The following is a 137,102-nucleotide window of genomic DNA, read 5'->3' as shown; positions in this document are numbered from 1 at the left end:
TATCAACCTTGCACACTATCGGCCCAAACTAGAGTGTGTTTCATTTTCTTTTTCTTTTTGGTGTGTCTGTCCCCGCTCTACACGGATGCTATCCGACCCTTCTGAACCTGACTTCGCCTGCATCAGCTAGCAAGAGCCCAACAACTCATATAGAGGAGTCTCTAAGATCGTTGTACCCCATTCTTTAACCTGGCCAAGATTGGCAAGGAAATTGGCACATCCGTTACCTTCCTTCAACACATGCGTAAAAACCACCTCATCAAACCCTGAAGCAAGGAACTTGCAGACAAAAATGAAAGTAATGACAAAATCACCTTAATCACCGCTTCAGAATCAAGCTCCGTCACCATCCTCCGGAACCCCTTTTCTTTATTGAGTCATAAACCCTCCCTTATGCCCTACAATTCAGCAAAGAAACTGTCAGTAAGACAGTAACACTAATATTAACCACAAACCCCGTAATTCAACTTCCTTTAAAGTCACGAAATAAACCACTTGCACTCACTAAGTTGATCGTGGATTTCCTACGTTTTTTTTCTTCATGATATATATACCAAATGTTTTATTTTCAGGAAAACTTTTATGATTTTTTAATATTTTAAATATATTAATATAATTATATTTTTTGAAAGGAATATAATATAATTATATATGTGCATATAAAATTATAATTTTATAATTATATAATATATAAAATTGTAATATTCCAATTAGACTTAGAGTGAGTTGCCATTCAATTTGTGCAAAAATTTACTCATTAATACATATAATTTATGCTACAATTTCAATAACTTGATAACAACTCTTTAATGACTCCAACCGATCATATGTTTATAATAATATTTGCCTCGTCCACCTATTTTCACCTTAAAAATCACCTATAATCACTCTTATGTTCAACATTTTGAAAAATTCAAAATCCATCCCAATGTTTTACTCTTAGAAGATAGCACATAATTCCGCCACCAAGCTACATGCAATTCCATTTAGTAAAAACTTTGGTATTTTTTTTTTTTATTACAAAGAAAGGAGGATACTCATACAATCTACGCCTACACTAAGGCTCGAAACCTAGACCTCCCACATAGGGGAGCAAAAACTTTGGTATTTTAATTTTATGTTCACGTTCAATAAATCAAATATTACATTATGTCATTTGATATCATAACATTCCATGCAACAATAGTAGGACTTGGTCAAGAGCGTGTTTCTAATATTTTATATTCCACAAGAAGCGACAACATACGTACATAACGACATAGAATTTTCAAAGATGTCATCTTCCTATTCAATTTTAGTAGGTAGATATAGTCAATGCAATCATTATCAATCGTTATGCTATGGACCCGTGTCCAGCATGCACAGTGCCGTATCTCCTTTTTTTTTTTTTTTTTTTAAAAAAAAAAAAATTCAGACCGCTTCGTTATAGGAGTATATGTTCATAATTTTATTACTATATGTTAATAACTGTACATTCATAGCTCCATAATTGTACGTTCATAACTCTATAACTGTACATTCATAACTCCATAACTGTACATTCATAACTTCATAATTGTACATTCATAACTCCATAATTGTACATTCATAATTTTCGAAGCTCTATGTTCACAATTTTAGAGCTCTATGTTCATAATTTTATCACTATATATTCATAATTGTAAGTTCATAATGTCAGAGCTCTTTGTTCATAATTCGATCAATAACTGTACATTCATAATTTCATAACTGTAGATTCATAATATCATAACTGTAGATTCATAACTCCATAACTGTAGATTCATAACTCCATAACTGTACATTCATAATCTTCGAAGCTCTATATTCACAATTTTAAAGCTTCATGGTCATAATTTTATCACTATATGTTCATAATTGTAAGTTCATAATGTTAGAGCTCTGTGTTCATAATTTCATAATTGCATAATTGTACATTCATAACGGCATAACTGTACATTCATAACGGCATAACTGTACATTCATAATCCAAAAAAAAATAACGCCGTTAACGGCAAAACACGCGCGATTTTTTTTTTTTTTTTTAAACTAAATGACGCGTTTTTTTTTTTAAAACGAAGTCGTTTTGGGCCCGTGTCCACAATGAACTGTTGACACGGGTCCAGGGCATAATTTGCCAATCATTATTGCATGGACCATGGTCCACACAATTGTGTGGATCATAAATAAAAAATATATTTTTAATATACTAAGGGTACATTATTTATGTACGTACGGTACATTTTTTGAAAGTATATTTTTAATATATTAAGGGTACATTATTTTATAAAATGTAGCTTAAGTACAAAAATAATGTACTTTTCATATATTAAAAATGTACCTGATATTTATGGTCCACACAATAATTTACCATAGTCAATATATATAATATTTTTTCTTCGGGAAAATCTCTTATAGATGTCTCATATATTCTTGTACGTCATATAAGTTAGATTTTTTTATTTTATTTTAAGTATTAGACTTTATTATAATTTTTTTCATAAGTACCTCTTTAACTATTAACAGGGCGTTTGGTTGAAGGGAATTTAATTCCCACTTAATTCCCACATAATTTCAAAGGTCACAAAATTCTCTTGTTTGGTTGAAAGGAATTGCAATTCCATGGAATTGCAATTCCCCTATTTTCATGTAATTAAAATTCCATGTCCCCCTGGTATTTTAATTCCTGAGATTTTAAGAAGAAAAAAAGATAGTGATGAGTCAAAATTACCCCTCCCTTTTTAACTTAAAATTAATGCCTAACAACAACAATGGACATTTTTGAGTGTATATTACTTATTCCCTTTCAATTCCCATGTATACCAAACATTGGAATTGAAATTCCAAGTAATTCTATTCCTGTAAACCAAACACTGGAATTTAAATTCCCACTTTATTCATAGTAATTCATCTCCCATTGAATTGCAATTCCTTTCCCACGTAATTCCCCCACTCCAACCAAACGCCCTGTAATATTACATTTTGATTTTAAAATATTACGAAGTATATTTTTTCTTAGAAGTATTTCACTTTCTCTCATAAGTAAGAATCATTCAATTTATCCCGGACTAATATTACACTTTTTAGAGTTAATTCCACCATAGGTCTCTTATCTTTGGTGGCAATTCTAAATTTAGTCACAAATTATCATTTATGTCATTTAATATCCTAGACTATTATTTTTTGGACACTTCTAGTCATTCTCGTGACTTTTCCTATTTTTAGTAAGGACATTTTTGTCTTATCATAACTTTCTTTTGTTATTTTTTCCGGTTTCAACCGATTTAATTGGTTTAGAAATTTAGGTAACCTCTAATTTTTAGTAACTTTATTTTTCAATCGGGTTTTTTTTGTAAAGACCTAAACCAATTAAACTAGTTAAAACCAGAAAAAATAACAAAAGAAAAATATGAATAAACAATAATGACCTTACTAAAAGAATTAATTTCACTTTTGGTCCCACGACTTTTGAGTTCTTATCACTTTTGGTGCACAACTTTAAATTTTTTCAATTTTAGTGCCTAACTTTGTTATTTTTATCAGTTTAGGTCCTTCTAGCCAAATTGAAGGTAAAATATTTCCAGATTTTTTATTTTAGGGGCAAAATCGTCATCCCATGGAAAGATCTTCAATATTTAAACAAAAGAAAAATCATATTAAGAGGAAAAGAAGAGTTTGCCAATGGTCGAAACTATAAATCCCATAGATCTGTCTGATTTCTGCCCATCTTCCCCATTATTCTCATCATCAAACACCTATAGATATGATTTTACGGTGATTTTGTTTAGATATTGAAGATATTTCCTTGGGATGACGATTTTACCCCTAACAATATAAAATCCAACAATATTTCACAGTCAATTTGGCCGAAAGGACCAAAATTGATAAAAATAACAAAGTTAGGCACCAAAATTAAAAAATTTTAAAGTTGTGCACCAAAAGTGATAGAACATCAAAAGTCGTGGGACCAAAAGTGAAATTAATTCTTACTAAAAATATGAAAAGTCATGAGAATGACTAAAAGTGTCCAAAAAATAATAGTTTGGGATGTTAAATGAAAAAAAAAATGATAGTCTGTGACCAATTTTAGAATTGCCACAAAAAAACAAGGGATCTCTGATTGAATTAACTCTTTGGAATTGCCACAAAAAATAATGGATCTCTGATGAAATTAAGTCTTTGAAATTGCCACAAAAAACAAGGGATTTCTTATGGAATTAACTCTTTTTCTCATAAGTAACTGTTCATTTTAGTTTTAAAATATTAGGTTTTCAGGAAAATGACACTTTTAACCCCTACATTGTTTAACTTTTGGAAATTTAATCATTGCTTGTAAGTTAATTTAAACAAATTTAGCCCCTTAATTGTCCATAATACTGCACTTTTAGTTTATAGTGTTATATAATTGTCAAACTCCATTCACATTCACATGTGAGGTTATCTTTGTCATTTAGAATAAATATTCACTATTAAAAAATGGTGTTTACATGAAGAAAATGAAACTTTAGGCATTGCTATTAATTTTAAATGATAAAAATAATCCCATAAAAAATAGTTTGTTAACGGTCTTTGGTAATTATATAACACTAAGGACTGAAAGTGCAACATAATAGAAAAATTAATGTTTTAATGTCGTGATTTTCGCAAACCAGTGACGGTAAGTCAGACCACCAGTGAGAGGCTCAATCGTGTTAACATCAACGATGGATTTCGACGAGACCGACATTATTATCAGGCTGAAATGCTTTTAACTGTTGTATTTTGGGGGTCGAACTGGTAGGTCAACAATGTCGTACACGTACCAACAAAATACAAATAATTGTTAATTTAGGCTGGACAATAAAAAGGTAAAAGAAAAGTGTTGTTCTTGCAACGTGTTATATCTAACACTGCATTAAAAGCATTTCACGACCATGATATCGTGTTCTTTCGACTTGCAAACGCAAAACGTAATTGCTTGGACAAAGGATTAAGGTGTAAAGAAGAGAGAATGCTCAAGGTGTGTTTTAATCCCTTAGTGATGGGCTGTTTATATACTATTGAATATAAGGGTCCCTCACTTATCAGCCACAAAAGAGAGAGAAAAATTAGGGATGATGGGTGTACTAGAATTTTCAACACTTCAACCCAAGGTTGGTTCTCCAAAAAAAGGAAAAAAAAAAAAAAAAAAAAAAAAAAAACACTTCAACCCAAAGCTAAAGCATTGGTGGATAGGATGAAGCTTCTAGCCATGGAAGTGCTGCTCTTCCTACTGATTTTGTGTTCTCTGGCCTCGGTTGCTTCGTCGCAGACGGACAGTATGAAACAAGGTGATGTGATGAACTCCTCGGCATCCACTTTTCTTGTGTCCGCCGGCAAGATTTTCACCTTAGGATTCTTTACGCCGAAGAGTACCGACATGACTTACTTAGCAATATGGTTGACCGGAAGGATGGAGGATGAAAGTTCTATATGGATAGGCAACAGAGAAGCGCCTCTCCCAACAATTTTATCTGCTAAGCTTCTCATAGATGCTTCTGGGAGATTGATACTTACACACAATGAAAAACAAGGCAGTCCTTTCCCGGTTTCATCCAAGCGAACTAGCCGGAATGTGTCGGCCACTTTACAGGATTCCGGCGAATTGGTACTCCGGGAGACGAACGCCGACGGCTCATCTGGGCAGGAACTGTGGAGTAGCTTCGACAACCCCACGGATACCCTTTTGCCGGGCATGAAGTTGGGCGTCAACCATAGAACGGGTCGGAAATGGAGTCTCACATCATGGCTGCACGACAATTCGCCGGCGCCCGGGGCGTTTAGTCTGGAATGGGAACCAATCAAACGGCGACTGGTTATCAAGCACCGAGGAGTGGCTCACTGGAGCAGCGGAGAGCTGAAGAATGCGACACATTTCCAGCACTTATTCTTAGACGACAACCACTTCAAAGCCCAATTCCTTAACATTTCGACAAAAACAGAGGACTATTTCACCATTACATTTCCACCCGAAATACAATTGGCGACGTATGATCGTCTCGTGGCTTTGAGACTGGACCCTCTGGGCCTCTTGTCCGACGCCACCAATCCAATCAGACAGCCCATTACTGACGCCGGCGAGTGTTACGGGTACGAGAACAAAACGCAGGAATCAAAAGGGTGTGAGATTTGGCACCAACCGGCGTGCAGGGGGGATGGGCAAACGTTCGAGAAAAGATCTGGGTTCTTCAACTACACCCAATTAGGACTCGCAGTACCTCAAAGCTACCCAGACAACGACTCCACTGCCAGCCTCAGTGACTGCAAAGAGAAATGCTGGAAGGACTGCGACTGCGTTGGCTATCAACGTTACGATGAAGGGTGTACGTACTGGAGGGGAACATATTGGCAATTTCTACAGGACCACAGTGGCCAAACACAAGCGGTCTATGTTATAAACCGTCCAATTAAGGGTAGGGATACTCCTTACTTCTAATTTGATGTGTTTGGTTTGGTTCATAAAATTAGACTATAGTTATTTTTAATTTAATTTTTTAGGATATTAAGTTTATTATTAGTATACAAAATTTATATATTTAAAAATTAAACTACACTAAAAATAAATAAAATATAATAAAGAAAATAAACAAAAAAAAAATTGATTTGACCTATGAATAATAAGTATAACCAATAAAATGAGACAGATGGAGTCTATATTATATCATAGGATTGTCTTAGACAAGAACTAATTGGTGCACTGTTCTAATAAAATCAAAATAAGAAATAGACCAAAAAAAATTTAATTTAGTCCCATAAAAAATTAATCTAATAGCAGGAATTGAATGAGCTAGTATGAAATTTAGCGGACTAAACTAAATGACTTAAGCTCATTCTTTGTTTTGTGTAAGTTATGTAAAACAAAATATACATATGTAGTCTCATATTTAGTATGTTTTTTAGTTTGTAAATAAAGTTTTAATAAATATATTACCAAGTAAATTAAAATATACTTTATGAATATTAGTAATGAAAATTTTAAAATAACTTATTATAATTATTATATTATAGTGTACATATATTAATTACTTTTAGTTAGAATTCGAGTATGAAAGTGAAACGCTGATATCATGCTAATTGCTAGAACTGGATTGCAGAAGGAGATGAAAGTAGTAACAGTAACTCAAAGAAGTGGAAATGGATTGTTATACCCATTGTCGTAATAATAGCCACCATAGTCATAGTCCTGCTGGGCTTGCTTCAGTTGCGCCGGAGAAGGAGAAAACGAGGTAAGTTTTCATGGATCTTTTCACGTTTCTTGAACTGTGTGTAATGGTGTATTGTATATATGACCATAAAATTGAACATATATATGTTAGCAGAAGAAATCAGAAAAGAGCAACAGCTAAAGGATTTATTCACATTAGAAGAATACACTGATATTCATGAACTCAGCAATGATGAATGCGTTCAGGGCAGCAATCTGAAACATTTTAGCTATGAATGGATTGTTGTTGCAACAAATAACTTCTCATCTGTGCATAAATTAGGACAAGGCGGTTTTGGAAGTGTTTATAAGGTATTCTTTCGATTCAACAATGATGGTTCTATGCTACATGCATGACTTCTTTTTTGCTTGGTTATTATGTGTTAATTATTTGGTGAAGTTACTTTGATATTATTAGGGAGTAACACCGGAAGGACAAGAAGTAGCTATAAAACAATTGTCAGAAAGTTCAAAACAAGGCCTCATGGAGTTCAAAAACGAAGTGGTGTTGATAGCAAAACTCCAACATACGAATCTTGTAAAGCTGCTTGGTTTTTGCATTCATGGCAACCAAAAGATGCTCATCTATGAGTTTATGTCAAATAAAAGCTTAGATTTTTTCCTCTTCGGTAACTGTTTTATTTAGTTGAATACATATTTTTTTTAATAATTAATATATAATTACTATTCCATATATATATATATATATATATATATATATATATATATATATATATATATATATATATATATATATATATATATATATATATATTCTCTACTATTGATGCATCTTAACTCTCTAGTTTTAAACTTAACAAAAACGTTGTTTTATAATGCCTAGATCCAAATCGAAAAGAGTATTTGACTTGGGAGAAACGTCTCAACATAATTGAAGGGATTGCTCAAGGGCTGCTTTACCTTCACAAGTATTCAAGAGTAAGAATCATTCACCGCGATATGAAAGCTAGCAATATATTACTTGATGAGAATATGAATCCAAAAATTTCAGATTTCGGTATGGCTAAAATTCTCAAGCAAAATGAAACAAATGCAAACACAATGAGGTTAAGTGGAACATTGTAAGTCTAAAGAAATATATTCATTTATTCTTTTTCAATTCAGAACACAAGTTTACTTGAAATTAAACTACAAATTGAATTTCTTTCCTAACCTATGCACATTATGTATATACTTCAATATAAAACAGCGGCTACATGGCCCCTGAGTATGTAAAGGAAGGTATTTTCTCTACCAAGTCAGATGTCTACAGCTTTGGAGTACTAGTGTTGGAAATTATAAGCGGTAAGAAGAACAATTACTCCCGTAGCGAGGATGGGCCATTGAATTTGGTCGAACAGGTAAGCCTAATACAACGTTAAGCATTCGTTTTCGTGGTTTAGTGGTTAGTTGCAATATATTTGGTAGCAATAATCGGTGTTGTTGCAGACATGGGAGCTATGGAACAGAGATGCAGTGATGCAAATCGTTGATCCAACATTAAGCAACATGTGTGGCAAGGAAGAACAGTTGCAAAGATGCATAAACCTAGGACTGCTATGTGTAGAAGACCTCGCAGTCGACCGACCATCTATGTCCGATGTTATTTCCATGTTAACCAACGAGAATTTGGCGTTGAGAAAGCCCAAGAAACCTGCATTTGTCTCCAGATACAGTGTGGTCCATAGATTTCAAGAAGACAGTTCAGAAAAGTTCACAGTGAATCAACTCTCCATTTCAGCAATGGAGGCAAGATAGTGTTGCAATTTGAAATGAAATATTCCTATTTTATAAGTTTCAACTCCAAAGGACATTTATATCACGGCTTAATTGCTTATGTCCTGGAGACATGTAGTACTTTAAATTCTATATTTCAGAGTCAAAATTGGCATGCTGATATGTACCCTAGAGTCATGGACTGGTTTATTATATTAGCTTTCGTCCAAAGACTTGGACGACCGACCATGGCCCTCGTCAACGAAGACTCATTGATCATTATACAGTAAACCATGAATGATATTGAAAATTGGGTCACTAACTTACACGTTTTTGTTTTTTTTTTTTGTTTTTGTTTTTTTTTTTGTTTTTGTTTTTTATTTTTTATTTTTTATTTTTTATTTTTAAAAAGTTTATTTAGGTCCTGTTTGGTAAATGGATGTTAGCTGATTGTGTTAATTAGAGGGTATAACTAGTTGATAACATTAGCTGTTGTAGAAAAGTGTTTGGTAAATTAGCTGTTAGCTGATAGCTGTTTGGTATAATTTATTTTTTAAAAAAGCTAATTGAAAAAGTGGCTTGGAGTAGCTTTTTGAATTTTAGTATTTTGAAGTTGCAAAAAGCTAATTAACCAAACACTTATATTGATATTTTAATTAAATCAAACAATTAATAGTGATAAAAAAAAAAGAAACTAAAATTGGCCTATAAATCAATTTTTTACCAAACAGTAATATACTGCAAATTCATTTTTAGTATATTATTTAAAAATGAACAATAAATTAAAAAAGAGCCTTCAGTACGAGATTCAGTGTGCCGGACGAATTTCAGGAAGGCAAGTCAAAGAAATTCAGTCTGAATGAACATTCCATTTAAGCTATGGAGCCAAGATTGTCTTGCAATTTACTACTTACATAAAAATATTTAATTAGTTTAACTTCCCTTTTATAACATAACATTGTAACCATTGAATCAGAAAGCTAGTTTGGATTACTCAATCCCCATTACTGCATATAGTTATTCCATCCAAACATATTGTGTTATAAGTTTCTGTGTATTCAGTTAAGAGTTTCTGTGTATTCAATTAAGAGTTTGTGTGTATTATGTATCATGTTAGATTATGTGTATTCAATTATGAGTTTCTCTGTATTATGTTATGAGTTTATGTGTATTTGAAACAGATTTTTTTATTTTTCATTTTTTGACAATGCATCAAAACGACGTCGTTTTGGGTAGGGCGGGGTGCACGATATAACGACGTCTGGATAAGCATGTAGTGATCATGGGCTGGGCCATGTGGGACACCACCCGATATAAGAAAATGGAAAATATTACACTTATTTTCAAATTATACTTTCAACTTTTACTCAATTTTTATTGAAAAAAAATGAACAAAAAATATGACCCACAGTCCCACACCATCTTATTAGGCAATCAAAATATACTACATAATATGGAGTAGTAAAATTGAGTAAGAAATAAAAGTTCATATAGTATTATTTAAGAAAACTATGTAATACATAGATCATCCTATTTCACTTCCGTACTCTCTTTTTTCCTGATATTAAAGGAAACCATACAAAATTTAGGCAGCATATAGCCATATACCATGGTTAAACCACATCAACATAATTTGTTATCAAGGGAGGTCGTAAATAGTAACTAGTAGCATAGTCAATAATATTTCCATCACTTGATGAAGTCTCAATTATAACTGCTCATAGTAAGTTGTCATTAAATTTGTGCAAAATTTTACTCATCGGTACATATAATTTATACTACAATTTCAATAGCTTGATAACAACTCTTTAATTGATCCAAACTTGCTATCATATGTTTATAATTATACTATTTGTCCTGCTCACATATTTTCGCCTTCATACAAATATCTATAAATCACTCTCTAGCTCGACATTTTAAAAATTCAAAGATCCATCTCAATGCATGTTTTACTCTTAGAAGATAGCACATAATTCCGCCACCAAGCTACATGCAATCCCATGCAGTAAAAAAGTTTAATATTTTAATTTTTTGTTCACTTTCAATAAATTAAATATTACATGTCAAGTGATATCATAACATTCTATGAAACAATAGTAGGACTTGGTCAAGAGCATGTTTCTAATATTTTATATTCCACAAGAAACGACAACATGACGACATGAATTTTCAAAGATTTCGTCTACCTATTAAATTCTAGTAGATAGATAGTCAATTTATATAATATTTTTTCTTGAAAAAAAATCTCTTATGTCTCATATGTGAGACGAGTAAGATTTTTGTATAAGTATTACACTTTATTATAATTTTTTATATATATAAATAAATGCCCAAATAGAAGTATCTGTTCATATACTTTCTCAACCTACTGAAACACAAAGAGCCAACTGAAGCTCGAACTCACAACCTTCCAAATAAAAGTCCAACCCGGGTACCATTAGACCACATAGTCTTGATAAATCTTCAATATTTAATATTACATTTCGATTTAAAAATACTTTGTATTATATTTTTTATCTAAAGTATTACATTTTATTATAAATATTTTATTTTCTCTACTAAGTAACAATCAATCAATTTATTCAAAATTAATATTACACTCTATTCTTATAAGTGACTTGTCAACCTCAAAATATTTCATTTTAATTTTTAAATATTAGATTTTTGAAAAATGACACTTTTAACCCCTACATTGTTTCACTTTTTAGAATTTAGTCATTGTAAGTTAATTTAAACAAACTTAGCACCTTAATTGTTCATAATATTACACTTTTAGTTCCTACTGTTATATAGTTGTCAAACTCTATTAACATGTGCAGTTATTTTTGTCATTTAGAAACAATATTTACTATTAAAAATTGTGTTTACATGAAGAAAATGAAATTTTAGCAATTGATATTGATTTTAAATGATAAAAATAACCTCATAAAAAGAGTTTGCTAACGATGTTTGGTAATTATAAAACACCAAGGACTAAAAGTGCAACATAATGTACAAATTAAGGAACTATTTCTTTTTAAATTGACTAACAAGAATCAAATTTTCAAAAGTAAAATAATTTAAAGGTCAAAAGCGTTGTTTTTCGTAATTTTATTTTCAAAAGTATTATATTTTTTTTTTATAAATAACAAACAATTTATGTTGGTTTAGTATTATATATTTTTTTTATTATAAGTATTCCATTTTTATATTGACTCAACATGTTTCACAAATAAAGAGCGGTGATAAGGTGTGCCCGCTCACCCATTTTCTTGACATTAATGTCAAGTCAATAATAAGTGAAGAAATGGTAATTTCCTTGTAATAACAAAAATCACTTTTCTTTGATCGAGTCGTAAGCAAGAAGAACGCCATTATTGGTCTTTAAGCAAGAAGAGTTACATCAGAGTGGAGAAGTGTTATATCGCCATTAATACTAGTTGAGAAAGAAAAGTTAAACTCTCCAAGGGACGGATCATTGGTGTTTAAGCACGAAGAAGGAAAACGTACAAAAAATGGAGTGGATGAATGATAATGTAGTGATGGAGGGAAGTGATTATTCGGTGCACAAATTAAAAAAATTTGTCCCCCTAAAACTTTTTCCCTTATAAATATCAAGCAATTTATTTTGGATTAGTAACATTTTCATTTTTTAGCATAAATATTGCATTTACAAGAGTGGACATGTTTCACAAATAAAGAGGCGTGGGAGGGTATGCTCACCCATTTTCTTGACATTAAAGTCAAGTCAATAAGTGAACAAAAGGAAATTTCCTTGTAATAACAAAAATCACGTCGTAATACTAGTTGAGAAAGAAAAGTTAAACTCTCCATGGTACGGATCATTGGTCTTTAAGCAAGAAGAACGCCATTATTAGAATACACGTACCAAAAATGGCGTGGATGAATGATAATAATGTAGTGATGGAGGTGTTGTTGTTCCTACTGATTCTGTGTTCCCAGCTACCCTCAATTGCTTCTTCGCTGAGCGACACTCTGAAACAAGGTGATGTGCTGAACGCATCTGATGAATCCAGTTTACTTATTTCTGCCAACAGGACTTACACTTTGGGATTCTTTAAATCGGAGAGAAACAACGGGGCCTATTTAGCCATACGGGTCGCCGGCTTCAACAATGGTGGGATTAAACCGGTATGGATAGGCAACAGAGATGCACCTCTCCCCACAATTGCTTCTGCCAGGATTGCCAGCATTTATATAGATGCTTATGGGAGATTGGTGCTTACACATACTGATGAAGAACAAGGCAACTCTTACCAGCTGCTTTCATCAAAGCAAGCTAGCCTTAATGTCACAGCAACTTTACTGGATTCCGGCAACTTGGTGCTCCGGGAGGTCAACACCGATGGTTCATTCGGAGAGGAAGTGTGGAGTAGTTTCGACAATCCCACGGATACCCTTTTGCCGGGGATGAAGTTAGGAGTGAACCATAGAACGGGTAGGAACTGGACTCTAACATCATGGCAAGACGATGATATTCCGGCGGCAGGGCCAAATAGTCTAGAGTGGGAACCAAGAAAGCGTCGACTGGTTATAAAGTATCGAGAAGTGGTTCACTGGACTAGTGGAGAGTTGATGAACGCTACTGATTTCCAGCACATCGGCGGCACTACAAACTATTTCGTTAACATTTCGACCAAAGAAGAAGAGTATTTCAGCTGCCTACCAACGCTTAATCCACATTTACCTCTCGAATTTCGTCAGGGTTGGAGATTGGAACCTTTGGGCATTTTGAACATATCATCTGATACTGGGTCGATTATGGACCTGGGCGACTGCAACGGATTCGAGAATGAAACTCTGGAGTTAAAAGGGTGCGAGTTATGGGAACAACCCAAGTGCAGGGATGATGGTCAGACGTTTGAGGAAAGATCTGGGAAATTTGTGTATCACGCTGAAAATGGAGTCCTACCAATCCAATCCATACCCATTTATAATTCTAGTTATAACATCAGTGACTGCAGGGAATATTGCTGGAATAACTGCGACTGCGTTGGTTATAGGAGCAACAGTGAGCGGGTGTGTGAGTGCTGGATGGGAACATTTTTGCAATTTGAAGAGGGCATCAGTATTGGTAATAGTGGTAATACGGAATATGTATATGTTCTAAACCGTCCAGCTAAGGGTAAGTCAAGAATTAAGAAGTGGATATGCCGGATTCTTATACCCACAGCAATATCCCTACTCCTGCTAGGCTTGCTTGTATTGTGGTGGAGACGGACAAAACAAGGTACTCTGCATATTACGTTTAAATTTATTATGGAGGTTGTTTGGTAAATAGCTGTTTGATTGGGTTAGTGGTTTAACTTTAGGAGATGTTTGGTTCATGGAAAATGTTTTCCTTAAAGTGGAAGAAATGTTGTTTTCTTGTGTTTGGTTCATGAAATTTATTTTCTGTTGGAAAATGAATTCCTCAAATTTGAGGAAAACAAAATCCTTGGTTGAACCAAGGATTTTGTTTTTCATCGGAGATGGGAAGAAAAAGTGAGATGGAATGTCTATTTTACTCTTTTTTTTTTTTTAATTATATTACTTTTATTAATTTGTAGGGGCATATAGGTCTTTATACTCGTTATTCCTTACAATTCCAAATCTAACCAAACAATAGAATTAGTATTCCCAGTAATTCTTTTTCTACCAACCAAACAATGAAATTCATCTTCATAGTAATTGTTTTTCCATGAAATTTCAATTCCGCTTCCCTTAAAATATTTTTCGCGAACCAAACGAGCCCTTAGTGTTTTGGAGTAATAAACTTTTACTAAAAGCTAATTAATCAAACACTTTTATTGGTTGTTTATTCAAATCAGACGGCTAATAGTGGTCAAACAAATCAAAATTGACTGATAAATTAACTATTTTACCAAATATGACATATATTTATTGGCGCATATTGAGATATGTACAATAATATCTTGTTTAATCATCTAATTTTATGCATTTTAATAGAGAAAGCAAGAAAGGAGCAAGAACTGAAAGATTTATTGACATTAGATGATTATACTGATATTCATGAACTCAACAACGGCGAAAATGTCAATATTAAAGTTTTTAGCTACGAATGGATTGTCGATACAACAAACAACTTCTCACTTAATTGTAAATTAGGACAAGGCGGATTTGGAGCTGTTTACAAGGTATCTTCTTTAATTTGAAAATTAAGATTTTTTTGTAGTTATATTATGTCTTGCTTGATGAAACAAGAACTGATCATAGAGGCTTTGATATTAGGGAATAACACCTGAAGGACAAGAAGTAGCTATAAAACAATTGTCAGAGAAATCAAAACAAGGAATAGTAGAATTCAAAAATGAGGTGGTATTGATTGCTAAACTCCAACACACAAATCTTGTAAAGCTGCTTGGTTTTTGCATTCACAAGGATCAAAAGATGCTCATTTACGAGTTCATGCCCAATAAAAGCTTAGACTTTTACCTCTTTGGTAATTACTCAAACATTATTCACTTGGATGCATATTTCACTATGGAAATTATGAAATTTCCGACCACCTGAAAGTGATCTAAAATCAAGTCGAAAGCCTTGTTTCGACTATTTTTTGTATCCAAAAAAACCTTTATTGCTATTTTCGATCACTTTTTAATTTCAACTTGATTTAAGATAACTTTCAGGTGGTCATAAATTCCATAATTTCCAGTAGTGTTTTTCCCCTTAATTGGTAGTCCATGCATTCTCTACACTTAATAAATATACAGCTATCAGCTCTCTAGTTCTAGATTTAACACTCATGATAATGCGGCACAGATCCAAATCCAATAGGGTATTTGTCTTGGAAAAGGCGCCTCAACATCATTGAAGGAACTGCACAAGGCTTACTTTACCTTCACAAATATTCAAGAGTTCGAATCATTCACAGAGACATGAAAGTTAGCAACATATTACTTGATGAGAATATGAATCCAAAAATTTCCGACTTTGGAATAGCCAAGATACTCAAGCAAAATGTCACGGAAGCCAACACAATGAGACTAGTTGGAACATTGTAAGTAGGAAGATATCTATTGGTTTGCTCCATATATATTTCCTTCATAACCTAATGTGTGTGTGTTTTTTTATATAAAATAGTGGTTACATGGCACCTGAGTATGTCTTGCATGGTGTGTTCTCTATGAAGTCGGACGTCTATAGCTTTGGAGTATTATTACTGGAGATTGTAAGTGGCAAGAAGAACAATGGTTTTCGCAGTGAGGATGGCCCCCTGAATTTGGTAGAACATGTAAGCCTAATACAACTTTAAACACTTGGTTTCATGTTTGCAATGTAATTGCTTGCAACCATTATTGTTTGGCCACATTGCAGGCATGGGAGTTATGGAACAAAGATGCAGTTTTACAGCTAGTGGATCCATCATTAATAAGCAATAATTTGTGTGGCAATGAAGAACAGTTGCGTAGATGCATCAATGTAGGACTAATATGTGTAGAAGATTCTGCTGTCGACCGACCACCCATGGATGATGTGGTTTCCATGTTAACCAATGAGAATTTGGCATTGCCAAAGCCCAAAAAACCTGCATTTGTCTCGAGATTTAATGTGGGTGACACATTTCAAGATGGTCAATCAAGAAAGTTCACAGTGAATGAACTCTCCACTTCCACCATGGAGGCAAGATAGTTCTGCAATTTGGTGAAATTCCCTTTAGTGGGAGAAGTAAATTAGTATTGACAAGAATGAAATTCATGATTTTTTGATAAATAATCATATTTTAGATACTAGTCCAAAACTCTTTCAGGACAATTATGTGTTTATACTTAATTAAGGGTATGCATAAGTGAGTTTATCTATTCTACTAGGGATACTGTACTCATCATCTTCAAGGATGTCACTAACCAAAGTGGGGGCTGGGGTGTCATCAAAAACTATAAAGCCCAAGATTTGGTTTTCTGGGAGGCTTGTCATCAACCGTTTTATTTGTTGAGTACTATTTGACTCTGTTACAATGTAGTATATGTTCATATATACTTTTCACAGTTATGCTGTTTGACCAAAAGGTTTTTAACATCAATCACTTTATTTTGTTAGTTATAAATGTACTTAACCTCCACAAAAGTGAATTTCAAGAATAATATTACATACATTTTCACTTTTTATTCTAAGTTGTACTCCATTGACTTTGTTTGATTAATTAAAAAAACATTACAATACATATAGTTATAGTTTTTGTCTGGTGTCTCCTCCACCCACCCCCCCCCCCCCCAAAAAAAAATACATATAGTTTTTATTGCTTTTCTCTATCAAAATGTGAACAATAATACAGTTGTCATTTTCCTTATCTAAACCATAAATAATTACACGCGCATTGCACTTAGCACACAAAATTAGACGCTGATTGGTTTTTAAAGCTCAATCCGAGAAAAATCCAAATATACGAAACAACCAAGAAAGGTGAGTCGTTTTGTTGTGCATCCGTGTCCACCATAGTGCACACGGATACAAAAACGATGTCGTTTTGATATCGACTTAAAAAAAAAATTCAGAATTGCATAACTACACATTCATAATTTCACAAGTATACATTCAGAATTGCATAACTACATACACATCTATAACTTCATTACTATACATCCAGAATTGCATAACTACACATCCATAACTTCATAACTATAAATCCAGAATTGCATAACTATAAATCCATAATTTCATAACTATACATTCAGAAATTATGTACAATAATGTACAACATAATTATGAAACGACATCGAACACAATTTAGATCTGGCATGAAAGGTGACGAAAACTTAGCTTGAAACACAGTTTAGATCTGGCAATTTTTTCAACCCAATCCTCTCTTCACAAAATAGGCACGTACGGTACGGTATATGAAAGCGGTGAAGGATGAAGCTTCTATCCATGGAAGTGCTGCTCTTCCTACTGATTTTGTGTTCTGTGGCCTCAGTTGCTTCGTCGCAGATGGACAGTATGAAACAAGGTGATATGTTGAACTCCTCGGAATCCACTTTTCTTGTGTCCGCCGGCAAGATTTTCACCTTAGGATTCTTTACGCCGGAGAGTACCAACATGACTTACTTAGCAATATGGTTCACCGGAAGTTTCACCCGAAGAGTTGATGTTGAAAGGGTGATATGGATAGGCAACAGAGAAGCGCCTCTCCCAACAAATTCCTCTGCTAAGCTTCTCATAGATGCTTCTGGGAGATTGATACTCACACACAATGAGAAACAAGGCACTCCTTACCCGGTTTCATCCAAGCGAACTAGCCGGAATGTCTTAGTGACTTTATGAAATTTCCGACCATCTGAAAGTGATCTTAAATCAAGTCGAAAGCCTTGTTCCGACCACTTTTGGTATCCGGAAAAATCTTTGTTGCTTTTGCTTTCAAATTGATTTAAGATCACTTACAGGTGGTCAGAAAATCCATAATTTCCAGTAGTAATTCCCATGCATATATACGCTGATATAACCCATGCTAATTGCTAGAAATGGATTGCAGAAGGAGATGGAAGTAGTAGCAGTAACTCAAATAAGTGGAAATGGATTGTTATATCCCTTGTAATAACAATAGCCACCATAGTCATAGTCCTGCTGGGCTTGCTTCAGTTGCGCTGGAGACATGACAATAAAACATTTTATATTGATTAAAGCCAACATGCTTTAAAAACATTTATAAAGATCTTAAAGCTAACAATATATTACTCGACGAAAATATGAACCCAAAGATTTCAGACTTTGGTATAACTAAGATTCTAAGGCAAAATGCCGTAGAAGCAAAAGAAATGAAGTTTGGTGGAACACGGTCGGTGGGAAGAAGTTGACTTCATTCATTTTCTCTTATGATTTTTTTAAAAAAAGTTTTTCAAATCTTCCTTCCAAATCCATAAACTATACATATTCTCGAATATAAAACAATGGTTACATGGCCCCCCGAGTACATAAAGAAAGGATTTTTTTTTCACGAATCGCAGCAGACAGATTTCAAGAAGACGAATCAAATAAGTTTACAGTGAATGAACTCTCTATTTCAGCTATGGAGGCAAGGTTCTTAGTGCAGTATAAATTTACATATTTTTCTGAGGACAAAAGCTACTTAAAAGCCTCTTCAAATTCTACTTTTCTAATTTTAAAGATGAAGCAAGTTTCAAATTTTAATGAGTACTCCTTTGAAATTAATTTTACATTCGCTCATTATTAATTTTGAACGTATAATATAAATCAAGTTCATCATCTCAATTAAGATAATCCGAATCCAATTAGGCTCAACTTAAATAAGAAATAACCCAACTCAAGTTAATATTTCAAAATAACCACTTGAAATGTAAATTTTCGAAGCGTTAATTGCTAGTATTTGATTGCAGAAGAAAACGACAGTAACTTAAAGAAGTGGGTATGGATTCTTATATGGATATGGAGGTATAAGAGAAGTATATTGATATTCATGAACTCAACAATGGTGAGAATAGCAATCTCAAAGTTTTTAGCTATGCTTGGGTCTATACTATTTGTGGTGTATGTTTCATATGTTATTGGAATATGGCAGGTGTTGGAGGGTAACTGAAATGTCAACTCACCATGCACCTAAGTAGGTAATCGGTAGAAATGAATGATAACATGCGATCAAGTGAAGTTGCATACATTTGGTGTGTTCAATGACCTAATTGCATTTTTTTTTTTGGAATAAAGGTCAAATAGGTCATTCAACGGCACTCAATAATGCAATTAGGCCACCGAACTTTAAAAAGCTACAATTGGGCCCTGAACTAACCAATTATATTCAATTAGTCAAATTTGTAGGTTTGATAATTAGCAAGTCACCTCTAATTTAAAATATTTTTTAAAAATTATTATTTAAAATAATTATTTATTTATTTATTTTTTTTAAAAAAAAGATACCGTCTCCGGCCATAGAGACGGAGATAACTTCTTCGTCTCCATGGCCGTAGACGAAGAAACTCTTCGTCTCCATGGCCGGAGACGAAGAGTCTCTTCGTCTCCGGGCATGGAGACATCTCCATGGCGGGAGACAAAGAGGGTCTCTTCGTCTTCGGCAGAGGCGATCTGTTTTTTTTTTTTTTTTTTTTTTTCTTAACTTTAAATAATTATTTTAAATAATAATTTTTTTAAAAAAATTTTTTTTGATAAGGGGTGACCTACTAACAACTTGAAAAACTTACAAATAAGACTAATTGCATAAAATTGGTTGGTTCAGGGATTTAATTGTAGTTTTTTTAAGTTCAGTGGCCTAATTGCATTGTTGTGTGCAGTTTAGTGGCCTAATTACATTTCTTCTTTTTTCGTTCAATGATCTAATTGCACTTTTCATTACATTTCATGACCAATTTCAACGTTATTCCTAATTTTTATTGCCTTAGTCTAATAAAATGTGAACAATAATACAGTTGTCATTTTCCTTATCTAAACCATAAAATATTGTAAAAAATAAAAAATAAAAAAATTACCAAATTTCACGTGCACCACACTTAGCACACAAAATTAGACGTTGATTGGTTTTTAAAGCCCAATCCCAGAAAAAACCAAATATACGAAACAGCCATGAAAGGTGACGAAATTAAACTTAGTTTGAAACACAGTTTAGATCTCCCAATTTCTTCAACCCCCAAGGCTAAAGCATTGGTGGATAGGATGAAGCTTCTAGCCATGGAAGTGCTGCTTTTCCTAGTGATTTTGTGTCCTGTGGCCTCAGTTGCTTCGTCGCAGACGAACAGTATGAAACAAGGTGATGTGTTGAACTCGTCGGAATCCACTTTTCTTGTGTCCGCCGACAAGGCTTTCACCTTAGGATTCTTTACAACGGAGAGGACGCAAATGAGTTACTTAGCAGTATGGTTGACCGGAAGCCTTGCGGGTAAAAGGCCGATATGGATAGGCAACAGAGAAGCGCCTCTCCCAGTAAATTCCTCTCCTAAGCTTCTCATAGATGCTTCTGGGAGATTGATACTCACGCACAACGAAAGTCAAGGCAGTCCTTACCCGGTTTCATCGAAGCGAACTAGCCGGAATGTGTCAGCCACTTTACAGGATTCCGGCGAGTTGGTACTTCGGGAGAGGAACGCCGATGGGTCATGGGGGCAGGAAGTGTGGAGTAGCTTCGAAAACCCCACGGATACCCTTTTGCTGGGGATGAAGTTGGGCGTGAACCATAGAACGGGTCGGAAATGGAGTGTCACATCATGGCTGAACGGGTATTCGGCGGCCCCGGGGGCGTTTAGTCTGGAATGGGAACCAATCAAACGGCGACTGGTTATCAAGTACCGAGGAGTGGCTCATTGGAGCAGCGGAGAGCTGAAGAATACTACACATTTCCACCACTTATTCTTCCCCAAACTCCAATTCCTCAACATTTCGACCAAAACAGAGGACTATTTCACCATTGCACCCAAACCCAACCGATCTGATCATATTCCTTATCCTCTAGTGGCTTTGAGACTGGAGCCTGAGGGCTTGGTGTACGACATCATCAACGGTAACCTCATTATTGACACCCGCAAGTGTTACGGGTACGAGAATAGAACCCAGGAATCAATTGGGTGTGAGGTTTGGGAACAACCGGCGTGCAGGGATGGTGCGCAAACGTTCGAGGGAAATTCTGGGTTCTTCTTCAACTCCACCCAATTAGGAGTCGCAGTGCCTCAAAACTACACAGCCTTGGACTCCACTGATAGCCCCAGTGACTGCAGAGAGAAATGCTGGAAGGACTGCGACTGCGTTGGCTATCTAGCCTACAGTAAAGGGTGTATGTATTGGAGGGGAACATCTTTGCAATTTCAACAAGACAACACTGGCCTATCAGCAAATGTCTATGTTATAAACCGTCCAATTAAGGGTAAGTCATGAAACAGGATGAATTCACATTCTCATGCATGGCTTTAAGTTACACTGCGGGTGAAAGCTTCCCATGCGATTGTGCACACGATTAATGTGCGTAAGTGTGTAGTGCTTAATGTGCGTGAGTTTTGTATTTAATGTGTATATGAGTCGTTTAACGTGCCTGAGGTTTGTGATTAGTGCTTAATGTGTATGAGTTTTGTACTTAAGTGCGTGAATCTTGTGCCTAAGGTGCTTAGTGCTTAATGTGTATGAGTTTTGTACTTAAGTGCGTGAGTCTTGTGCCTAAGGTACGTGAGTTGTGTGCTTAATGTACGTGAGGTTTGTGCTTAATGTGCGTGAGTGTGTAGTGTTTAATGTGCGTGAGTTTTGTATTTAATGTGTATGAGTCGATTAACGTGCGTGAGGTTTGTGCTTAATATGCGTGAGTGTGTAGTGCTTAATGTGTATGAGTTTTGTACTTAAGTGCGTGGGTCTTGTGCCTAAGGTACGTGAGTTGTGTGCTTAATGTGCGTGAGTGTGTGTTGTTGTTGAAATTTTAAAATGCATGAGTTTTGTGCTTAATGTGCATGAGTATTGTGCTTAAGGTGCGAGTCTTGTGCTTAAGGTGCGTGAGTGTTTACTTAATATGAGTTGTTAAAAGTTAAGGTATGTGTGTTGTTGTTAAAACTTAAGGTATGTGTGTTTTTGTGCTTAAGGTGTGTGAATTTTGTGTTTAAGGTGCGTGAGTTTTGTGCTTAAGGTGCGTGGGTTTGTGTTCTGAATGTATTTTGTTTGTATGTTTAATGTGCGTCTGTTGTGTACTTAAATTGCGTCAGTGTAATGTTTAATGTGAGTCAATCGCACGGGAAGCACCACCAGGACCTGATCCCTTCCCGATTGACATATATTCTCATGCATATATACGCTGGTATTACCCATGCTAATTATATTGCTAGAACTGGATTGCAGAAGGAGATAAAAATCATAAAAGTAGTAGCAGTAACTCAACGAAAAAGTGGAAAAGGATTGTTATACCATTGTAATAATAGCCACCATACTCATAATCCTGCTGGGCTTGCTTCAGTTGCGACGGAGAAGGAGAAAACAAGGTAAGTTTTCATGGATCTATTCACGTACATTTCTTGAACTGTGTGTAATGGTGTATTGTATATATGTTAGCAGAAGAAATCAGACAACAACTAAAGGATTTATTCACCTTAGAAGAATACACTGACATTCATGAACTCAGCAATGATGAATGCGTTCAGGGCAGCAATCTCAAACATTTTAGCTATGAATGGATTGTTGCTGCAACAAATAACTTCTCACCTGTCCATAAATTAGGACAAGGCGGTTTTGGAAGTGTTTATAAGGTACTCTTTGGATTCGACAATGATGGTTCTGTACTTCTATGCTACCTGCATGACTTCTTTAATTTGTTGCTTGGTTTTCATGTCTTGTTCGATGAATTGAAGTTACTTTGATATTATTAGGGAGTAACATCAGAAGGACAAGAAGTAGCTATAAAACAATTGTCAGAAAATTCAAAACAAGGGCTCGTGGAGTTCAAAAACGAGGTGGTGTTGATAGCAAAACTCCAACATACCAATCTTGTAAAGCTACTTGGTTTTTGCATTCATGGCAACCAAAGGATGCTCATCTATGAGTTTATGCCTAATAAAAGCTTAGATTTTTTCCTCTTTGGTATGCATATTTTTTTCAATTAATTACTATTCCATGTATGTGTGTGTATATATATATATCTACAATTGATGCATCTCAACTCTCTAGTTTTAAACTTAAGAATAATATTGTTTCATCAAGCCTAGATCCAAATCGAAAAGAGCATTTGCCTTGGGAGAAACGTCTCAGCATAATTGAAGGAATTGCACAAGGGCTGCTTTATCTTCACAAGTATTCAAGAGTAAGAATCATTCATCGAGATATGAAAGCTAGCAACATATTACTTGATGAGAATATGAATTCGAAAATTTCAGATTTCGGTATGGCTAAGATTCTCCAGCAAAATGAAACAAAATCAAACACAAGGAGGTTAAGTGGAACATTGTAAGTCAAAAGAAATATATTCATTTATTCTTTTGTTTCCTTTTCAAAACATAAGTTTACTTGAAATTAAACTACAAATTGAATTTAATTTCTTTCCTAACCCATTATGTATGTATACTTCAATTTAAAATAGCGGCTATATGGCCCCTGAGTATGCAATGGAAGGTATTTTCTCTACCAAGTCAGATGTCTACAGCTTTGGAGTACTAGTGTTGGAAATTATAAGCGGCAAGAAGAACAGTTACTTCCGCAGTGAGGATGGGCCATTGAATTTGGTCGAACATGTAAGCCTAATACAACGTTAAGCATTTGTTTTGGTGGTTAGTTGCAATATATTTGGTAGCAATAATCAGTGTTGTTGCAGACATGGGAGCTATGGAACAGAGATGCAGTGCTACAAATTGTTGATCCAGCATTAAACAACATATCTCTCAAGGAAGAACAGTTGCAGAGATGCATAAACCTGGGATTGCTGTGTGTAGAAGACCTCGCAGTCGACCGACCATCTATGTCCGATGTTATTTCTATGTTAACCAACGAGAATTTGGCGTTGAAAAAGCCCAAGAAACCTGCATTTGTCTCCAGATACAGTGTGGTCCATGGATTTCAAGAAGACAGGTCAGAAAAGTTCACAGTGAATCAACTCTCCATTTCAGCAATGGAGGCAAGATAGTGTTGCAATTTGAAATGAAATATTTATATTGAATGTAGTTCATAATGCCAAAATCTCACAAAGTATTCTTACTTTTCCCTTCTGATTTTACTTTTCAACATTCATCTCTTAACATGGTAATAAAACACTGTATATTATTAAATCCGTCATGCCTTAAAAACAATTGCTAGTTGATTTATATTTTATAAGTTTAAACCCCAAACTAAAAGAAATTCATATTATGCTTTTGTCCTAAAGACATGTAGTACTTTAAATTCTATATTTCAGAGTCAAAATTGGCAGGCAGATATGTACCCTGGAGTCATGGACTGGTTTATTATATTAGCCTTTGTCCACCGACCATGTCCCTTATATTTGCCATTTGAATAGGACACCACCGATATTGTGAAACCTCTATATGTTCTGAACCGTCCAGCTCAGGGCCGGATTTTAGGCTGTGTAAATTAGGCTACCGCAGAGAATTTCAAATTTTAGAGGGGAGCTCAAATTGTGATTTTGATAAAATCTCATTTATTTAGTAAAATGGGACCATAAAAATCTTAAAATTGATCCTGGTCAGCTAAGGGTAAGTTAGGAATTAAGAAGTGGATATGTCGGATTTTTATACCCACAGCAATATACCTACTCCTTCTAGGCTTGCATCTATTGTGGTGGAGGCGGAGAAAACAACGTACTCAATTTATTAAATTTACTCGTGCCTATTAGGTTGTGTACGGTAATATCATGTATAATCATCTAATTAAATACATTCTAACCGAAGAACCAAGAAAGGAGCAAGAACTTAAATATTTATTGATATTAGATGATTATATTGATATTCATGAACTCAACAACGGTGAAAATGTTAATGTTAAAGTTTTTAGTTACGAATGTATTGAAGTTACAACAAACAACTTCTCACTTAATTGCAAATTAAGACAAGCAGATTTGGAATTGTTTATAAGGTTTCACTTTCACTTTGAAAGCCAGTCTAGTCGATTGGTTTCGGAAGTGAAAACCTGTCTGGTCGACTGATTTCTAGAAGTTCCGGCTGTTGGACATTTCATATAGGTAGAGAGGTGGATAGACTATGGAGAAGGAAAAGTTGGAAAAGGACTATCCCAAAAAAAAAAAAAAAAAAAGTCATTTTCTTGAAAATGTTAGGCATTTTCATTGATCAAGACTTTGTTTTCCATTGACCTTACATTTTCCATTTTGCCAATTATAAAGAATCCAGAAAATGATTTCACGGGTTTCTAAACAAAGACTAAGTTATACTCTATCAACTTGGTTTGATTGATTAAAATTTAAAGGAATAAGGTTCAAATTGGCCACTGAACGTAACCTGAAAATGCAATTAGGCCACTGAACGAAAAAAAAGTGCAATTAGGCCACTGAACACTCCAAAAATGTGCAATTTCACCTGATAGCAGGTTACCTGCTTACATGGCAGCTGAGTTGGCATTTTTAATAAATTTTAAATAATTTTTAATAAATTTTAATAATAAATTTTTATAAAAAAATTAAAAAATATATATAAAAACAACTTTATTTTATTTTTTATTTAATTTTTTTTCAATTTTTTTTTAAAATTTATTATTAAAATTAATTATTAAAAATTATTAAAAATGCCAACTCAGCTGCCACATAAGCAGGTAACCTGCTAAAATTGATGGTAACCTGCTATCGGTGAAATTGCATACGTTTGGAGAGTTCAGTGGCCTAATTGCACGTTTTTGAAGTGTTCAGTGACCTAATTGCACTTTTTTTTTTCGTTCAGTGGCCTAATTGCATTTTCAGGTTATGTTCAGTGGCCAATTTGAACCTTATTCCAAATTTAAAAAGCACGTAGTACAATATAATTTTTATTGTCTGTCTCTATTAAAATGTGAACAGTAGTACAATTGTCATTTTGCTTCTTTTTTTTTTTTTTTGAGTACAGTTGTCATTTTCCTTATCTAAACCAATAAATATTGTAGAAAACACGTGCATTGCACTTAGCACACAAAATTAGACGCTGATTAATTGGTTTTTAAAACCCCAATCCCAGAAAAAATCCAAATATACGAAACAGCCATGAAAGGTGACGAAATTAAACTTAGCTTGAAACACAGTTTAGATCTCCCAATTTCTTCAACCCAATCCTCTCTTACGGTACATGAAAGCGGTGAAGGATGAAGCTTCTAGCCATGGAAGTGCTTCTCTTCTTACTGATCTTGTGTTGTGTGGCCTCAGTTGCTTGGTCGCAGACGGACAGGATGAAACAAGGTGATGTTTTGAACTCATCGGAATCCACTTTTCTTGTGTCCGCCAGCAAGAATTTCACCTTAGGATTCTTTACGCCGAAGAGGACCAACAGGACTTACTTAGCAATATGGTTGACCGGAAGAATTGAGGATGAAAGTCCGATATGGATAGGCAACAGAGAAGCGCCTCTCCCATCAAATTCCTCTGCTAAGCTTCTCATAGATGCTTCTGGGAGATTGATACTCACGCACAACGAAACACAAGGCAGTCCTTACCTGCTTTCATCCAAGCGAACTAGCCGGAATGTGTCAGCCACTTTACAGGATTCCGGCGAACTGGTACTCCGGGAAACGAACGCCGACGGGCAGGATGTGTGGAGTAGTTTCGACTACCCCACGGATACCCTTTTGCCGGGCATGAAGTTGGGCGTGAACCATAGAACGGGTTGGAAATGGATTCTCACATCATGGCTGAACGAGGATTCGCCGACGCCGGGGGCGTTTAGTCTGGAATGGGAACCAATCAAACGGCGAGTGGTTATCAAATACCGAGGAGTGGCTCATTGGAGCAGCGGAGAGCTGAAGAATGCGACACATTTCCAGTACTTACCCGACTACTACGACATCTTCAATGTACGATTCCTTAACATTTCCACAAAAACAGAGGACTATTTCATCCTTGCCGTCAGTGAAATACATGATAGTCTCGTGGCTTTGAGACTGGGCCCTTATGGCTTCGTGTACGACCCCATGCACAGTTATGAAATTATTGACGCCAGAGAGTGTTACGGGTACGAGAACAAAACGCAGGAATCAAAAGGGTGTGAGATTTGGCACCAACCGGCCTGCAGGGGGGTTGGGCAATGGTTCGAGTACAGATCTGGGTTCTTCTTGAACTATACCCAATTAGGAGTCCAGGAGGCTGCAGGCTACTTAGACGAAGACTCCACAGCTGCCAGCTTCAGTGACTGCAGAGAGAAATGCTGGAAGGACTGCCACTGCGTTGGCTATCAAAGCTTGGAACAAGGAGGGTGTAAATACTGGAGTGGAACATCTTTGCAATTTCAACAGGACAACACTGGCCTAACACCACCGATCTATGTTATAAACCGTCCAATTAAGGGTAAGTCTGAATGATAACTTGCTTCAAATTATTTTAAATTTAATTTTTCATGAAATTTACTGGGCGTTTGGTTGAAATGGAATTTAAATTCCCTTTCCACTTAATTCTCACATAATTTCAAAGATCACAAAATTCCCTTGTTTGGTTGAAAGGAATTGCAATTCCCCTATTTTCATTGAATTAAAATACCATGTCCCCCTTGGGATTTTAATTCCTGAAATTTTATAAAAAAAAAAACAGTGATGAGTCAAAATTACCCATTCCTTTTTTAGCCTAAAATTAATGTCTGACAATAACAATGGACATTTTGGACTTTATACTACTTATTCCCTTTCAATTCCAATGTATACCAAACATTGGAATTGAAATTCTCAGTAATTCTATTCTTGTAAACCAAACACTGGAATTTAAATTCTCATTTTATTTCCAGTAATTCATCTCCCATGGAATTACAATTGTTTTCCCATGTAATTCCCCTCTCCAACCAAACGCTCTGTTAGGGTTAATATATAAAATTTATATATTTAGAAATTATACTAAAAGAATTATTAAATACAAAAATTAAATTTAAAAATAAACAGAATTGATTTAATGAATAATAAGTAGAACATATAAAATGAGACAGAAAAAGTACTAAATTGTGTCATAGGAATGTCTTAGCAGGAATCAACTGATGGACTGGTCTAATAAAATCAAAATTTTAAGAATTAGTCCCATAAAAAATCAATCTGATGGTACGAATTGAATGAGCTAGCATGAAATATAGCGGACTAACTTAAATGACTTAAGCTTATTCTTTGTTTAGTAAGTTATGTAAAATAAATAAATTATACATATATAGTCTCATATTTAGTACTACCTCTATCCCATTTTATGTGTCTGATTCAATTAACGAGGCTTGACTTAAATTATTTTTAATTGCTTCAAAAAAAGTTATTTTTAATTCAATTTTTCATAATATTAAGTTCAGTATTAGCATACAAAATTTATATATTTAGAAACTAAACTAAAAGTACTATTAAACACATACAAAAAAAAATCAAATTCAAAATTAAGTTAACAATATTAAAGAAAATAAACAAGGAATAAAAAGTTAGTCTGACTAATGAATATTAATTAGTATTTTTTTAAAATTTGTAAATAAAATTTTAATAAATCTATTGTTTTGTTGGAACTAGATCCACCATAACTTGGGTATATAGGTACAGAACAGGATAGGAAAATAGTAACATTATTACCTAGGGCACTAGACCCAAAAAATAATACGCACAAATTTCGATATATATACTAGTCCAAAATAACAGTCCAAATAATAAATAAATAAATAATAAATATTATAACCCTAAGGAATGCAATAGAGCCCAAAAATGTGGTCCGCATAATAAATATAATATAAGTTAGGGATAAAGTACAACTAAGCCACTGAACTATTTGGGAAAAAGCAATTAAGCCACCGAACTCAAATAACCTCCAAATAAGCCATTGAACCCGGAAAAAAAGAGCAATTAACATTTTTAACAAGTTAACTCTAGGTTTTTGCTGACGGGATTGCAAAAATGTTTATTTTATTTACAATTTTTTTATTATTATAATCCACCTACATAGTAATATATTTTAAAGTAATTATAATCAAAGTAGTTTTGTCTTGTCTAGATCTAATTTATTTATTTATTATTATTTTTTAAACAAGAGATCCAGTGAAAAAATAATAATAAATAAATAAATCAAATCTCGACAAGACAAAATTATTTTGATTATAATTACTTTAAAATATAATACTATCCAAGTGGATAATAATAATAATAATAATAATAATAATAATAATAATAATAATAATAATAATAATAATAATAATAATAATAATATTTGGCAATCCAATCAGCAAAAACCTGGAGTTAACCTGTAAAAAATGTTAATTGCTCTTTTTTTCAGGGTTCAATGACTTATTTGAGGGTTATTTGAGTTCGATGGTTTAATTGTTGTTTCCCAAATAGTTCAGTGGCTTATTTGTACTTTATCCCTATAAGTTATAACACTAATAATGAAATAGAAATAACAATACGTCATCAAGAGGGAAAAGACTCATACCAATAGACCAGAAGGGGTTTTGGTGAGCAAATGGATGATTTTTAAGGGGAGGAATGGTGCCTATTTATATTATTGAAGGACTAACGGATAGTTGACAAATGGACGGCATCAGACAACCCTCATTATTGGCCAATCTGTCCCCCACTACTTTGTTTTTAGCGCACTCCATGCGTACGTAAGTGGAGCTTCGTGCCTTTAGTACTTGGTTAGTGAGAGGTTGTGTTAAAAAACCCCAATAATATCTCTTTAAATATTTTACTCCAAACTTCCTTCTTCATCCGTCGAGCTAAGACTTATCCAATAAAATGGGCCCGACAAAATAAAATTATAATTTAGTCAAAATTCAAGGTTGAAAGTTTAAATTGATTGGATGATGTATAAACTTATATTACAACCCCAATTTTTAGAGTTAGAACAAAAAATAAAAAAATCAATTAATAACCAGAATCCATAAAATCCGATAGTTCGATAATAGTGCTACCAGGAAACAAGATGAATTGACATTCCCATGCATATATACACTGATATAACCCATGCTAATTGCTAGAACTGGATTGCAGGAGACAAAAAGAAGTGGAAATGGATTGTTATACCCATTGTAATAATAGCCACCATACTCATAGTCCTGTTGGGCTTGCTTCAGTTGCGGCGGAGAAGGAGAAAACAAGGTAAGTTTTCATGGATCTATTCACGTACGTTTCTTCAACTGTGTGTAATGGTGTATTGTATATATGACCATCAAATTGAACATATATATGTTAGCAGAAGAAATCAGACAACAGCTAAAGGATTTATTCACATTAGAAGAATACACTGATATTCATGAACTCAGCAATGACGACTGCGTTCAGGGCAGCAATCTGAAACATTTTAGCTATGAATGGATTGTTGCTGCAACAAACAACTTCTCACCTGTACATAAATTAGGACAAGGCGGTTTTGGAAGTGTTTATAAGGTACTCTATATTTAGATTTGACAATGATGGTTTTATATATGCTACATGCACAACTTCTTTGTTGCTTTGCTTGGTTATCATGTGTTGTTTTGTGAATGTTACTTTGATATTATTAGGGAGTAACATTGGAAGGACAAGAAGTAGCTATAAAACAATTATCAAAAAGTTCAAAACAAGGGCTGGTGGAGTTCAAAAACGAAGTGGTGTTGATAGCAAAACTCCAACATACGAATCTTGTAAAGCTGCTTGGTTTTTGCATTCATGACAACCAAAAGATGCTCATCTATGAGTTTATGTCCAATAAAAGCTTAGATTTTTTCCTCTTCGGTAATTGTTTTATTTAGTTTAATGCATATTTTTTCAATTAATTAGTATTCCATGTGTGTGTATATATATATTCTCTACAAATGATGCATCTCAAATATCTAGTTTTAAACTTAACAATAATGTTGTTTCATAACGCCTAGATCCAAATCGAAAAGAGCTTTTGACTTGGGAGAAACGTCTCAACATAATTGAAGGGATTGCTCAAGGGCTGCTTTATCTTCACAAGTATTCAAGAGTAAGAATCATTCACCGAGATATGAAAGCTAGCAACATATTACTTGATGAGAATATGAATCCGAAAATTTCAGATTTCGGTATGGCTAAAATTCTCAAGCAAAATGAAACAAATGCAAACACAATGAGATTAAGTGGAACATTGTAAGTCAAAAGAAATATATTCATTTCTTCTTTTGATTCCTTTTAATATACAAGTTTACTTGAAACTACAAATTAAATTTTCTTCCTAACCTATACTTCAATTTAAAATAGCGGCTACATGGCCCCTGAGTATGTAAAGGAAGGTATTTTCTCTACCAAGTCAGATGTTTACAGCTTTGGAGTACTAGTGTTGGAAATTATAAGCGGCAAGAAAAACAGTAACTTCCGCAACGAGGATGGGCCATTGAATTTGGTCGAGCATGTAAGCCTAATACAACGTTTAAGCATTTGTTTCCGTAGTTAGTTGCAATATATTTGGTAGCAATAATCAGTGTTGTTGCAGACATGGGAGCTATGGAACAGAGATGCAGTGCTACAAATTGTTGATCCAGCATTAAACAACATATCTCTCAAGGAAGAACAGTTGCAGAGATGCATAAACCTGGGATTGCTGTGTGTAGAAGACCTCGCAGTCGACCGACCATCTATGTCCGATGTTATTTCTATGTTAACCAACGAGAATTTGGCGTTGAGAAAGCCCAAGAAACCTGCATTTGTCTCCAGATACAGTGTGGTCCATGGATTTCAAGAAGACAGGTCAGAAAAGTTCACAGTGAATCAACTCTCCATTTCAGCAATGGAGGCAAGATAGTGTTGCAATTTGAAATGAAATATTTCTATTGAATGTTGTCCATAATGCCAAAAACTCACAAAGTATTTTCACTTTTCCCTTCTGATTATACTTTTTAATATTAATATCTTGATATAGCAATAGAACACTTTATTCATTGACGACAAGAATATGAATCCAAAGATTTCAGACTTTGGTATGGCTAAGATTCTAAGGCAAAATGCCACAGAAGCAAAAGAAATGAAGTTTGTGAACGCGGTCAGTGGGAAGAAGTTAACTTCACTCATTTTCGAATAAATCTTGTTCTCGTGGATCCAACGTTAAACAGTATGTTTGGCAGTGAAGAACAGATGCATAAATGTCGGATTACTGTGTGTAGAAGAGTTTGCAGTCGACCGACCATCAATGTCTGATGTGATTTCCATTTTAACAAACGAGAATTTGGCTCTACCGAATCCGAAGAAACCTGCATTTGCCGACTAAGGTCACAAGGCAAAGTTTACCCAGTGCACAATCTCGGGTAGTGGCTGCAGGTTTCACTCGTCACCCAAAAAAAAAGTCGAAAAGCTCACCACAACAGCAAGGTTCTTAGTATAGCAAAATTCAGATTCATTATTTTCCTCGAACCAAAATGATTGTTTACAATTGCATCAGATCAAAGCCTAGTCTCAGATTTGATGATATGTAGTTCTTACAAAAGAAGTTCAGTTTCAGTACCAAAAGCCAAAAAGAAAGGCAATGCAACTCGGTGTTCCAGCAGCTTAAATATACGACGACACACATAACAATCATATTATTACATCAACTCGTACCTTTGAAGTAATTGGGCATCCAGGTTCCGGTTTAAGCATCTGCATCCAATACAGATTAAAAAGAAGTCGAGGTTAGAAATCTAAACCAGATTGGTATGTTTTAAGTCGATTAGTTCAGGTTCTGACTCACCATTCCGGGAGCAGTCACTTCTTGAAGAGAAAGAAGAGGGAGGCACGGGAATGGATATCGAGAGCTGTGTAGTCGAGAAAGCGTTTTGGTTTGACCCATCGTTGTCAAGGTTGGACCACGACTCTTTGGTAGTAGTAGGCCATTCGCTTAGGAAAGGTCGAATGGAATGTTGCTCCTGCTTCAAAGCCCCGGGTGAGTCGATTTCACTGCCAAAAAAGCAATGTTGCTGTCGTTGTTTTGGCATTGAAGAGTCAATTGTAAGCTCCGAGACACCCCCCAAAAACTGTGGCTCGTTTTTGGTCTTAAACATGGGATTTGAGGATACTTGGGTCGGCAATAGACCCCAGGTGCTATCGGTGCTGGAACCTATCCCCAGACTTCTCACACCCCCCGCAGAAGTTTCTTGAGAGAAATCATGTTCACCTGCATTCAGAGTCATTCCAAGGGGATACCTGTATTTTGCATTCTAAATATATAAAAACTCTATGTTCGATTATCAAATATGTAATGCAAATATGTAACAGCTTATCAAATACACGTTACTTCGGGCATTTTGCATTGACTAGCTTCTCTCGGGAAGGGGAAGGTGCTGAAGTAGCCAAACAGTGTTAAATGTATATATAGTCTATATACAAATGAAAACGCCCACATAGACACACAAACACGTTAGTTATGTTGAATTTGGAAGATAGTATGGTCTGGCGGGTGGAGAATAACACCACCCGCTAATTAGGCGGAAGCAATAATGAAGAATCAGAAATGAGAGAATGTATATAAAACTAAGATGTTATAATATATTCTATATTCTATGTTTCTAATACAGAAACACAGTACATATATATACACAAAGACATAACTGTAAATACCTATCCATAAACTAACACCTATTCATAAACAGAAACAACCCTATAGATAAACCTAACTATTTAGTTTTCGACAAGTTAGACCATGTCACATTGCACATTTCTTACCCACCAAAACCCAAAATTCCATCGCTCTTTTCTTACCTCCCCTATTGCTCTTCACACATCTTGTTATGGCCAATGGCCTTAAAAAATCCCATCTCAAACTCTCTACAAGGACTCACCGAGAATAAGCATCCACTACTCCCTATTTGGTAACAAAATATGAGTACAAGAGATGTACCGGAATTCCTTGTTCTCTATTCCATAAGAGGCGGGCTCCATCCCGAGCTTAGTTCCAGAGTTTCCATAACTGCTCCCCGTAGTAGTAACGTGTGACATAGCAGTTGACAACGACTGAGAAGTAGATTGAGATTCCACAGGCTTTCTTGAACGGTTGCGGCCTCGGTGCATGTGCCGCTCACAATACTTGGAGTCAGGATATGCATCCTTAGAGCACCTCCACTTCTTCCCGTCTGTCCTCCGGCACCTCCCGGGCTCGGGATCGAATTTCTTCCCATAATAGGAACAATAGTTCACTGGATACGCAATAAATTCAGAAAAACATAAGCTCCATAACCACAACCGTGATCCAATAAAAGCAAACAATCTCTCTATTATCAGCTTCTTCTTTTTTACTGACTCTATTACATTGTAGTATCTGTTCATCTATACTTTCTTAACCTGTCGAAGCACAAAGATATCAACACCGCCTCCACTGAGGGGCTCGATCTAAACACGAGAGACAAGTACACATTGATTGGCCCATCTACTACACGCTCTATTACTATTACTACCACGCTACTATGCATAGAGAACAGGTGTAAACCAAAACAAACATTACAATAAGATCTCAACGAAAAAGCATATAGTAAAACTTGATATCGATCCCAACCTAGAGTAACTATCATCCAAAAATCCCCAGAAAGATTGCATTTTGATCTCAATGCCCCATATACAAGTATGCTGGAAAGGCACTGTGCCACAAGCCTGCCAACAGAGAAATACTAAAACAACAAAAAGATTGCAAATTGACAGGGATAATGGTGCTAATCAAAAGAAACTGGTAAACATAAAAGTCACTTTCATAGGTCCACATGTTGGAAATAGGCAAAGGCTAGTCTTTGAAACTTAGACCTCCAGACTGAAATGCAGAAAAGCTTTTGGCCCGGCAAATCCCGCCTAGTTGGTCAGGCTATTGACTTTCGACTCCCAATCAGAGTGACCTATTGACTTTCGTGATTTGAGCCCCGATAAGCTATGGAAAACCTAATCTTGTTTAATTCATTGTGTCCTTTGTATCAAGAATACTCAATCCCCAATCCCCATAGCCCCCAGAGATAATGAGCAGTATATACAATGATACAGAGAGAGAATGAAGAACATACAGCTTTGGTGTTGGAAGAACCGGGCGGAGAGGGCTTCGAAGCTCCGGCGAATGGGGACAACGAGTTCCGGTGGCACAGGGACACCCGCCACCAGGTACTTGTATATCATAGCTTGGTGCTCCAGCTCCTGCCACTGCACCGCCGTGAACGGCGGCCGGTAACCGTACCCATACCCCTCCCCCGCCACAGAAGTCGACGGCCCACTCATTTCCCACTCTCCCCAAATCTCCACTCCACACCCAAAAAAGCTGCAAGAAAATATCTATCAAACTGAATCTGGAGAGATCAAAAATTCAAAAGTGTTCTTTTCGTGTTCGCTAGAGTTTGAAGACAGGACAGATCTTGCCATCTAGGGTTTGGGCAACCATGGAAGGAAGAGCAGATGGAAAAAAAAAAAGCTGGGAAAAGTGAAGCTAACCCCGCACAGTGAGACCGGTATTAATAGTAAGACAACTGAATATAGCAAGTGTGATTATCTATCACTTAACACCATAAAGACTCTTACTTTTTGAGTTAAACACTGATTCACTAATCACCCATACATAAAAATGATTTGTTTTATTCACATTTACATAAAACTGGGATAGATCAATCAAGAAACCAAGATTTTGTACTGTAAAGATGTTAAAGATTTTGGCTTTAATGAAAGTTAAGTATGTTGAGGTTAAGGGGAGCAGTGAGACAAGGAATGAAGGGTGGGGGAGAGAGGATGGAAATGATGGGTATTGTGGTCCAATGATGTTACAGCTCTTGTCATCCTCTCAAATGGTCATGTGAATGTATGATGACCCCCCTTCCAAAATATGCAAACTTTGTCCTTAAGGTTACAGCAATAATGAAGAGTGACAAAAGAGGATGTCTTGTTCTTTTTCTTTTGGAATTTTCTTTTTGTCTGGGGAATGGAATGGAACAGCATATCTTCAAGGATAAGCTTAGCCAACACCATCAACCCATGCACCATTTTTGCCTAGCTTTACTCCTAGCTACTCCATGGTCTTCAATGGCTTCCAATTAAATTTCTAGGGCTTTTAATTTGGGATTTTGATTTGTATTTGGACATTTATTAGTTGCCTCTCCTCTACTCCACAAAGATCTTTAAGCTCAGCTTTTTTACTTGCATCTCATCAACTTTTACTTTTTCAATAGTGAAGTTCCCTTTTTATTTTTCGATTGAAGTAAATTTCTAAGTTTATTTGTAATTATAGTAATATTTTTAAGCCAAACACACTGTGCTCAGATGGTGTGAAAGGTCATAAGATTGAGCCTCAATAGAGGCGTTGTGCACACATTAAGTTGAGAAAATATGTTTGAACAGATTCTACAATGTAATAGAATCAATTGCATTCTAAAAAAATAGAAATAGTGATATTTTTAAATTTTAGTTCTTAATTAATAATTTAACTTGATTTTGCTCTTAATTTAAATGGTTGTGTCTACTTTTGTCCTCCATTTACAATTCTATCAATTTGTTGTTATCTCTAATAATTTTGAATGTTAGTTTGATGAAGACAAAGGACGCTCTTGTTGAAGGTGTTAGGGATAGTAGCGGGTAACAAAACCGACATAGATGACAATGTGACTGAAAAAATGGTTGATGTGAAAGTAAATAGTTGTGGTGATGAGTGATGACTTAGATTGATCTGCATGTTTTCCAATTAGAGACGTCATGAGTTATATATTGTAATAGGTGATAACACAAGTTTTGTTACGGACTCAGTAGGCAGTATAAGAAGAAGAAGAACCCAAATTTAGACAAATGTAAGAGGATTATACATCAACTATAAGATAATATATACAACTAGAATACAAATTTTAGTAGTTATATATGCAAAGCACATTGTGTTCAGATAACATGTATTGACTCTCCTATATGGGAGGTCATGAGATCGAGTTTCAGTGGAGTTGGTGTTGACTCTTTGTGAACAATAGAAAATTATTATATTAAACATCTACTAAATTGTTTTACAATTTATTGACACATTTTATGCAAATTAACTTGTCTCGGCAATTTATCCTCATCAAATATTACATTAGTTTTCTCTAACTCTTAGATACAATGATCCAACTTATTAAACTGATTAAAAATAAACTAAAATTTCCCAATGTTAAAGGTCACGAATGATTGAAGAAAACATGTATTCAATTCTTCCTTCTTGATGATCAATTGTAAAAACATTTAATTAATTTTTGTAAATCAATAATTTTATCCTTTTTTTTTTTTAAATAGATACAATACTGTTCAGGTCAAGGAAATTGAAGGGGGTCCAACATGCCCCTCACTAGTGATAGGCTCTAAACATGTGGACTATGATATTTTTTTTTAATGGGTGATGCAAAGATTTAAACTCAATATTTTTCACATGAGATTGATTCTAATACTAAATTAAAAGATGTGTTTCATCTTAATTAAAGTCCAAACAGATAATCGAACTACATATTTATGTGAGTTAATTACCGAAATGGTCTCTTGATTATAGCAAAATTATCGATTTGGTCATTCTTTTTTTTTTTTTTTTTTTTTTTTTTTTACCAATTAACTCCATCAATTTTAAAATTTTTAACCAATTTGATCATTCGATTGTTTTGCTATTAGATATCCGTTAACTTGGGACCAAATTAATAACTTTATTATACTCAAGGGACCATTTCAATCATCATATGCACCATTTTTTTCAAAAAGTTAATTACTAAAATAGTCCATTGACTATAGTGAATTACCAATTTACATGCTGGAAATTATGGAATTTCCGACCACCTGAAAGTGATCTTAAATAAAGTCGAAAGTCTTGTTCCGACCACTTTTGGTATCCGAAAAAATCTTTATTGCTATTTCCAACCACTTTTTGCTTTCGACTTAATTTAAGATCACTTTCAGGTGGTCAGAAATTCTATAATTTCCAGCAGTGTTAGTCCTGCGTTAACGGATATGTAACGGCAAATAAACGGAGGACCACATTAGTTAAGATGTTTAAAGTTAAGAAACTTAATTAATTAGTTAAAAAGTAATTAAAGGTTAAATTAGTAATTTTGTTATAGTCAAAACTATTTCAATAATTAAGTCTATTTATGTTTATTATATGTTCAACAAAGGAGACTCACGTCCTATTTGCCTTTGACCCTTTGTTAGAACCTATTTATCTAGATTTTTCTAGTAGCACTTGGTCTTCAAGGTTTGAAACTTTGAATAGTGAAGCTTCATCAATACTAACCTCTCACTTCCTTAAATTAAATTGTAAACTTTTATTAATCGAAGAAACTATAAATAGAATTATATGAAAGATGTTACTCATTTGTTTATGTAAACAATTTTTATTATTGAAATGTATTTTTGAATTCCTTTATTAAAGGAATATGTATTTGATTAGTTTGTTAAAGATCGTAAATGGTATTCTATTTTTCGTGTTGGTTGGTCTTCTTGATGGTATCAGTGTGTGTGTGTGTGTATATATATATATATATATTAATGGTGAAGGTTTATTATCGAAATTGTCATAATGTTCTTGTTACAAGAGTGGTTTATCTAAAAAGAAAATCACAATTGGGGAGCTTTTCTTATTATTATTTTTTTTTTTACGAGAAAAAATTACAGTTAATTTTCGAGAGTGAGAATGCATTGATAAATTTTGCTCCTATATTCTTCTTATACCCAATAAATAAAAATCAATGAATTTTGATGGTAATGGAAGAAGCTCAATATTTTATTTTATTTTCCTTAAATGCTCTTATCATGACTCTTTTAAGCATGTTTGTTGTGAAGTTGCACTTTTTGTGGACCATGATAGTCCTTCAATGCACTAGGACCAAAAGTCTATCATGTATTTATCAATGCAACTAGTACATAGGAAGACTCTTTGACTTTCATTGTTTTTTCACCTCACTTCCTTAGAGCATCCACATTAGTTGGGAAGAATGTGGGGATAATGTAAGAGTGATTAGGAAAGAGAATGGGGGAGGGGAGAGAAAAAAAAAAAAAAAACAAAAAAACAAAATTAATGCTGTCCTGACGCACCACCGGGCGCGTGCACTACACGCGCTCGGCTTTTGCCCAGGCTGTGCGCGAAACGCGCACAGCCTTACTTCTTCTTTTATTTTTTTATTTATTTTTATTTTTTTTAATTTCTGACATTATGCCTTCATTTGTAGGACAATTATTTTTGAATTATCTCCACCCCACATTAGCTATTAACTCTAGATGGGAAGAAAGCAAACTGAAATAACTCCATATTATCCACTAGTGTGGATGCTTACCAATAGAGTGTTTTGGAACTACCTTTAAGTCATAGCCTTAGGTCTTTGTTCAATTCCATTATTTTGTTGTTTCCTAATTTTTTAAAATATAACTTTATTTGTGCAATAGAATCAACTAAGACATTTACAAAATTTAAATTCATATTTTTTTCTTTAATAAAATCAATATGTATAAAAGAAGTAATACTATTCAATTTTCCTATAAAAATTGTTCAAATATTGATTACCAAGTTACGGAGTAATATACCTCGTTTCTCCATTAAAGGTAACCCTAATTTGTTTCTCTCCCGCTTCTGATTAGGTTACCTCTCATCCATTCGCACAGCCGCCGCTTCTGCGAAGTAAGAGTATGCAGAGTCCGACCTCCCTCTTCCTCTCCTTCGTCACCGGTTACTCCCTCCTACGCTATCTCTGCCGCATACGTTGTCCACCTTCATCGTCTGCCCTCTCGGCTTCCCCTCCGTCGCCTACTCCGCCTTCTCCACCGGTTACTCATCCCCCTTCCCCACCCCTCCCTATCCATCGCCCCCGTTACAGGTCGCTACTCAATCCCTCCATCCCCCCTCCTTTTCGCACTACTGCTTCCCTTTGCTTTGGTTACTGGTTTTAATTTTTGCTTGCAGTTTCTGTGTTTTTTCCCATGATTCCCTTTCCTTGTTTACTAGTTTTTAATTTTCCTTGTTTCCCTTTATTTGTTTACTTGATTTTAATTTTGCTTGTAGTTTATGTGTATTTCCCTAATTGTTTTGACGAGTTTCTTCCTTTGGTTTATTTAGCGAGTTATTTTTTTTTATAAAGCGCGAAATGATTAAATTGGTCATGACGCATGTGAGTCTCATATGGGCGACGAAGCTGAAATGTAAAAGAGACTCTCATAAACTATGACATGCAATTTAGCCCGATCTTGTGTATGTTTGATCAGATCATTAACGACATCAAATAAGCTTTAAGTTCATCCAACGAATTCAACTTCAAATGTGTGAAACAGTCTGTGAATAAGTTTTCTATAGCATTGTTAGGGAAATTGCTTCTATGTTTGACGATAAGGAATGTTTGACTATTCCATACTTCTACTCCTGCACTTTTACTCCCTCATGTGACAATTGGTGATTAGTTATCTTCATTTTGTAGGTTCTAATGAAAATGTCCACATTAAAATTTAAAGAGAGTAAAAATTGGAAATAGAATTTGGGAGTAAAAGTACTGAAGTAGTATTTTCCTAAAAAAAAACACTATCTCTGTTAATTGCCACTTGTCACAATGACGTAGGATTCGCGTCAGCTTAGCTGTAAAATCAAGCTTTCTAATGCCCTTTTTGCGGGTCCTGTCATTGGATGTGGACACAGCTTTTAGTAACGCTTCCACTAAGAAAATAAATTTTGTATAATACCAAAAGTGCCCCTTCCCGTCCTGCCCGCGAATAAACCAAAGGCCTCTTCCCTCTCCCCGGGCAGCCCTTTCTCCGCTGCCCGCTCTATCCTACATCCCTCTTTGCTGACTCCCTCCTTTTACTCCTCGCTATCAAAGACCCAATCTTTCCTGCCTTCGTCTCTCCCGTATCAAACCATGAGTCTCTTTGGTCTTGGAAGGTAGATTACTAATATTTAATTAATCTTTTCAAATTCATTATTTTCTTCAATTCTCTGATCATAGTTGGATGATTGATTGCTGTGTTGTTTATGATCTCTGCGTCAGATCTGTGGGTATGAGTTCTTTGTGTTGATGCCAATCATAGCTGTTGAATTGTGTGTTTTTTTTTCTGGGTATATGGTGCTGGAATGAATTTAGGTTTAGAAGTGGTTGAATTCACCCTTCTGTTAAGAGCAAATAAGCTTGATTACTTGGATTGATGGAACCTAAAGAATTGGATTTGAAAGGTGGGTTTTGGTGTTAGGAATAGATTCAGTGGAATGGGGAATGGGAAAGCTCATATATATAGTTTGTATGGAGTTTGATCCATTGAACTGTAAAGACTTACTTGTTCTGTGTAAAGGATGAGAGGAGAATGCTGATATGGATACTTCAACTCTCATCATTCATCCATGCATGCAGGCCTATGTGGAATGCCACAAGGAATTTAAGCTTGGGGACTAAGTGCTTGTTATTTAGAAATTAGTCCTGTTTGACATAACTTAGTGGCCTTCTGTAAAGGCTTAAGCTTTATGGATATAGATCATTGTGCTGTTTGGTTTTCGATATAAGCTTAAGCTTTATGAATGGAGACTGTCGAACTGGTTTTATTGCACGAATCCTGCTGGTTATAACTTATGTGTGTTTATAGTTTCTTACTTGAGTAATATGTTTTACTTGTATGTCAAAGTTTAGCTTGTGCTCTGCTCTTAATATTTTGAGTAGTTCTCGTATTTCTCGCCTCCATTTGTTCCTAACGCCTAACCTGCTGTTTGTGTTCAGGAACCAGAGAACTTTCCGCCCTAAAAAAAGTGCACCCTCGGGGAGTAAGGTTGCTTTTTTTTCATATAAAGAAAATTTTGTTCCTCTTTACGTGCTTTGGGTAAGGCCTAAAGGATAAGGCCGTCTTTAATTCTTTTTTCCTCCTATTGCAGGGAGCACAATTAAGAAAGCATATTGATGCAACTTTAGGGAGTGGGAACTTGAGAGAAGCTGTACGACTTCCTCCAGGAGAGGACATTAATGAGTGGCTTGCTGTCAACAGTATGCTCACTCTTGCCCCCTCGCTCTATATATAATCCACTGCCCTTTTTATCCCTATCTATTTGTTTGCGTGGTTTAAAAGAAAACGATTCTTTCCAGTTGACTCTCTGATAAGTAGACCCACAACTGATGACCAAAAATTAGGAAAAAGAAAGGATTCAAAGCGGGTGAGTGGTATAGGATAACAATGTTGCCTAGGTGGGCGAGTAATAATAGTAAGAAAAACACATCAATGTACACATTGCTGACCTAAAGAAAAATAAACACTCGGCCAAGTTGGCGGACTTGAGCGCCTAGTTGGCCGACTCGGGCGCCTAGGCCACATAGTCGGCTGGCCGACTAATGTCTGCCTAAGGTAAAATCCCCTCAACCTAGGGGTGCCTAGCACCTAATCGGCTGCCTAGGCCCATTTTTGCAACAATGTAGGAGATCATATAGGCCCTGTTTGGTAAAATAGTTAGCCTATCAGCCAATTTTGCCTTATTTGACCACTATTAGCTGTTTGACTTGGTTAAATAATCAATACGAGTATTTGATTAATTAATTTTTTGTAACAACTTATTGCTCCAAAATGCTAAAATTCAAAAAGCTGCTCAAAGTAGTTTTTTCGATTAGCTTTTTGAAAAAACCATTTTGCATGTAATCAGCTATCAGCTAACAACTAATTTACCAAACACTTTTCTACAATCAACTAGTCAAACCTACTAACCCAACCAGCTAACAACTATTTACCAAACACCCCCATAATGTTTAAGGAAGCATTTAAAATTTAGGTCTTGTTTCTATTAACCATTAATATGAGGTTCCCTAAAAGGATAAGAACCTTCCTGCAAGGAAGGTTGTCAAACTTGTGTATATACAGCTTTTGGTGCTAGATATTTTCTTCTAATGCTACGGAGAGGTTAAACTTCGTACTAGCTCAACATATATTTCTTCGGTGTACTGATATTCTCCTACTTTCTCAGCTGAATGGAGATTATTTTACCTTTTGATTTTCAGCCGTAGATTTCTTCAACCAGGTGAATCTGCTCTATGGCACCCTGACAGAGTTTTGCACACCCGATAACTGCCCTACAATGACTGCTGGCCCCAAGTATGTTACATATGAACTTGTCTCATGTTCTTTGCAGTTAAAAATTCCGAATAAATGGATGCATTTAAGTCACTATTATCTCATTATTTGTATCCAAACTGGGTAATACTGGCAGTTTGACATTTCAAACTATCAAATAAAAAGTTTCATAAAATTAACATGTTTGGCATTGTGAGAAGCATAGTTAATTTCAGACACGGTTTTATTGACTTTTATGGATGTTGGTTTTCAGGTATGAATATAGGTGGGCAGACGGTGTACAGATCAAGAAACCCATTGAAGTTTCAGCACCGAAATATGTTGAGTATTTGATGGATTGGATCGAGGGCCAGTTGGATGATGAATCCATATTTCCTCAAAGGCTCGGTAATGCTTGATCTTTTGTTCATTTTCCTGTTTTTTTTCTTATCTTTTTCGGTACTATGGTTCGTTCTTTTAGTTGTCAAAGCAGAATGCTTATTTACTTCTTGTTTAATATGCTAAATTTAGGTGCACCGTTTCCTGCCAACTTCAAGGACGTTGTGAAGACAATATTCAAGCGCCTGTTTCGTGTATATGCTCATATTTATCACACCCATTTTCAAAAGATTGTGAGTCTCAAGGAAGAGGCCCATCTAAACACCTGCTTCAAGCATTTCATACTATTTACTCATGTGAGTTCTCGACTTTGAAGCCTAAATTGGTTTTCGTTTACCATTTTACGTGAATGTTATGTCATTTTCCCACCAAGACCAAATCTAACCATCAACTTGTTTAACGATAGAAGTGTACAAATTACCAAAAGATTTTAACTTTCAATTCACTAATTTTGCAGGAGTTCGGGCTTATTGACAAGAAGGAGCTTGCCCCGCTCCAAGAGCTTATAGAATCTGTTATCGTGCCTTATTGAGTGTCCCCTCTTATCCATTTCCCCGCCATGAAGACTGATTATTCTCCAGAGACTTGATGGCATAATGCCGCAAGAATTTCCAGTTACAGCTTCTTCACCTTTTTATGATTTGGATGACTTTACCTAGTACTCCATCAAAGGATTATCATTAAACTTGTTTACCTTGATTGTCATTAAAATCAGGTGTTGATGTTTATATTTCTGCCTAAGAACATGAACAGATTGCGCATTTTAGAGTTGAAAATGAAGAGTTCTGGTTTGCAAAACTGAATTGTATGTATTGTTCAAGTCTTAACCATTAAAATCAGGTGGGTACCTCTCTACCAAGGGATGGAATGGCATCTATCCAAGGGATGGAAGGGCAGAGGCCTTTGGTGTCCCCTCCAGTCAAGAATTGGGGCCTCACAATCACTAGCCAATATGCTTTTCTCTCATGCCTTTCTTCGTTCATGATTCGATCTTCTGGTGTCCTAGGCGTAGAGGAACCACACCAATCCATCCCGAACTTGGTGGTTAAACTCTACTGCGGTGACGATACTGTAGGGGAGGTTCTGCGGAAAAATAGCTCGACGCCAGGATAATAAAAAGCTTCTTCATGAGTTTTTTCCACTTATGGAATACCCTTCCCAAATTAGGGTTTAGGGACTAAATGTGAAAACAATCGAATAGTCATCTACCAAACTTAATAGTTAGGGACCTAATTTGGAAGGGATATCATAGTCGAGGGACTAAAAGTTCCACAATAGCACTCCATACGAAAGAAAGAGTAATACTACATGTACTCTCACATTCTATTCTATTTTTTAAAATTGAATTAAAAATAACTTCAATCAAGCCTCGTTAATCGTACCAGACACAAAATGGGACGGAGGGAGTACTTTTTTTTTTTTTTTTTTTTTTTTTTTTTTTTTTTACATCTTCTTCCAATAAAATCAAGACATGTGGCAAGAGTTTTACTCCGGAAAGAAAATTGAATATTTTATGCTTAAAGTGAACAGATCTCTTGAGTGCTGTGATTTACACCCTCCCAAATGCATTGTCGGACTGAGGTGTGAATTTGGGATTGAAGATTCAACCTTTTGGGGAGAAGAAAATAGAATATTTTATTTTTCTTTTGCATTTGAAACATTGAATAAATTACAATTTGCATGTACTAAACAGCACCTCAAAAGGAAAAGGGGCAAAAAAAAAAAAAAAAAAAAAAAAGAGGTATAATTGGAAGGCATTATCTGCAATAACAAGATTACAAAGAAAAAGTTATGTCAAAGGCAACAAGTGCTTCCTCAGAGGGCCTATAAAGCAAAAATGGCCATTTTGAGCAAACACATCTATCCATCAAGTGTAACCTGTGGAAGTCTAATTATTTCTGGGTGACCATATTTGGAAACCGCAACACCATACGCCCCTGAAACCACGGCTAGAACGCCAAAGACCATGCTGAACAGTTGAACGTTCGCTAGCAACTCCCCTCGAACTTGACTATCAGTGGAACGACACGATACCTCGTTCCCCTGAAGCCGGCAACCCTCGGGCATCATTGAACCGTAAAGAGTAAATGCGGTCTGGTAGAACCAGAGGCCTTGAAGTGTTATCGCAATGCCACTCGACAAATCAACGGGGAAGTTGGCTGGCACGAGGGCCCCGGCAATGGTAGTTACTATGCAGAGGCCTATAAGGATGACGAGGATGAGGTGGTAGTAACCCTCGAGACCCTTGTGTGTGGTCGAGTGGAAATAAAATAAGAAATACTCCGCACAGAAAGCCGTGGATGCAATCAAGCACAACGCTTGATGAGGTAAGGGAAGGAACCTGCAAAAGGAAACCGCAATTAGTAGCCATATATTCAACGTAATACTTATTTACCCAAGAAGAACAACAAACAAATCGGACAAAGACAGACTTATTAGCTTCTATTTTTCTTGCTTAAAATGGCATATGGTCCAAAATCTCTTTCTTTTTGAGAAGAGAAAAAAAAAGTCTTATCTAGTATTAGGTAGTATACTTCATTTTTGTCACATTGCGAATTTATGGACAATTAACATAACAACTCCTTGGCTTCCATAAGTTTTTGAATTAAAAAATTTAAAAACATTCGAACATATCTGTTTCTATAAAATGTGTAATGGTCTTTTTTGCCCCTACCCAGAGCGGAGTCTAACTTTGAGCGATGAGGGAAACTCATAACAACTACCTGAGGGTGTATATTGGGTAAACCCCGTCTTATGACCCTAGCTGGAAAAGGACCGCAATGAGGTAAACCAGCCTAGGTTGCCCATAGCTGACCGGCTTAAATCAAGGCCAGTCGAACTTGTAACCTTGTGATTACCAAGTTAATAGCCTGACCAACTTGACTGGGGTTGCCCCCGAGTGGAGTATAACTTTGTTAGCATGAGAAATGTGCAGGCTGCAGCTTTTTTTCTGTTTAAAATTCTTTATATTGTAAAATGTAAAATAAAGTCGGTCCATATGAGCTCATGTAAACATATTTTAAAAGTAAATTATATTGAATGTTACACCTTTCGTGAACTACAGAGTATTAAACACAGGTCCCACAGCATCCAATTTCAAACAAGGCCATTCTTTTTTAAGCCTAAATGGACCACAGGATAATGGAGTACACTATGGCAACATTTTTATCAAAGAACTTCTAAAATTCAATAAAATGTAATGGCAAGACCCAAAAACTGCATATAGAATTTCACAGAAAGATTTAGGGAAAAGGCCCGGTTCATTTTGGCACTGAGCGTTATTATATATAAGGAAATAGAGTACCAAAATCTACAGTGAATAAGATAGTGATAATGAAGCCAGATTAATGAACTTCAGAAAGTTATTTGCTATGACTTGTTTCCATTCTTCTTTAACTATGTTTATCATCATAATAACTTAAGCTGAGCAACTTTATCTTGTCTTGAATACTGGCAAAGGGGAAATAATAATATGTGGATGCTCTCCAAATCTAACTTAAAAGTACTGTAATACATAACGCAATCAAGACGAAAATCGAGAAAATTCTCAAGAAGATTGAAACAGGAAAGCTGACCTGGTTTTTTCGGAGAGTAGTACTATGATTCCAAACACGACGAACATGAGAAGCATCCCGGAATGCTCAAAGTTATTCATATGAGAAGGATTCAAAACGCCACCAACAAAGAGCCTGAGGTGGGTTGAATAGAGCAGCTCGATACACAAATCAATGAAACCTCCAATTGCTATGACATAAAGCTCCAAGTACTTCAGCTTCTCATTGAAGACCGTAACAGGGTTCCACACCCTTACCCGGAACGCTTCGGGGCTCGACACAAATCTGACTATTGAGCACAACATATGCCACACCCCAACCACAAGAAACAGTGTTCCTGGTATAACATGCCCAGGAAAAGACCCCATATGTTCTTTTGAAACTACGAAGACCTTTCCCAATCCACTCTAAGATCCTTTATCGATAACAGCTCAATCTCCACGGCCTATGGCAAGTTTGCTACCAATCAACAAAGGCAGCCTTTGGTAATAAAGAACAACACCTCCTCAATGATTCTGTAAGACAAAACCAAGATTTCATTTCACTAGAATACCCAATTCTAACATCCTCTGCTCCTTTTCTCTTCTAATTGTATGCTAGCTAAGCAATAAAGATGGATGCTTTGACACCTTTTTTCAACAAAGGAGGGCTGGAAAAAAAAAAAGAAAAAAAAAAGCTTTTTCACAAATTATCTTGCATACTTGGTTGTTTGAAATCAACAGATTATGGCCTACTCCCAATAAAAAATTCTCAACTTTTTCAGTTCCCCATACAAACAAATTGCTGTTCCATCAAAGTATGCTTTTCCTGTGGCACTTTTAGAACCAAAGTTATTTTCTTTCACTGGTAATTCATAATTCTTCAATAATTAAAAAAAAAAAAAAAAGGAACAGTACTTTGGGATTAACATAAAGGCCAAAAGGGCCATTCAGGAACAGTAAGAAAAAACTTGTAACAGCTGAAAGGGAACAAATTCGCCAAAATAAAGGAAGATGCAAAGAAACAAAGAAGGTTCTTGTAGCTGTGGAAATTGAAAAAGCAGCCTGCAAAAGTCAATCATGCATGCCTAGAAAATTAAAAATCGAATTCTTTATTGCTGTGAGTTGCCAAGATTGACAAACCCATCACAGATCTACCACAGGGCACAGACGATTCAAATCAAAGACTCAAACTTTCACAGTCAACAATCTCGGAGGAAAGAAAAAAACCCAGTTTCTAATCTCGATATTGCCCCAGTAAAAATCATCACAATATACAAAAGAATGGCACTGCAAAAGAAAAAAGAAAACGCACTTACATGAGTGTAGTACCAGTAGAGAGAAAAAAGAAATACTCCGTAATTATTAAGTGATTGGAAGCCTAATTGAAAAAGGCAATCATTTTCACTTTTCTCTGTCCCAGAAAGGGAAGAATGATGAGAGGAAAGGCGGTCCGCGTAGATGAACGCTCGGGAGGAGCTGCGCAGATCAGAGAAAAGGGCGATGATGATGGGGTCGCGAAGGAGAAAGCTGAAATGAAAACACAAAAAACGACGGCTATATTATTGCGTTATTATAAAACGAATTGCTTGTCTGCTACGTGGTTTTTAACGATTGCGGTAGCAATAAACGGATTGCCTGTGTCCTCCTCGACTTCACGCACATGCCCGTACGCGTTTTACGTGTGGCGGTGGGTGAGAGAGAGAGAGAGAGAGAGAGAGAGAGAGAGGAAGAGAGAGACAATGTTGGGGTTTTGCTGTTTTGGGAACGGGGGTTGACTCTTCATCCTTGATTGCATTTTCATGAGATTGAACCCGTTTGTTAATTATATTAATATTTAACTATGAGCATTTGATTATTTAAATCATGATGCACACGATTGCAAAAACGATGCCGTTTTGACGTTCAACTTAAAAAAAAAAATCAATTTTGATTGTCGTTAACGGCGTTATGTTGTGCATAATTTGAAATATATATCCATAACTTCATAACTATACATTCAGAATTGCATAACTACACATTTATAACTTCATAATTATACATTCAGAATTACATAACTACACATCCATAACTTTATAACTATACATTCAAAATTGCATAACTACACATCCATAACTTCATAACTATACATTCAGAATTGCATAATTACACATCCACAACTTCATAACTATACATTCAGAATTGCATGCATAACTACACATCCATAACTTCATAACTAATATTTCAGAATTGCATGCATAACTACATATACATGACTTCATAACTATACATTCAGAATTGCATGCATAACTACACATTCATAACTTCATAACTATACCTTCAAAATTGCATAACTACACATCCATAACTTCATAACTATACATTCAAAATGTGAAATTATAAAATTATGAACATATGTTTATGTAACTAACGGCAATCGAAAATGATTTTTTTTAAAAAAGTAAAACGACGCTGTTTTTGCAACATGCATGATGCACACGGTTGCACAACATAATTTGCCTAACTCAGCTAAACACTTAGGCTAGATCAAAGAGTTGCTCCCACATTGCCTAACTCAGCTGAACACAGAGCCCCTCACTTTGAGAGGTTGCTCCCACATTGCCTAACTCAGCTGAACACTTAGGCTAGACCAAAGAGCCCCTCACTTTGAGAGGTTACTCCCACATTGTGACAGGCGAGACTCGATCACGGGTCATTATTCTCAAACTTCACCCTTATGACCAACTGAATTGCCCATGCGTAATGATTTACAATTATAATGGTATGAATGAGTAATTTTATTTTTATGTAATTGTTAATAAATCACATAAAAAATTAAATTGTACAAACTGTGTATAATTATGCGAGAGACTAGACTAAAAAAGTGCTGGTAAAAATTAAACTTATGAAATAATTTTTTACTTTTGAGTTATATTACTAATTTTATATCTTTTGTTTACTTAGCTTCCATTTGTTACACGTAAAAGTAATGAAGTTATTGATGTACCTACCACATTAATTTTTGTTGTTGTTGTTGTTGTTTTCTTTTAACAATTTCAAAAATATTTTATATGAACTAAAAGGGGAGGGTTGAAAACTCCTATTGTCACACTATCTCTGCAGTTTGTGAGTTGATGAGCTAAATTTGGAATTGTTTTCTTAATCATATTCATTGCAAAGTTAATAATTGCGTAGATTGATTAGCTATGCACGTCGACTTTGAACATCTTGAACTTTATATTTTAGATTTTAGAAAATTCCTTAGATGGCATCTAGCAACCTTTGACAGCAGATTGTGTTAGAGTGGTTTGTCTTCTTCTCCCAAAGTATCAAAAAATATATATTTTATATAAAGTTGTTGTTAGTATTATTAAATGGGCAAAGGGTACAAAGTGGCTTGTGATCCACTGGTATTTGGTTGGGCCCTTGTGTTGGAGGTCTAAGATTTGAGCTTAATCTGTAGATTGTATATGTGGATATCCTTCTTTTTCCTTTGCAATAAAAAAAAAATGGTGATTAATAGAAATGGTGAGTTTGAATTTTCCTAGTTCCTTTGTAATAATTAAAAAAAAAAAAGGGCAGATGGTGATTAATAGAAATGGGAGTTTGAATTTTCCTAGTGGCCTAGCCTAAGATGTATGGCAATTTATATCGTGGACCTGTCCACAATGCAATGTGGACTCTAATTTCAATACACAAAATTTGATTTCATAATAAACTACAAAATTCATGTTCATAATGCACATGTTAAGTATTTATGTGTCCTTAGCTATATAATACACATAATTCATGTTTATTATATCGTATTATGTGTATTATGAACATGAATTCCGTGCCGTGTATTGAACCAAGGTCCACAATATATTGTGAACGCTAGTCCACGATATAACGATTGAAGATGCATTTGACTATATGAGACATTAAATGTTGTCTAGGTAGTAATAATGGTTCCTTTCGTTCTTTATGTTATTGTTATATATATTTTTTGAATGTTACTGGTCCTATTACATTGTAGTATTTGTTCATTTATGTTATTGTTATATAATTCTTATATATTTTGATGATTATTGTTGTTAGGGATGGAGCTACTGCATGTGGTGGCAGCTGTCCCCTTCCCCACCCTACTCCTTTATATGTATGTATGTATATATATATATATATATATATATATATATATATATATATATATATATAGTGAAAGGTTCCCGTGCGGTTGAATGCTTCCCGTGCGGTTGTACGGGTGATTAATGTGCGTGAGATTTGTACTCAATGTGCGTGAGTATTGTGTCTAATGTGCCTGAGATTTGTACTTAATGTGCGTGAATGTGTAAAATGCAGCAGAAAATATGGATGTCAGTTTCTCCTTTCCCAATGGGGTCGATCACCCTTCGCCGAAGTTCCCGCGTGATTTACGGAGAATCGAATTGCAGGTTTTTCGTGAAAAAATGGCGCTTAATCTTGGAAGTTGCTGAGGACACTCAATATGCAAGAACGAACTCAACACAACAGCATAACATACATAAGCAAGCTAAGGCAGCACTGCAAAGGTTTCCAAGAGAAGAGAGAAACAGAAAGAGTTTTTGAAAGAAGAAGTAACATTAAAGCTTGGGCTTTAATATGCGTGAGTTTTCTGTTTTGCTTCTTTCTGAGCTCGTAATTCTGAATTACTCACGCACATTAATCACAAATCTCACGCATATTAAGCACAATATTCAGACACATTAAGTACAAAACTCACGCATATTAACATGACGCACATTAAGTACAAATCTCAGGCACATTGAGTACAAATCTCACGCACATTAAGTATAAACCTCACACACATTAATCCTCCGCACATCCGCACGGGAAGCAACAAATGCACCTGATCCCTTCCCTATATATATATATATATATATATATATATATATATATATATATATATATATATATATATATATATATATATATATAGCATGCCAATGACATTGTAATCTAATGGCACGAAGTAGGTTGACTACATTGTAACAGAGTCAATAGTACTAAGATGATTTTTTGAATCCGATTGTCTTACTTCAAGTTATTTGATATTAGTATTTTTTGTTATTATATAATTTAAATTTTAATAGGATCAAGCCTGTTATCAGGCTCTATTTTATTTTATTTTTTAAAATACAATTTTTTAGAAGAAGTTAATAGACAATAGTAGTATTAGCTTGAAGATGGCGATCATGGGGTGCCCACGTCCAAGGATTACGACCGGTAAAGTAGTTATTCCACTGCATGAAATAGTCCCAGCTGGCAGTTGGGCACTGCATTTTTAATTAGAAAATTTAATTAAAACCCCCATATTTAATTTCAATTTCGTAAAAATTATGGGAAAAAAACCTGAAAAATTACCCATTTTCCTGAATTCCTTTACCTTAAAAAACAATCGCACTTTATTTACTGACTTTTTTTTTCTTAGTGTTTTTATTTTAATATCAATAAATATTATATATAGACTCCATAAATAATTTCTTTGTTAATCCAATGATGAGAGCCAACCATGTCGTCTTCATTCTTCCCTGTATTCATCGCCCACTTCTCCTGTTCTCCCTCTGTAATTTTAGTTCCATGCATCATGTAAGCCTTCTCCAACCCCCCCCCCCCCCCCCCCCTCCCCCTCTCTGCATATACATATAATTACATATATGCATATATAACATATATACTTGCGCCCCACGTATGAATACAAGAAAGACAAGACCCGGCATGCATGCATGCATTTATGTCTACTTAACGACATATCCAGTTTTCTAGCTCGCAAAAAGCGAAATCTCTGACCCGATTTTCTAATTCTTCTGTCCCACGTTTCAGAAATTCAAAGGATTGTGGAACAGATCGACGGGGATCGTGGAATTGAATGCTGTAATGGGGTGCTAGTTTTTGGTGGATTATATTTTTTTTCTGGGAAAGTTTGGATCTTTGTTTCTGGGAATGAGATTTGGGCATGGGTTTAGGGAATCTCGTATTGATTTGCAGTGAATAATAATTGGTGTTTTTTGAGGATCATCGGAGAAGCTAAGAATGTCGTCGAAGGTGGTGTACGAGGGGTGGATGGTGAGGTATGGGCGGCGGAAGATCGTGAGATCCTATATTCATAGGCGGTATTTTGTGCTGGAGAGTCGGTTGTTGGCTTACTACAAAAGGAAACCTGAGAGTAACAATGTGGTATGTTCCATGTGTATGTATATATATATTTATATATTTCTGGTAGGTTCTGTAACGGGTTTTTGTCACTTCTGATCATAGAAATTTAGTAACGTTTCTAATATTGATACACGATTATGGAAATTGTAGCTATAAGTCCACGATTTTTATTTTATTTTATTTTTCATTTTTAGTCTAGATGAAATCACATCAAATTTTGTCACATTATTTGTGTACGACGACGAAAGTTTGTAGGCTAAAATATCATTCACATGACATGTTCTTTCAAAAGGTGTGATTTTAAATTTGTCCTATGACTCACTGCATACTCTCAAGTAGAGGTTTTGAGTTTAATTTTATTCGTCACCATAAAAAAAAAAGGTGTGACTTTTGCACCAAAAATGGTAACTGAGTGAGTGGAGCATGATTCTTGTACTAAAAGATCAAGTTCAATTCTTGTCAATACCCTCTTAGTCGAGCATGTAACACAAAGTCTTAATTCTTAGTTCAGTTTACATCTCTTGTGTAATTTATAGACCATTATTTTACTAAAAAAGTTATAATCTTGCAAGTTGTATGTTAAAATTCAACAAGATTTCAAGACATTTCTTCATATTCATGCACTAGTAGTGAAAATGTCATCAAATTCGTAGGAATGTATATATATATATATACATATATATATATATATATATATATATATATATATACATGTCTAATGTTGTATCCATTATATTATATTGTTAGGTTCCAGTGAAGACACTAGTGATAGATGGGAATTGTAGGGTGGAGGATCGAGGGTTGAAGACTCATCATGGACACGTGAGCTGTTCTCGACCTAATATAGTTACTTCCTGCGCCTCCTTTACATCATCTTTTTATATATTTATATTATGCTGAATTATATTATATTATTTCTTGTCCTTTGTTTTCTAAAGAAGGAGAGAATTCTCCATTTAAAACCAATAAACCTGGGAATAATGCATACACATCTTGGAATGTTTGGTAAATAGATGTTAACCGTTAGCTGATAAGGTTAATAGATTTGATTAGTTGATAGCATTAGCTAATTATCAAAAGATGTTTGGTAAATTAGTTGTTAGCTGATAGCTGATTACATGCATGTAAAATGACTTTATCAAAAAGCTTATTAAAAAAATTACTTTGAACAGTTTTTTGAATTTTACCATTTTAAAGCAATAAGCTATTACAAAAAAAATTAATTAATCAAACACTCATATTAATTGTTTAACCAAGTCAATCAGCTAATAATGGTCAAATAAGTCAAATTGACTGATAAGCTAACCAGGTTACCAGGACCTTAATCCTTTCTCCCGCAAGTATGCTTAATACTTCTTTTTTATCTTCTTCTTCCTTTCTTTTATTATTTATTTATTTTTATTTTTATGTTTTATCTGTGAGGGGTAATACTAATTCTTCATATTTGGCAGATGGTTTATGTCTTGTCAGTTTACAACAAGAGAGTGCAAGACAACCGTTTCACGGTATGCAACACTCTTTCTTATATATGCAAGACCTAATTGCATGATTTTTTGTGGTTCAGGGACACAATTGCATTGTTTTTGAGTTCGATGACCTAATTGCACTTTGGTGTGCAGTTCAGTGGCCTATTTGACCCTCTATGTTTGTAACACAGTTAAATTGATTGATCAATCTAAAAATAATAATAACTTTGCGTCGCTAACAAGTCACAGAGTGAAGTATAGAATATGGCCTTATTGTGTTATCGGGATAGGGATATAATTGTCCACACGAGCTTAATTCACTAGTTCAGTAAACTATTTGAAAGAATAGATCAAGGTTCGAACTTCGACAGCGGCAGTATAGGGATTATGCCTAAAGTGAGTAGAACCCCTGTGCAGTGTCTGCTGAGCCATTGAGCCACCGTGATTTACATCCTCCCAAGTGTTCTGTTCTGAATATGAAACCATGTTATATATATATATATATATATATATATATATATATATATATATATATATATATATATATTCTGCTTGCTCAGTACTTATGTTTGGGGAAGATATCAATTCATGGAAATGGTATACTCTTTTTCCAGATGGCATCTTTCAACATTCAGGAGGCTCTAACATGGAAGGCGAAAATCGAATACGTGATTGATCTGGTTGTTTTATCATCTGATAATGTCTTTCTCTCCTTAAACTCCTTCTCCCAACTCTTAGTTGAGCTCATATTGTTCACAACATGAATTGATCGATATTCTCCATTCACTTTATACTTCTTCCTCAGAGGAATATATAAAAGCATAATATATTAAAATAGTAAACGTGCAGTCCAACTATCAGCTTAGACCATCTTTCAGTTGTTCCCGGTCAAATGAGCTCAAATAAGATGGGAGGGAGGGAGTGCCATAAGAGTTTTTCTTTTATTCATGTTTCATATGCCTTGATATGAGTTGATAACTATAATGTGGATGGTCTGCAGCATCAAGACTCAGTGAACACTAATAGCATTTCCTTTGAATATAAACCTGACATGGAAAGGAATGATTCATCATCAGATAATGAGAGCCAGTAAGTCTCATGTTTTTTTTGGTACTTCTTGGAATCTTCTGCAGCATAAAGCATGTTTTTTCTTTAAATGGTATATATATATATATATATATATATATATATATATTTTTTTTTTTTTTTTTTTTTTTTTTTCTTGATGAATTTATAAGTTATAACTGACCATAGTAGGATGTGGTTGGTGAATTTTTAAAAAAAAATAAAAAATTGTTCTAGGCCAAAAACTTGAGAGTTTCGAAGAATAATGGACAAGGTTAGAGGATCCATTCTCGTCTGTGTACGCTAAACTTTGAGCTAAGCTTTTTCAAGTAAGAGTTAAATTCTGCAAGCTCAACCTAGACTGAGTCTCTCAGTGGTAGAATACCCGATATTATATGCAAAAAAAAAAAAAAAAAAAGTATTGACTTTGCCATAACATACTAGACACTAACCTTGCCCACAAAAGGCGAAATTCCCTCGCCCCAGGGCTCCCACACCAGAGCCCGATAGGATAGTGGAGAGGTAAATCACAGTGAACTAACGGCCCATTAGGTGGGAGGACTAGTGCGTGCCCACAACGAGCCCGATAGGATAGTGGAGGGATAAATCACGGTGAATTAACGGCTCATTAGGTGGGAGGACCAGTCCGTGCCCACAACGAGCCCACCACATTGGGTGTAACTCCCACACCGCGGTTGTCAAGGCTCGATCCTGTGTCCTTACCTATAATCTACCACCCAGGAACCTGTGGTAGCTCAGAGCCTCAGACACTAACCTGGCTCCATAAACTAGTGTTCTCAAATCTCAAGGCTACATTTATGATTATATGAGTTTAAAAGGGTTTGCAGCATTAACACTTACCTCGGTTTTCCAGGTTTAGTGCTGCTGAAGATGAGGAGGATGATTCTAACCAGGAATTGTTGAGGAGGTCAACAATTGGGCATGGTTAGTTGTTGCGTAGTTTCCTTCTAACTTTAACATCATCTGACTTCTTTTCTTCAGCTGAAACTTATGAATCTTTGTGTTATCAGGTCCTCCTGAGTCCATATTGGACTGGACAAAGGAATCGGGTTCCGATTCTGCAAACCAGAATGCTAAAGCTACAAAGTACTGGCGCCTGGTTCAATGTCAAAATGGTGTGTTTACGTTTTGGGTATAACAATCATTTAAACTGTGAGAAGAAGAGCGTAAATGATACCAATATGCATATGGTTGCAGGGCTTCGCATATTCGAGGAGCTAGTTGATGCTGACGCTGTATGTGATCACCTGCAACTTTGAAATGCAGAATCCATTATAGATTATAGCAATAGTTCAGGGTGTTATCGTGACCAGTTTTCTTTTGTGTAGCCAAAGAGATGCAGAAGAGCAATGAAGGCTGTTGGGATTGTTGAAGCTAGCTGTGAAGAAATCTTTGAACTTGTAATGAGCATGGACACAACAAGATTTGAGTAAGTGGTCGGTTCAATGGCTCAATCCAGCTAATTTTTTTTTTTCCTCTTTTCACTAATAATCTGTAAGACTAGTACCCTCACCGAGACTAATCTGGATTTGGCTTCTACCGAGGCCATGACCCAAAGTTTGACTCTTACTCGGTGAAGGCCTGGCCCAGAGTTTTTTAACATGGCAAACCCATATAAGAGTCGACCATTCAACCTTGCAGTTGTATTAGCATACACTTATCAACTGTCTTAAACTGTTGGGTCGATCTAGCTAATTTGAACTCATGGACTTCTTTTGTCCCCTTCTATCAATCTTCTGCTGCATATAATATGAAAAGAGTAGAAAATCAGTCCTTGAATGAAGAAACAGTAAATTTAATGAATGAACTAGGCTCTTGTATAACCAGCTTGGTTGGCGTGACTGGCCGTGCACTCTCATCCCTTAAGAGAGGTCGGGAGTTCGAACCCCTTCTCATATGAAAAAATCAATCTGCTTAGCACTTTGTACCTTAATTGGGCCGGCCCGGTGCGAATGGGGATCAGAGTCTGCTCAGGACACCTCATGGCCTGACAAAAAAAAAAAAAAAACAAAAAAACTAGGCTCTTGTATCCAAGATCTAATCATATTTCATGCACTTTTTAAGTTTTTAGTTTATAAATTCTTCAATAACAATTAGTAATTCCTGTGCTGTGCAAACTATTACTGTTCAGGTGGGATTGCACTTTCCAATATGGTAGTTTAGTTGAGGAGGTGGATGGGCATACAGCAATACTCAATCACAGACTTCAACTTGACTGGTTCCCCATGTAACAAACATTTTCCCGGTTTCTTTCTCTTCTTGCTTTCTCCTTTTCATACTCAAGTAAAGTCACGCTTTTTGGCTATGGCAGGTTCGTGTGGCCCCGTGACCTCTGTTATGTGCGTTACTGGCGTCGAAATGATGATGGTACCTACGGTAAATGCTTCCATTTCCATGACATTCCGTTTCTTCAATCCCCCCCACATTACAGTTCTCTTCTGTGAATGTATTCTTGATGGATTACACCGTTGTTGCTGTGCAGTGGTATTATTTCGTTCCAGGGAGCATGAAAGCTGTGGTCGACAACCAGGATATGTGCGAGCACACATCGAGAGTAAACCCTTTGTTGCTTTGCCTTGTCTAGAATAGTTTTGAGGTTTCAACTTTAAGTCTGCTCTCATGTTTCTGGTTTCTGCAGGTGGTGGATTCACTATTTCCCCCCAGAAATCACGCCATGGGATTCCCAGAACAAAGGTTCAGTATCTCATGCAGATTGATCTGAAAGGGTGGGTAGTGGGTCATCTCTCATCATTTCAACAGCACTGCCTGTTTCAGATGTTAAACAGTGTTGCAGGTGAGATCATATGCCAAGCAAACTTGTCTTCGGGAACTATCCTGCAAATCTGCAATAAACCATACTAAAAGGCTGAATCCAACCACGGACAACCGGGTGAACTCAAGCTTGGGGTTGGACTCTCCCTCCAAAACAGAAGAGGGATGAACAAGCTCTGATACCATGTTAGAATCTAAAGATTGGGCCACTCAACTGGACTGTAATGCACATGGACCAAACCACATTAAAAGACTGAATCCATGTTATTAGAATCTAAAGATTGGGCCACTCAACTGGACTGTAATGCACACGGACCAAACCACATTAAAAGACTGAATCCAATCAATTAGCTGGTCTAACCCATGACCTTATAAACCCATATGTTTCTCTCTTATTTTTCAATGTGACACTCCAAACAACGTGGTGTGCACCACGCGGACCTTACCCCAATCTTGTTGTGTTTGCTACCTCCATGTCTTCCTCCATGATTACTCCTCTGGTCTCTTCCTGGCATGAAATTTCTCGGGTCTGAATCCGAATGGTAATAATTCTCCTATGTAATCTCCACTTGTGCTTTCCTGCAGGACTTCGTGAATACTTTTCACAAACTGATGGAAGGACTGCAGCCCCAGGAATCCCAGCTATGGTTGATATGGCATCTGTTTCATCTAAGAGGAACGAGAAGTTCAACGAGAATTCTTCTCCTCATAACCGCAGTCCTTCTCTAGATCAAATGAGCGCTGCAAATAAAAAAGCAGCAATGTTGGATGAATACTCTGATGAGGATGAAGACTTCCAAGTGGCAGATCAAGAGGTTTATATTGCACTTCTGTTTATCATAATTTCTTCATTCATATCGCTTTAACCATGCTTCCATGAATATTTACAGGAAGGGAAACCCCTCCTTGAAAATGAAGTGAAGAAAACAGGTATGCTGACAGTTTACTACAAATCATTTTCTTATATCTATATTTATCATCAGGAAAATACATATTTACACTCTTACCGTTTTGAAGCCCCTGAAGAGGAAACCACAGACCAAATCGATTTCTCCATTTTCTCTGGCAATCTTCAACATGATGACCGAGATGATGCTCGTAACTCCTGGAATATATCTGAGGGAGGCAACTTTAAAGTTCGTGGCAAGACTTTTTGCCAAGACAAATCAAAGGTCCTTAATTCATCGATCTCCTGTTTTCTTGATATATATTCATGCTTTTTAAAGAAAACATTTTTTCTTATTTGCTTGAACATCACCCCTGGACATTTCTTACTAGGTTCCTGGTGGTAAACATATGATGGATCTTGTGGCAGTGGATTGGTTCAAAGATACAAAACGAATGGATAATGTTGCAAGGCGCCCAGGTTGTGCTGCACAAGTAAGTTTTCATAGTAATAATGCCCTGTGTCTGAGCAAGAGCACGTGAAGTTTATAAACCATTACATATAAGCTTGGACTGTTAGTTTTTAACGCCTTGAAATCAAATATAGTACTGAAGTTCTTAATTTTTAATATTCCTATTCCAGGTTGCTTCAGAAAAAGGACTCTTCTCTTTTGTTGTAAATCTGCAAGTGAGCCATGTCAACTCCTTACTTAATTTCTGTTTTTTTTCTTTAATTGTCAATGGTTATAAATTTTGAAGACGGCTTTCTTCTTCTTGAAGATACCCGGGTCAACACAATACAGTATGGTTTTCTATTTTGTCACAAAAGAATTGGTACCCTCTTCCCTCTTCCAAAGGTTTGTTGATGGGGATGATGAGTTTCGCAATAGTAGACTAAAGCTAATCCCAGCAGTGCCCAAGGTACTTCCATTTGAAACCCGATTGGTTCTTTTTGGTAGTACTAACTACTAAGTATTCATTCCTAAACACATTACATTGAAGGTGTTGGATGTGAGGTTCGATATGTTATTGTCTATATTGTAGGGCTCGTGGATTGTGCGCCAAAGTGTAGGAAGTGCCGCTTGCTTACTTGGGAAAGCTGTTGACTGTAACTATTCCCGAGGTCCCAAGTATTTGGAAGTAAAGACTATTGTTCTCTTACATCTGCATATCTAAACATCAGAGTTGCTAGTAGGAAATAACGTTTATTTCAGTTCTCCAGTTTTCCATTCTCTATTCTCTATATTCAAATTGGAGAAATGTATAAATAAACGCGTTTTTTGTTTTCCTTTCTCCAGTTTTCCATTTCTTTAGAAAGACGGAGAATTTCTACTGTTAGTACTCATTCTAACGCCACTTACTTGTCTATAGGTTGACGTTGATATAGGCTCTTCCACAGTCGCAAATGGAGTATTGGGGCTCGTGATCGGTGTTATAACAACACTAGTAGTTGACATGGCTTTTCTTCTACAGGTATATATCTGTCTATTTCTTTGGTACATCTGAGTGAAATGGAAATTGAACCTAAGACTTACGTAGACTCATAACTTATGCTGCTAGACTATAATGCCTTAGTCAAACCAAAAACCCAAATTGAAGCATGTGCTCCATCTCAACTAAAAGCCTAAGCTGATAGTTGGATTGCACATTAATGGCTATATGCTCAACACCCCGTATTCAAACCCATGACCTTTGGCATGACTCTAATACCAAATTGAAGCAAGTGATCTCCCAACTAAAAGTCTAAGCTGATAGTTGGATTGTACATTAATGGCTATATGCTCAACAACCCATTCTGCCAAGGAAGAGAAATACTCACTATATCCTATTTTCTGGTGTATATCATAAGCCGGGCATATCCTACTCAGTCTTAATCCTGACTAGTTGGGTCGCTACATGGATTCTTTCGTGCCAGTTAGCCTAACAACCACCAAAATCTGATGTAGGCCTGAAAATGTTTTAATGGGGTGATTTTTTATTTTTTATTTTTTTTGGTTTAAATTGTGCTAATTAGGTGTTTTACATTACTATGCTACTCAGGGAAACACTCCAGATGAGTTGCCAGAGCGGCTCCTGGGGGCAATCCGTCTATCGCACATAGAACTGTCATCTGCAGTTGAGCTGAATATGGAGTCTGATACCCCCGCTACTTCTGAATAGAACAGACAAAAGCAAGCCAGTTTTCACAAGAATCGGTTTTTCATATATACCTTAGTTTATGTTGTTTTCTATTCCTGATGTATCAATTAGTTCAATGTTTTTTTCTTTTTCTATGTAACTCCCAACTACATGAGGATCATGTTTTTGTAGCATATAGAGGGTTGAAGGTGATCCCGGTTTTGGGTTGATTAGGGAACACATTTAGAAGCAATGTATAAGAAAGATACGGAGTATTATTTATTAATCACAGCAATACTGAGATTGAAGCAAAGTAATTCAGATAGGAGGATCAAGATCTACAGTTTCTTACAGGAAAGCAGCAGGAGAAAAAAGAGAATAGCTCGGGTTCTTGAAATCAAGTCGATGGAAGGATGTCCAGCGCAACCTCCTTGAGGGAAGGCATTGATTCTTGCTGATGCAAACAGACGTAGGAATTCCTCGTTTTCCTCAGAACTTTCCATGGACCAGGATAGCACCTGTTTTCAGCGAAATATATGAGGATTTGAGACTGTTCATAGTGTTCTCCTTGTGAAACAATATTCTTAAATTTCTGCAATTATGTTTTTCTGGAAAATTGAGAGTGGTTAAGGAAGCAACAAACCTGAACAGGACACCTCCATTTCGTCCTTTAAAGTTGTGAATGTAATATACGGTCTCCATTTGAGGCAGCAGAGTAGTGGAAAGCGCGGCCAGCTTTGGGTAGAAGAATTTGGGATAATCTTAGTCGTTATTATGGACAAGAACAGAATGATTGTAACATAATCACACATGGAAATGAAAAAAATTACGGAACTTTTCATGAAAAATAAAAGAAAGGAATCAGTGATTGAGAGTACAAAAGGATACATCCAGATCTTATTCGATCCAGCTCTCCATTGAACACAATCAGTTTCCGGGAAGTGTTCACAACAGCTTCTTTGTAAAGCTCTTCAACCACAAGCATTTCTGGATTTCAAAGACAAGTATATATATATCAGTTCCATGAAATGTTCATAAACATACAATGATCTAGAGTTTGGGGTTACCATTAACGTTAAAATATGGATAGGCAACCAAAAACAGTTCATCTTGTGGCTTTACACGGTCAGTCATCTTAACTTTTGTTGTGAAACCAAAATCCTCAAATAGTGACGGTTTTGTCAGATAATCCAACTTGAACGAAGCTCCTTCAAAAGCTGATTGTCTTGCAAATGTCACTTCATTAGCCTCCGGAAAAAACTGAAAGGTTTAATGCAAGTTTCACAGAAGGCACCTGGTAGATTAAAAGAGCTTAATGGAAAGTAGTGACTATGAATACTTTAGAATATGAAAACAAGCTGCCAAAACACAAGATCGAAATCAAATAACCAATGACTTGGAGTAATCGAATACACAGAATTTTGATAGAGCTAGACAGAGATCATATGTCTACTATGTGTACGGGGTAGAAAGGCAGCCCACAATTACACCCCTCAAATGCTTCTCAACCCCCCTCCCCCCCCACCCCCCCCCCCCCCCTTCCATCACGACATTAAAGCAGCTTAGGAGACGTACTATTCTGGTTCGTGTGGCCTTCTCAGGAATGATGAAGAGGTCACAAAATTCACGGATTAGAGTCATACTCCCAGTCATTTCTATCCCACCTTCACCATCACCTGATGCACATTAACACTGGAAAGTAAATTGCCCGACAAAATAAGACAGCTGATAGCAAATAGATGCAGAATAGCCGTGCTCAACAGAACAGTCAGAAGCAGTAAAGGAAATAGCGTAAGGCGAATTGATATTGGGATATAACCTGGAACAGATTCCAACCCAGCAGTCGGAAATTCAATTTCCTGCATGGAGAAAGTTGTCACTCTATAGCTCTAAGGTATCTCCAGACTAAGAACACTTCTTTATTTTTCAGCCACTTCAGATGTACATGAAAAAAGAAAATTATCTCACCATCAGCTGCCTGTCGTCCTTCATAGCCAACTCAGTAGCATCTTTAACCTAATCATCAGAATTATTACAAAGTTATAATTGTAAGGAATACATACAATGAAGAAGCAAAGCATACGTTTAGGCCATGCATGATAGTCTAGAGTCGGTCAGAATCAATTAGTATAATATAACCCCTGGCTCAAGTAGCTATGTAAGCCTTGATGAACATTATTTACACCACAACCGTGAAGAACCTGTACTTCCACGGCTATGAACATTACCTATCCTTCTAAAACAATGAGTGCATAGTAATTAAGTGTAAACATGATTAGAATTGGCAAAGGTGCTCACCATGCTTGGTGAGCTAGGTATCATGATACAAGGAGCAACTTCCAAGTTCCCAATTTTATCCATATTTCCATTCACTATATTGAAAGGAAAAATGATTCCAATGAAAGGGGAATCAAACAGTAGTTCCAATACAATCAAACTGAGGGGCAACCCCAGCCAAGTTGGTCAGATTGTTGATTTGGTAACCACAAGATTACAAGTACAACTTCAAAGAGCGGCATATCAATCTTCTTGGTCTGAGCAAGTTAGCAACCTAGGCTGATTTACCTCCTTGTGGTCATTTGCCAACTAAGGTCACAAGGCTGAATTTATCTCATGCACACACTGACACACTTAAATAGTGGTTGCGGGTTTCTCTAGTCGCTCAAAAAATAATCAAATTGACTTTAATTAAGTTATATCAATCCATTTCTTTTCCAAGTGCACTTCATCCTACAACCAATGTTGTAAAAATCGGCCTAGGCGCCCCTAGGCCGAGGCGATTTCAGCGCTAGGCAGCGTCGACTATCTGGCCGAGTCGGTGCCCAACTTGGCCGAGTTGAGTTACAACTCATAACTCTGAGTGGGAAAAGTGGAGACGATATACACGAATTACTCGGTCGCCTAGGCACGGTAGGCGCTAGGGGCTCCCCGGGCGACCATCTAGGGCCTAGAGCCTTCTGCAACATTGCCTATAACACTGAAGTTTCGGATCATCAAATGCATTCTTATTTCATAACATAATGAAACACTCCGTACAAGAAATGAGTGAATGGAAAGCCATACTTGTTTAAGCAGTTCAGAGTAGTCATTAGGGAAGGGAACATCAAAGCCAACAGAAGCAGCCTTGTCCCCAGCACCAGCAGAGCAACTAATCACAAACCCTCGATTTCCTGAAGCGATTCTTTGATTTCTGTGAATAGGAATTGAATCTTTTTGGAGCTGAAAGTTTCTGCAACTATGGCCCTATATCACATTTCAACGAATCAATGAAAGCCCATAAAGAAGAACATAGAAACAGAGCAAATTGGGATCTTACTCGTGAATTTGAGAGCATAGAGAGTGGGATTGAAACGCCGGAAGAGATTGAAAGACTGGATAATGGCATTCTGAATTCGCACCCTCGGGGAGTGGAGAGTTGGGGAAGGAGTTAAAAGGATTATATACGTATGGTCTAGCCATTTAGCTAAAATAAATAATTGAAAAAAGGTCCCTCAATTGTTCTCAAATTACAAGCCTGATCCATATCTTTCGATTATTGTAAATATGATATTTCAATTGTTGACCTAATTTTAAATCAAGTCTCTATATTTCAATTATGTAAATATTATGGGATTAAATCAAGAAATAAATATAGCATCACTTAGAACAATCACAGTAGTGATTTTTATTTAATTTTTGAGGAAATTTTTGGTGAAGTGAAAGAGAGAAAGATGAGAGAGAAGGATTGTTGAGATCATACTACAAGAACTTGATTTTTTTCTGTGAAGTGGGCCCCACCACAGCGCGCTGCGCAACAATAACATCAGCGTTACCATAACTTTCTTTTTTCTTTCTTTTTTTTCCTGAAAACTAATTTTCTTGTTTTTTTAAAAAAAAAAAATTCCCATCCTTCCTACTCTCATACTTAATCTTAAAATTTGTGCAAAAAAAAAAAAAAAAAAGCTTAATATTTTTTGGTAGGTTAAAACACAATATCCCTAAGAAGAAGAGATAGCTCTAGAAATATGAAAAATCGCTACGAACAATATATTGTCAACAGTTGAGGAATCATTATATTAATATTTCTCGTGAAAATGTGATACACCCATAATACAATGTTACAATATAATAACTATTATTATTTACCTATCTAGACATACATATGACTATGCACTGAAAAATATATTAAATTTGTCTTGAGCCTCCCATCTTATTCTCTTATCACTCTTTTATGGAGTTCGTTGCTGCTCAGCTTCTCCCAAATACTATCTATCAGACAATTGAGCTAAGCCCGAGCAAGACAGGATACCTTCCCAATCAAGTTCAATAATGTCGGATTATAGACGGCCATGGCAGACCATATATATATATATATATATATATATATATATATATATATATATATATATTGAATTGGTTGTTTCAATTGACGAAGTATCCTCTGATGACTCCGCCACGGCTAAGAGACTCGTAGTTGGGATTGAATTCATAGGAACCCCATTGATTAATGCTGGGGTTGTAGAGGTACGTCATCAGATCATCAAACCTCCAATTGCAGACGTTAAACTCCGCTTTAGACGCGCACTGGTAATTGTGTCGGAAAGCCATGAAGGTGCCCATGTTGGTGGAGCAATTGTACATTGTCGCCGACGGGAAGAACGTCCGGACCTTCAAGTCGAAGGTGTACTTCTCCCCCGCCGCCAAGTGCTTCAGTTCCAGCGACTCCTCGAACGAGAAACACCGGATGCTTAGGTAACTTGTGTGGTTGTTTTCTATCTCCACCCTCTTCATCGTCCCGGCTTGCCCCTTCGCGTCCGGGACGATCATCACCAACACCGCTATCGCCATCATTGCGGCCCTTATCATCACCGCCATCGTGGTCATCCTCCTCCCGCCCTCCATTCTGCACTGCCCGCAGTGCTAGAGGTGCGGGCAGATCAGAGATCAGAGTTACACGTAATATGATGGGTCGACACCAGGTCCTCCCAGTAATCGCAGATTATGCTCGGGCCGGGACCCACACTGGGATCAGTAATATGATAGGTCGACACCAAGTCTTCCCAGTAACCTGCAAATTATGCTTGGGACTCGCACTGAGATCAGAGTTACACGTAATACGATGGGTCGACACCAAGTCCTCCCAGTGATTATGCTTGGGACCCGCACAGGCCCTCCCAATAACTACAGATTATGCTAGGGACCTGCACTGGGATCAAAGTTACACGTAATATGATGGGTCGACACCAGGTCCTCCCAGTAACTGCAGATTATGGTTGGGACCTGCACGGGTTCTCACCTAAAAAGATCGTTAAGTCACAGGTGGGTGATTAAGTTATCCTGTGAGGTCGGGGTGAGGAGACCGGGGGCTATTTAGGATTTTGAAAGGTTGTTTTGCAATCTGCAGTTGGTACCCAAGAGAAAAAATGATGTTTTCTCTCTTGACATCAGATCACTTAGCTTCTCTGTAATTGGTTCTATATATAGTGCTCATGAAATCATGAATTTTCTTAATGTGATCCGCTAAACATGCATATATGCTCTCCATGCCAAACATTTGCGTGTTTAGAGAGGTTTCTGTTTTGAATAAGATTGTTGTCCCTAGAAAATTCGCTATTATTGTCCTAACATTTTAAAATAACGTAAAATAACTGGACGGAGATTAGGGTATTTGTTTAAAGTTTTAGTACGTACTGAAATTATGTAGTCAAAACTCAAAATATAATCAAGATAGCCCTTAATATGGTATCTGTGGTGATCATTTTGTTTCTCAAAAGAAAAGGGAAAAAGAATGGAGATAGGGATTTAATATTTATAAAGTCGATTTTATTACTTGATCGGACCAGGGCCGTATTTTAGGCTGTGCAAACTGGGCTAACGCACAGGGCCCCCAATTTTAGAGGGCCCCAAATTTTAGAGGTTCAATATTTAATTTTTACCTAATTAGTTTAGAAATAAAAATTAAAAAGTTTTCAATTGAATTTAAAAGGTTCTATAAAGAGATGGTAAAAATGTGTATTTATTGTATTATTATATAATTTAAAGGTGAAAGGTTCAAAACTTGCATGTATTAAAATACGGCCCTAGATCGGACAACTTGGAACATCATGACGTATGTACACATCAAATCAGGTGATGAACCATTACACAAAGCGTCAATAATAAATTAAAATAATACGATTCTTATACCAATTTGATTTTCTTATTAAACACTGTCTCACTCAACCTCTCTTGTGGCATGTGGAGTTTACTGCACCCTTTTTAGGGGTGGACTAACAGTCTAAAAATAGGAATATTTTAATCATAGAATACAATACGTTGTATTTATATCCTCAGCAGACCTTACACCACTAAACCAATTTTTTAGAATACATTTTGATTTGCAATACATTATTACGTACAGAGATGACATGAAAATGCATACAGATCAAATCAGACCCATTCATGCATGCATGCATGGACTTCCAGAAACCTGAAAAATCAATCAGATCAGTTCACACTTTCACAGCTTGCACCTTATAATTATCAACCTTGGACGATTCAGCAGCTCCCCAGTCTTTGATGCAGGAAACAACGTTAATTTTCTCGGAACAAACCAGAGATCCAAGCTTCACTATGTCGATGATCTGTTCCTCTGTCAACTCAGCTACTGGAAGATGATGTTTCTGCTTTTTATTGTCTTCCACAATTGTTGTCGTTGCAGGGTTTTCCAGTGACACTTCCGGTGATGATGATGTCTTTTTGTTCTTGTACACAGCGTACAGCACAATTTGCAGAATTCCAAAGATGAATCCCAAAACGTTTGGAACCTGATAATGAAGATCAAATTAAATTCAATTATTAATTAATAATTTGGGTTAAGATTATGATGGTTCATAGCTGGCCGATTCAAATAAAAAAGATTAATAGATAGATGTCTGGTAATATATGATTATTTCAGTTAATTAACTTACAGCAATGTTCATGTCTTTAAGAAGTAAGCCATAGAAGAACCATGCAACTGCACTTAAGGTGAGAAAAACGGATAGCAGAAACGGCATGTGCTCCACACTCTTAGTTCGTATCACTTGTCTCTGCACAACGTAGGAGAAAACCTTAAAGTTTACTAATATAAATTTTTTTTTTTTTAAGTTACTGAAAAGACAGCAGTTGCTACTCGAAAGTGCACATTGAGTGAAATCCGCCTTGTAATTTTTGCCCCCAAAAAATCACAATGAGATAAACTCACTTATGTCTTGTGACCCTAGCCAGCAAAGAACCACAAAAGAGTAAACCAACCTAGATAGGTTGTCCATAGCTAATTGCCTCAAACCAAGAAGGTTAATGCATTGAATAGCTCTCAGTGAGAGTTAAACTTAAAACTTTGTAATTATCAAAGTCAACTATTTGACTAATTTGGTTGGTTTTCATAACCATTACTAAATAATAATCATTAGACGACAAAGTTAACTTAAATTAATTAACCTACCAGAATGCACAATGGGGCGACAAATACGCACAAAGAGAACACGAGACAAATCCATCCTACGACTTGGGCACGGATTATGCCTTTGAATAGAAATTGGGTGACAAGAACTATGGCACCAAAGCCACCAACTACCATAAGAAGTAGTAGCTTCAGGGTTTGTACCTGCATATATATACAAATTAATTAATTAATTAAGTTGTAGATTCAGTACATGTATCCATATATTTATACGTATATATAAATGCATGCATGTAAAAAAAAAAAATAGTAAATTCTATATAATAATAAGACATTGCATGACAGAATGAAAAGTTGTTTTACTTAGCTTTTTTTTTTTTTTTTTTTTTTTTTCATTAAACCCCGATACTATATATGTTGTACTAGGCCTAGTACAACTAATCATATATGCAAGTGGCACTAAATCAGCTTTGTGATAAAGTAATTTTGCATGTAGTCACTATAACCTAACAGTTATTTACAAAACACTTTTCTACAATCAGCTAATGCTATCAACTAGTCAAACTCAATAACTCAATCAGTTAATTAACAGCTATTTACCGAAGACGCTCAATAATAAATGAAGTGCATGCTCACCCTGTCTTTCTTGGTGGCGTAGAAGAGGTAGAAACAAACGTAAATGGTTTCGATGAAGCAGCCAAAGGAGTTGATGGTGATGAGAAGTGTGGTGTTGGACTTGAGAAAAGCATAGTAAATCCACAGCATGGCACTGAACAGGGCGACAACATAGGGGATTGACTGGAACCCTTCTGTCGTCTTTTTCTTGTATATCTGGTAGAACGTAGGCCTGCATGCATGCATGCATGTCGTGTATTAGTGTATATATAAATATTAATTTGTTTTTTAAGGATATATATATATATATATATATATATATATATATATATATATATATATAAAAAAACAAGAGATTAGGGATCGGAAGACATTAATAATTAATTAGCAAAAACCACTCACAGTGGAGAAAGGAACACGAAGAAGGAGATGATATTTCCTGCACAACATATATAATTCAAACCAAAAGTTATTCAGCAATTCAGATAGCAGTGTGTGTATTATACTATATTATATAGAGAACCTGGGGACAAATCCAATTAAACCATTGATCTAGTAGATCTAAGAGTCGAAAATAAACAAAACTTTATAATATTTATGAAAATGACCCCGCTCATTATAAAAATTTATAATATTTATGAAAATAACCCCGCTCATTTTTTACTTAATTTTCCATTCATCAGATCTTGTAGATCAATGATTTGGATTTGTCCACAAGTTCTTGAAGAGTGGTTCTCATATGGATTCTATATATGTACATAAACACGCACTCTGAGTTAAACTCACCATCAATACTTTTACGTTTAAAAAATATTTTAGATAATAGATAAATTATTCAAAAACAAGGCAAGCCTAGAATATGTGTATGTATAGTATTACTCTTTTAGTTAATAGATATATGAATGGAAGAAATAAAAATTAAAAAATAATAATAAAAAGATCTAGAATATGATGAATTTACCAAACACTCCAAATACAAAAGCCCAGTGACCAGAGAAACCAGCCATACTTTGTAGCCAAGTAACTGCTAGAAGTGGAAACTAAAGCTTTTAGCTTATCTGATCTTCTTCTCAATCTCACTATATATAAAGATAGAGATGATCTGAAAGTCTGCAATGAAGTGAATGAGAAGGGCCTTGTTGGCTTAACCTATTTATATAGGAAAAATAAGGTGGAAAAGTTGGTGTAAATTAAAAGCGCCGGGATGGGAATATACTATATATTTAATTTATTAAAATAATGTATACATCAATTCAATAAATCTAAAGTAACATAAAATATGCATGCATGCCATGCACTTTTAGAATTTCTATAACTTCATACATGGTTGAAAATTAAACACTTCTTTTCTGACCATATATATAAAATAGTGGTCGAAAAATAGCCTTTAATTTTTAACAACTTTTAGTATTTGAAAAAATATTCCTAGTTCATCGATCACTTACTTTCTTCCCAAACTTTACCCCAATAACCAATTGAGCTGCACATGCGGGTATATCGATCACTTACATAATTACACGAGTGGTCACCCTATAGGTTGACTGCAACAACCGGTGAATGCTGATGTTTTTGACCACCAAAACAGATATGAATTATTTTTTCAAAAGTTACATTCAAATATTTTCAACCGTGGATGGTTAGAAAAAAAATTTGTCAAAAATACTCAAAGTTTCAACCACTATATGTTACAATATACTCAGTAATAAATATCGTAGTCTAAACAAAAAGTTTAAATTACTAGTTTAAAGGGTAAAGAGTCAATATTTTTTTTACTAGTGCAGTTTACTTCTCTTATATACGTGGTGCAAGCTATTATACAGAGCAGTATTTATCCAATGCACGCTCCCAAGTAGTGGCTATGTGTTTCACTCATCACCTAAAAAATTGAGAACCAATCAATAATATTTTTATTTGATGCTATTTTTCAATTTTTGATATTTTTTGCGATGGATGTCACGCTATCTTTTTTAAAAAAATTATTTTATGGAAAATAAATATTTGTGTTGTATGAAAAATTAAAAGTCCCATCCTAGCTATGTCATCATCTAATCCGGAGCCCGGAGGGGCACTCAGCACAAATTGCAAGCTTTAAGTTTTTGGAAGTGTTTGATACCTTTTTCTTATTTTTAAAATATTACTTTCCAAAATGTTATCCTATTCAACAAAAACTAATATATCTATAGATATTTGAGATATAGGTAAATAAATATTTAATTCTGAAATGTTTTTTTTTTTTTTGAATGATGAGGAAAACTTTCAGCTTGTATATTAAATAAATCTTGTTCAATTCATGTGTAATAATCTACAAATCGCATAAGAGAAGTAAATTGTTGCACTAAAAAGATTCTGCGTGACTCTTTTTAAGATTATTCATTAATATTCATGTACTCTAGCATATACTGTACTCCGTATATTATATTATATTGAAGAACCCTACGATACTGGCCAACACCGTTACATAAGTATTGGTGCAAGTCAATAAATTAAACTTTTTTATTTTGAAAAAAGCTTAGGTTTATACCGATTGTTATCGGGATAATTTTAGAGTAGAAAGAACGCGGGTATTGATCAACACCGTACCTTAAAATCTTTCATATTTTATATCTATAATCTTTTCAGAAAGAAACTTTATATTCGTCAATTATCGTTGATTAATTGAATTCACTAATATTAAAAACAATGAGATATATATATATAGTTTGCCATACGCTATCCTCAGCTCTATCCTTCCTCCGTCCTTTAATCTGGATATGATGCCTTCCCTTTTCCATTATTATACTGTAGAAAAAACAAAGAACAAAGAAAAAACAAATGAATCCCATGGTAGACATGGAGAACTGTACTGCTCTTTAAGGTTATGTGGATACCAACCCCACCCAAACATCACATAAATAGATAATGATCTATCCACTACTATATGCTTCTAATTCTTATTATTTGTTTTCAATTATTGAACCCCCAATCATATTTGAGAGATATATATATTAAATTTACTAAATAATTGGACCGATTAGCGTAATAATATGATCTAGTTGATTTGTCAAGAGGGTATAACAAAATAGCTTAACAATATGATCTAGTTGATTTGTCAAGAGGGTATAACAAAATAGCTTAACTTGGGACACATATGTATACTCATACCAAGACTCGAACAATATGACACAAATCTATTGAGACTTAGTATTCTGTTCAGTTTTACTCACCAAACATACCCTTAATTTTTCTAATATTAATGGCATATTGGCCCGCCAAGTCCGCTCCACTTTATTAAATAGCAATGTAGTAGGGCGGGCAGGCTAGCTTGGTAAGCTAATAAGCCTATTTTGATTGCTTGGGTGATGAGGAAAACTCGTAATCACTATCTGAGAATATGCATTGGGTAAAAACCGTTCTTGTGTAATAATCTACAAACCACACATGAGAGGTAAAATCACACAGAGGAAACCCTATACGACGAGCTCAATTTAGGAAAGAACCAAACTCATGACCTTCTACTGATACGAGAATCATGTTACACTCACTCGATGCCTCTTTCATGCTTGTTTCATTATTATTGATTTTCCAAATATTTAGGCTTCTTAAATGGTATGGTTGATCATATACATTATATGGCATATGTAAAAGATGGATTTTGGTATAAAGTTTGCACTACTTGCATTGGGGGCTTTTTTTAAAGTCCTCCATTGGTCGAGGATGGGTCCTTGTTATCCCCATCAATACGAATTCTTTTCTCCAGGAAAAGAGGGCAACAAAATTATTTTGCAAAAGTGGAACTTAGTGCTTGTAAAATGTAAAGTAAGAATAAATGTTGCTCTGAAAGTGATATGGATTGATAAAGACCAAAAGTTCCCAATTAATACGGGCTCTTTAATTTGTCCTGTACTACGATTAGTGACCACATGTATACGCCGTCCACTGACTAGGTTAGACCATGAGGTATCTTAAGTAGACTCTAATGTACGAAAGGATTCAGATTAATCTCTATTTGCATCAGGTCAGTTCAATTAAGAGGTAAAGTGTTGCCAAGCACCTTGTGCTCAGATGACATGTAGTGACATCTCCCATGTGGGAGGTCATGAGATCGAGCCTCAAGGTTTCAGATTAATCCTTATTTGCATCAGGTCAATTCAATTAAGAGGTAGAGTGTTGCCAAGCACCTTGTGCTCACATGACATGTAGTGACATCTCCCATGTGGGAGGTTATGAGATCGAGCCTCAAGGTCTCAGATTAATCCCTATTTGCATCAGGCCAGTCCAATTAAGAGGTAAAGTGTTGCCAAGTACCTCTCCCATGTGGGAGGTCATCATGAGATCAAGCCTTAGTGGAGGTGACTCTGTGTGCTTCATTAGGTTGAGAAAGTATGTTTGAACAAATACTACAATGTAATAGAATCAGTAGCATTCACAAAGTGCGAGGGGCTTCGAACTCCCGACCTCTCTTAAGGAGTTAAGGATGAGAATGCACGATCCCTCCCGACCTCTCTTAAGGAGTTAAGGATGAGAATGCACAATCCCTTACGGCAACCAAGTTGGTTATAGATGCAATATTATTTGATATTCTTGAATTGTCACTTCAAACATAATAAGAGGTAAAATTGACTTACTCCACCAATAAATCAAGCTATGTGACGTTTTGCAAAGCACTACAAATTAGCCTTTAGCACGAGGAAGAAGAAGCTTAATTCAAATGCTCAAAGGTTATCTTTTTTTCTCATAGACCTTTTTCTTTGGGTCTTTAGGTGAAGATCGATTATTGACTTTTCTACCATTCTAATATTTTACACCCCTATTGTGTGCATACTAGTTAAGTTTATTAAAAGATGTTTTTTTTTTTTATTTAAGGGTTGAGAAAGAGAAAATCATATTTTAAATACTTTTATCAACAAAAATAATTTTAATTATTAATTTCTATATTATTTTTAAAAACAATGTCAAGATGCCACTAAACTCGAATGTTGGTTACTCTCTGACACAAGGTTCAAAGTTCAAACCATTTGTGGGAGTTACTTATTACCATTCTCGGTTTGTGCCAGTAAGCTATAGGCAGCCTTGTTCCTTGTGATCTTTCACCGACTAGGATTACAAGACGGATTTCATCCCGAACTTACATTTGAATAACAGTGGTAGACTTTTTCATAAATCAAAGAACGAAAGGATACCATCACGTGGGCAATCAAAAACACATAGATCGTAGATTCCTAGCTAAAAAAATTTGATTCTTTAGAGATTCGATTTCACTTCATATCTTGCTTTTCATAATTTTGATCATGATTACTCCCTTGTTCTTTAATTAGTTGGTATGTCTATTCAATTAAAGTTGTGGCTCTTTAAAGATCTAATTCCACTTAAAATCTTGTTTTTTCTTTAATGCCATGAAAGTTGAAACAACCCATGATTCTAATCTTGTGGGAAAATGTATGTATACAACGTAACGTAACTTTGATTACGTTATCAAGCAAAGTAACATGGAAGTTGGAACAAAGAAAACAACTTTGATTGTGATACATCAATAAAACTCATATGATTGAATTGAAAAACAAGCAGTTTCTATGAAATTACAATTCGACAAGTCTTATAAATATCACGATCAACATAATATATTCTTTCTTTTTCTACTTGATATGATAATTGCACTAATACTTGTCTACAAACTAATATTTATTCTTTAATTACGTGTTTATAAATACAACATATGATAGCTATTACTAGTACAAAACAGCTCATCCGATACTGCTGTAAAGGACTTTTCGCAACTGTTGTACAACAGTCGCAGCAGATACTAAAATCACAGAAAGCCTTGGACTTTTTGCTACCGTTGTGAAACAATCACGAAAATTGAGCATCCTCTACCGTCGCAGATTCTTTTTTATTATTATTATTTTTTATTCTTGACTATCCACAATTGAGAAGGTAAATTAACTAAAAAATCAAAAAATTAAAATAATTGAAAACTTTTTAACTCCATAACCGATAATCAAAAATTCCGATCAGTTCAATTATTTGACCTGTGGTTAATCGGTTTTTCTTGTGACAATGTGGAATCACCCACTCCAGACGTCCTCACACCTCAGCTCAACAGTTTTGTGAAAGGTTCTTTTTTAAAAACCCAATCCCAAAAGCTCCCACCACTCTTGCCCTAAACCCTAAATAACAATTAACAAGTCCTCTTCACGAAAACAATCCAATAATATAAATAAAAACTTGTTAAAAAACCAGTTTGCATTTACACTGAGGGGATAATTTACAATTAAAACTAATTAATTATGTTAGAGATCTAAGAAGAACTCACCTATCATTCCTTCTAGTAATGATATCCATGATGGTATGATGACTCCACATCATAGTGATACATATACTCAGATTGCTGATATTCATAGTGAAAGATATCACCAGGCGGCCCGGCCTCATAATGCTGGACTTTCTGTGATTGCTCGTCTTCGTCATGATTATGGGCATGCTGATGATGAGTCGGAGATGGAGAACTGAGCTCGCTTAATGGACTACTCGAGGCTCGGGACTGGTTTTTGTCGTGGTCGGGTTCACTAGCTGGGCTCGGAGACTGGTTTTTGTCGACTTTCACCTCGACCAACTCTACTTCTTCAAATGAGTTGAAGATTGGATGCAGATATGCATCAGCTAATAAAGCTTTCAGATTGGCATTCGATTCAGGATCGTCTTGCATGTCCTTGTCCGTTGCTTCCTGAAAAACGAGAAGAATCTTAAGCTGATAGTTGGATTGCACGTCGCCAATTACTCTTTCTTGGACCACAAGAAATACAGTTCTGACTTCTGACAACAAATTAAAGGATGTGTTCCATCTCGACTAATAATAGCATATAATATAATATAAACATAAATGTGCAATCCAACTATTAGCTAAGGCTTCAATTTGGTATTAAAGCACATGCCAAAGGTCATAGGGTTCATGTGTTACTTGGAGCCAATCAAAAGTAATCAGCCCGCACACGTGAGGGGGCATGTTGAGCATATAATATAATATAAACATAAATGTGCAATCCAACTATTAGCATGTTCGTAGATATGAAAGTAAGACTAACGAACCTCGAGAGGATATCTTCTGAATGCGGGTTCAAATCGGTTCTTGCAGTATTTATGAAACGCTAACGTCAAAATTGGCAACACAACAAGCAGAGGAGTCGAGTTTGCAGCTTTTTTAGTGCTGAGCAGACCCAACAAAAGCAGTTGCGATATCAACAAGCTTGCTATTATACGAGCATGAACGTGGGGCCAAAATGCAGCCGCGCTCTCGTACTTTTGGTTGTAAACATTGATTACCTACACGAATAACAAATCCATATGTATATATATAATACAAACGTTATGAAAACGCTTTAAATTATGGAGTACTAACCTGATGGCGATATACAAGATATGCAAGAGCAAAGAAGACGAGTATGAAAGGAAGGAGGATTGGTGTAACCACAGCATAGACAATACCGAGAAGAAAGTAGAGTTGAAGAGTCGGGAGAGTCTCGGGAAAGTCTACACTCCCGGGATCCATTGCCTTTTCCCTATCCCTTTCGGTTTTCACCAAGAACATGTTCTTGAGATGAAAAATGACCAAAGGCTTCAATCGAAGAATCTCGCCCGCAATACCAGCCCACCCATCAACCATTATATATGTAATAAAGAAAGTTGCTTTCATAGGTATCGATACTCCAATGTTCCTCGGTATTCTGCAAACAAGTCCTCACTTAAATTTAACTCTATAAGCAATCAACAGAAACAGAACGAGAACACATTTGAGGTAAGAGTGAGGGGTATTACTGGGTAGCTGATTGGTGAAGGAAAGCGTCGAGTTGCTCGAATGCTGTTCCTGCTATAATACTCCCCAGAAATACATTAACCAACATAAAGTAATAATATTTCGCTGCAGATCTCCTTTCAAGCACTGAAAATGCCACATGCCCCTCGATCTTCGACATGATCATCAGAATGGTTGGAAGAACATACAGGAAAATCTTTAGAGCTAAACCCGGAAGGAAACCTTGTAGGAAAGACTTTACGAATTTCCTGCACGATTGCATATATTTAAACGTAAAACTATTAAGACATCATATACTGCTTTCTATCGGGGAAAAAGAATGCGTTTAGATTACCATTCAATTAACGGTCTGAGGAAAGGGGCAACTTTTTCTAGACCTTCCAAATTTGCCAGTGATTGCACGAAGGCGATAGGTATCAAGTAGAAAAAGACCAAAGCAAAAACCGATATCGCTATCACCAATCTCCGGATGCTCAGCGAAACGAATGATATCGATAGGTTCTTCCAGAATATATCCCGAGGCTCAGGAGCCCAATTCGTTAACCACAGCGTGGGGTTCTTACTTTGTTGAGTCTGGGCACAAACGGCTGCCCCCCATCTTGAATCGAACGATACAAAGGCAGCTGGAATGATACACTTCGGGTCCTTAAGAATCTTCTCCCGCTCTATTGTCAACTGAAAAACGCAATGGAAATATGAGGGATATACTCTTAAGTTGGGGGAAAGAAAGTGAAAAAAGTTCACCCGTTTTTTACTTCAAACAATTGAAGCATGTGCTCCATCTCAACTAAAAGCTTAAGCTGATAATTGGATTGCACATTAATGGTTATATGCTCAACACAAACCTTACCATTCTGTCAAACTCTTTAATCTGGCGTTTATAGTACTCAACCGAATCGACTTTCTTGCCCCAAAGTCCAAGGAAGCCTGTCTGAAGATCGATCACACGAAGTGTATAGTGTCAGAACAGAACGTATTGGTATGATTAAGTCCCGAAAGTGCATACCTTACTGGTCGGCCTCTTGCCCGGATTTCTTTCGAGTTTAAGCTGGTTATAATCCAGCCAATTTTGAAGCCTATTTCGTTTCCTGACAAGTTTGGCAAACTTGTTTGCATTATAGACAGCCTAGGTAAAACGTAATCCAATAAAAACAAATAGCGAGTTAGCATCCGTGGGTCAAAAAGGAGGAATCTTTAGAACAAGAAACGAAAACAAGAATACCTGGTGGCAAAGATAGTGATCTGGGTGGTTCTTCTTGAAAAAGCTTTCTACACTGTCTGAAATCGAACGGCCAGATTGATGCGGTACATTTCTTACAATAACCTGAAAGAGACATCAGAACCGAGCTTACATATCAAATAGAACAAAGGAAACGTCTGGAACAGATTTGCGGGCAATCTGTACTGTATCGTGCTCCAAACTAATCATGCCCGGTGCAAATTAAGTTGGCCATAGGTACATACTCCATAGCAAACTAGAATAGATTTGGTCAGTCTGGTGTTGAGCATATAATATATATAAACATAAATGTGCAATTCAACTATCAGCTTAGACTTCAATTTGGTATCAGAGCCTAATATATATTAACATAAATGTCTATCAGCTTAGGCTTTTAGTTGAGATGGAGCACATGCTTCAATTTCTGGTACCCAAACCCGATGCAGATTTAATTTCTAGCTAGTGAAGCATCATAACATTCCCGCGTATAAATAGGCAAAAAATGTTACGTTTAACGCACCGTAAACTGTTCTGCTTTCGTGCCTTGTGAAGCCAAAAACTTTAGTCTCATCGACGCCACTCGGCCATATTCCTTGTACAGAATAAAGCACGTCCAAAACGTGAACAAGTATTCCATTCCTATGTGCACAAAGAACCTGATAATAAACCATTGGAGCATTTCACGAAAACTGGCTAAACTCTAAACAAACTTATAAGGAACAAGAAAATACACAAAACCCAAAAATGTGACTATTCTTTCCAAATTCTGGAATCAACTACTCTCGAGAAAACAGATTCTCTCCGAGTATATGGTAAATAAACAAAACTATCGCTACGAACTAAGGCCTTACTTGAGAGATTTGGGACTAATATTGGATATGGACAGCTTATCAACATCGCTCACGACCAAATCTTTGCTAAGGAAAAACAATGTTCCGCCTGAGACGTTGACCGGGATAAGAACCAAAAGCACCACAATAGCTGTTGGCCCGAATATTTTTAGGCTATCAAATGACAAAGGAGAAGTATCAGTCCAACCCGTAAGGCGATTATTTGGAATAAAGAAGAAATGGGGAAAGTGTAATAGGGGTAAGGTATAGGCAGAAGCCATGGAGATAAACTTTACTTGGAATGTTTATCAGAGAAATTAAGATATAATCAACAACATAAAAAGCATAAAATGTAAACAAATTGCAGAGGTTATGGCACATCAGTCTACAGTAATTTGACTAATTTCTGCATCTCAAAATACTGTAAATTCTCACAGAAACAAGGAGAAAAGTTCAAATTCCAGCAAAAATTTCACAATTTTCCCAAAACAACAAAAGGAAGAATAATATATGCAATTAGCTAACAAAGGAGAATTATCAAAAGAAACAAAAAGCTCAAAACTTTTACACCATCCCACATTGCAAACCCCATCATAACCCCAAAAAACACCAAATTGGTCTGTTTTGGTAACCACAAAGTTACAAGTTTGACTCCAACAAGCCCAACATATTGGTCGGCTATCTGCAACCTAAACTAGTTTATCTCATTATTGTCATTTTTCGGCTAGGATCACAAGATGGGCACCCAAAGAAACACCAAATAAACAAAACCCAAACTATAGAACAAGCAATTCTCCAAAAATCTTGAAATTTTGCATTACCCAAGAGTATAAATCCTCAAGAAAACAGCAGAGTCAAGGCCAGCATGGGTGATAATCTCAGACTCACTCATCTTCATAGCCTGAGGCATCCAGCTGAGAAAAGTGAGGTAAGTCTTGAGATTGAGGTTCACAAATTTGTGCACAAAGTTGCCTCTGAGCCTAGGGCTATTCCTCTTGCCCTCAATATACCATTTGGGGAAGTAAACCCTGTCATTCACAGGCTGAATTCTCAGAAGAGCAAAGGCCAGCAAGAAGGAGAAAGCAGTGAGTATATTGATGAGAGCTGACACCCCAATATCCCCAAGAGTTGCCATGCCTCAACACAATCAAAGGTGGTGTTTTTGAAGAAAGTTTGGTATAAAAAATGAGCACTTTCTTCAGTTTCTTGAATTAATATTGCCCAGTATTAAATTAAATGAAGAAAGGAATTTTTTTTCTTGAGAGTTGGTTGATACAGTACGCATTGGCCTAGTATCCCCCTTTTGTATTCAAGCATATGGGTGTTTGGGAATATATTCTACGGATTGATATTGTGTATTGCTCTGCCAATAACAAAATTAGATTGTTCAGCTTGTAGCCAGAGGAAAGAAACCAGACAGGTTGTCTGAGTTGTCAGCATGTGGTGTCTTGTGAGTTGTGACGTTTGCTATTTTTTTTTTTTTTTTAAATATAACTTAGGTTTTTTGACTTCATCCGACTATATCATTGACCTCATGAATTTATTCTAAATTGTAAATAGAACATATCTAGTTTCGAGATTTCACCTCAAACTATACAATTTACAGTCTAACCCTGAAGTGATGAGGTCGGATTGTAGGTGAATACTTCTCTAATCTGCTTGTTGGTTTAAGACTTAAGCGCGAGTCGAAAGTTCTCGAGCTAAATAAGGTTAAATTAAAGTGTCCAAAGGCCCGTCCTATTAGCATTTAATGCAGTATTTATAGGAGGCTGAAGGGAGCACATGTCGGTCTCCCAGCATGTGCGACACGGGCAGATCGAAAATCATGCTGATTCCTCCACGTGCACGGAGATTCTTGGATTCCTCAATCTTGCGGCCACCATGTTTGACCAGAGGAAAGACGCCCAAGGCCTCAAGTAAAGAAAGTCGGGTGGCACTTCCCGACTTAAGCTGGTTGGGGCGAGTCTAAAAGGGGCCAAGTACCGGTATTAACCTCACCATGCTCAGTACTATTATTTAAGTCGGGTCAGTGGGACCTGAGGTCAGTACTGGACCTTCTAGTTGACCCAACCATATGAGCAGATACACCAAAAGAATGGAGAAGTATACCCGAGGAGTATTCCCTATCAAACCCAAACTCAAACCTTTAATATTCGTGACAGGAGTTAACCCCACCTTGCTAGTTGCTTTTGTACCAAATTCTCAACTTTGTCGAATTAATCATGGGCCTTCAACTCCCCAAGTTACACCTTGTACACTTATGTGCATAAAAAACCTTCTTCACATTAATTGATCAGCCTCTCACATCTCAATGATCCCTTTACACTGTCAAAGAAAGCAAAACTTATTTTGATTGATCTAAGCAAGCCTCCAAATATACTAAATGTTTCAATAAATGATGAAAATGATTTTACTTACCATAAATAATATAACTTCTTTAATATAATTTCAAGACCCTGAATAATTGACATTTGACAATAGTTGCAATTGAGATTCTAATAGGAAAACAGACGTTTTAGACAGCAATAATACAACAAAACATAATATTTGGAGAGTATAGTATACTTTATTGCAAAACATGGATGAATCATGAAAATGACTAGCTTTCTTTATCAAGTTCTTTCTTTTTCTTTCACCCTTTTAACAAAGAAAAGTCTTTTCCAAAGTTATTTATTTACTTATTTAATGTTTATTTTAAAGTATTCTTTTGTATTTGTAACTCAAAATAGTCAACAAATTTTATCTTTATTCATGTGGCACCCGTATTTGTATTCCGACAGGGCTAAATGGTGATGCGCACAAGGGATCTGCCTACTTTGAGCATAATTCTCACGCTGCCACCAACAAAATTCAAACTTTGATCTTTTCTCTCAAACACTGCCTACTAAACCATTGAGTTAATCTCGTGCATACAAAACAAATCTTTTTACTTTGAATCAATGTCTTTGGGCAAAATCTTGTTATCCATTATTATAGAATCTTTCTTTTCATTGCCAAATTAGATTAATTCATTAAAATGATTGGTCAGGAATATATAATTTATTATTATTGTTATGATTAGTAATTGAATGAATTAAGATAAGAGTATGATGAAACCATGTGACGCACCACACTTCCGGTGGGATAAGGATAAGGCTGCGGATTGGGATTGCTTCCGCAGTTCTGCCAAGAACAAAGACAAATTATACCATAAATCTTTATTTACATTGCAAGATTAACTACGAATAAATATTTATTTTTACTATACTAATATTTTTTTTATATAATACAATTGGCTCTATTACAAAATATAGTATATGTTCTATACTTTCTCTAACTACAGTAACCCAAAGAATCAATACCCCACCACCAAAATTTGATCATGTGACCTTCCCTCAAGGGGAGCCACAGAGGTGCCCTTTGAGCACAAGGTGCTTGTCACTAATAATTATTTTTAATTTAATACAAAATAAATTTTAAAAATACATTAAAAATAATAAGTATGCGATATATTTAAAATGAATATATAAAAACTGAATATGCGGTATATTAAAAATGAATCTGTATGATAATTTATTTTTAAAAAAAAACATATGTTAATTATTCATATTATAAGCATTACATTTTTCTTCAAAAGTATTACATTTTCTCATATAAATAATAAACATTTTATTCATTATTAGTATTACATTTTTCAGTATAAGTTTTAGTGTGTTACATTTGATCTTGATCTGACATGTCTTATATACAAGAATCTATAAGGTAATCTTACACACGTTTTTGTCAATTTTTAATAAAATGATGAAAGAATAAATGCATTCCCTCTCTTTTTTAATTTTTTTTAAAACTCAAAATAAAATAAATAAATAAATAATTCAATTGTTGAGTGTTACGTGTGTGTTCCGAGAAGCAGCACCCTACACGCAACAACTAGTTGCACATGCGGCCAATGTGGCAATGCTTACTTTTTCGTCCATTAAAAGCTATTTATATAAAAAGTTGACTAACAGTAAACTAATTATAAAAGTATCCTCTAGGGCATGTTTAAATTGTTATGGATTTTGGGGAATTTTTACATAAATAATTAAGAGAGAGAATATGAGAAAAAATGAAAAGAAGGAAAAAAAAATATAAATGGAATAACACGCTCAACAGGCGCATGGAGTTTACGTGCCCGACTGGGTACTTGTAGTGCACATAATGCGCATCATAGAGCGATTTCACTGATTTGGTGGATTTTACCCATCTTAATTAAAAACTAAGGTTTTCCTGTACATAAAATTATATTTCTTTAAAAACCATTCTAAAATCTCTATTGGGGATACTCACCGCCTGTAGAGGTGGGTAAGGATATAGAATCAAGCATTCACACTTATTAGAGTGTGAGAGTTTCACCTTATTCTATGATGGTTTTTTACGGGTACTAAGTATTGGCCTTTTAATTTATGAGTCGATAAGTCATTGTGATATATGGTCGCACTAGATGCAATAGATAGATACTTGTTGTTCGTACAAAACAAAACCTTGCTTGGTGTGCTTGATTATATCAAGTTAGAGGTGTAAGTGAGTCAAGTCGTTCAGTCAAAACTTTGTTCGGATTATTATAAATAAGTAAATATTCATTTATATATAACTACACCCTTGAACTCGAACGTTATCAAAATTAGTGAGCCAACCTTGAAACTATTTTTTAATTCGATCGAGGTTAAGTTCAAACTCAAATCACTATAACTATTTCAAATTCAAACTTGAGCTTACCTAGGTTCAAGCTCAGTCTAGCTTGTTTGCGCTCTTACATCAAGTATTGTAAAAAGTGATAAGAAATATTATTTGAAACAATCTAAATAACATAAATAATTATAAACCATACAAAATACATAAGTGTCTTTTGACATTGAAAATAAGAAATTTATTATATTGTTTAAATTAATAAAAAAGAACAAGGAGTACAAAAGTTTTCCTTTGTGTCAATTTTTGTGGACCTCATCTTCCCATACCTGGAAAGATACTTGATAGAGTGCTCATCTGATCCATACTTGTTTAAACAATTAAATTTTATCACCAATTAAAAAGTAATAATAGCTTAAAACTTCTTTAAATTTTTAATTTTTTTCTCTAATTAAACCTGTTAAAATTTTTTTTTTTTTAATATTTAGTCCAACATTTTTTTATTCAAATCATAAGTTTTCTCAGTCATGATACACTACTTGTTACTACACCAGAATCGGAACTAATCCGGTTTATATCGGTAGGACCTCAAAAAGTAACAAAACACTTTTTATATATACCAGTACTAATCATATTTGTGCCAAGTAAAACATCAAAAAGTAACAAAAGGTAATTGAACTTTCTCAAAACTCAAACCTAATACATTTACTCTGATTATTAAGTTAAAAAGAACACTTATTACACAATTTTATCCACATTCCACGGTGGTCCAACATAATTTTTGAAGTTTGTTTAATATATATATAGTATGTCACTAAGAGACTGGTGCGCTTTATAATTATTTAGTGGTCCAATTTTCCTCAATATAATTTCACCATCTATCATTTTCAAGTTGATGTCCATATCCAATAGCCAGCTCAATTCCACTTTAAAGTTTTCTTTCTTAGGGGAACTTTAGTGGAGTTGTTATACCATGGACCAGGGTTCACCTTGCAAGATAGACCCTGGTTTTAAATGATGTATAAATTATGTATTTTAATATTAGAATTGTAGATTTTTAAAATATAAATTGTGTTTCAGTAATTGAGATTCGTGCGACGATCTCATAAAAATTTTCTTAAAAAATTATAATATGAATTTCTAAAAAGCTATTGATGCCAATTAGGTTTTGGAAGCAAATCACCAACTCCCCTTTTGTAGAAGGGTCCCCTCGTGACATAATACTAATATTCCATCCGTGACTTAATCCCAATGTTTGTCTTTTCCCATGTCCTCCCTCTTCTTTCTTGTCTTTTTTTTTTTTCTATTCACAAATTATTTTTGTGTTTGATGGTATCAAATCTGTCCTTATTTCTCTAGACTAGATGACGAGAAAATATACAATTATTATTTGATGACCTGTATTGAATACATTCTATTCTTATATAATAGTCTATAAATCATATTAAAAAAAATAATAATAATACACTGTACTAAGAAAATCTTATGAGATTTGATCACTATGGTATGGATCATGAATGCAATATACATTTGTAATATACTAAAAGTACATTATTTGATAATATATATATATATATATATATATATATATATATATATATATATAAAAGTCATGTACTTTCAAAGAATGTACTTTTATGTATACAAATAATATACTTTTTATTTATGGTTCACACAAATGTGTGAACCATGATTCATGGAATATTGACAATCGTTATGCTATACAACGCAAACGACAACGGTTCACTATGGTGGAGTAACGGTGCCATTAGTGGCACCGTTTAATTTCATCAATCAATTTTTTTTTTTAAACTCCAATCTGCCATAAGCCAAAACAGAGTACCAGTAACCGGTGTTGATATACAGTTTACTAATTCTGGATATATAGTTCATTAATTCTAGATATATAGTTCACTAATTCTGGATATATAATTCATTAATTCTGGATATATAGTTCACTAATTCTGAATTTATAGTTCATTAATTCGGAATATATAGTTCATTCATTCTGAATACACAGACGCAGCGAACTGTCATAAGCCAAAATAGAGTACCAGTAACCGGTATAGATATATAGTTCACTAATTTTGGATATATAGTTCATTAATTCTGAATATATAAGTCAATTATGCACAACATAATGCCGTTAACAACAATCAAATTTTTTTTTAAAAAAAAAAAAATTAAGTCGGAGGCGTCGTTTTTAATCAGAACGAAGTCGTTTTGCAACATGGTGCAACGGTTGCACGGCATAATTTGCCGAATAATGATTGCTAAGATTACTGGCTGGCTGGCAGGCTTAGAGGCTTAATTGCCCATTTTCCGTCAAAAAGAAAAAAAAAAAAAAAAAAATCGGAATAACTAGGATTACTGGTTGGCGGGTTAATGCTTCATGCCCATTTTCCGTGAAGCAAAGGAAAAAACTCCGCTGCCGGGATTCGAACCCGGATTCTCTCGAAATATATCGACGAATTAACCAGTGCTACAGCGGATATCATTGATACTAACGATGGAAACATTACCTATTAATAACTTAGTATGTTCGCCGAACCGTCAAAAAGAAAAAAATTCCGCTGCCGGGATTCGAACCCGGATTCTTTCGAAATATATCGACGAATTAACCAGTGCTACAGCGGATCTCATTGATACTAACGATGGAAACATTACGTATTAATAAGTTAGTATGTTTGCCGAACCAATCTATTACACTTTTGGCATTGAAAGGTTTAAAATATGGAAATTATTAAGGTGAGAATGTTTTCGTATTTCAAACATGATTAAATAGGAAATATTCAATTTTTTTTTGAACAAAAATAGGAAATATTCAATTGAAATACTCTAAATGATTTTTTTAAAGTTACTTTCTAAAAATATACGTGTTTCTAAATTGTAATTTTTGTTTCTCATTTTCAATTTTCATTCATTATGGTTTAAATATTAGGGTTGTTGATCCAAAGCGATTCGGCTAATGTTGTAAGCAGGGTTATTGATCCCATGTCCAACTTCACAGACGGAGGATCACTTAATAACATTATGTCCGATTGTAGGTCTTGAATGTTGAAGAACTGGGAGGTTCACTGCCTCCACGTGCAACGGGAACATAATCAAATTGCAAATTGGCTCGCGAAGAATCGTGGTTTGGATCCTGGCTTGGTGTTGTTCCCACGGTGTCCTAATAGGGATTTGGATTCGCTTATTCACAATGATGTTTTTGGGGTGCCTTGCGCCCGCGATGTTTATCCAAAAAGTAAAAAGAGTCAAAATCCTTCACTACCTAAATTCGAACCAATATTATTACATTTTAACTAAAAAGTACGGAGTATTACACATTACATGTCACATGACGATTTCACAAAAAATTTACTCTTCACAAATATCATCATCATTGAATTAACCAATGCCACGGAAGAGCTAATTGCTATCAATTTTGAACCACAGATTGAACATCTAAATTGGATAACTGAGTTGCAATGTTCAATGGACTCTATGTACAAGTTGCCAGGACAGGGAAATCTGTTACCTAAGGCGGCAGAATTTGGTGAGGTAGTAGCAGATCATATAGTTCTCAGCCTAGGCACCGGTATCGGCGTAATGCCAGAATGTCAAGAACTCCAATGATGTCTTCCGTGGCAAATAGTTCCATGCAAAATTTTCTAAACATGAATATGTCAATACTCAATTCCTTCTAGTACTAAGAGGGCTTCTTTCCCGAGTTGCTCCCTAGGAATGTATAAACTCTTTTTTGAAAAACACGAGCTAATTCGACAATTTCTGATTCCCTTATCTGCTGGGTTATGCTGTCACAATGTGATAAGCACTTGCCCTTGTGAGATAATATGCTTGCAATGTCAACAGTCAACTTGGCTATCTCTCTGCGGTTTGTTAATGCAAGCAAAACAGACCCTGCGTATTGGGGATGTGAAACGAGTCTGTTCAGCAGAATAAGTGCCTCTCTAATCATCAGAGTTCTGCCAGAAAGAAAGTGGATCATATTAGCAAAAGAAATGAGAGAGAACATCCACATATAAGACCGATTTACCCATTTTAAGATACCTTTCTTTAGACTCTTCAGGGTGTTGAGCTGTATCTAATGCTTCTACGTCCAAAACAGATATTAAGCTCTGCAAAATTATGGTGAGGAAGTTGATTCTTTTTGGAAGCCTATGATTTAGGAGAACTTCAATGCCAGTCTTCCCGGAAGAAGCAAGGAAAGCTAGCAAAATTATTAAATGCCTTTGAACCTGTAATTCCTGAAATTTTTGGAAACATGAAATTCTGTGCTGATGTTTCATCTTCGTGATTTCCAAATGAAGTCAGTAAGAAAGAAAATTGGGAATTAATTAAGCATTAAGTGATTTGGAGATTCATCACCATTACATGAAAGGTACTTTACACCATGCATCTGCCCTATCATCAAGGGTAAGATTATGATTATCAGCAAATCATTGGTAATTCCAGTGGATTCAGTTTCAGTAAGGTTAAGGGGTATGATAATCCACTACCCAATGCACCCAAGAGGCCAAGAGAGAGAGAGTTAGAGAAAAGAGTCAAATTCACCCAAAGCCAAATTTAACTCGGAGCATATTTTCTATTTCACAGTGGTTACAAAATGCAGTGAATTTAATTTGCAACTATGCAGAAAGTGAGTGATGGACATGTTTGTTCGGATCTAACATACTAAACCACAGTCACTATACATGTGCCTTTTTCTATTGTAGAAGCATCTAAGAACAGTATTTGGCAAATCTTTAAGAGACCAACACTTTTTGCAGCCTAAGAAAGAAAACAGATAAAACTATAAAAATATTCAGCTAAATTCAGTTCACAACCAAACCTGGTAGTACATTTTCACTTATCCAGATAAAAAACAATCAGAATGTATTACAAGTCCAGAGAAAAAAGAAAGAAGAATGAATGGAGTTGGGTTATCTTAGCATACCTCAGCACTTTTCCCACTGCAAGATAGACAATCAGCCAAACCCTCAAAAATCCTACAGATTACTTGAAAAGCTGAAGAGTTTTTTGCATTTGCATCACCAGTGCCTATACTTTTCCCTTCCACAAAATTGCCGAAAAATGATGCCATAACTTTTGGACCTTTGTCAAAATAATCAGGGAGGGAAAACTATCAGTTCAAGAATTAATTAATAATTACACTAGCATCTTCCAAGTAGATTAGTCCATAAGGTAATGGACAAGAGATGTGATGTAAACAATTATTGCTCTATCTTGAACATCTGAAACAACAATAATTTCAGACAATGCTTAAGTGAAATGTGGTAAAAGGAAATGACACTACATGGTGATCTTAAACGATTTCCTACTTCAAAAAATTAGAAAAGGAAAATGCTATTTTGCAGGCATTGAGTAGATAATGAAAGCAACATAAAGTATTATAGGCAATGCATGAGAGATAATGATGCACAATTAGCGAACTTAAACATTACTGACCTTCCCAGCCAAAAAGAAATATAAAGAGAAAAATCATAGAACTAACACCAGCATTTATCTTTTATGTTCAACTGTTCAAGCCACCAAGCAAACCAGGCACTTACAATTAAGCAACAGGTAAAGGAGACGCACAGCTTGCTTCTGTACACGATAGCCAGCTTCCTTCCTCAATAGTTGTGAAACACTTAGAAACACAATCTCTGATCCAAACCTGAATACAAAAAATGTGTGTGTATATGTGTGTAAGAGCATTATATAAAATGAAAACTAGACCACTGTCATTGAGGGGAAATTTAAAATAAAAATGAAAAAATAAATAAATAACTATTTACTTACTTTTCCCTCTCCGAGTACGTACGATTTCTTACAAGAATCAAATTCATAATAGAAACTGCTTCCCATCTTACATGTTCTAAATCATTCATCATGATAATTTGGCACATCATTTCAAACAATGAGAGATAGTTGAAACTTGATGTGAAAACTGAAGTTCCAGGATTAAAGAATCCCGTTCTTGGAAATGTATCACTATTATTCAATATTGCTCCATAAAGAGCATGACTATGATCTAACGTCTCTTTGGCATGGCTTCCTCTTCTAGAATATCCATTTTCATCTAGTTCCATGAGATTGCCTTCAAGGGAAGGTTCCTCAACAATCACATTGGACCTGGTACAGTACACTGAAAGATCAAATTAAAGCATATAAGGAAACAAATTGCCGGACCTCAAGGGAAGATAACATGCACTGTATGTATGTTGTGTAAAGGAGCAGGTCAGCCATAGAGGCCCTAATATATCATGAGAAGATCTGCCTTATGATGTTACATAGAACTGATAGAAGCATGAAGTAGAACTTTTTTCTAAAAAATAATTTTATCTTACCATGTAAACAGAAATTAGTATTACTTAATAGCTCTGCTAATTTAAAATTGGCAATGACCAAAAAAAAAGTAACAATTTGTTTGTCCCATTCAGGCCTTCAATTATAAGAGTCTTGCTATCACAGAAATGAAGGTAATGCCATTAGGCCCATTACAGTGATCTGTATTTGTAAATTGTAAATGACATGTTTGAGAAAATTCAACCACACATGGTGTGAAGAACAAGAATGGACCAAGGTATGCCCCGTGTATTTGTATTCTTTGGGTTAATATTATAATTTACCATTACCCAAAAAAGAACAGGAATGTTGAGAATCTTCTCAAGGGCTCTCTTAAAATGAGTCCATAACTCTTTAAGCATTCATTCATGTTGATCAAGTTTAGCTAATTTAGTAAACTCATAAAGCATCAAGCTCTTCGGTGATGCAAGAAACTTAAACTTGGTAAATCTGATAATGTTTGGATAGAGGAAGGAATGTACTTGAGCAACTAAATCATACCTTCTATCTTCCCTCCTTTCTGTACATAAATTGTAGCTCAAAACCTCATGCAAGATATGGAGAGCCCTGTACACTATAACAACCTGCATTCAGAAAATATATACTCAAAGTGATCATAAAGACAAAAAAATTGCAATAGTTCGTGAAAAGAGCTGTGTAAAAACTTCCAATAACATAAATGAAGCTCCATGAATCTCAATAGCTACAGAAATCCAAGACAAGTTGTGGAGAGTAAAGGAAGCAGAAGCATGTTAAGGACACTCCAAGGATCCCCACGTTGGAAGCATCTTTCATCAATGCTAGTATAACTGCCACACTTTTAACTATAAATAGATTATGATGAAGCATAAACAGTGCAATGAAGCTACTACAATTCCCAAATTGAAGATTTATTGCAAAAGCTTGATTTTTTATAAATTTCATAAACTTGACTTAAAATCTTTACAACTAAAATAAATTGAAAAGGATAATACACCAATAGAGACATGCATGTCATCAGTAAAAGGTTAGTAACTCCTTCAATATTTTAACACTACCTCTGAAAAATTATTATAAAAATGACTTCTAATGCTGAATACAAGTCGAAATCTTCAGAATCTGACTTTTATGCATACATACATGCATATAGAATCTCTGTGCTATATATGTCCAAGTTCCAACTTCCAACCCCATCTTTGAAAAGTTGACAGATTCTTCATGTGCACCAGTTAGGCAGATAATGAAATTAAAATATAAACATAAATAAAAACCACACACACACAAATAAGCAAGTGGTGCATTCTACAGTCTCTATCCCTCAACTATCCATGATCAACTTCAAATATGTAATAAAAACAGACGATGGAATTTGAGCCCAGCAAAAAGAAACTACATGGACCCTAAATTTAAGTAAACAGGCAATAGAAATAGGAACCACAAATTCAGCATTTGAAAAGATTGATCATTATTTCCATTTAAAAATGCCTCTGCAGCCTGGGAAAAAATAGTATGGATTCACAACTAAGACATAAAACGCAACAAAAATAAATAAGTGAAACAGTGCATGAGTGATCAGGTTAAAACTCACATTTTTAAGCCGGCAAAGATCAACTAAAGCATCAAGTAGATCATCCAAGCTTATCATCTCATTACTGATCTGAAAGAAATAAAGGAAAAAATAAAATAAAATAAAATAAAATAAAGTAGGCACTGAATGTATGAAATAAAAAGGTTCTGTGGTACAGAACTAAGTATCTTACTTGATAAAACAATCAACTTATAAAGAAATGACTCTAAGAAGGTAGAATTTTTTATCTTCTTTCCTTGGTGTAAATTCTTCAATTAGCTGCTCTTTTGTTTAGATGAAAGGAATACCAATGAGATTGGAAGAACTAGGTTCACAAACACATGCTAAAATAGGCTGCAGGATACATATTTTGTATAGAATGTTAATGGACCTACACAGATACATATTTGGTAAATCGAATGATTGAATTGATTTTAAATAAACTGCAGGCAAGTAATACCAAGAACAGCAGAGCACCATATTGTGACAGCAGAATATCAGGTAAGGAGTTTTAGATATTCAAAGTTCTATAAAACAAGAGCCTGATGAGTAATAGCATAAGCAAATATGCAGAGGCATCACGTAAACATATACCTTGGACAACACAGAATAAAGATGAGATACTTTTGCAGATGCATTGAGATGATCTTGCAGCGGAGCTTCCTCCATAACCACTCTAGAGTCAGAAATGGATAATTCTGTTCTTTTCTTGGAGGGGAAACTGGAATCCAGAAACCCAAAGAGGATGCGGAAATCAGCTTCACAAGTCTCCGAAACCAAAATTCTTCCTAGTTTCTGGCCAGATGATGACTCCCACGCATCTAATAGCTTTTTCTTACATTGATAAGCAGCAGAAAAATCACTTTCACCAGTTAAGTTGGTAGATACACTGACTTTTTCAGTCTGGACTGTACATAAGATACAGCGAAACATTGGATAAGCAGCTAGCAGTATAATTATCCATAAACCAATTTCTCGATACAACTATAGTAAATTCTCACCAACACTTGTCTCGTTTTTCTCTCTTTCCTTTCTCAATTGAATGCATTCCAGTTCCTGAAGTTGTAAATTAACCCCAATGTAAAGATATTAGCCCCAACAATGTATATAAAGAATACATAATGGAACAAACAATTTGGGAATTTGATACTCAGGAGATATTTGTTTGTAACTTTTAATAGGTGAAATTTTACGAGACAAAACTGGAACAACACTTAGTGCCTTGGTGATATACAAATTAGGACAGTAATTATTAACCAGCAGCAATATGAAGAATAAAATACAAGTATTATAAGAATCATAACAGAACTCCCATTCCCATGTTAGAGATGCAGACATGAACACCTAAATTCTCTATCCAGGGTTCTAATGCATTCCATGATAAGCATAAAACTATAGTGTGGGTCAGTGAGTCAGTCACGTGCAAAAGCTTTCTTGAGAGTTTATATCGAGTAGTTCATGTCTTTTGCAAGCACCAATGCATCATAGATCATTTTTAACGCACCTTCTGAGCAAGCAACTCCGAAAAACGACCAAGCTCTCTCTGAAATCAAAAGATTTAAAGCGCACATTAGCCACTATATTTCAAAAGCATCCAAAATGATTGGCGAGGTTATGGTTATAACCGTTACTGTTTACTGATTAACCGAACACTAAACAATTTTATATTGATTGATATTGTTTCAACCTTTAATTTGTCAATTTCTTGTTGTTGAGCATTTAGGGGAGACTGACTGGAACCATGGGAGGTGGATGACGCTGCCTCTTGATTTTCCCTCTGAGAGAACTCCCGCGGAGGCGAATAACTGATGGCGTCAAACTGCGGCGCTGCCGCCCGCCGCGGAGATGAATAGCTGGTGACGACGAACTGCGATGCTGCCGCCGAAGTCCGCGGAGCTGAATGGCTGGTGTCGACTAACTGCGGTGCTGCCGCTGTCGCCGGTGGCTGCGGTTGAGGAGCGGGCGGAGGATGAGGAGAATGGCGTAGCTGGCCAGAGGCGAGCTGAACGGCTATGACCGCTTGGTCGATCTGGTCCAGGAATTCGTCGGTGAAGAGCATATCATCGTCGGAACCCTCGCCGTCCATCGCCTTGCTCTCCGACGTAACTGCGACGTGCAAAACTGCAAAATGACCGTTTAGCTTCGATGCTTTAGGTTACAGGGTAGTGGGGTGCTGTATTTTTTGAGATTTTTCCTTTTTATTTTGTTTTCGCGCTTTCTGCAGTTGCTCCGGATAGTTTAGGCACGAGTAAAACATTCGGATAATTTGATAATGAGACTTTGGGTATAGTTCATATCCTTTCGACTCTCTTGTTGAAATTGTACTTTCATTATCAAAGAGTATAAAATTTTGAGACTACTATAACAAAAATGAATTTTAGAATGAGATGATTAAAAATGAAATTATGCTCATTTTTTTTATAGATGTTGAGGGATAATTATCTTCTTGTTACCAGGATTATGTTGTCTAATGGTACCTGTGTTGGATTTTCATTTGGAAGATTATGAGTTTGAGCCTCAGTGGAGGCGTTATTAGTTGGTTGAGAAAGTATTTGTTAACAGATACTATCTTCTTGTTTAAATTTTGAGATATGAGAGTGTGAGACATGTCAAACAATTATTCACACATTCTCGTATAATGCCCAAATGAGGGTAAAATGCGCACGTGTGCAAAGTTGACGAGCAAGCAAGTAGTTCGTGTAGGGTCACTACACTTCGATCGATCTCGCACCTCCGTCATTTGACGTGTACACGAGTTGCTTCTGACAACAAGTGCACACTCAATGAATCACTTTATATCATTTCGTGTCTTATAAATGACTTTACCTGGTAGACTATTGAAATTTGAGATCCCGAACTATACAAATATCTTACTAAACTAACCAGTGATATTCTCAACCCTTTAATGACTGGGCAAGGCTAGGAACTATACTATTAGGAATCTAGGATTTGAGATAAAATATAAAAACAAACATAGCTATTTAATATGATTATATGAGTACTTGTTTTATTTATTATTATTATTATGGATTTTGGGTATGCGTACAAATATAAAGAACAAGATAGTGGATATGTCTTCTTGACTTGCAAACTAGCTTCTCACTAAATGAATTAAATTAAATGTCTCTCACAAACAAAATAAACTTAAAATGCACTTATCATCCAAAGAAAAAAAATAGACAATTTCAATCAAATTTAAAATATTACAATTTGTTTTGAACTATTGGACTATGGAGTATTTATATATAGATATTTATATATTTAAATTGCTAAAATATTATAGGTTCTTTACCCATTAAAGTAACTCTCCATCGCCCTTCCCTACCCCCACCCCCAATTGGGGTATGAAACATTCTCCCCAAAAGCATTGTTGTTTTTGGGACATGAATAATGATTTTTGTTCAAAGCTTTGTTGCTTTTCACGTGGATTGTCATATGCATTTAATGTTATGTCTCAATGAGTAAGCTAGTTGCATGAGTTACTTGGTTGATGACAAGCAATGAGGTGATTAAGCAACTTCTTGAACTCTTTCCATATCGGAAGGTGGCGATGAACATCATTTGTCGACAAAAAAAGTAAATAAAAATAAAAATAAATTATATACATACATACATACATACATACATATATATATATGGTCAAGTTCCTGTGAGGTCAGGTCTTCCCGTGCGGTCAGTGCGGCATACACCATTAAACATTAACTGACGCACTTTAAATACACAACATGCGCACATTAAGCACAAAACTCACGCATGTTAAGCACAAGCCGCACGCACCTTAAGCACAGTACTCATACACCTTTTAAGTTTCAACAACTACTCACCTTAAACACAAACTCACACACCGTAAGCACAAAACTCACGAACTTAGGGTCCGTTTGGAAAGCAGGAAAATGACTTCTGGAAAATGAGTCATTTTCCGGAAAACATTTTCCTTTCCAGTGTTTGGTTGCATTATGGAAAACTGTTTTTCTGTGTTTGGTTCATTTTCTGGAAAATGAGTAGAATTGTATAATTAAACATTTTAATTATTTTATTTAGAATATTACAACATGTATAATAATATAATATTAATTTTAAATATAATAAAAAATAGCTAAGTTTTTCAAAAAAAAAAAAAACTAATAATATATCAAAAATATTATGGTGGTGGTGGTGGTGTAGTGGTAGTGGTGTTATTCGTTATATAATAATAATAATAATAATAATAATAATAATAATAATAATAATAATAATAATAATAATAATAATTGGTGGTGGTATGACGGTGGTGGTGTGGTGGCGGTGGTATGGTGGTGGTGGCGACGGTGGTGGTTGCGGTGGTATGGTGGTGGCAGCGGCGACGGTGGTTGCGGTAGTATGCTGGTGGTGGCGGCGACGGCGTTAGTGGTGTTGGTGTGATGGTGGTGGTAGTATGACGGTGGTGGCAGTGGTCGTGTGGTTGCGGTGGTGGTGGTGGTGGTGGCGGCGACGGTGGTTGCGGTGGTATGGTGGTGGTGGTGGCGGCGGTGGTATGGTGGTGGTGCTGGCGGTGACGACGGTGGCGGTGTGATAGCGGTGGTGGCGGTGGTATGGTGGTGATGGCGGCGGCGGTGGTATGGTGGTAGTGGTGGCGGCGATGGTGGTTGTGGTGGTATGGTGGTGGTGGCGGTGGTAGCGGCGACAGTGGTTGTAGTGGTATGGTGGTGGTAGTGGTGGTTGCGGTGATATGGTGGCGGTGGTTGCGATGGTATGGTGGTGATGGCGGTGGCGGTGGCGGTGGTATGGTGGTAGTGGTGGCGGCGACGGTGGTATGGTGGTGGTGGTGGCGGCGGCGGCGGTGGTGTGGTGGCGGTGGTATGTGGTGGTGGTGGCGGTGGTGTGGTGGTGGTGGTGGTGGTGGTAGTGGTTGCGGTGTTGGTGGTGGTTGTGGTGGTGGTGTGATGGTGGCGGGGGTATAGTGGTGGTGATGGTGATATGGTGTTGATGATGTTGGTGGTGGTGTGATGTTGGTGTAAAAGTTGGAAAATGACTTCCTCCCAAAAAAAGGGGAAGTCATTTTCCCCCAAAACAAGCCTATTTTCCAAAGTCAATAGAAAATGATTTCCGTTGACTTGATTTTCCAGGGACATCCAAACACTGGAAACTTGGAAAATGATTTCCAGAACTCATTTTCCAGGTTTCCAAACACACCCTTAAGCACAAAATCACTCACTTAAGTTTTCAACAACTCACACATTAAGTACAAACCTCACGCACATTAAGAACAAGACTCACGCATTTGAAGTACAAAATTGACGTACGTTAAAACCGCACAACTGCGCAGAAAATACTTAAATGCACTAAAACTTATATATATATATATATATATATATATATATATATATATATATATATATATAACTTTTTTATGTGATAACCTAATTGCACAATTTTAAAGAATTGAATGACTTAATTGTTTTTTCATCATGAGGTAAAGGATCTATTCGACTATTTTTCCTGTGTTTTTTGTTTTTTTTTTTTTTTTTTTTTCTAAAGATATAAAGTATAGAAATCTCAACCTAATCTCTCCGGCAGTAGGGGTCGGGGCCGCCGGAAGACATCCAAAAGTCAATAGAGAACGCAACACGTTCAACCGACTTCTTACCTTAAAGCCATTTGTCTTTCGATTCACGCATCGTCTATTCGTCTTACCTTATTAATAATTATTCTATTCTCAGCTTTTCCAAAATCCATACACTTACCTCATCTGCCAATATTAAACTCCTCAAATTTTACGAGGATGCACTATGCCGCAGGCAGAATCAGCACGAAAACAAACCAACCCAGCAAGCCACCAGCTCACGGCATGCCCCACTCCATCCGATTAACATTCTAGAGAGAGAGAGAGAGAGAGAGAGTGACAGAACAGGAAAACAAAAGCAACTCGACCAATCCGTTGTGTTTTCTTTTTATTTTTATTTTTTTTTTCGTTTGTTTCCCCCTTTTTTAGCTGGTTGTTCTTCGGGTTAACATGGTGGGTATTTTTTCAAGATTTTCAGTGTCTAAAAATGGGCACAGAAGAACTCAGAGTGCACTTGTAAGCTTCTATCTCTGGTCTGCAGTTTTCTGGGTTTCATTAGGTTTAAATTTGTGTTCTTTTTGTTGATTAAAGTTTTCTGTTTTCTGATCCGATTGCCATATATTGATCTGATAACGAATAGATATGCTTTTGCTTGATTTGGGTTTGTTCTCTTTCTGGATTTCTGCATTTATTTTGTGCTAAACTGAGAGCATTTGGACATGGTTTGACTAGTTTTCTGTCTAAAATCCTTATGGAAGAAGTCATGAAGTTGACCAATTCCACAAATAATGGTAGATTGGTAGTTCTTATAAGTGCAAAATTTTTTTTTCGAGTTGCGAGGAAAACCATAACCACTATCTGAGGGTCTGTAGGTAAACCCGTGTTGGTTGAGCGGCTCAAATCAAGAAGCCTAATAGGCCGCTCCAGATGGAGTTGTATTTGTAACCTTGTACATAAATTTGGATGGGGTGTCATAAAGATATCATCTTTGGGGTGCTTTAACTCTTTAACTACAATCTGTATTCTATTACTTGATGCAGGATGAGAGGGAAGTGTTGCCCCCTAAGCCCGAGGCGACAGTGGCTACTACTTTAGCCGGAGCGTCCTCTGCCACCGCTCATGGCATTGAAATCGCGCTTGGATTTAAGCCGGTTGAACACCCAACCGAGCCTCTTGAAACCGACAGCCCTATTCAATGTCCACTGCCCGAACCTTCGATACTTAATGTAAGTTTTTTGAAGCATGGTTTACTTCTACATGTTGAGCATATAACCATTAATGTGCAATTCACATCCAACTATCAGCTTAGGCTTTTAGTTGAGATGGAGCACATGCTTCAATTTGGTATCAGAGCCATGGGTTCGAATCTCAACTAGGAAACCTATGGTCTGCAGACCACTTGCCTTTCTGATGCTTCATGGTTTAAGCGTTTGTGTGTGCCCTTATCTGTTTTATTTGTTTGTATTTTGTGCCTGTATTCATGGGTGTCTACCCTTGGGATCGTTTGAGTTCAGAAACTATGTTCTTTAACGTAACTCATCTATTGGCATGCTAGCGTTTGAGTTTTGAACTTTCTGGACTTATTGATGGATTGAATGGTAATGTACCAAAGACTCGATTGCCATTTGCCATCACGGTTCCTTTCATTTGCCTCGAATCTAGACAGTTGCCTATGGTTTACTTTGAATGTTCTTTCCCAACTTAGGTATCTTATTGGTTGCCAAACACCTTGTGCTCAGATGACATGTAGTGACCTCTCCCATATGGGAGGTCATGAGATCGAGCCTCAGTGGAGGCGTTATTTCAATAGGTTGAGAAAGTATGTTTGAACAGATGGAGGCGTTGTTGACTCTTTGTGCTTCAATATGGGCGTTGTTGACTCTTTGTGCTTCAATAGGTTAAGAAAGTATGTTTGAACAGATACTACAATAGTACAATGTAATAGAGTCAGTAGCATTCAAAGAAAAAAAGGTATCTTATTGGTTTAAAGCAACATGTGCTTACTAATCCTTAGACGTTAAAATCTAGGTACTTTCAAATGCCGGATATGAAAATTAGGGCAAGCAATATAGAATTGATGCCAGAAAAATAGAGAATTTATCCGGTTAGTAAATGTACCCATACTTGTATAGTACTAAAGAAATCCATAACACTAGAAACCTTTTTGTCTTTTGGTAATTTATTTGATTTTTTCGCTATAGATGCTGCTATAGTGCTATGCCTTTGGCATCGTTTGGTGTCCTCGGGTTGCTACTTTTGAAGTGTACATATGTTGTGAATTGCAGGATGGAAGAATATGGAAAGAGCGGGTTTCTGCTGTGCGAAAAACAGCCGATTTGCCAGTTATGCAGCAAGGGGCAGCTGGAGAGCCAGAGGGAGCCGGCACAGCACGTAGACCCCCTTCCGGGCGCTTGATCCTTCCCTCGGTTAGTGCACCAGAACATAGTATCCTTAAACTGCTCGAAGAATCTGGGATTTAGCCGAACTCGCTGTTTTGTGCTGGAATTTCTTTCCCATACTTAGAACATATGCATGTTTTGTTATACTGCCTCAAGTCTGTTTCATTTGTTTTGGCTGTTTTGTATAGGTATGTTATTATAATATATGCATGTAATATCTTTAAATTTGCAATAAAGATTGTTTTGAATCAATTGAATGTATGCTCATTATGGTTGTGATGAATGTGTTGAATACAATTGCAGGAAAATTTTCCATACAACACATTTGTGAGTAATACTTGTCGAAATTCTTCCAAAAATGGAGTCTTCTTTCTTTTGTTAACTATTGATTAGTTCATGCGCTCACTAACTAGTGCCAACTTAAAAGTAATTTCAATAAAAAGTAGTATCTACTATCTAATACCATCACAATTATAATAAGTTTTAGGAAAGTGCAAACACAATTTAATGTCAACAATTTCTACAAAATATCACTTTTTTTGTTTTCGATAACAAGGAAAGAAAAAAAAAAAAAAAAAAAAGACATTTAAAATATTAATGAGCTTGTTGGCCGCAACTAGTGCACATAACGCGCACCAACAATTTTTTTTTTCTCACAGAGCTCACATAAAAAATCTTTTTTTTTTTTTTTTTGAGAAACAAAAAATCTTTATTTTTGTAAATTCATTTTGCACTTATGCTCTCTTCCCTCCCCTTACAATAAAAATAAAAAATTCCTAAAAATGTTCCTTTTTTTTTTCTTCTTCTAACTCTGTTACAATGTAAAACGATGCCAACGACTCAAAGCCTCAAACCCAAGACCTTCCATTTGAAAGAGTCACTTCATGTCAATATACCACAAGATCATTGGCAGAATCCTGTGTTCTTAAAATAAATAAATTAAAAACACAAGTATAAACTGACCAAATGTATAGGGTCATCTAAGGACTCGTCAGGCTGTTGTTGCTCAGCAAATCAAGATCATTGGGCTCTATCCAACCAAATTTGCCGAAGCAATGGGCGTCTAAATAACTCAAGACCCTCAATATCGACCATGTGCAAATTGAAACTGACGCGTTATTTGTAGTGGAAGGCCTCAAAATCAATGACTCTCGCACCTCGTTCGACTTGATCCTTAATGATATTACAGTTCTAGCTAATGACTGCAGTAGTATTAACTTTGTACGGAGTATTTGCTAAACGGTCTGCGAATAAAGTCGCCCACATTTTTTCGGGGGAAGCTTTACTCTTGTATGCCCGTAAGGAAGGGGGATAATCTCCACCTTCCTTTCTTATGATGTACTTCTTTCTGACTAGGGGTGTTCATTCGGTTCCTTAATATATGTGTCGTTTCAAAAAAAATATTGGGTCAAAGTGTAAAATTAAAAATAGTTGGAGGACTACTTGTAAAAACCATTATAAAACATTCACAAATCGACCCCTAAGTTCATCTCAAATGCAATAATTACACCTAAATTCATCGCCTGAAAGCACAAGAAACAAAATCTAAATCAGAGAGGGTTTTATATAGGATTTATATATATACACGCATCCTGCAGCTGCATCGGCTTCATCGTCGTCGTCTTTCTTCTTCTCCTTCATCGCTAGTCGGTCAGCCTGAGTCAGCCATGGCGGCTCTGCAATACCTGGACTCGCTTCGCAATGCCCACCCCGAGCTCTCCGATTGGTACAATACTCTCGCAGATCTGTACCAGCGGAAGCTCTGGCACCAGCTCACTCACAAGCTCGAGGAGTTCGTTTCTCTCTCTGTTTTTCAGGTCTCCACAGAACACATGATATTTTGCATATGTTAGAGTATAATTGCTCAATTTTATCAATGTTTATGATGGTTTCTGAGCTTGGTTAGGTGAAAGTCATGGCTATGAAAGTGTTATAAACTTTTTATTCGGTGCTTGAGTATCTAAGGTTAGGTTATGCCTGGAAATTAGGGGGTGTTTTAGGTGCGATAATTGCATGTGATTTGAGAAAACTTGAATCGACAGAGATGACTGAGGAATGTAGAGGGAAGCTTGTTAGTGCTAGACTTGGACTCTGGTGACTTACTTAAAGTTGTAATAGGCCTTCAATTTTTGTGTAAGAGCATTTGGAAATTCATTGGTGCCCTCTAGTAGGTATACAGAGATATAATGAAGTGAATTGGACAAATTTATTGTACTTCAGTACTTCCTATTTAGAGCATAGTGATTTTTAGCATTCATTCAATAATGGAAATAAGATGAAAATAATTAATTAAGGAATTTCCATACTTTGAAGATTAAATGGAGATCATGTAATTAGACTTCTCTTTTATTGGTATACAAGAAAAAGACTGGTTTAGTTCATTCTTATAATGTCCTGGATCAAACAATCTGTTGTCCTATAGGATACTCTGATGGTTCTAATAGTTGATATCACAATGTTAGCATGCCATAGTTTTGCTAACTTTAAGGTGAAGTATAAACATTGATGTTATTCATATTAACAATGAAGTTGTATGCATGCTATTACCCATGCTTTATTAATAGATAAACAAATAAAAAAAGTTAGATAATAATTGGAATCTTTTCTAAGAAACATATAAGATGATCCATCCAGATATCTAGCTTTCTTTGTTAGTTCATGTGTATTGCTGCTGCTGGAAGTTAGAGCTAATAGTGTTTGATTCTACTCAACCTAGCTATTCTACTATTTCCTGCTTTTTATAGTTCTTTGGAGGAGCAAATGAACAAGAAACATAAGAATCAGAAGTATATTTCAAGTGCAATTGATTATTCTTCTAAGTTTAACTCTTAGAGATGTTTCTGCACATATTGTGGGAAGTTAACCTTGCTCCATCATATTTTGAACAGCTGTTAAAGAGCTTCTTGTGTAGTTTTGTTTCATACAAGTCTACTTATGTTTCTATGTGTTTACATCAGTATCTAATACTTTCTTTTCTATGCTATTTTTTCTTTCAGGCTGGTGATGCACTGATTCAGTTGTATCATAATTTCATCACTGACTTTGAGACAAAGATCAATCTTCTCAAACTTGCTCATTTTGCTGTCATTGTTTCTCGGCAGTACTCAGAGAAAGAAGCTGCTATTAGTTACCTGGAAGGTGTGATCGAGAAACTTCGTAATACTAAAGAAATGCGCATAGAGGAACCAATCCTTTACATTAAGATGCAAATTGCATTACTTAAACTTGAACAAGGGGATCAAAAAGGGTGCAAGAATCTTTTGGAAGAGGGAAAGAGTACACTTGATAGCATGACCGATATTGATCCATCTGTGTATGCGAGCTATTATTGGGTTTCATCTCAGTATCACAAATTCAGACAAGAATTTGCTGAGTTCTATAAGAGTGCTCTCCTCTATCTTGCTTACACTTCAGTAGAGTCTCTATCTGAATCATTTAAGCTGGTAAGCAGTTGTCTCTATTGCCTCATTATGCCTCTTTTTTGTTGCCCCCCCTGAGGGGAGGGGGTAGACTCTGATTTTGTAATTTGATTTTTTCATGCCCTAATCATTTTTAGCATGTTGCATATTTTCGAACATTTGCTTTTTGGGGCTACACTTTTTAATGTCATGCACAGTCATCTTTCATTCATATAGTCAGAAAGTAAGAGTAATACCAGGATATTTTAAGTGAATCATTTATAAGTTGTAGTCTTCGTAGTTTAGTTAGTGCCTTAGTGGAAACTGTCAAATGCCATGGTTTTGGAGCTATGATGTTAAATTTAGGATCTATCCTTAGTCCCCAACACCTTGATTGAACCTACCTATAGCATTGCTCAATATTTTTGTTCAAATATAGAAGGGCAGTGATTATTTAATTGGTAAATTTCATACATACCCCTTGCTTAAATGGGAAATGAATAATCACAAATCTCTCTGGAGTGCCGTATGAACTAATCTTGGCAGCTAATTTCGAGTTTTTTTTTTTTTTTTTTTTTGAAAAGTTTTGGCTGGAATACAAGCTCTACTTTAAGTTCTCGTAAAGTTAAATTATCTGAATGCAAAATTTATCAGTGAGTTAACTGCTCAAATTCTTACTATTTTCTTTTACATTATTTAGGATTTGGCGTTTGATCTGTCACTGTCAGCATTGCTTGGAGAAAATATATACAACTTCGGAGAGTTGCTTGCACATCCAATTGTAAGTTTCATTTTGCATGCTCCGTTCTTTATTAGCATTTATCTTCACAAGCACCAAACACACTTTTACACTTTCAATGATCGGAGGGTTCTTCATGTCTTCTATTTTTCTTTGGAATGGCTAAGTGTGCTAAAGCATATATATATAACTGTGGGTACCTTGTACTCATATGCCTAGTGGATATATGAATTATACTGTCATGGTGCACTACTGAGGTTTAGCTAGAACAGGAACTTGTTTGTTGAGCTGATACCTTTGGCAACTCGGGATCAATTATAATAACTCTGATTGATCCATTATGTATAACCTTTTCGTTGTTGACTCCTAAAATTTCAAACAAAGCTTTACAATATTTATATTACATTAACAACTTTCCAGAATTCAAGCTCACAAGAAATTAGAAAAAGAAAAATAATTAAAATCATGTTATGTTCCTTTACAAAATTCGAACTCTAACAACTATACTTCCATTTTGGTCAAACCTTTTCTATTAACTCTGTCCCCATCAAGTTGTCTTACATGATTGAACTTGTGAAATGTATCTTTTGCTTATGAGGTAATGCAAAGTTGAACAAACATTTATTGTAATGTTTGTTACCACTGTGTGAGCCTGTCCTGTTTCTTGGCTGATGTTATGGTGTTTTACTAATCTTTTTAGAGTTTTGATGAACTTTTAAGTATTTTTCATGGACGGAAAGAATAATGTTTTAGAGGTGCCGTGAATTGGCTCGATTATTTAAATACACCCCAACTGAATTCTTGAAGTTTGTCACAGATCAAGAGTCTTACAGGGACAAAGGTTGAGTGGCTCTACCATATTCTTGAAGCATTCAACACAGGAGATTTGGTTCGCTATCAGTCATTGTGCAATGTCCATCAAGGTGCATTAAATGCTCAACCTGCACTGGTGCAAAATGAGAAAAAGCTTTTGGAAAAAATCAACATTCTCTGTTTGATGGAAATCATCTTCAGGTATAGTACTTTGTAACAGAGTTTCCCTTTTTCTATGAAGTTGGATGTGCTTAATGTTTATTGCCATTGTGCATTCTCATTTAACACTGCAATTATGTTCTCTTGCAGTCGTCCATCTGAGGATAGAACTATCCCATTGAGTATCATTGCAGAGCGGACAAAATTGACAGTTGAAGATGTGGAGTACCTCCTTATGAAGAGTCTTTCTGTAAGTGCATAGTTTACCATTCTATTACCTCACACATGCATGAAATGTGCTTTACTACAGAATACTATCAGCTTGAAATCTATAAGATTAAGCACATCCAAATTGAAGTGCATGATCTGCCATTCTATTTACCTCTTCAAATGCTATTTATTTAGTGCTGGGGAAATTTTCAGAATTTTAAACTGTAGGGTTGTGTTGTTATATTTGGCAAGTTGAATTGCAGTGCTGATGTATGCTAACTCTCCATTTTAGATTGGGTGAATTTACTAATGGAGTATTTAGGGGGAAAAAAGATTATCAAATTGGTTACTTTCCATTGACACAGATTCTGCAGCCAACCTGAGTTAGGGTTCGTCAAATGGACAATTCATATTCATGCATATCTCTCTATAACATTTTACTTACAACGACTCTCCACTGCATATCATTTAGACTTTCTCCTGTCTCCTTTTGGGAATAGGTGCAGGTGTTAAAGGTTTAAAGTCATCCATTCACCTCTAGAGTGTTATTCATTTTTAGTTATTTGTAATTCTATGCTGCAGGTGCATCTGATTGAGGGAATAATCGATCAAGTTGAGGGAACAGTTTATGTTTCTTGGGTGCAACCAAGAGTTCTGGGCATTCCCCAAATCAAGTCTTTGTGTGATCGGGTGGACAATTGGATGGATAAAGTACACAATGCTTTATTATCCGTGGAGGCTGAAACCCCTGACCTAGTCGCAGCATAATAGTTTTCCCGCGCCCTTTCTGCTACCTGTAGCACCTCTTAGTGCCCATATGAGCTGGCGTTCCAGCACCAAAACCAGACACTATTAAATTTCATGGAACAACATTGTACGAGCTCTAGATTACATGGCCGAATTATTGGTCTCAGTATTATTTTTGGAAATCAGCCATCCTTTCCTGTATTTTCTGCTTCTTTGGTTGCCTTTGCAATGCCGATTCTAGCTACATAACAAAGACTAAGTAAAGATGTGATCTACTCTTCTTCAATCGGTATTGTAAATGGCTGCAAACTTCTTGTGCATCCATTAAAATACTGTAAAACTACCTTGCTCAGCTGCCAACTTATTCCTTACTTTTATTCATGAATTCAACTATTTTAAAGGGTTTCTCAAATAGCCCCAAAAGTGATTCAATGTACCATTTTTTTTTTTTTTTCAAGTACTACTGATTTGCGATGTAGTATATGTTCATAACTGAGTCAATACTGCCTCCACTGAGATTTGAACTCATGACTTTTTATTTAGAAGAGTCATTTTATGTCACTAGACCGATATCATTGGTAGTGATATATTACTCAATTAATTGAGTGATTCTTTTACACTAATTTTATAATTAAGTAAATGTGCACTTTCAATCAAATATTAGAATTATTTATAATTATAATTTCATCTTTTATTTTATTATTTAAATATATATATATATATATATAATAAAATTTTTTATCAATACATGACACGGGTAATTGGCAATTATTTGCTCGAAATGAAGTATTGATAACATGAGAAAATATAATTGATCTCACCCATTTCTTCAATTACGGACTATATAATATTCATTTTTTTTAATTTATATAATTTGTATATCGATCTAAATATTCTTGAAATATTATTACAATTAATATATATATATATATATATATATATATATATATATATATATATATATATATATATATTTATTTATTTATTTATTTATTTAAGGCATGATACTATAATCGGGTTAAATAATCAGTTTCGCGCTAGGATTGACATCTCCGAATAAATTGGCGATATAAATAATTAAAAATCATATTATAATGCATGTTAGGACTAAATTTAACGATGAAATTTGATGAAAATTTCTGAGAACATTTTAATTATTTAAGGCAGAGCAAACTTATTACAATGTCATATAAAATTCTAGGTTAGTTTTAATGAGTTAAAACACTTAATTAGAGTTTTTTTTAGGGGGTATTGTTATTAAAATGTAGAAAATGAAAACAGTCAAACCGAGATGATAATACAAGGACAGTAGCAGGCGGACATGGCGCCTCCACGCCGAAATCGTACTTGATTTTTCTCAGGCAGGCTTGAAGACCAAAGCACGAAAATGGAAGCCTGGGCGTCGCTGCAGAAGGAGCTCTGTGTGCCCTATTTCAGGTAATAGTCAACATCGCGAATCGCAATTTCTGTAAAACTGCAAGTTTGAGTTTGTATTTGCATTTCTGATTAAAAAAAAAACAAACAAAAAACGTTGTTGGTTAATAGGGAGATTTGTTTGCAATTCACGTTGTTGTGTGTTGTGCTCAAATCCTACAATACCTCTCTTCTCCGGCTATCTGTTTCTTCTCACTTTCCCCTTGAAATTCTGAGCTTATTACAAGTTTCCACTCGTTAGAATGGATGAAAAACTTCCACTGTTCTTCATAATAATGGGCATTCATGGGTCTCAAACCAAACTTGTATGATGTTCTATCTCCATTTTCACTTTGTTTTCTTTCTATATTTTCAAGAATCTGCTAATTTTTTTAAAAACAAATTTGGTGAACAGCATCTCCCACCCTTTATCTCCAAGAAGCTTGTTGAACAGGAAGTTGAACAAGTAGTGTTAACCAGCCAAAAGGGGATCTGGGAAGTTGAAACCCATAGGTCTGGAGTAACACTCTGCTTCACAAAGGGGTGGGATGATTTTGTCCTGCAACATGGCCTACGCAATGGAGATTTTTTACTGTTTAAACACACTGGCTACTCGAGTTTTAAAGTCAGGGTGTTTGGTCTCACTTGCTGCGAGAGAGATTTCATAAGTAAATTGAATCTACTGTTGACAATCCTTTTTCTTGTTAATACTGTAGTAGTGAATTTGTAGCTTGGGATCTTGAAGCAAAAGATTAAGTTACCTGCCGCCTTTTGCAAAGCTAATGACCTTTATTGCGATGCAAGAATATGTCTGAAAGGTCCATGTAGTGAAGAAGAAGCTAGCCTTAAAGTTTGCCCAGGTGGGAGGACTAAATATGCTGTCATTACTAGGGGATGGTCTAAGTTCATTGCAGATAATGATCTGAAAGTAGGAGATATTTGCACCTTCAAACTCCGTAGCACAGGAAGCAGTTCAAATGGTGTTGTATTTGATGTTGAAGTTCTTCGCAAATCAACCTAGTTTCTCATTTGGAGGGATTCTTTCTAGTGTTCATCTATATACGAAGTTTAAACTCGAGATCTTTTTTTGTTGAAGTTTGGACAAGAAACTCTACTAGTAGGCCATTATGATGTGAGTTGGGAAATCTTACCCATTTAGTAGAAAAATGTGAGTCATAGTCAACTATTGAAATTGTTGATATAATGTTACATTGTTCAAATCATTGAATTTCTCTGCAACTTTTACCTAAAACCATAGGAACACATAATTAAATATGTAGGAAAGATTAAGGGTGTGTTTGGTGAGCAAATACCAATTTTAGTCTCACGAGTATTAGCAAAATGACAGATTTGGTCCACATGTTTAATTCCTACCAATTTTAATCCACGACTAATGTTTTAGTATCAAAATTCATCACGTCGATCACCCATCTATTTAAGACATTCCGAAATCTAAAAAATTTAAGGGCATTTTCGTCCTTTTCAACTTAAGATTTCAATTTGAGCATAAATAAATGAATTTAAGCTCTAAGATCAATCTCAATTCGCAGTTCTCCTCCTCATCCTACCTTAATTTGAGGAAGAAAACTGCGAATTTGGATATATCTTAAGACTTAAATCACTTTACTCATGCTTAAATAGGGAACCTAATTTGAAAAGCACGAAACTACCCTTAATAATTAAATATTTCGGACTGCCTTAAACGAAGGGGTGACCGGTGTGATAAATTTTGGCACTAAAACAATAGTTGTGGATGAAAATTGGTACTAAAACAATAGTCGTGGATAAAAATTGGTAGGTATTAAACATGTGGACCAAAACTGTCATTTTGCTAATACTCGTGGGACTAAAATTGGTATTTGCTCGTGTTTGGTTGGTGGGTTTTGCCCATAGGAATGGGTATGAAAGTGATTGTTGTCGTTTGATTGATAGGTTTTTAGAACACTACTATGGTTTTCGAATACCCCATCAATTGAAAAACTCATACCCAAATAAAATAAGGGTTTCATTCCCTTATTCATTCTGAAGCACTACTATTAGTAACCATTCGCATTCCACCCTACTACTAAACATGTTAAATACTTCCACCAAAACTCGTTATCATTACCAAGTATTTGATACCCATTCCGATTCTGATTCCTATGTGCGAACCAAACACATCCTAATTCTTGTTTTCTTCTTCTGATTGTTGAGTTTATTTTCTTTGAAACAACTTTAGGAATAAAGAAACTAAGGGTTGCTTGGTACACTCAAATCATATCCAAATTGCAACAAACATATCAAACACACACATGAAAGGAATAAAAAGATATGAATTGTGACCAAACTTTTGAATACCAACAGACTTTTAAAATGTTGTAAAAGTTTTAATGGAATATCCACCGAAAGTTTAGATCGAATACCACCATTTTCAAAGTTTTTAAAAGTCTAAACAAATCCAAATGGAAGTTTTTAAAAATCTAAACAAATCCAGATTATATATGTAGATCGAGGCTCAAGAAGAAGATAAATACTTCAACTTTTCTCGCACTCTTTACAAAGTTTTTGTTCCAATAAGATAGCTAGATGATGATGATGATGCATGGAGTCATGAGAAGTGCTGTGCTGCTAGGATGGCTTCTTCTTGTTCTTGAAGTGAGTGTGGGATATGATGCAGTTTCTCCATCTGTGATGAAAAAGATCAAAGCTGTAAATAAAAAGGGGCCATTCTAGGGTATAGTGGTGCCTAACAGCTTTGAGATGAACCCTCCCCTCCAATCTCCAAGATTTGCAGAAAGCAAAGAGGCAATAAACATCATTTTTCATGTTCAAAAATCTAAATATGGTCATCAATCAATCAAGAATACAAGTATAATGGCCTAATGGGAATCTATATCTTCCCCCAAGGCAGCATCAAAACGGCCCTAGGTTTGAACAAAATCAAAATTTCTCGGAGGAAAGAAAACGAATAAAAATTACATAAATCTAGACTTAGCAACACCAACAAGATCAGCATAAAGAAGGAAACTCAAATTTGTATGTGAACAACAAATCCGCAAGGCAAAGGCTTCATTACCAAAGCTACACTCATTTAGATATACGAATGCTCCGATGGCATGTTGGTATTTGACAATAAGCACAAACCATCCTAACTTCGACAGCATTGTGTACTTCTCTGTGAAGGTCTAGCAGGCTTCTTAGAATAGCAAGAATTCCACTCCCCTCCATCCTGAGCATAATAATCCATTGGGTAATCCACCACAGCCTCTTCCTTCGCTTTCAAGCCAGCATTATTGCACGAGCAGCAAGATTCGTTCTTTGAACTTTCTGAACCATTCTTGGAACTGCCACCGGAATTCACAGCTGATTTCCTCTCCCACCAGCCGGGTAGATCACCCAAAGCAATCTCTGCTTCAAAGGGTGTCAAAAGCGGTCTCCCAAATGCATCTCCCCAATCAATGGACAGCCGAGGGCAAGCGATTTGAATCCAAGCTTCCACCGAATCCTCAAACAATGCAATCCTGGCAGGAGATATCTCTGACATCATAATCACTGTCCAAGTCATCCCTTTCTCCTCCATCTTCTTCTCCAACCTATCCAAAATCCTTGGATTTCCTTGCCGCCCTAAAGTCCCCAACACTACTCCCCAGTTCTTGGCTTCCTTTGCCTTCTCAATTGCTCTTCTCCTCTCCTCCTTCATCCCATCATGATCATACTCCTCAAGAAACAACTTCCCTATGTATGGATCATACCTATATGTCCTTATCCCTGGATTAGCAATCATAAATGCTTCCAAATGAAACCTACCATCAGCAACGAAGATCAGAACTGCATTGTCTGGACTACAAATCTTACTAACACTTGGAGCAGTGCAGCCCAACACTTCTCCAGCTGATAGGGGTTTAGCTTGAGGTACCAAAACCCTAAACCCTAGCTTTTCCAGCTCGGGTTTCACAGCTCGAATTGCACCGGCAAACTGAATAGTCCCAGCCATAATGAAATTATCATACTGCTCAGGGGCAAAATTGACTTTTAACTCGTGGAGAAGCTTGCGTACATCAATGGCGATTTCAACGAAGATGTAGAGGCAGGGGATTGTGGTGGTGTCGATAGGCACCAGGCAGCTGTGGCCGTAGTGTATGAGGAGGTCAGCAGAGAGCGCCGCGGCGGAGAGGTCGTCGACGCAGCAGGCGCCGTAGGTGACGTCGCCGAGGACGAAACAGTGGGCGGCGGAAGTGAACGTGGAGAGGATATCGACGATGACGAGGGAGTACATGAGGAGGCCCTCCGGGAACTGCAGAGCGACGCGCTTTGCCCCCGTGGAGCGGATGCGCCAAACGCACTTGTGAATCTCGAAGTTGTAGTTGGCTGGGAGGAGGGAGATGGCGGCGTTGAGAGCCGCATCGTTTAGTATGGAGTCCGGGATTTGGTTCTTCACGAAACGCTTAGGACGCGGCCGTGCCGCCGGCGAAGGCTTGTCGCCGTCGCCGGCGACGACCGCCGTAGAAGTTGAGTTTTCACAGAGAGGTTCCATTACGCCAACTGAGTATGGAAGCGCAATTGGAACACAATTTAACAACTGGTCCCTCATCAAATTTTCTAACATTTTCAGTTTTACCCTCAATAACTCAAAATTAAAAATTACCCCAATATTATTATTTTTTTCTAATTGCAAGAAATCTCTAGGACCAGAGGCAAATTGCAAAACATTTATTAGTGACAAACCCTAATTTTTATTTTTTTGACAATAAAACTCACAATTACTATCCAAAAATATGCACTAACCACTAAATAAACTTATACTTCTAAACTTTCAACATCAATCAGTGCATATGATAGGAATTATTCCCTATTCGTCTACACATTGTATTTTGGTTATATCCGGGCCCACTCCTTCACGGGAGCCCGACCCGATCATCGTCGACCTAAGCTCGCACCGAGCGCAGTATCAAGTGCCTGGATTTAAGAGCAGTAACCGTCATTTCACCCCGACCTAGTTAGGTCAGGACCGGCCTACCGACCTGATTCTCATGGCTGAGTACGGGACAACGCGCCTAATTATGACACATATTAATTGTGAAGAGGGGAGACTTTTAGACCTTTTCTACACGTTAACTATTAATTCGGGAACTTCTAACCTACTGTCAAGTACTCAGAGCTCCACAACTTAAACCAACAAGCAAACTAGGTAAAGGCGTAATCGGAACGGACCCTAGCACCGTATTACGTAGTATACGCCCGTATATACTACATACATCAGCACCATCCTGATCACCACAAATGCACAATAATACAGGCCTTAAAAGCATAAAGTACAACATCATTTTATTTCATTTTTCAATACTTTTCCTGTTCAGTATCACTAAGGGTCCGTTTGGAAAGCAGGAAAATGACTTCTGGAAAATGTTTTCTGGAAAATGAGTCATTTTCCGGAAAACATTTTCCTTTCCAGTGTTTGGTTGCATTCTGGAAAACTGTTTTTGTGTGTTTGGTTCATTTTCTAGAAAATGAGTAGAATTGTATAATTAAACATTTTAATTATTTTATTTAGAATATTACAACATTTATAATAATATATAATAATATAATAATAATTTTTAAATATAATAAAAAAATAACTAATAATATATCAAAAATATTATGGTGGTGGTGGTGGTGTAGTGGTAGTGGCGTTATTTGTTATATAATAATAATAATAATAACGGGTGGTGGTATGATGGTGGTGGTGGTGGTGGTGGCGGCGACGGTGGTTGTGGTGGTATGATGGTGGTGGTGGCGGCGGTGGTATGGTTGTGGTGGTGGTGGCGGTGGTATGGTGGTGGTGGTGGCGGCGACGGTGGTATGGTGGTAGTGGCGGCAGCGGTGGTATGGTGGTGGTGGTGGCGGTAGCGGTGGTATGGTGGTGGTGGTGGCGGCGACGGTGGTTGCGGTGGTATGGTGGTGGTGGCGGCGGCGGCGGTGGTGTAGTGGTGGTGGTGGCGGCGACGGTGGTTGTAGTGGTATGACAGTGGTGGCGGCGGCTGCGGTGGTGGTAGTGGTGGTGGTGGGGGCGACGGTGGTTGCAGTGGTATGATGGTGGTGGTGGCGGCGGCGGCGGTGGTGTGATGGTGGTGGTGTGGTGGCGGTGGTATGGTGATGGTGGTGGCGGCGACGATGGTTGCGGTGGTATGGTGGTAGCAGCGGTGGTGGTGGTGGTATGGTGTTGATGGTGTTGGTGGTGGTAGTGGTGGTGGTGTGATGGTGGTGGTGTGGTGGCGGTGGTTGCGGTGGTATAGTGGTGGCGGCGGCGGCAGTAGTGGTGGTGATGGTGGTAGTGAGGTGGTGGTGGTATGGTGTTGATGATGTTGGTGGTGGTGTGATGTTGGTGTAAAAGTTGGAAAATGACTTCCCCCAAAAAAAGGGGAAGTCATTTTCCTCCAAAACAAGCCTATTTTCCAAAGTCAACGGAAAATGATTTCCGTTGACTTGATTTTCCAGGCACATCCAAACAGTGAAAACTTAGAAAATGATTTCCAGAACTCATTTTCCAGGTTTCCAAACACACCCTAACTTGGAAAATTTCTACCCCTCAGCTGTCTCAGGTGGTTCAAACAAGCAACACAAAATATACAAACTGTAACAATACTTTATCCCAAGAAATGCAGATTGTTTGCACTATTATTGTTGCATAATAACTGGAGATGAGCTAACATCTGTTGTGCTGTAGAATGAATCCTCAGCTGCACCATAATAATTCTCTCCCTTCTCCCCATCCCACTTCACAACCTCCCTGATGAACTTGAACGCCTCGTCGACCGTCACTCTATCTCGGGCCCGAGATTGCCACACGAAAAGCTTCCGGCCCGTGAGGGAAGCGTAGACGTCTTTGAACTTCTTCGCGACGTAGTAGTAGCCTTGGTGAGCGAGCGACTGGTTGCTGTGGTGTGTGGGCACGGGGCTGAAATCGGCGAACCACTCGCACGCACCTAAAGGGACTCTATTCACCTTTGCCTCGAAGACGTCGTACTTGTTGAGAATTAGAACGAAAGGGGTGTCTTTGAAACACGGGTGCTGTATCATCGCCTCGAATAGGTCTTTGCTCCTCATCATCTTGTTCTGGAGAAGCACCCCGCTCCCGTTGTTCTCCGGGGCGACCGACATCTGGTCATAATCGCTCAGAGCAACACAGACTATTACTGCGCTCACATCTTCAAACATCTCTAACCACTTGCATCCCTCGTTCATTCCGTTGGCGTTTACCCTTATTAGTTGGTACCTGCTAGGAAGAGATTCATTTACATTACAGGCATGGTTGTAGTAGGCGCTAAGCACTAGTCGGGCACTAGATCAGAGGAGCGCCTAGCGCCTAGACGGCCTAGGCGGGCGCCTATGTGGCTAACTAAATAAAAAATAAACAGTGCACATGTGTGAGTGTATATATGTGATACTATATATATATATATATATAAAATAAATTAGCAAGGCCAAGCCAACCGGGTTAACTTGACTGAAATGGACGAGTTAACTCGGCCGAATTAGGCGCTAGGCGGCTGCTTAGGGGTTCGAGTCGGCCGAGTTAGGCGCTAGGCGGCCGATCGCCTAGGCAGGCACCTAGGGGGGAAATCGCCACGGTCTAGGAGTGTCTAGGCAGGCGCCTAGACCGATTTTTGCAACAGTGATTACAGGTAGGGGTGTTTATTCGGTTAATAACCAAACCTAATTAACCGAATTTGCAAAACGCTTTAATCGTTAACCGAACGGAAATTCCTATTTCCGAATAAACCGAACCAAATTGTCTGTATAGGAGGTGGAGGACTGAATAAAGCAGTGAGAAAACGTTACCTCATAAGAGGAGGTGGAGGCGCTTCGAGATTGTCTGTATAGGTTTCAGACATTGGGCTACGATCATCCAACGAGAACTCCATAAAGGCTAAACCTTTCCCTTTGGTAACCCCTTCAGCATACAGTATGTCTTGCTCCGAAGGTTCATATTCATTACTCGATACCTCAACAGCCTACATGGAGGGAGAAGAAAAGCTTAGTGTAAAATTGATATTGTTATAAACTAAGATTGGGCTAGAGTCACTCAATTGGGCTATAATGCACATGGGCCAAACCACACTAAAAAGATTGAATCCAACCAATTAGCTAGTCTAACTCATGACCTTAGAAACCCATATGTTCTCTCTTATTTTATCAACGTGGGACTCTTAACAGATATTAATTAGACTCTACGAGCAAAGCACACCTTGTTTAAGAAGTAATCAGCTGCATCAGGTAGGAAATGAAGTTCATCTTTCCTCTTGTATGCTTCCTGTATAGCGGGATCCTTCCACACCTCTTCAACAAGGGGAGCATACTCACGAGTTGCTGCCGGGAAAAACGCGTCTAAATCTCCGGTGGCGATGATATCTAAGAGCCAGTCGGAGAAATGTTTCAGCCTCGGGTTCAAGGAGTAGACACAATGGTTATTTCGACTCGCATCCTCTTCACTGCCTATATAAAACTGAAATTTAATTATCAGCCCACCAAGAGTTCAAGATCAATGTAAGCATAAATGAAGCTCAGAGCTGAAAAAAAGTAAATATGCAGCAATGCAGATTTCATAGAACTTTTAAATTAATAACAAGACTAGAGATTTATTCAAAAGAACCTTCCGCTTTTAGTTTTGATAAGGCTTCCTCCTCAAATCGCTCCCGGCCATCGAGGAGAACGCTCAGATACTTGTACATGTTGCTTTGAATCATAAGCTTAATATCTTGCACTTCTTCAGCTGTAAACTTGTTCCCGTACAAAAATTTGGCCTGTTCAATAAGTTATTACGAAAAAATATGTGATTTTTTAATTAAGTAGAAAATTTTAAGCTTTGAGGAATCCCGAAGGACCTGAAACAAACCATTTATTTCATATTCTGGTTCATCCGAACCAGAAAGGCCAGTGAGGAATGCAATAACATAACAAATATTTCGAACATAAAGTAGATATTGTAAATGAAAGATATCTTCTAAGCACTATATATTATGCCCGTCAATTAAACTTTTAGACTAGAAGTGGAAGATAACATATCATTTATTAATTATTATATACATAAACATGCATATATAAACCATAATATAAACTGATTCAAAGACTATTTAATATCCTAAATACAACTAGTAAAAACGGAGAATTCAAGATAGCATTACCTGTTTGAAAATAGTGCTCGTTCCAGAGCCATCCAGTCCAAATAAGAGTAGCTTCTGAACTCTTTTCTGCTCCAGATAAGGAACATTCATCGTATAATTGCTTGGCTCGTTCCTCTGACAATGGGGTTGACCATTAAGTATTGGCAAGGAGAACAAGGAGCAGATGATCCGTGTTCTTGTCTGTGTAATGAAATAAGTTTATGTTTTGTGTGTTATAAAAGGCAATCGTAAAAAGTGAAAACTGAAACCAATTTTACATACCTTTTCCCAGATATTTCCTTTGATATTATTTTGTCCTTCTTCCTCGTATCGACCATCATCATATACCCAAAAGTGAGTGTCACGAAGACATTGTACATTTGCAAACTGTCACAAAATGAATAGTACTCGTGATTATTAGGCAAAACCAAAGGTCTACGACAATTAATACGAGTTTGTGATAGGCAAAACCAGACAATTACTACGACTCACCTTCAATACTTTGAGTTCAAGTTTTGTTATTTCTCGTCCATTAATATAAACCCGAGTGTTTCCATTGCTTGCATGAGGACTAAGCTTCCCGGTGAAATTTAGATTTGAACTCACGATTCTGTCGGGTTTCCCTCCCTCCTGATAAATGGATAAGGTAAAACTGTATCAGTATTTCTCAATGTTGAAAAAATCGCTAGGCGCCTGGGGACCGCCTAGGGCGCCTAGAGCGCCTAGGAGGCCGACCGCCTAGCGTCTAGGCGCGATTTTTGCAACACTGGTATTTCTTTCTCCCGAGGCCAAATAAAAGAAAGCTTTTTTTTTTTTTAATCTTAAACTACAAGCTAAGGATGAAGTTACCTTTCCCCAAAGCCCAGATTCTTTGTCGTACCAATACCTACCGGGCTTTAGCTTTTGAGGAGGTATAGGACACGCAAATAGTTCGGCCATCTCTTCTGGCTTCAGAGGGTATCCATTTACGATAAGCTGCTCTGGGCGAAGCTGGTTAGCAGAACACTCTTTCTCGGCTTTCATTATCTGCTTAGCTTCTAAAGGGCAAAGCAACCGTGACAATACCCTCGAATGCCTACCCAATTTGAACCGCTTCGACTCATCGATGGGCATACTAATGCAAGTTACACATTTTCGCCCCTCCGGCATTGAACCCATTGCTCGGAGCACACAATTGCTGCAATATTTTGCATCACAAACCAAGCACGATTCCTTGGTTTCCCACTTTCCTTTTCCACACCTATAACACACTCTCGTTTTCTTTTTCTTATTTTCCCTGGAAACGCCAACATAAGCAGCGGGAAATGCTTGTTTCTCCGAGTATTCTGCTTTCTTCTCGGATCTATCAACTGTATCGAAAGTTACCACCGGGGCTCTCCTTCCGGGGTTGACCAACTGTTTGGGAGCATCGTTTGCAGGATTATGAATAGAACCGGGGGATATTGAGGGAGAACCTAACAAAGATTCGAGGTTCAACGCAACAGACACCTGTGATTCTGTACTCCCCGATAGCCTTGGACTAGTGATGCCTGCAACTCGAGAGGCAATCGAAGGTATTGGCTCGATAACTGGGACACCTTCGTGGCTCGTTGATCTTCTAGATTCAGAAGAGGGCCGTGCTAGAGATGCTGTTGGAATCGCACTAGAATTTACGTCAATGGGCTCTACACACGGAACCTCATACGAGACTGGGGGACCATTATACTCGAGAGCTATTGAGTAATCGAGATTAGTCTCCCCTTCGGGAAGGGGAGCCCCCGGTGGAAGCATCTTCCTCACTATATCCCTCCAATCCTCATCCTTATTTTGCTCCATTGTTTCTCACCCGAAAACTTGATCAACCTTTGCTCACACTACCCTTAGTTTCACAATCAATCACTTCTAAACGCTATTGCTCTCCACATTCATCATACGAAAAGAAATCAACCACTATCAAACACCCAAATCGCGTGCTTGAAAATCAAAGCTGCCAAGTCTACTAGTCAAGCTAGAATCAACCCCGAGTACCACCACACCAGATCCTCCCAGATGATCTGTCGAGCCGGGGCGTGGGGCCCTTGAGGTTGGGGATTCATCCTTTTGGGAACAACAACAATGTCCATGAATTCAAGTCATACTGATCAGCCTACTGAACCAAGAAAAGTTACCTCCACCAAAGTCAAAACCCAAAGGTTTCAAATACTAATGAACCAATAACTCTTGAAATTCCACAAAATTCAATAGTCCAAGATACCACCATTTTCAACTTCAACTAAACAAACACAAAAAAGACTCATCCACCAACTACAAAAGGACAAACAAAAACATTTCAATAACATCCAAGAAACAATACTTGACTACAAATGGGAATCAACACCTCTGAAATTCAAAACTAAACCAAGAAAATCCCAACCCTAACAAGCTAGAGACAGTTCAACCTTCAACTACCATATCCACATCAAGCGTAAGAATAAGATAATCTAAAGAAATGGGTATGCAATTTCAAAAAGAGTTTTCAATAACAGTAAAAGTGGGAACTTTTGCATCTTGGTAGATGGTACAAAAAAGGTATGAGTTGAAATTTTTTACCTGATAAAATGACAAGGAGTATCCGAAGCTGAGGTGAGCTGGTGGGTGCTAGTAAAAGTCTGGTGTTTTGAGGAATCTACCTGAAGAACCAATCCTGCTAAAAGGTAGACACAGAGATATACTATGAATATATATTATATGTGAAGAAAAAAAAAAAAAAAAAAAAAAAGTGACAATTTTGTCAAATGCATTGAAGTGAGAGAGAAGAGGGAGTGTGGCCCATCCGTTAATGGAAATGCACGGTTGTAAGCTATTTTGACCGTACTTTATAAAGATTGACGAAGGAGACTAGGAGAGTTTAATATTTAAATTCATTTTAATTCTTTTATTTTAAATTAATATTCATACCAACTATCATAGTGTCATGACATCCAAATGTTCACTAACTATAAAATTTTTCTTTTTTTAGATAAATTGAAATTGTATTTCTATGAATTGGCCAACTCCACTAATTTGTAAAGTTGTAATGAAATACTAATGTAATCAAATAGTGACATGTCAAAAGAAAATGTTGAAATGGTGAGTAGCAACACAAAGTATAATATTATTATGTTATTTATTTGCGTGATGAGAGAAACTCATAGCTACTATTTGATAGTGTACACTGCGTCAATCTTGAATTGTGATCTTAGCCGACAAAAAAGTCACAACAAAGATAAAATAATCTTGATTGCTCATAATTAATCAACTCAAATCAATAAGAGTAATAGGCCGACTCTATTATTGTGATTAGGTCATCAACTAAAATATGTCACTTCTTGTTGACTATAAATTACAATTGACAACATAAAATGAAAGTAAATAGAGATCAAGAAAGTTGGTGCAATTTTGTTGAGGTTAGAGTGATATGACTTCAAGATGTATTATTCCATTTGATTTGGTAAATTTAAATCTTTAAATTTAACTTTCTATAATAACGTTTTATTGATTATTTTAATTTTAGCAAGTCAATTATGATAACTTAAGTTGATTTACTGTATTGTAATCATGTCTAAATCAAAAGAGTGGCTAATAAAGTTTCAAACACTATACATAATGAACCAGTTTGATTGGCGTTAGTGGCCGTGCATTCTCATCCTTTAAGAGAGGTTGAGAGTTCGAATCTCCTATCGTATGAAAAATCAATCTAAGCGACTATAGCTAAATTCACAAATTGGTTATGGACTTTCAATTTCAACCAATTAAGTCCTTAACTTTGTAATTTTGACACGATTTGGTCCTCCATCTATTTGACTGTTTGTTGACCGTGATCGACGATCTTCAGAAGAACCTTCAGCTCTCGTCGGAGCACGTGGAGGCCTCCAGAATGACGTTGCACTGGTTCGGAAACACGTTGTCTTCTTTGCTATGGTACGAACTCAACTACATTGAATCCAAAGTGAGGACGAAGAAAGGCGATCGGATTTGGTAGATTACTTTCGGCAATGGATTCAAATATAACAGTGCGGTCTGGAAATGCAACTAGAACCTTAAAAAACTGACGATAGACCATGAAATTACATATATATCCTCAAAAATCACAGTCAACAAACGATCAAATAGACAGAGGACCAAATTGTGTTAGAATTGCAAAGCTAAAAACTTAATTGGTTGAATTGAAAGTCGAATATCAATTTGTGAATTTAGCTATAGTCGAAGGACATTTTGAGTATTTACTAAAAAAAACTAAAAAAACTATACACAATGTGGGCTAGGGGGACCCTAGATATTTGTTTTTGTTAATATAAACTTATAGTCAAAGTGGTGCACAAGCAATTTTTTGACTGCCTAGTTTAGACAACATACAACCTTTTCATTGTACCACCCAATGTTTCATGTTTGGAGGAGAGACATGTGGAGGACCACCTTATTGATGTCAAGTGATGGGGGGTGGGGGGACCTTAACACATTTTAGAGAATCATTTATAGAGTTCCAACTTCCAACAACACAACAAATAAAAAATGGGTTGTATAGCTGGATTGTTTGACTGATTATTATAGAATCAATTAATTAATGAGTAATTTGTATTTTATACTTGAATAAAAAATGTTAAAGCACAAACGAATATCAATAAAAATTTTTATTACGACTCTGTTTAGGCGGGTAATAACGGTGAAATTGGAGCGATTAGACTGCTCCAATCATATCGTTACCAATATATCTTTACCTATGAAGTTAAAAAAAATTACAATTATAATTTATCTAAATAAACTTTTAAAGAGCAATTAAAGCGATGAATTGCCTCAACTACTCAAATTATTATCCCAAACACATCCTAAGTCTAACAAATTATTTTGTGAACATGATCTAAAGTACACAATTTACATACTGAGTGTTCATAATTTACAGACTAAATGTTTATCATTCAAATTATGAACATTCAATATATAAATTATATATTTTGGACCGGGGTCCAGGGTATACAATCGTTATGCTATGGACCATGCTCATTTTCTTTCTTTCTTTTTTTTTTTTTTTTTTTTTTTTTTTTTTAATTTTCAAACCGCTTCGTTATAGGAGTATATGTTCATAATTTTATTACTATATGTTCATAATTGTAAGTTCATAACGTCAGAGCTCTATATTCATAATTTCATAACTGTACATTCATAATTCCGCAACTGTACATTCATAATTCAATAACTGTAACTTCATAATTTTCGAAGCTCTATGTTCACAATTTTAGAGCTCTATGTTCATAATTTTATCACTATATGTTCATATTGTAAGTTCACAATGTCAGATCTCTGTGTTCATAATTTCATAACTGTACATTCATAATTGCATAATTGTACATTCATAATTGCATAACTGTACATTCGTAATTCCGTAACTGTACATTCATAACTCAATAACTGTAAAATCATAATTTTCAAAGCTCGATGTTCACAATTTTAGAACTCTATGTTTATAATTTTATCACTATATGTTCATAATGTCATAACTCTGTCTTCATAATTTTATAATTTACATTCATAATTTCATAACTGTACATTCATAATGTTAACGGCGAGACAAAATCATTTTCTTTTTTTTTTTTAACTGAAATGACGTGTTTTTTCTGAAAACGACATGCATTGTGGACACGAGTCCACTGCATAATTTGCGCAGGGTATAACTGCTGCCTAAGTCCATGTTGGGCTGCAAAATATTTTGGTCCATTTGTACTGGGCATCTGAAATGCCAAGTTTTGGGGTTACCAAAGCCCAGCCCATTATAAGCTTAACAATGGCAAGCCGGGTCAGAAAATCAATCTCCTTCTCCGATTTCACTCTAGCCAAAATTGCCATCACTCTATCGACGGTGCTGAGCTCAAATCGCCTGTGTATCAAGGTATTTCTCCCCCAATCTATACATACGTAAATCTCATATCTTTTTCCTTTGCATGTTAGATTTAGCTGGAGAAGTACTAATTTTGAACAAATGGGTACTGATTTGATATAATTGAACGTTTATTTGGGGAATTTCTTGGCTGTTTATGTTCAATTAATCAGATTTTGAGTGGCTCTTATTATTTATTATTTATAATTTTTATATATATGAAGTGTTCTACAGCTTCATATCAAAGAGGTAATTAGCTTTGTGATGGTATTTCCTTATGGATGATTGTTTCTTAGCTTTGTGAATTACTGATTCTTGAACTATTTTTGTTGGTATTTTTGCTGTTATTGGTTAGCTTGGGCAATGCCTCAATGGACACTAGTAGAACTGTAGAAGTAGTACTTTTAATATTTTGCATATTTCCATACCATGTTAGTGTTTATTAGTGATGTTTTATGTAGTAAATTGTTTTATCCATTGTTTACTTATGGCAAGTTTTGAATTTTTTTAAATAAATATCATTATTGCTTAATTTTAGTTCCCAAGATTGATTCTTGAATCTGTGGTACGGTGGAGCTAGAAAGAAGATGCAAAAACTGGGTGATTTCAAGCTCCCTCAGTTCTTCAACTATCCTCCATACTTCACGTAATCCAATCAATCCCTTTAGATCTTTCTTGTCTTCATTGTGAAAGCATATACATTCTTGATTTTTTTTCTTTAGTTTTTGTAACTTTACTTTAAAAAAAAAATCAAATTATAAGAAATTTTCGAGGACCTCTGCATCATTATTCTTTAAGCTCTTGTTTTCTGTTTTGTATTGAAAAGATTCTTTCTTGAAAGTGCCATTTACTTGCATTACTTCAGTTTGAACTTAAATTTTGTCTTTCTTCTTAGTTTACAGCCTGTGAGGGACACACGGGAGAAACAGATACAGTTATGGAAGGAGTTGATAATTGATTATTGTAAGACACAAAAAATCTTCGTGATTGGACTTGAAGAGGACTTTCCATTGTTCAGTAATCCTGCAATTGAAAGTGAGATTTTTTCCGTCCTTTTCATATTTCCAAATTTTGCTGAGGAAATGAGAAGAATTGCATGCTGATTTGAGATTGGATCTCAAGGCATGTGTGAAGGCTGTCTTAAAAGTTTTGCAGACCTTATATGAATATACCTTTGGTTGTGTGGTGTACTATGCTTTTGCTGGGTCTTCCTTTATTGAATACATTTGTAGCTGTTTCCTTTTATGTATAATATTTTCTAAAAAGTATACCATCTGAAGTTTCATGGTGTTTTTCACTAACTTGGCGAGGCTCTTAAGAGAAGCCTTCAAGTCAAGATTAGTAGACAAGCTAAAAGTATCGCCTAGGTAATATACAATCAAACCGATGCTAGGAAAAACTTGTGCCTCCACAGAATCATCATGTGCTGTGTAAACTTGGCGTATCCATTGTGTTTTTGTATTAGCGGTTTTCTCTGCGAGTGCATGCCTTGTATGGATGAGTCACACGTGGTGTCATCGTGCAGGATCTCTTAGCCATGAAGCAAGGGAAGCATTTCTATCGGCTTTGGTTTCTGATGGTAAGCATTTTAATCAAGTCTTGGCATTTGATATTTATACTATTAGATGATTTGTTTGAATGTTGAAGTGGTTATTAATTTCTTTAATATTCTAACGGATCTCTTACCAAAAGAAAACGCTTACCTTCATAACAAGTATTGTTTAAATGTCATGTTTACTTTAACAGGCCGTGCAGAATGGATAGATAAAGGTCATAGGAAATGCTTAATTCTTTGGCATAGAATCCAAGATTGGGCCGACTTAATATTGCAGTTTGTAAGTAGTCACGTAATTCTTCTGTCACCATGTACTGTATGAGGTCATGCACTCTTTTATGATATTTGATGCAATTCTTCAGGTCAGGGAAAATGGTTTGGAGGACAGTGTAATGACAGTTGAAGAAATACGTTCTGGGACGGAGTCCAGGGGAACAGGTAACCTCCAGTTATTGCGAATCTACCATTTCCTACTTGTTTGTCGTAACGAGGATTTGTTATAGTTTCTGTCATACGCCTTCTCAATCGTCTGTATTTATCTTTTGCGTGTATGGCCAGAGCTTCACGGGATGGATCGTACAATTCTTATGCGAGGATTGAAGCTACTAGAAAACAAGGGGAAACTTGCATTATTCAAGGGAACTTCTGCTGATGATGAGGGTGTCAAGTTTTCATTATGATTTATGACAAACCTCTCAGGGCATGTTCACATGAATACTTCCATTTGTATTGAACCATCTTGTATTCAATCACAAATTCAGCTTGAAGCTGAGATCAGGTTGTTATGTAAATCCCACATTTTGGAATACTGGTAAAGATTAAGAAAATGTTTAATGACACAATTTGGCACTTTTGCTGACATGCCTTTATATTTTGTAGTATATAGTTAATTCCAAGCTTAGTTCTCAACTTTGATAGTTTTATTGAATTTAGTCTCTTACAATCACATATTCTTTTGATCAAAGTTCAATGGAAGGAAGGAAGACTTTTCTGCATCAAGAACCTGCATAACTGGAGACAGCAATAAAATCTCTTCACCAGTTCCCTTACTAAAAGAATTCAACTTTTAAATCTATATTATATTGCCTGAAATGACTAATTAATAAACCAATGGGCACTCACAATTTCAATGCAAGTAACTTATATCAAGTACAAGGGTGGAAGCTATTTACTCTGATCAATAGTGAGCATCTTAGAAGGAACTGAAGCTGGATCCAGTTCCCAACATTCTTTAGAAATGCCAACTGCCTCTTCCCCAGAAAGTTTCTTGGCAGGAATTTGGTGGGACATCAGTGTAATTTCATCCTTCCCGAGCCATCTAATGGCGTGAGCCCCGATCTCTCTTCTCTTGAAAACTGTCCTAAAACCATCAACCTTCTCAAGGTATGCCACACTCAGGCCGTGTATTTCAGTATAACTGGTTAAACATACAACAATACCGTACTGCTTGCCCTCAACATCTTGATCGGCGTTTGGGTTATTTTCCTCGTAGATTGCCCAAACTGAACCCTTTTTAGGGTAAACCCTGTACAATGCTCTAGCTGCTCTTTCACAATCCATGACATGAGAGAACTTTTTCAGGGATTTCACCAAAGCTTGCTCAGAAACCTTATATTTGCCACAGGATATGTGAAACCCCCTTTTTCCCCAATTAATCAATGCCTCATCATCATTATTTTGTAAGTCCAACCAAAACAATCGCACCTCAAAAGGATTCACAGACAACACTTCATCAATCAAAGCATAATACCTTGGCATTCCATCATCTATATCGTCATTATAAACAGCCCACACTTGTCCTTTCTTGAAACTCCTCTCCTCTCTATCATTACCAAATTCGTAAAAGTCTGAACCTTCCACTGACATTATCTCTGAATCAACTATTATAGACACTTTGCGCCTCTTGGCACCCAGATCTCCACCCTTTGTAGCTCTTCTTTGCACCGCTTCCAAGCTCTCCCCTTTTGACACCTTACGTCTCTCCCTCTTTCCTTTCACATTCATGGTCTCCATAGCTTCCTCTATTTCACTTTCTGTTTCACTCAAACACAACTCTGTATCCTCCTTTTCGCTTTCCAGCTCCTTCTCCCCTAAGTTTGGCTTCGTCACCATCTCATTCACCTTTGCTCTCAATTTCTCCTTATTCAACTTCTTCACTATCATTTGCATCTCTGCTAATGTCATTGTTTCTTCTTCACTGACCTCCAATCGCTTTGCCCTCGACCTCTGCACCACATTATTACCACTCTTCTCCTGATCCTCACCTCTACCTCTCACCTGAACTCCTCTCCTTGACCTCACTCCTTCAATCTCACCACCACTGTCATTCCTTGCATCTTCTTCCCCACCAACATTTCTTGATTTATCCACTCTATTCGATGATCCACTCTCAGCTTCATCCACATCTTTCAATCCTCTCCATTTTTCCCTTTGTAAAACCTCCCCAACACTAGTCATTTTCCTAGCCTTAATCCTAGCACTAACTCTAGTCCCCAAAACTTGATTATTTTTCTCACCCTCACTATCAATGTCCCTAAAAGGAACAGAATTTTCAGCATTTTCTGATACTTCAGTAGCATGGAAGCTCTTCTTACAGTTAGGGCACATTAAGTTATGCCCTAGATACTGTCTGCTAAACTTATGCAACAGCCTACAAGTCGAACAAGCCGTCCAGAACGTCTCCTCCGCCGCCGATTCCTCCGCTGCCGAAGACTGCATAGCGACTCTGAGCTTCAAATCATACTCCTTTCGCCTAATCTTATCCGACAGAACCCTATACGCTTCCCCGACGAGCTTGAATGCCTCCTCACAGGCCACGAATGGTTTCTTGTCCGGGTGGAGGGTCAAAGCAAGCTTCTTATACTGCTTCTTGATGCCATTGATGTTGGAAAACCGCTCGACCTGGAAAATTTTGTAGTAATCCGGCGGACCTGCAGCACCATCAGTCGTTGTGGCGGGCTTGGTGGCGGTGCGGAGGATTTTGAAGGCCGTGAGCATCTCGGATAGGCCGTCTAGGTTGGGGCACTGACGGTGAGCTTGCTTGGCGTGCTTTATGGCTGACTTCAGGTCGCCGGAAACGTACTTCTCCTCCGCTAGGGTTTTGAGGCGGAGCACGTCCGTTCCTCCCGGGGAATCTCCATTTTCTGACATTTTTCTCTCCGGTTTGAGTGATCGGCTCGACGGCTACCGGAAACTGAAAAAATTGGGCAAATTTATAGGGAGTACATTATTTATTTATTTAGAGTTTTAAATTTTCGTGACAATAATAATAATAATAATAATTCGTGACCAATTTTTTTGGTAAAAATGTCATAGAAAATGATAATTTTGTAATTAAAAATAATAATTTCAGGTCTAAACAAAATAATACTCCGTAATAATTTTGCAACACGTGAGCACATGATTTTGGGGTGATAATTAGACTGTACATTTATATTTTAGAGTTAATACTCAAAATGATCCCTCGATTATGTCATAATTATCAATTTGGTCCTCAACTACCATTCTTACCCAATTAAGTCCTCAACTATGTAACTTTTACTCAATTAAGTGTTCAACTATACGATTCTTACCCAATTTAGTCCTCAACTATACAATTCTTACTCAATTTAGTCCTCTGTATTAATTTGACTGTTTGTTGACTGTCAAAAGTCGGGATAAAATTATAATTTTACAAGATTTCTCCTTCCTCTCCATTTAGCAACGCCAAACCATGCAGCAATACACTCCGATCAGATTTCGATCGTCAAAAAATCGTTGAAAATCAAATTCATGGGTTATCCGATGCATAACCACTACTTCGATACTGACAAGTTTAGAACCCAACCGGAGCTTATTGCTACATGGTTTGGCGCTGCTAAATGAGGAGTAAGGAGAAAACTTGTAAAATTATAACTTCATTTCCACTTTTGACAGTCAACAAACAGTCAAATTGACAAATGACTAAATTGGGTAAAAATTGTATAGTTGAAGACTTAATTGGTAAGAATGATAGTCGAGGACCAAATTGATAATTATGACATAGTCGAGGGACTATTTTGGTATTAACTCTATATTTTATATATATTACGCTCAACATTACTGCCTATACACTTCTAGCTACATGGTTGAAGGTTCGTTAACTATTCTTTGTAAAAAATAAAAAAAAAAATGTGACAGAATTCGACGGCTGCAAGCATTCATTGAATTTGAGCAGCATATCAAAACATTCATTATATTTAAATTAAAAGTTCATCACTCTTGAATTAATTATTTATCAAGACTAAATGGCATAAGCTTTAGTTCATTATACCCTCCGTTCAAAGTTTGAATTATATAACTGACTGATTCTTGAAGGAAAATGGTTCAACCACCCCAACCAAATGACTAATTCATGCAAAACCAAACCCTACCTAAAGTCAAAGTTGAAGCCTTTTTAACCTTGTATATTTAAGGTATTCCCACCTGAGTGAAACATGATTCTCGCACCTAAAAATTACGAGTTCGATTCTTACCGACATTTTCTTAATTGAACCAGTTACACAAGGCACACGCCCTTTGAATGGTGACTATAAGTTTCCCTCATGCGAGTTGAACTATAAGGAGATAACGATGACCTCAATGAGTTTGAGGTCGTATGATCCGAATCATTCAGGATAACACCTAGTGGACTAAGATCGATCATTCCATCTAAAATGGTTCCTCGACTATACAAAATTTATAGACTACAAAGTCATTCAGTCAAAAATGGTTCCTCAACTATACAAATTCTATCAAAATGGTTTCTCAACTATACCAATTCTATCAAGTTCCCATTCTATTATGAAGTTCAAGATCAATTTGGTAAAATATAATCCAAATAGCTGAGGGACCATTTCAGGATACACCCTACTAAGTAACAATAGGAGGCATGATCAAGAGGAGAATACAAGAGGATAAAGAAAGAAAGAAAGAAAGAATTACTTTCTACTTTGCTGTTTGTGATTACAAAGAATGTGTTTTCCCCATAGATAAATGGACTAAAATCCCCATAGATAAATGGACTAAAAACATATGTTCCAAGATACCAAACATCCTAGTAAAATGTTGTCCATTCTCTATAGGCTAGACAAGAAGAAAGGGAGGAAATGCAAAAAAAAAAAAAAAAAAAGTACCCAAAAATCAATTAGCTAAGAGGCTTAGTTCAGCTGCACAACCCAAAAAAACTAGATCAAGGGAACTGGAACGAGCCTCCGATTTCCGAACTACCTGCCGGGGGGTTGATGGCGACCCAGAGGAGGGAGATGGTGATGGCAATAAGCCCCGACCAAACGAACACGATTGTCGGAGTCCTACCCCGTCGTCCCATTAGTCCTTTCGCAAACGGATAGAGATGCGCCAAGACCCAGAAGCTAAAGAACACGCCCCCGAGCAAACGGCTCCATTGCGGGATGCTACTGTATATCGTCCTGCTAAACCCAACCGCAATTGCTATCAAGTTTATCATCATGATTGTGATTGGCGGGATCATCAACGAAGACCACTTGATGATGTAAAGATCGGCGAATTCATCATCGTTGTCATCGCCAGCTGATTTCGATGTCAGAGTGAACGAGATTTCGATCCCGGCAACCACTTTGAGTAGCCCCTGAAGCACAGCAGCAAGATGGGCGCTCGTTCCCCCAATCAACCAGAATTGCTCGTTTCGCCACCATTCCTCGAGGTTTATGCCGGACCACTTGATCTCGAGGACAGCAAGCAGGCAGAGAGTCAGTGTGATGACCAAGAGGTAAGTGAGGAACGTGACGTTTAAGGACTGGACGATGAACTGGCCCGAGAACAGCGAGAGAGCTGGAAGGAAGCAATAAACGATGAGGAAAATCGAGGTGAAAGGGTAGATGCCAACATTTAGGTAGGCAATTCGCTGCAATAACTTCATCTTGGGACTAGCCAAGAAAGCGTTGTTACGGGAGAAGAAGATCTCGACTGAACCCGTGGCCCAACGGAGGACTTGATGAAGCCTGTCTGTCAAATTGATCGGGGCAGTTCCCCGAAAAGCATCTCTCTTGGTCACACAATACACAGATCTCCAACCCCGGTTGTGCATCCTATATCCCGTTACCACATCTTCAGTTACCGACCCGTAAATCCATCCAACACGGTTACCCCATTCCGTTTTGTCTTCATACCAACACGAGATCACACTAATTGCTTCAGCAACGGTCGAGGCATCGAGAAGCTCTCGGGGAATCGTTAAAGCCCCGGGGGGTCGTCCATTCTTCACTGCCGGGTGATCAGCAAGTGGCCTGCCTTGGAATTCCGCCACCGGGATGGAATCAATAAGGAAACTCGAGTTCCCAAACCTTTTAGGGAAAGAAGCAAGGTTCATTTCCTCATCATCAAAATCACCCATTCTGAGCGCCCTATTCTCCTCGGGAGCATTTGCAACACTAGCATTCTTCTTACGACGAGCAAAGCAACAACTGCAGCAACCCGGGTGATACTCCTTAGTCCTCGGAGGGTCAAAACCGTAAAGAGCCGTCCTCCGGAATAGGCAACCGGTACCCACATAAACCGGACCTTGCAAGCCATCCAAGGCTCGCATGTTCACATCGAAGAAAACCGTGTTGTGATTCGCATAGCGATCCGAAGGGTCAATTCCTTCAAACCTTTGAGGAAATTGCACATAGCACAAACGGTCACCGCCACGGTCCATCATAAAACACATTCCCTCTCTTATTGCCTGCGAGTTATAAATGTAGTGATCACAATCAAGGTTGAGAATAAACGGGCCATTGGACATGATTGCTGAAGCTCGAACCAATGCATTCATCGCCCCAGCCTTCTTGTTGTGATCATAGCCAGGTCGTTTCTCACGAGAAACATACACCAACAAGGGAAGCCGAATATCGACTTCTGTAAAATCAAGAGGATTGCCTTCAGCAGAATTCCCGTGTAGCGGTTCATCACTCGGGGGTTTCAACATCACCTATACAATTGGGCAAACGAGCAGAAATTAAGATGTAGATTCAATTCGGTGGAAATTATTTTGTTTTTACATTTTGGCATAAAAATCTTATTCCGGGCTACTAAGATTATTGACATTTAAAGAAACATAAGCTATGTTTGGCAAACCTAGCTGAACAGGTAGCTGAAAGCTGAAAAGCTATAAGCTAGAAGCTGGAAACTGAAGAGCTGTTAACTAACTGATTATGCTTAAAAGTGTTTGGTAAAATTAGAAACCAATACTTCAAAGTTTCTTAATATTGTTTCCCTAGTTAATTCGTTTCTAATATTTATTTATTTTATTAACGAGTGATATAGTATCTCGATTAATATGCTAAGTTCGTGCAAACGAGGTTACCTGTATGATTCCCGCATGATCACCCCTTGAATGCTCGGGAGATGTAACATTCCAGGTGCCGGGCCAGTGGGTTCCATCTGCCATCCAAGTGGCTTTCGTGATTTTGACGGGTTCCAACAGTTCATCCCCAGCCGCCTCTCTTTGAAGCTTCATAGCCTTAATTTCTTCCCGGGCATTATAGGCATCAGAGCGTCGACGTATAGAATCAGGAAGGCTGTTGATTCGAACTTTGAACTCATCGAACTCACGCTTCACTCGTCTACGATCCTTGACAAAATCTTGACGCACCTTATTCTTGTATGGATCTCTCTTCAAGTTGAAGTAAGTATCGGGATTCCTTGGCTCAATATCGTGTTTTCGACAAAACGGGACCCATATGTTGGCGAAACTAGCGGCTTCTGCCATGGCCTCGAAGGTCAGGAGGGCACCTCCATCATCAGAAACATAGCAAGAAAGCTTTTCAACTGGGTAATTGGCAGCAAGAATAGACAGTATGGTATTAGCAGTAACAAGTGGTGGCTCTTTCTCGGGATCGGCTGTGGAAACAAATATGTCGATACCGGGAAGATCAGATTTCCCCGAGGGATTGGCGGGTGTAGGCGTTTCGAATTTTTCCTTTAGAACATTAAGGTCAGTTGCTCGATTAATCGGGCACAACTTGGGAAGTTGATCTAGCAGCCAGGAGAACGCAAACCAAATCTCGCATATAATGGACATATACCATAACCATATCGCATCGTCATTGGGGTGGGTGATTCTCCATTCAAGAAATAGGGCGAGTACAACAACACGAATCAAAATCAAGAGCCTGTCAAGCACATTCCAAAAGTCAGAAAACTTTACAAGGATCAACAGTAATGTTTCAACAAATTAACTCTTTTTGACCTTTGACATGGCTCTGATACCAAATTGAAGCATGTGCTCCATCCCAACTAAAAGCCTAAGCTAATAGTTGGATTGCACATTTATGTTTATATTATAGGCTCAACAAGAAGAAGAATTATAAGGAGAACAAGACAACATTAAAAGCAACAAATGCTTACCGATATGGACTGAGGACTGCAGCAGGTATCTTCAATTTGCGGGTAAGTGGTCTCCATGGCTTGTTAAGAAGTTCGGAAGGCTCACCGTCATCCTTGTCGTTCCCTAATCCCCCTTCCTTTGGCCATATAGCGTTACCGTAACCATAAGTCCCTTTTGTCTCGAATAACCATCTATTATGGTCGAAATCCCCGGTTTGACTCCTCGTCAAGCCAGACTGACTTCTTACTATAGCCGATTTGCTGCCTGATTTCATCAATGACAACCTTCTCTCCATCTTAGACATCCCAACGTTCGACGGTAAAGATAAAGGCTGTCTACTATTAGGATCTACAGCATTCTGGTCCAACTCGGTGTTCTTGTAAGGCTCTTTACAACCGGGGCAAATCCCATCGCCTGTCTTGACAGCATCTATATAGCAATCCCGGCAAATCTTGAAATCGCATTCACAGGGGAGAATATCTTCGCCCCTCTCGTCACGCATGACCTTTCCATCGCACCCCGGGATTGCACACGAAGACCCTTTAACACCAGCCATCTGAGGATGGTTGGCTTCTGACTCGATCACCTTATCCATCAGATGAGCTCGGGTCACGCTGTTGTACCCTCCAGTGAACAAAGAATTCGACACATACTGCTCTTCAACCCTCTGCGAAATCGAGGGATCCATGGGCTGGTTATCGGGCGTTGGCGGGATATGCACTGTATAGTTCGCAAACTCAACACCGCTAATTTCGCTGTCAAGAGAATCCCTCGATAAGTTCACATACCGGCCCGAGGAGGTCCTCCTTGCAAAGGTCACAGATGGACCACCCGGGAGCTTGCCTGATTGTGGGTCTGAGCCTTTGAAGGATCTTCCTGCCATTTTGCTAAAAAGAACTACTCGTGAATCAACACTTCAATAGGGCACCTGCCAAAGAAAGAACAAACATTAATTTTCAAAGACGGGTCCTTTTTCGAATTGATAAAAAGGTAATCTTTAGACAAAATTCAAAACAAAATGGATGAAATTTTTTGAAAGATCCATAGAATGAATAGAAGAAATCATGACCCAACACCCTTTCTCTTCACCCAACACAAATAGCTTTCACACTTTATTCACAAAAAAAAAGGCTTCAGCCATCTTTTTAAGTTCAAATTCAAAACCATAGTGCACCAAAAGCATCAAAACCAATTTGAAAAACCAAACATTAAAAAGATACCTATAATCTCAATTCGATACACCAAAAGCAGAGATCAGAACACCATTCACATAAAAACCAGCACAAGATCAGAAACCTTTTCGCCCCGAAAACCCGACAGATCCAATCCTTGAGATGCAATGCAGTTCAAATAAGCATAGACAGAGACCAGATCCTTAATCACACAAAACCCACTTCTCTATATACATCTGAACCCTATCATGATATGCAGAAGAAGTAGTAGGCATAGAGAACAGACATATGTGACCTCCACTAGTTGCCCAATACTTATAATAAAGAATCATATAAACCAAACCCAAGAACAGGCCTTCCAAAAGCGTGTAAGAAACATTCAAAAAACTCAAAGGAATAAAATATGTCATATACATATATATACAAACACCACAGGATATACATGGGCATATACACACCTGCTCAGATTACAACTGTAACAAAGCTTGCACAACCCTGGGCCCACACCCAAAAATGCCATACACACAAGAGACCCAGTCACACAATCTCTTCCTTTTCTGCTTAATTACATCATATATTAAATTCTAATTAATCCAATTAATGACAGGAAATGCATAAATACAAAAGCAAAACAGCTCATTATTTATTTCTCCCTTATCTGTCCCTTTCAAAGGTTTTCTAAGGGTTGGAGAAAGAGTGTAAAGACTTAGTAAATATGAGTTGTTAAGTGCTTACTAACCTCTCAGGAATAAAATAAAATACAATAAAAATATCAGCTTTGGACTTTGAGAAACCTTCAAAATATTCAAAGAACAACAGAGTATATGATTTTGCCCCAAATTTTTGAATGCAAAATGCAGCCGGCTATGGCTGAGCCTGCAGACTTGTTCAATCAGAATCATATACTAATCACCCCAATCTCTCTCTCTCTCTCTCTCTCTCTCTCTCTCTCTCTCTCTCTCTAAAATAATATATATCAAAACATATAGAAATGAAAGGGTAACAGATCTGGGTATTGAAGAAACCTTCTTTCCGGGTGTGGGCTAAGCGAGTAGGAAGAAAATGTCCATTAATGGCCGCTTTTGCGATGCTTTTTTTAGTGTTTGGTAAGAATTTGTTGGAATTTTTGAGGAATTTGGGTAAAAAGACAGAGAGCGGAGAAAACGGAGTGGGGCTTGGCGGTAATTTTACGGGGATATAGGGAGACAGTCCGCCACGCTCTAGACGCGTACGCGCGTAGTGCAGCTGTTTTACAGCTACAATCCAGTACAGTACCGAGTATCGTGTACGAAATAATGAAATATTCCGTATTATAATACTCGAAAGTACTACCTTTCCATATTAAAAATATATATTTTTCTCCAAAAGAAGTAATTAAATATTGAAAAAAGAAAGTGAATATTACTCCGTAAAGGTAAAATTATAGGGAAATATATTATTGTTTCACAAGCGAGGGATAAAGGAATTAAAGCAAAAATTTGTGTGAGATCGCCTCACGAGACTCAGTCAGTAGTATAATATTTGTGTAAGACCGTCTTACAGACTGAGTCTTTGATTAATGAGTCAAATATTTGATTAAAGAGTCAGATTTTTAACCTCATAAATCAAAGATCAGATCTCTCTCATGGATTGAGACCCGTCACACAAATTTTTGTCATAGTTAAATATCTTCCGAGTGGCCTTCTTGACACCTAAAAAAAAAGGTCAATTTAAAATTCAAAAATCATTGTTTTTAATTCTTCAATGTTTAGTTATGTTTTGAATCTACATCAAAAAAGTTATGTTTTGAATCTCTCTCTCACTCTTGGCTCTCTTATCTCCTTTTTTTCTTCATTTCATTTTGTCTTCAAATTCAAGTATTTTAAGTATTTATTAGGTTTTTTACTCTGATTTGTTGTTTCTTCTCTTCTTTTTAAGTACTCCGTATTAGAGTAATCATATTTATTATTAAAATAATTAATATTGTAAAAAAATAACTTTTAAATATATTTCTACTCATTTTTCATAAAAAATCAACGTAACTGAACATAAAATACATATTCCTAAACTTCAACAAAATATCATAAAATAACAATATTTTCGGAAGATAAGTTATTTTCTATAACTTACTGTTCATGTTATAAAATAGAGTGGGGGAGAAAAAATCCAACTTTACTCTAATAACAACTCATCACTTCCTATGTGATAAGTTTTAATTGGTTGAGATTTTATTTTTTTAAAGAAAACAAATTATTAAAACTTGCCACATAGGAAGTGGCAAGTTTGTGAATTGCATATGTAGGAGTAAATAGATTTTCATTATTATTATTATTATTATTATTATTATTATTATCATTATTATTATTATTATTACTACTACGTATTATTTAGTGATGATAAAAATCCATAGTCACTATTCGAGTGTGTACATTAGTAAACTCTGCATTTTGACTATAATCGATAAATGACCTCTTTCATGATTGATTAGCTCAAATAAAAAATGTCAATATACCGCCCTTGTTAATACTCTAGTAGTCAAATTTGTAACTTTGTGGTTACCAAGGTAACAGTCAATAATGAAATACAAAAAAAGTTTATATAGAGAATGGTATAAGGCTTGGCTGAGTATAAGCGGTCTATTGATTTTATTAGTTTGAGTTGGTTAATTATAGATAATAATTTAGACTGATTTATCTTATTATTATTATTATTTGCCAATTAGGGTTGCAATGCGGGTTTCACTTAAAATATACTTCTAGTACCGATTGGAATTTTTTATTTTTTTTAAATCAAATTATTAAAGTTGAATTTGCACTATCCCAAAAATACTAAGTAAAGCCAAACGCGTATTTTTCCTTTTTTAAACAAAGCGTTTGAGCTTTGAAGTTTTGTGTACAATTTTCCTTTGGGTGTTGTTGGCGTTTTTGGTAAATAGCAAAAAAAAAAAAAAAAGGTTGGCTTGCCAATTTTGATAGCATGTTGTTATGGAATGAAAATGAGTGCGCTATTGCAACGCCAGTCAATTTCCAGCTAATATTTCAACTCCCAATATTTTAAAATACTAAAACTTTCTATGATATTTTAAGATGCCATATTGTGTGATTTGATAGAATTATTTATATATATCATTTTGTCGAAAATATTAAATAAGAAAAGTGTCTTTCAAAAAAAAAAAAAAAAGTACAATGTAATTTTACCAAACATAAATGGCATTGTATGATATTTACGTTTTATTACCCACCTTATCCGTATATTATAATTTTTACGTTTTTTTTTTTATATATAAATATCTTTTGGGTTTGTACATTTTACCATTGTACACATGCATACTTATCGATTGAGAAAATTATTTGTTTGATTTCATAATCATTAACTTTTGGTTGTTTTAATATTTGATTGTTGAGGGCTATATATAGCTTACTTTCCAGTAGGCCACCAATCTTATAA

General features: G+C 36.4%; 19 protein-coding genes and 2 long non-coding RNA genes across 34 annotated transcripts in view; 11 read left to right on the top strand and 10 right to left on the bottom strand.

Annotated features, from left to right (window-relative positions):
* Positions 1–16,794, top strand: part of LOC109152837 (G-type lectin S-receptor-like serine/threonine-protein kinase At1g67520) — a 23,476-nt gene extending 6,682 nt beyond the window's left edge. The window contains exons 2-7 of one of the 2 annotated variants that reach the window (XM_019300497.1): positions 12,901–14,165; positions 14,885–15,072; positions 15,167–15,377; positions 15,698–15,935; positions 16,019–16,169; positions 16,253–16,794. In XM_019300497.1, the coding sequence (XP_019156042.1) occupies positions 12,901–14,165; positions 14,885–15,072; positions 15,167–15,377; positions 15,698–15,935; positions 16,019–16,169; positions 16,253–16,567 (2,368 nt within the window). In that variant the 3' untranslated portion in view covers positions 16,568–16,794. The remainder of the gene's footprint in view (positions 1–12,900; positions 14,166–14,884; positions 15,073–15,166; positions 15,378–15,697; positions 15,936–16,018; positions 16,170–16,252) is intronic. The other variant, XM_019300498.1, reaches the window with a different exon arrangement.
* A 3,667-nt stretch (positions 16,795–20,461) lies between these two features.
* Positions 20,462–22,790, top strand: LOC109152719 (G-type lectin S-receptor-like serine/threonine-protein kinase At1g67520). The gene is made up of 2 exons (XM_019300370.1): positions 20,462–21,752; positions 22,706–22,790. Exons 1-2 carry the CDS (start codon positions 20,462–20,464, stop codon positions 22,777–22,779), a joined length of 1,365 nt encoding a protein of 454 aa, XP_019155915.1. The 3' UTR covers positions 22,780–22,790.
* A 118-nt stretch (positions 22,791–22,908) lies between these two features.
* LOC109152718 (G-type lectin S-receptor-like serine/threonine-protein kinase CES101) lies at positions 22,909–24,613 on the top strand. Its single transcript, XM_019300369.1, has 5 exons — positions 22,909–23,109; positions 23,230–23,440; positions 23,566–23,803; positions 23,937–24,087; positions 24,168–24,613. The coding sequence occupies exons 1-5, from the start codon at positions 22,909–22,911 to the stop codon at positions 24,474–24,476; spliced, it is 1,110 nt and encodes a 369-aa protein (XP_019155914.1). The 3' UTR covers positions 24,477–24,613.
* A 1,928-nt stretch (positions 24,614–26,541) lies between these two features.
* On the top strand, positions 26,542–32,261 carry LOC109152838 (G-type lectin S-receptor-like serine/threonine-protein kinase At1g67520). The gene is made up of 7 exons (XM_019300499.1): positions 26,542–27,824; positions 30,473–30,580; positions 30,678–30,868; positions 30,985–31,195; positions 31,336–31,573; positions 31,685–31,835; positions 31,917–32,261. The coding sequence occupies exons 1-7, from the start codon at positions 26,630–26,632 to the stop codon at positions 32,223–32,225; spliced, it is 2,403 nt and encodes an 800-aa protein (XP_019156044.1). The 5' UTR covers positions 26,542–26,629; the 3' UTR covers positions 32,226–32,261.
* A 531-nt stretch (positions 32,262–32,792) lies between these two features.
* Positions 32,793–35,950, bottom strand: LOC109152842 (growth-regulating factor 4-like). Its single transcript, XM_019300508.1, has 4 exons — positions 35,437–35,950; positions 34,293–34,587; positions 33,147–33,598; positions 32,793–33,055 (listed from the first exon to the last, which is right to left on the bottom strand). The coding sequence occupies exons 1-4, from the start codon at positions 35,642–35,644 to the stop codon at positions 33,048–33,050; spliced, it is 963 nt and encodes a 320-aa protein (XP_019156053.1). The 5' UTR covers positions 35,645–35,950; the 3' UTR covers positions 32,793–33,047.
* A 5,200-nt stretch (positions 35,951–41,150) lies between these two features.
* On the top strand, positions 41,151–44,610 carry LOC109152845 (MOB kinase activator-like 1A). Its single transcript, XM_019300512.1, has 7 exons — positions 41,151–41,273; positions 42,097–42,145; positions 42,249–42,357; positions 43,357–43,450; positions 43,683–43,816; positions 43,940–44,103; positions 44,265–44,610. The coding sequence occupies exons 1-7, from the start codon at positions 41,251–41,253 to the stop codon at positions 44,337–44,339; spliced, it is 648 nt and encodes a 215-aa protein (XP_019156057.1). The 5' UTR covers positions 41,151–41,250; the 3' UTR covers positions 44,340–44,610.
* An 828-nt stretch (positions 44,611–45,438) lies between these two features.
* Positions 45,439–49,083, bottom strand: LOC109152844 (transmembrane protein 45B). Of its 2 annotated transcripts, none has more exons than XM_019300510.1 (3): positions 48,659–49,083; positions 47,383–48,010; positions 45,439–46,148 (listed from the first exon to the last, which is right to left on the bottom strand). In XM_019300510.1, the coding sequence occupies exons 2-3, from the start codon at positions 47,727–47,729 to the stop codon at positions 45,668–45,670; spliced, it is 828 nt and encodes a 275-aa protein (XP_019156055.1). In that variant the 5' UTR covers positions 47,730–48,010; positions 48,659–49,083; the 3' UTR covers positions 45,439–45,667. The 2 variants fall into 2 exon arrangements, with proteins under 2 accessions (XP_019156055.1, XP_019156056.1); XM_019300511.1 differs by having other exon boundaries at positions 47,383–47,876.
* Positions 49,084–52,836: 3,753 nt separating this feature from the next.
* Positions 52,837–61,980, top strand: LOC109152839 (protein ENHANCED DISEASE RESISTANCE 2-like). 4 transcript variants are annotated; one of them, XM_019300501.1, is made up of 23 exons: positions 52,837–52,922; positions 53,157–53,510; positions 54,237–54,335; positions 54,941–54,994; positions 55,570–55,635; positions 55,956–56,044; positions 56,895–56,965; positions 57,052–57,156; positions 57,239–57,276; positions 57,370–57,470; positions 58,173–58,268; positions 58,353–58,417; positions 58,524–58,595; positions 58,680–58,835; positions 59,399–59,628; positions 59,704–59,743; positions 59,831–59,985; positions 60,092–60,193; positions 60,342–60,386; positions 60,479–60,619; positions 60,743–60,838; positions 61,070–61,171; positions 61,739–61,980. In XM_019300501.1, exons 2-23 carry the CDS (start codon positions 53,367–53,369, stop codon positions 61,856–61,858), a joined length of 2,187 nt encoding a protein of 728 aa, XP_019156046.1. In that variant the 5' UTR covers positions 52,837–52,922; positions 53,157–53,366; the 3' UTR covers positions 61,859–61,980. The 4 variants fall into 4 exon arrangements, with proteins under 4 accessions (XP_019156046.1, XP_019156047.1, XP_019156045.1 ...); XM_019300502.1 differs by lacking the exon at positions 52,837–52,922 and having other exon boundaries at positions 53,138–53,510; positions 54,237–54,311; XM_019300500.1 differs by lacking the exon at positions 52,837–52,922 and having other exon boundaries at positions 53,138–53,510.
* On the bottom strand, positions 57,542–65,235 carry LOC109152841 (protein LOW PSII ACCUMULATION 3, chloroplastic). Of its 3 annotated transcripts, none has more exons than XM_019300506.1 (10): positions 65,133–65,235; positions 64,880–65,059; positions 63,785–63,832; positions 63,636–63,675; positions 63,392–63,492; positions 62,884–63,076; positions 62,705–62,803; positions 62,460–62,577; positions 62,169–62,334; positions 57,542–57,780 (listed from the first exon to the last, which is right to left on the bottom strand). In XM_019300506.1, the coding sequence occupies exons 1-9, from the start codon at positions 65,199–65,201 to the stop codon at positions 62,214–62,216; spliced, it is 969 nt and encodes a 322-aa protein (XP_019156051.1). In that variant the 5' UTR covers positions 65,202–65,235; the 3' UTR covers positions 57,542–57,780; positions 62,169–62,213. The 3 variants fall into 3 exon arrangements, with proteins under 3 accessions (XP_019156051.1, XP_019156052.1, XP_019156049.1); XM_019300507.1 differs by lacking the exon at positions 57,542–57,780 and adding an exon at positions 60,096–60,185; XM_019300504.1 differs by lacking the exon at positions 57,542–57,780 and having other exon boundaries at positions 62,074–62,334.
* Positions 65,236–68,065: 2,830 nt separating this feature from the next.
* On the bottom strand, positions 68,066–70,949 carry LOC109152843 (bidirectional sugar transporter SWEET12-like). The gene is made up of 6 exons (XM_019300509.1): positions 70,795–70,949; positions 70,236–70,272; positions 69,855–70,065; positions 69,261–69,422; positions 68,746–68,865; positions 68,066–68,601 (listed from the first exon to the last, which is right to left on the bottom strand). The coding sequence occupies exons 1-6, from the start codon at positions 70,838–70,840 to the stop codon at positions 68,287–68,289; spliced, it is 891 nt and encodes a 296-aa protein (XP_019156054.1). The 5' UTR covers positions 70,841–70,949; the 3' UTR covers positions 68,066–68,286.
* A 5,051-nt stretch (positions 70,950–76,000) lies between these two features.
* On the bottom strand, positions 76,001–81,044 carry LOC109152912 (CSC1-like protein At1g32090). The gene is made up of 11 exons (XM_019300599.1): positions 80,490–81,044; positions 79,690–79,842; positions 79,359–79,494; positions 78,842–78,943; positions 78,626–78,745; positions 78,470–78,550; positions 77,954–78,294; positions 77,622–77,867; positions 77,206–77,530; positions 76,896–77,129; positions 76,001–76,533 (listed from the first exon to the last, which is right to left on the bottom strand). The coding sequence occupies exons 1-11, from the start codon at positions 80,801–80,803 to the stop codon at positions 76,135–76,137; spliced, it is 2,451 nt and encodes an 816-aa protein (XP_019156144.1). The 5' UTR covers positions 80,804–81,044; the 3' UTR covers positions 76,001–76,134.
* A 6,630-nt stretch (positions 81,045–87,674) lies between these two features.
* On the bottom strand, positions 87,675–94,393 carry LOC109152913. 3 transcript variants are annotated; one of them, XM_019300600.1, is made up of 11 exons: positions 93,882–94,389; positions 93,699–93,737; positions 93,196–93,250; positions 92,789–93,102; positions 92,216–92,284; positions 91,150–91,232; positions 90,103–90,435; positions 89,871–89,977; positions 89,255–89,412; positions 88,369–88,607; positions 87,675–88,283 (listed from the first exon to the last, which is right to left on the bottom strand). In XM_019300600.1, exons 1-11 carry the CDS (start codon positions 94,278–94,280, stop codon positions 88,007–88,009), a joined length of 2,073 nt encoding a protein of 690 aa, XP_019156145.1. In that variant the 5' UTR covers positions 94,281–94,389; the 3' UTR covers positions 87,675–88,006. The 3 variants fall into 3 exon arrangements, with proteins under 3 accessions (XP_019156145.1, XP_019156146.1, XP_019156147.1); XM_019300601.1 differs by having other exon boundaries at positions 88,369–88,565; positions 93,882–94,388; XM_019300602.1 differs by lacking the exon at positions 87,675–88,283 and having other exon boundaries at positions 88,482–88,565; positions 89,245–89,412; positions 93,882–94,393.
* A 3,406-nt stretch (positions 94,394–97,799) lies between these two features.
* On the top strand, positions 97,800–100,387 carry LOC109152918. Its single transcript, XM_019300607.1, has 3 exons — positions 97,800–98,252; positions 98,777–98,962; positions 100,022–100,387. Exons 1-3 carry the CDS (start codon positions 98,187–98,189, stop codon positions 100,214–100,216), a joined length of 447 nt encoding a protein of 148 aa, XP_019156152.1. The 5' UTR covers positions 97,800–98,186; the 3' UTR covers positions 100,217–100,387.
* On the top strand, positions 99,032–99,817 carry LOC109152919. The gene is made up of 2 exons (XR_002049432.1): positions 99,032–99,441; positions 99,708–99,817. It is a non-coding gene; the product is annotated as an uncharacterized LOC109152919 (long non-coding RNA).
* Positions 100,388–101,641: 1,254 nt separating the features above from the next.
* LOC109152916 (26S proteasome non-ATPase regulatory subunit 13 homolog B-like) lies at positions 101,642–106,591 on the top strand. Its single transcript, XM_019300605.1, has 6 exons — positions 101,642–101,952; positions 103,132–103,578; positions 104,234–104,314; positions 105,090–105,286; positions 105,395–105,494; positions 106,037–106,591. The coding sequence occupies exons 1-6, from the start codon at positions 101,803–101,805 to the stop codon at positions 106,220–106,222; spliced, it is 1,161 nt and encodes a 386-aa protein (XP_019156150.1). The 5' UTR covers positions 101,642–101,802; the 3' UTR covers positions 106,223–106,591.
* Positions 106,592–107,516: 925 nt separating this feature from the next.
* Positions 107,517–108,770, top strand: LOC109152920. Of its 2 annotated transcripts, none has more exons than XR_002049434.1 (2): positions 107,517–107,638; positions 108,331–108,770. It is a non-coding gene; the product is annotated as an uncharacterized LOC109152920 (long non-coding RNA). The 2 variants fall into 2 exon arrangements; XR_002049433.1 differs by having other exon boundaries at positions 108,030–108,770.
* Positions 108,771–110,397: 1,627 nt separating this feature from the next.
* Positions 110,398–112,161, bottom strand: LOC109152915 (diphthamide biosynthesis protein 1). The gene has a single exon (XM_019300604.1). It carries the CDS (start codon positions 112,125–112,127, stop codon positions 110,742–110,744), a length of 1,386 nt encoding a protein of 461 aa, XP_019156149.1. The 5' UTR covers positions 112,128–112,161; the 3' UTR covers positions 110,398–110,741.
* A 2,037-nt stretch (positions 112,162–114,198) lies between these two features.
* On the bottom strand, positions 114,199–119,417 carry LOC109152911 (extra-large guanine nucleotide-binding protein 3-like). 2 transcript variants are annotated; one of them, XM_019300598.1, is made up of 10 exons: positions 119,305–119,417; positions 118,824–119,019; positions 117,586–118,757; positions 117,229–117,366; positions 117,019–117,123; positions 116,758–116,937; positions 116,223–116,376; positions 115,821–116,065; positions 115,415–115,587; positions 114,199–114,848 (listed from the first exon to the last, which is right to left on the bottom strand). In XM_019300598.1, the coding sequence occupies exons 3-10, from the start codon at positions 118,549–118,551 to the stop codon at positions 114,251–114,253; spliced, it is 2,559 nt and encodes an 852-aa protein (XP_019156143.1). In that variant the 5' UTR covers positions 118,552–118,757; positions 118,824–119,019; positions 119,305–119,417; the 3' UTR covers positions 114,199–114,250. The 2 variants fall into 2 exon arrangements, with proteins under 2 accessions (XP_019156143.1, XP_019156142.1); XM_019300597.1 differs by lacking the exon at positions 119,305–119,417 and having other exon boundaries at positions 115,821–116,068; positions 116,226–116,376; positions 118,824–119,263.
* Positions 119,418–122,514: 3,097 nt separating this feature from the next.
* LOC109152917 (vacuolar protein sorting-associated protein 25) lies at positions 122,515–125,019 on the top strand. The gene is made up of 7 exons (XM_019300606.1): positions 122,515–122,617; positions 123,144–123,251; positions 123,501–123,640; positions 124,131–124,184; positions 124,352–124,440; positions 124,523–124,598; positions 124,719–125,019. Exons 2-7 carry the CDS (start codon positions 123,193–123,195, stop codon positions 124,838–124,840), a joined length of 540 nt encoding a protein of 179 aa, XP_019156151.1. The 5' UTR covers positions 122,515–122,617; positions 123,144–123,192; the 3' UTR covers positions 124,841–125,019.
* Positions 125,020–125,093: 74 nt separating this feature from the next.
* On the bottom strand, positions 125,094–127,399 carry LOC109152914 (J protein JJJ2). The gene has a single exon (XM_019300603.1). It carries the CDS (start codon positions 127,308–127,310, stop codon positions 125,325–125,327), a length of 1,986 nt encoding a protein of 661 aa, XP_019156148.1. The 5' UTR covers positions 127,311–127,399; the 3' UTR covers positions 125,094–125,324.
* Positions 127,400–129,076: 1,677 nt separating this feature from the next.
* LOC109153076 (cellulose synthase-like protein D3) lies at positions 129,077–134,829 on the bottom strand. 3 transcript variants are annotated; one of them, XM_019300834.1, is made up of 4 exons: positions 134,702–134,829; positions 132,525–133,432; positions 131,482–132,289; positions 129,077–131,106 (listed from the first exon to the last, which is right to left on the bottom strand). In XM_019300834.1, the coding sequence occupies exons 2-4, from the start codon at positions 133,385–133,387 to the stop codon at positions 129,349–129,351; spliced, it is 3,429 nt and encodes a 1,142-aa protein (XP_019156379.1). In that variant the 5' UTR covers positions 133,388–133,432; positions 134,702–134,829; the 3' UTR covers positions 129,077–129,348. The 3 variants fall into 3 exon arrangements, with proteins under 3 accessions (XP_019156379.1, XP_019156381.1, XP_019156378.1); XM_019300836.1 differs by lacking the exon at positions 134,702–134,829 and adding an exon at positions 134,416–134,612; XM_019300833.1 differs by lacking the exon at positions 134,702–134,829 and adding an exon at positions 133,725–134,299.
* Between the last annotated feature and the right edge of the window lie 2,273 nt (positions 134,830–137,102).

The sequence above is a fragment of the Ipomoea nil genome, unplaced genomic scaffold (assembly GCF_001879475.1).
Source record: "Ipomoea nil cultivar Tokyo-kokei standard unplaced genomic scaffold, Asagao_1.1 scaffold2480, whole genome shotgun sequence".
Lineage (NCBI taxonomy): Eukaryota > Viridiplantae > Streptophyta > Magnoliopsida > Solanales > Convolvulaceae > Ipomoea > Ipomoea nil.
The sequence above is the reverse complement of the archived record's forward strand: the minus strand, read 5'-3'. Positions and strand labels throughout refer to the sequence as shown.

What these genes read in the sequence shown, in the direction of transcription:
- LOC109152719 (XM_019300370.1), top strand. Translation starts at nt 20,462, where the DNA reads ATGAAAGGTGACGAAATTAAACTTAGTTTGAAACACAGTTTAGATCTC. An exon ending in TATAAACCGTCCAATTAAGG is followed by an intron (nt 21,753 to 22,705) that starts GTAAGTCATGAA and finishes ACTGGATTGCAG; the next exon opens with AAGGAGATAAAAATCATAAA.
- LOC109152718 (XM_019300369.1), top strand. Translation starts at nt 22,909, where the DNA reads ATGTTAGCAGAAGAAATCAGACAACAACTAAAGGATTTATTCACCTTA. An exon ending in CTTAGATTTTTTCCTCTTTG is followed by an intron (nt 23,441 to 23,565) that starts GTATGCATATTT and finishes CATCAAGCCTAG; the next exon opens with ATCCAAATCGAAAAGAGCAT. An exon ending in AGGAGGTTAAGTGGAACATT is followed by an intron (nt 23,804 to 23,936) that starts GTAAGTCAAAAG and finishes AATTTAAAATAG; the next exon opens with CGGCTATATGGCCCCTGAGT.
- LOC109152838 (XM_019300499.1), top strand. Translation starts at nt 26,630, where the DNA reads ATGAAGCTTCTAGCCATGGAAGTGCTTCTCTTCTTACTGATCTTGTGT. An exon ending in CTTAGATTTTTTCCTCTTCG is followed by an intron (nt 31,196 to 31,335) that starts GTAATTGTTTTA and finishes CATAACGCCTAG; the next exon opens with ATCCAAATCGAAAAGAGCTT. An exon ending in ATGAGATTAAGTGGAACATT is followed by an intron (nt 31,574 to 31,684) that starts GTAAGTCAAAAG and finishes AATTTAAAATAG; the next exon opens with CGGCTACATGGCCCCTGAGT.
- LOC109152842 (XM_019300508.1), bottom strand. Translation starts at nt 35,644, where the DNA reads ATGAGTGGGCCGTCGACTTCTGTGGCGGGGGAGGGGTATGGGTACGGT. An exon ending in GTTCTTCCAACACCAAAGCT is followed by an intron (nt 34,588 to 35,436) that starts GTATGTTCTTCA and finishes TTGCGTATCCAG; the next exon opens with TGAACTATTGTTCCTATTAT. An exon ending in ATAGAGAACAAGGAATTCCG is followed by an intron (nt 33,599 to 34,292) that starts GTACATCTCTTG and finishes TGCAAAATACAG; the next exon opens with GTATCCCCTTGGAATGACTC.
- LOC109152845 (XM_019300512.1), top strand. Translation starts at nt 41,251, where the DNA reads ATGAGTCTCTTTGGTCTTGGAAG. An exon ending in AGTCTCTTTGGTCTTGGAAG is followed by an intron (nt 41,274 to 42,096) that starts GTAGATTACTAA and finishes GTTTGTGTTCAG; the next exon opens with GAACCAGAGAACTTTCCGCC. An exon ending in TGAGTGGCTTGCTGTCAACA is followed by an intron (nt 42,358 to 43,356) that starts GTATGCTCACTC and finishes TTTGATTTTCAG; the next exon opens with CCGTAGATTTCTTCAACCAG.
- LOC109152844 (XM_019300510.1), bottom strand. Translation starts at nt 47,729, where the DNA reads ATGGGGTCTTTTCCTGGGCATGTTATACCAGGAACACTGTTTCTTGTG. An exon ending in CTACTCTCCGAAAAAACCAG is followed by an intron (nt 46,149 to 47,382) that starts GTCAGCTTTCCT and finishes TTCCTTTTGCAG; the next exon opens with GTTCCTTCCCTTACCTCATC.
- LOC109152839 (XM_019300501.1), top strand. Translation starts at nt 53,367, where the DNA reads ATGTCGTCGAAGGTGGTGTACGAGGGGTGGATGGTGAGGTATGGGCGG. An exon ending in TCGAATACGTGATTGATCTG is followed by an intron (nt 55,636 to 55,955) that starts GTTGTTTTATCA and finishes GATGGTCTGCAG; the next exon opens with CATCAAGACTCAGTGAACAC. An exon ending in TCATCAGATAATGAGAGCCA is followed by an intron (nt 56,045 to 56,894) that starts GTAAGTCTCATG and finishes TCGGTTTTCCAG; the next exon opens with GTTTAGTGCTGCTGAAGATG.
- LOC109152841 (XM_019300506.1), bottom strand. Translation starts at nt 65,201, where the DNA reads ATGCCATTATCCAGTCTTTCAATCTCTTCCGGCGTTTCAATCCCACTC. An exon ending in AGGACGACAGGCAGCTGATG is followed by an intron (nt 63,676 to 63,784) that starts GTGAGATAATTT and finishes TTCTCCATGCAG; the next exon opens with GAAATTGAATTTCCGACTGC. An exon ending in AGGCCACACGAACCAGAATA is followed by an intron (nt 63,077 to 63,391) that starts GTACGTCTCCTA and finishes TAAACCTTTCAG; the next exon opens with TTTTTTCCGGAGGCTAATGA.
- LOC109152843 (XM_019300509.1), bottom strand. Translation starts at nt 70,840, where the DNA reads ATGGCTGGTTTCTCTGGTCACTGGGCTTTTGTATTTGGAGTGTTTG. An exon ending in ACGCCACCAAGAAAGACAGG is followed by an intron (nt 69,423 to 69,854) that starts GTGAGCATGCAC and finishes ATATATATGCAG; the next exon opens with GTACAAACCCTGAAGCTACT. An exon ending in TTAAAGACATGAACATTGCT is followed by an intron (nt 68,602 to 68,745) that starts GTAAGTTAATTA and finishes CTTCATTATCAG; the next exon opens with GTTCCAAACGTTTTGGGATT.
- LOC109152912 (XM_019300599.1), bottom strand. Translation starts at nt 80,803, where the DNA reads ATGGCAACTCTTGGGGATATTGGGGTGTCAGCTCTCATCAATATACTC. An exon ending in TTGAGGATTTATACTCTTGG is followed by an intron (nt 79,843 to 80,489) that starts GTAATGCAAAAT and finishes GTCATTTGATAG; the next exon opens with CCTAAAAATATTCGGGCCAA. An exon ending in ATTAGTCCCAAATCTCTCAA is followed by an intron (nt 79,495 to 79,689) that starts GTAAGGCCTTAG and finishes GTTTATTATCAG; the next exon opens with GTTCTTTGTGCACATAGGAA.
- LOC109152913 (XM_019300600.1), bottom strand. Translation starts at nt 94,280, where the DNA reads ATGGACGGCGAGGGTTCCGACGATGATATGCTCTTCACCGACGAATTC. An exon ending in TTTATTCTGTGTTGTCCAAG is followed by an intron (nt 92,285 to 92,788) that starts GTATATGTTTAC and finishes TATTTCTTTCAG; the next exon opens with ATCAGTAATGAGATGATAAG. An exon ending in GCAGTGGGAAAAGTGCTGAG is followed by an intron (nt 88,608 to 89,254) that starts GTATGCTAAGAT and finishes GAAATCACGAAG; the next exon opens with ATGAAACATCAGCACAGAAT.
- LOC109152918 (XM_019300607.1), top strand. Translation starts at nt 98,187, where the DNA reads ATGGTGGGTATTTTTTCAAGATTTTCAGTGTCTAAAAATGGGCACAGA. An exon ending in GAAGAACTCAGAGTGCACTT is followed by an intron (nt 98,253 to 98,776) that starts GTAAGCTTCTAT and finishes TACTTGATGCAG; the next exon opens with GATGAGAGGGAAGTGTTGCC. An exon ending in CCGAACCTTCGATACTTAAT is followed by an intron (nt 98,963 to 100,021) that starts GTAAGTTTTTTG and finishes TGTGAATTGCAG; the next exon opens with GATGGAAGAATATGGAAAGA.
- LOC109152916 (XM_019300605.1), top strand. Translation starts at nt 101,803, where the DNA reads ATGGCGGCTCTGCAATACCTGGACTCGCTTCGCAATGCCCACCCCGAG. An exon ending in TTTCTCTCTCTGTTTTTCAG is followed by an intron (nt 101,953 to 103,131) that starts GTCTCCACAGAA and finishes TTTTTCTTTCAG; the next exon opens with GCTGGTGATGCACTGATTCA. An exon ending in TCCTTATGAAGAGTCTTTCT is followed by an intron (nt 105,495 to 106,036) that starts GTAAGTGCATAG and finishes TCTATGCTGCAG; the next exon opens with GTGCATCTGATTGAGGGAAT.
- LOC109152915 (XM_019300604.1), bottom strand. Translation starts at nt 112,127, where the DNA reads ATGGAACCTCTCTGTGAAAACTCAACTTCTACGGCGGTCGTCGCCGGC.
- LOC109152911 (XM_019300598.1), bottom strand. Translation starts at nt 118,551, where the DNA reads ATGGAGCAAAATAAGGATGAGGATTGGAGGGATATAGTGAGGAAGATG. An exon ending in TTGAACTCAAAGTATTGAAG is followed by an intron (nt 117,124 to 117,228) that starts GTGAGTCGTAGT and finishes ATTTTGTGACAG; the next exon opens with TTTGCAAATGTACAATGTCT. An exon ending in AAAACTAAAAGCGGAAGGTT is followed by an intron (nt 116,066 to 116,222) that starts CTTTTGAATAAA and finishes TTTATATAGGCA; the next exon opens with GTGAAGAGGATGCGAGTCGA.
- LOC109152917 (XM_019300606.1), top strand. Translation starts at nt 123,193, where the DNA reads ATGCAAAAACTGGGTGATTTCAAGCTCCCTCAGTTCTTCAACTATCCT. An exon ending in AACTATCCTCCATACTTCAC is followed by an intron (nt 123,252 to 123,500) that starts GTAATCCAATCA and finishes CTTTCTTCTTAG; the next exon opens with TTTACAGCCTGTGAGGGACA. An exon ending in CCGACTTAATATTGCAGTTT is followed by an intron (nt 124,441 to 124,522) that starts GTAAGTAGTCAC and finishes GCAATTCTTCAG; the next exon opens with GTCAGGGAAAATGGTTTGGA.
- LOC109152914 (XM_019300603.1), bottom strand. Translation starts at nt 127,310, where the DNA reads ATGTCAGAAAATGGAGATTCCCCGGGAGGAACGGACGTGCTCCGCCTC.
- LOC109153076 (XM_019300834.1), bottom strand. Translation starts at nt 133,387, where the DNA reads ATGGCAGGAAGATCCTTCAAAGGCTCAGACCCACAATCAGGCAAGCTC. An exon ending in GCAGTCCTCAGTCCATATCG is followed by an intron (nt 132,290 to 132,524) that starts GTAAGCATTTGT and finishes TGTGCTTGACAG; the next exon opens with GCTCTTGATTTTGATTCGTG. An exon ending in ATCATGCGGGAATCATACAG is followed by an intron (nt 131,107 to 131,481) that starts GTAACCTCGTTT and finishes CCAATTGTATAG; the next exon opens with GTGATGTTGAAACCCCCGAG.